The sequence below is a fragment of the Lepidochelys kempii genome, chromosome 9, assembly GCF_965140265.1.
Source record: "Lepidochelys kempii isolate rLepKem1 chromosome 9, rLepKem1.hap2, whole genome shotgun sequence".
In the NCBI taxonomy this organism is placed as follows: Eukaryota; Metazoa; Chordata; order Testudines; family Cheloniidae; genus Lepidochelys; species Lepidochelys kempii.
Window position 1 is genome coordinate 57900278 of NC_133264.1, and position 124609 is coordinate 58024886.

General features: G+C 49.6%; 3 protein-coding genes and 6 non-coding genes across 13 annotated transcripts; 8 read left to right on the plus strand and 1 right to left on the minus strand.

The window, feature by feature from the left end:
- The first annotated feature begins 39647 nt into the window (after window positions 1-39647).
- Window positions 39648-42940, plus strand: LOC140917515 (40-kDa huntingtin-associated protein-like). Its single transcript, XM_073360564.1, has one exon. The coding sequence runs from the start codon at window positions 39703-39705 to the stop codon at window positions 40729-40731; it is 1029 nt and encodes a 342-aa protein (XP_073216665.1). The 5' UTR covers window positions 39648-39702; the 3' UTR covers window positions 40732-42940.
- A 1238-nt stretch (window positions 42941-44178) lies between these two features.
- Window positions 44179-60371, plus strand: DKC1 (dyskerin pseudouridine synthase 1). 2 transcript variants are annotated; one of them, XM_073360562.1, is made up of 15 exons: window positions 44182-44291; window positions 45183-45247; window positions 47185-47271; window positions 47857-47948; window positions 48999-49183; window positions 49723-49787; window positions 50654-50780; window positions 51461-51591; window positions 52546-52689; window positions 53105-53225; window positions 54820-54938; window positions 55995-56098; window positions 56721-56778; window positions 57377-57535; window positions 58220-60371. In XM_073360562.1, exons 1-15 carry the CDS (start codon window positions 44276-44278, stop codon window positions 58289-58291), a joined length of 1545 nt encoding a protein of 514 aa, XP_073216663.1. In that variant the 5' UTR covers window positions 44182-44275; the 3' UTR covers window positions 58292-60371. The 2 variants fall into 2 exon arrangements, with proteins under 2 accessions (XP_073216664.1, XP_073216663.1); XM_073360563.1 differs by lacking the exons at window positions 56721-56778; window positions 57377-57535; window positions 58220-60371 and having other exon boundaries at window positions 44179-44291; window positions 55995-56102.
- LOC140917823 (small nucleolar RNA SNORD17) lies at window positions 50172-50410 on the plus strand. The gene has a single exon (XR_012161013.1). It is a non-coding gene; the product is annotated as a small nucleolar RNA SNORD17 (small nucleolar RNA).
- On the plus strand, window positions 51259-51334 carry LOC140917810 (small nucleolar RNA SNORD83). Its single transcript, XR_012161001.1, has one exon. It is a non-coding gene; the product is annotated as a small nucleolar RNA SNORD83 (small nucleolar RNA).
- LOC140917817 (small nucleolar RNA SNORA36 family) lies at window positions 51646-51782 on the plus strand. The gene has a single exon (XR_012161008.1). It is a non-coding gene; the product is annotated as a small nucleolar RNA SNORA36 family (small nucleolar RNA).
- Window positions 53891-54139, plus strand: LOC140917822 (small nucleolar RNA SNORD17). The gene has a single exon (XR_012161012.1). It is a non-coding gene; the product is annotated as a small nucleolar RNA SNORD17 (small nucleolar RNA).
- Window positions 55295-55370, plus strand: LOC140917808 (small nucleolar RNA SNORD83). The gene has a single exon (XR_012161000.1). It is a non-coding gene; the product is annotated as a small nucleolar RNA SNORD83 (small nucleolar RNA).
- Window positions 56399-56534, plus strand: LOC140917818 (small nucleolar RNA SNORA56). Its single transcript, XR_012161009.1, has one exon. It is a non-coding gene; the product is annotated as a small nucleolar RNA SNORA56 (small nucleolar RNA).
- A 386-nt stretch (window positions 60372-60757) lies between the features above and the next one.
- On the minus strand, window positions 60758-116412 carry MPP1 (MAGUK p55 scaffold protein 1). Of its 4 annotated transcripts, none has more exons than XM_073360570.1 (12): window positions 115962-116409; window positions 93718-93861; window positions 93207-93285; window positions 91505-91590; window positions 90282-90350; window positions 82758-82954; window positions 82154-82260; window positions 79510-79590; window positions 77966-78046; window positions 76148-76350; window positions 74835-74909; window positions 60758-61916 (listed from the first exon to the last, which is right to left on the minus strand). In XM_073360570.1, the coding sequence occupies exons 1-12, from the start codon at window positions 116061-116063 to the stop codon at window positions 61740-61742; spliced, it is 1401 nt and encodes a 466-aa protein (XP_073216671.1). In that variant the 5' UTR covers window positions 116064-116409; the 3' UTR covers window positions 60758-61739. The 4 variants fall into 4 exon arrangements, with proteins under 4 accessions (XP_073216671.1, XP_073216672.1, XP_073216673.1 ...); XM_073360571.1 differs by lacking the exon at window positions 115962-116409 and adding an exon at window positions 100023-100224; XM_073360572.1 differs by lacking the exon at window positions 90282-90350 and having other exon boundaries at window positions 115962-116410.
- Between the last annotated feature and the right edge of the window lie 8197 nt (window positions 116413-124609).

Here is a 124609-nt window from a genome sequence, read left to right on the forward strand (position 1 = left end):
AGATTATACAGACAAACAATAGGGAAATGGGGACTACAGAGATAGAACAACACAGAAATGAGGATTTCACATTCTAGCTATTGATAAGTGAGTTCTTGCCAGACAGGATGCTATCAAACTAAATTTCCTTTTACATCTTCTAGGCACTTCCCTTTCTCTGGAGGCGATAGGCATTATCAGGACAGGATTGTATTCCTAACAGCCCAATAGCACCTTCTTTCAATGTGACTAGTTTGGAATGTGAGGATGTGACCGTTCGCTTCCCAGCTTATGGCTGCCTCTGCTGCTTAGCCAAAGGCCTTAGCCTAAGAACAGGGCCTCAGACAGGCAGTCAGTGGTTTTGATTCTTGATTCTTTTATACCTCTATAACTAGCTAAGTGATAAGAATACACCTAAATTCTTAGTATAGGCTTTGCAGACAGGCCTGAATATCTATATCCTAACATAAATATATGTAAGTGCTGTGTGTTAAGCCGAAGCTGTGCTGCAGGGTGTAGTTAGTAAGCTGTGGTGTACGGTTCTTTGGGGAACAGTGGGTCTGCTAATTGTGAGAGTGTCCACAGGAGCAGGGATGCTTGGAGGACTTGGGGTTTGGAGTGTGCCTAGTGCTAACCTATAAAGGGAGAGCCTGTTTTATTATCCCTGGAGTTTTGGCTCTCTGTTCTCCCCTAATACTAGGGGATCTTTAACTTCTGTCAGGTCAGAAGGCTGGAGATGGGCATGAGAGGCCACAAGTCAAGGTCTCCTCTTGACCTGCAGCATTCCCCAGTACCAGACTTAAGGTGACCTGACTCTCACCTGTCCCAAATGATCTCACAAGAGAAAATGTAGTCATCTCTTCAGTTAGAAATTCCTATTGCGGCCATCACTGCACCTGTGCATCCTCCATCGCTAGAACTGTTCCAGAAAGTGACTAACACCCCAATTCTGGGTTGGTCCACACTGTGTCTCCTCCATTAGCAGTGGGGTTACACCCTGCACATTGGAGGCAGAATTTGGGGGTAAGCCTTAAATTCTAAAGGACTAAATTTAAGCAGGTTAGAAACTAGCACAACTACGCTGCAGTTGGTAGAAATGGGCCCATTTACCCCAAAGCTGAATTTGGCTGAAAGAATTTAACTATAGAGAATTCATGTAATACTTCTCCCTTCTCTATTAAATGAAGCAGCAGACACTTCATTGTGCAATATCAGGTGTACACTAGAACCTTTCCAGTATAGCAGTGTCAGTAAAGGGTGTGATCTTGTTTTTTGGCAACATTTCTGTGCTGATGGAAGTCCTAGTGTAGACCCAGTTGTACAGCATAAAAGTGCTTTTGCCAGTGTAGCTTTTTTCATTCACCAAACCACTTTAAACTATGCTAGCGCCTGCAATTAGTTGATCAAACTTGTCACATTTTCTATTGTCAGTTGCATGCACCGATTCCATTCCCAGCCAACATAGTCCCAGGGTTAGCATTTGGCCAATTGAATAGGAAGCTCACAGCCGACAGGGTACTAGTGGAAGTGTTCAGGCTATGACAAGAGCATGGACTTCTGATCCTGTAATATGTTGCAACAGGGAAGAGCTTTGGTTTAAGTTCTCAAAACCAAGACAATCACAGACTCTAATGTCCCATGCACCTTTTACAATATTGACCTTTAAAGGTGACCTGCAAAGGAAAAGCAAAATCAGCAAAATTGTTGGCTTTTTTATGAGAAGTAAGAAAGGCTCACGTTTCCCTCACCCTGCAAAAGAAGAGGACATTGTTCTACTTTTTTTTTTTTTTAAACTATGTTAGAAATTCAAGTCTGGTCTGGCCTGTTTTTCCTAAAAGCCTATACCACACTGCCTAGGCCCATGCTGCCCCACTTCTCCTCTTCAAGTCACAAGAGGGAGCGTGGTCTAGCAGTGAAAGCAGGGGACTAGGAGTTCTGGATTGTATTTCTGGCTCTGCCACAGACATGCTACATGACCTCAAGCATGTCCCTTGGCCTCTGTGTTAGTTTCCCACAGATAGTAGTTACCTACAGTAGAGGGGTGGGTGGAGCTTAGCATATTAATGTAGCACAACAAGGTAAGAATTGCCACACTGGGTTATACCAACAGCCCAGGATACTGAGTCCAGGACCAAGTTCACAGGGACATGGAAGAAATGCAGCACCTCGCCTGGATTTTTGTGTTGCTGTGGAATGGACTTCTGCCTTGATTAACAGTAGTTGCTTGAAAATCCTTGTGAACACAGGGGTGGAAGGGCCGGGGTGTACCTATTGCGGGTGTTGGGATGGGTGGGCCTACAACTGAAGATCTGCTCCCTCAACCAAGGGGAGAAACCATTGAACCTAGGCCACCAATGAATTCTGGGGACAACCAAGGGAAAACCAGGATCAGAGGCCAAAAAATCAGGGCTCCAGCCAGGGACACTGAGCAGAGAACCCCTGACAGTGCCCAACGCTCCTCCCAGGTGGCTAAGGAGTCATTGGAACTCTGCTCACAGGTGTGATTTGATGAGGGACCAGAAATAGAACCCCCGCCCCATCCTCCTGCTGGAGCGATGGTTGGTGCCAGGAGGAGGTCAATGAGGAGGTCTTAATACTTTGTGGGGCCACATGTAGGGCGTGCCAGGATCAACAGGGGAGGGGGAAAGCGCTGGAAGAGGGGTTGCAGCCTGACACACCCTTGGGAGATGTGTGCCAGGGTCTCCCCCTTGGCGCAGAAGGGATGGGTGTCAGGAGAGTCCATGGACCATGTGAAGTATGAATCTGTGCTCACCAACCAATATCCACGGCAGTCTGTGGAACCAGAACACTGGAGTTCCTGGCCCTGGGCAGGTGGCAGCATAGCCTGCAATTGGGGGTCGGGGCAGGAGACGAGGGCAAGGAAGTGGATGGCATGAAGCTCAAGCATGTGCAGATGTTCTCAGGGCATGGTTCAGAGGTGGCCTAGCTGGTATTGTGTCGGGGGTAGCTGGGAGAGCTTTCCTAGCAGGGGGCCTGGTGACAAGCTCTAAGTGGCCTGGGGTGAGGAGTGGGTGGGGAGCGCCCTCTCTCAGGACCCATTTGGGATAAGCAAGAGCAGTGTGGGTTAAGGCTGCCCTCACCTCCAGGAGCACACAACTGGGGAAAAGCAGAATGGGCAACCCCATGCCCTGGCTGAATGCCATGGGGTCCACCCAGGCCCTCCAACTGTAGTCCAGGAGGTCTCCAAGTCTGGTGACGTGCCAGGGCCATCCTCCAGTGGCCCAAGGAGGCGCCACCACCTGCACACAAAGGTGTGAGGCATGTAGCAGGGTTCTGTGCAGCACTCCTCCCCTCGGCACCCACTAGGGACCTAATTACCAAGCATAGCTTCCAGGTCCTGAGGAGGTCCTGATAAAAAGACAGGAAGAGACCTTTCAGGTGGAGATAAAGGAGCTGCCAGTCACATCATAGCCCTTGGAGGTGGTGGAGGAAGGTGTGTGCCTGCAGGCTCCATGCCAGACCCAGGACATAATGGAAACAAAGGCAAAGAGGCATTGAACTGGTTGAATTCTGCATGTACTGCCTGCAAACCCCCAAGGACTAGAGGGGAGGATGCTCACTTCAAAGAAGTAGCTGCCCCACACCATATCCTGTTTCCTTTACTATAAACACACACAGCTGTGGTGCAACGTGCTGACGGAGGTAGGACTGCAGCTTGCCTGCAGCTCAGCCCTTGGGCGCTACCTTCTCTGTGTTGGTGCTTTCACCTTGTATCCAGAGAGGGCTCTGTAGCAGCTGGGGCAGCTTCCTTCCCCCAGGTCCAGTCAGGACTTCCCCAGACTTGTGAGCATCACAAATGCTTTGCTGGTGCTAGTGTAGATTGGGCCCAGCTGTCACCACCACAGTCACCTACAGCCACGCTCAGAACAGGATTGGATGCAAGTTGGTAAAAAGGCCAGCAGCTGGTCTACCCTGGAGCCCACAGTGTCACTATCCCTGGTGTGACAAGTTTCCTACAAACCTCTGTATACACACAGCCCAATACAGGGTGGCAGAATGGGAGCTGGGTGGGGCACTCGAACCCCCACAATGGAAATATTGGGGAGTCTGATTAAATTAAAAATTAAAATTCTTTAATCCTGCCCTGGTTCTGTGATGGATTTACTGTGGTTTAGAGCCCCCTGGTTCCTCAGAAGAGCTCTCTTCAGCTTGCCTTGGATGGTGCATAGCACTGCTTTCCTGAAGCTGCTGGACAAGAAGAAAATCACGGGGTCCAGGCAGCTGTTGGGGGCCGAGATGCAGAGAACAAGCTTGCTGGTGAGGTGGAGAGCCTGCTTCCACTGTGTGCTGGAGATGACATCCAGCTGAGCCAGGATGTATGTGTAAGTGGGGGAATAGTCCCGCTATTGTGGGGAACTTTCCTGGCTTCTGCACTACCCTGGTGAAATGGGCTAGAGAAAGGATCTGAGTCCTCGCTCCCACTTCCTTTACCCAGTGGCCTCCCTGCCCTTGAGGACTCCCCTTCCACTCTCTGTCTGGCAGAGTCCTCGTAACCCCAACAAGGCTAGGCCCAGGATTCTGGGGGGGCTCGACCCCCAACCATGCTGTGGTCACCTAGGACAGGGGCTAGGGTGTCCCCACTCCGGGGTACTCTCTCTGCACTGTACTCTTCTCTGACCCACTGACCATTACATACAAGTTAAAGCAAAAGCAAGTTATTTAATCAACGATAAATTTTAATACGGAAAAATGGGAAAGGTTAAAGGAAACACATCAACCAGCTCTGTGGCAGAGAACATCACCAACAGTGTCTCTGGAATGTCAGGGCACTTCACAGTCTGTTCCTTGTAAGCCCCAGGCCGCCTTCTCAGGCCCTGGCTGTGCTGTAGGGACGCTGTGGGTTGGACACTTGCTCTGGTGGTGGCCACACGCTCTCAGGCTCTAAGTGGTAGGACCCTTCTTCCTAGTGTCGCCCCCGCCCTGTCGGGGTTACAATCCAAGCCTGGCCTGCAGAGCCTCTTGGCTGAGGCGTCTCCCTGTGCTGGGCCTGCAGCCCAGGGTCCCCCTCATTCTCCCCAGCTGCTCACCGCACCCAGCTCCAGACTGCTCCAGCCCCAGCTCCACCACTCTGTCTCAGCGCTGCTGCTCTGCCTCCAGCTCCCTGGGCTGCTTCTTTGGCCCCTCTGCCTCTGGTTGCTGCAGCTCTGCTCCCAGGACAGGTCTGCTCTGCAGGCTGCTTCTGTCACTCTGCTCCCAGCACTGACTGGCTTCCTGGGCTGCTTTTCTGGCCCCTCTGGCTCTGGTTGCTGCAGCTCTGCTCCCAGGGCAAGTCCGCTCTCTCTGGGCTGTGCCTCTGGCTTTGGGGCTGCAGCTCTGCTCCCAGGACAAGGTCTGCTCTCTCTGGGTCTGGCACAGCTCTGCTCCCCAGCTCAGCTTGGGCCCCTGCTTTCTCCTTAGCTCGGCCCCACTCTGTCTGACCCAGGCAATTCCAGCTCACATGCAGGACGGGACCTCCCTGGCCTCCTGACTCTGATTAGCCTGCCCGCCCTGTCATTCAGGCTGACGTGGAGCATTGGCCTCTCCCCATTGTTCCTGGGGGCTTTCAGTCTCAGGGTTCTGATTCCCCATCGACACTTCCCCCTTTTTAGTACTGGGAGCTAGCAACTAAAACACCCCCACTGAATGTTAGTAAGGGGGCAACAGTCCCGTTACATATGGCGTGCGGACAAAGTGATAGGGGGCAAAGCACACAGTGAAGATGACCAGGACCACAAAGGTCTTTGTGATGGACCTGCTGCTTGTCCTTCTGCTCTGCTGCTGAGCTTTCCCTGAGGAGACATTGTGGAGCTTGGCAGATATCTTGCCATAAAAATAGAGGAAGAGAGGCAGGTGAATGAAGAAGGTGGCCACAGAGACCATGTTGAGGGCTGCCCCCAGTGGGCGTTTGCTCCTGCAGTGGAAGCAGTTGTCGGCATAAGGCCCCTTTTCTCTAGTCTTGAAAAAGAAAGGCAGCGTGAAAATGGCATAGGCCAGCCAAACCACCCTCGCAGCTACTGTGGTGCAAGGCAGGGTGTGGATTTTAGGCTGCTGGAGAGGTCAAATGATCTTCAGGTAGCGGTCCAGACTGATCAGGCTGAGGAACATGATGCTGACATACATGTTGAGGTAGAAGAAAGCACCAACTACCGTGCAGAGGATCAAAGGGCTGCTCTGGTTTTGATAGGCCACCCGGAAGGGTAGGCAGAGGGAGAGCAGGAGGTCTGACAAAGCTAGGTTCCTCATGTACACTGTGATGGAGGTCTTCCTCTGCATGTGGCGCCAGAACACCCAGAGGGCCAGCATGTTGCTGAGCAGGCTGATGATGAAGATGAGGGAGTACATCACAGGGAGTGTCACTGCAAGGAAGCCATCTTGGATCTCACAAATGAAGCTATTTGTCTGAGGCTGTGTGAACTCAGTGGCAGGAAAAGGAGTGCTCCAGGAGCCCATCATCTGCACTCCAGGGGTCTGGAAAGACAAGGGAAAGTTTGGTTGTTTGAATCCACATACTTATTCGTTGTTCATTCACTTACCGGGTGAGGGGTGTATAGTTATTCATTCCTCATATTTAAGTGTCCATCACTGTGGTGTCTGGGTGCACTGTGGCATCTGGATGCACTGTGGCGTTAAAAACCGAACGTCATTGGCAAAGCCAGCACACTAGGCACTGGGCCAAGGACCTGTAGGGCCAGAAGCACAAGTCCATACAGCTTGAGCTAAAGAGCCAGCCCCTGCATGCAGCTTCTGTGACACATCCACACCGTCTCTCCCAGAGCAAGCCACACACCGCACTGCTCATTGGATTATGGTTACAATGAAGTGCCTGTGGGGAAGGCCCTGTCCTCCTCAGCAGAGTGGCCCCTTCTGGGTATTCTGAGTCCTGCCTCTGGGCGACAAAGGGGGCCTTTTGACCCCTTTTGCTCTTGCTCTGTAGTGCAGGCTCCTGTCCCAGATGGGATGCTGGGCTCGAGGTCCAATCCACTCTAGCAAGTCCTTTGTTCTTATTTTGGAGGTGAGATTTACTCAGCAGAGACGATGCGTATCCCATGGATCTCAGGCAGAAGCAACCAGTGAGAGAGCAGCATCTTTTTGAGGCTCATAAATTGGGGACAGCTTACATGATGGTCCTACATAGAGCCCCATCAGTTCAGTGCCTATGAATTCATGATGCAGACTAAGACCTTATTAATAGATGTGAGACCGCCTTGCTGCGGGAGGCTGGGTCAAGACCTCTAGAGTTTAACAGGGCCACAATCACAGAGCTGCTAAACTCCAGTACCATTCTCCTCCCCTCACCTTGGAAACCACAACTCCGTATCGTTATTCTCTATTCTCCTCTCTGCAGCATCTCTCATTTAATTCTGTAGGCCCACTCCTCTCCGAATGCCCAGTGATGCTCCTGGTGAGGATGAAGATAAAGGAGCACATCACTGGGACTAAGAGGCACTTGCAAGGAGAGCAGCAGATCATGCAGGTATCACAGTGTTTGCATTCAGATTGCACAGATTGGTTAGCTGTGAGCATTGTTATCCCTCCCACCGCTCAACTTGCATTACTCAGCTGGTGATTCTGAGTGCAAGACAGCATTTATAATTTGCATGCTAGTAATGGCTAGAAGTCCCAGCTACCATGGGACTCACTGCACTAAGCACTGTGCAAACACATGGTGAGAGAATCTCTGCCCCAGAGCGTCTGCAGTCTACCTAGATCAGACAGACAAAGGGTGAGAGAATGGAAGGGTTGTTATTCCTGTTTTATCAAGGGGGAATCTAAAGCCCAGCAGCACCCTAAACATCAGCACCCAGCAGCACCTTTGTGCAGCACCCTGAACATCAAACCTTTTCATTATAAAACTCTCTGACAATGGCCAATGCCAGGTGCCCCAGAGGGAATGAACAGCACGAAGGAACCTACACGAAAGGACAATGTATAGCACTGAGTTTACTGTTTGCTCTTCATGCATCAATCTGTCTGTCTCTCTTTCTCAGATCACCAAGGTTGGCAGTGCTGGTTGGGCTCATGCTGTGTGACGGGTCCTCAGGGCTGACAGCTGCAGTACACCAGAGAATTTTTCAGAGGGTCTCTGCTCTCAGATACTGTTCAGACCTGGACATGCGAACCCTGGGGTGGGAAAATAAAACTGAGCTCACTTGCTAAGGGATGCAATGCACAGAGGATCACCCATCCTCTGAAAGGGAGCATGTGCAAAGGAATGCATACAGGAGAGTGTACAGGTTGGTGTGTATCTGCACATGCTCTGATAGAGTTGGTGTGTAAATGTTCATGCATTTCAGTTCAGATGTGTGTAAATGTACATGCATTGCAGATGTAAACATGCTTATAAACCTGTGAGCCTGCCTGTATGCATGTGTATGGGGAGGTTCTATATATTCTGAGATTCCATGGCTGTGAAATTCCACTGCCCATGAATTGTACTCAGTGGAGTCTGAGCTTTAATTTAAAAGTAAATTTCTGACCCTTAGGGTTATGAGGAAAATCTTCAAAACAGGAGCTAGCTGTGAACCAGTGTGTGACATCTCCCTGAGCCTGCAGCCAGACAGCTGCCCCACTAGCTCTGCAGTGTACGGAGTGCCGCATTCATCCCAATGGGGTGTTGACACAGAATCTGGACGACAACAGCCTTGCCAGTGTTTGCTATTTCACTGCTGAGTGTTTTAGCAGAAACTTTCCAGGAATGTGCTTATCTGTGGCTGCTGGACAGAGTGGTGAATCCTAGGGCATGCTGGCTCACCAGCTGCTGACACAACTCTGGTCTACACTAGGAGATGAGGTCGAATTTAGCAGCGTTAAATCAATTTAACCCTGCACCCGTCCACACGACGAAGCCCTTTTTTCGACTTAAAGGGCTCTTAAAATCGATTTCCTTACTCCACCCCCAACAAGGGGATTAGCACTGAAATCAGCCTTGTTGGGTCGAATTTGGGGTACTGTGGATGCAATTAGATGTTACTGGCCTCCGGGAGCTATCCCACAGTGCTCCATTGTGACCGCTCTGGACAGGACTCTCAATTCAGATGCACTGGCCAGGACACTTTACCACTTCAGGCCAGTAGCACGTACTCGGGAATCATTGTAGAACAAAGGATTGCAGTGTATGTTTGCTGACATTCAAACAACATCTGTTCTTTATCTCTCTGTGTTATCCTCAGGAGAGTGATATCATTCATGGCACCTGGTTGAAATAGGGTGCTTTTCTTAAGGGGACACTCAGAGGTCCCATTCCTGCTGGGCTGTTTGCCTGTGGCTGAACAGAAATGTTCCCACTGTTAGCCACGGGGAGGAGAGAGGGGCTAGCCACGAGCTGGGGGGAGGCAAAAAGCGACCTTGTAATGAAAGCACATGTGCTATGTATGTAATGTTAACAGCAAGGTTTACCCTGAAAGAGTATAGCCACTGTTCTAGAAAATGTGTCTTTTTAAATACCACTGTCCCTTTTTTTCTCTCCACCAGCTGCATGTGTTTCAAGGATCACAGGATCTTCTCCTTCCCAGAGGCTAGCGAAGATTAGAAGGTGAAAAAAATGCACTCGTGATGAAATGTTCTCTGAGCTCATGCTGTCCTCCCACACTGACAGAGCACAGACGAATGCGTGGAGGCAGATAATGTCAGAGTGCAGGAAAGCACAAAATAACCGGGAGGAGAGGTGGCGGGCTGAAGAGAGTAAGTGGCGGGCTGAAGACAGGGCTGAAGCTGAAAGGTGGTGGCAGCGTGATGAGAGGAGGCAGGATTCAATGCTGAGACTGCTGGAGGATCAAACCAATATGCTCCAGCGTATGGTTGAGCTGCAGGAAAGGCAGCAGGAGCACAGACCGCCGCTACAGCCCCTGTGTAACCAACCGCCCTCCTCCCCAAGTTCCATAGCCTCCTCACCCAGATACCTAAGAATGCAGTGGGGGGGCCTCCAGCCACCCAGCCACTCCACCCCAGAGGATTGCCCAAGCAACAGAAGGCTGGCATTCAATAAGTTTTAAAGTTTTAAAGTGCTGTGTGGCCTTGTCCTTCCCTCCTCCACCACCCCTCCTGGTGCTTCTCTCCTCCACCCCCCCTCCCGGGCTACCTTGGTAGTTATCCCCCTATTTGTGTGATGAATGAATAAAGAATGCATGAATGTGAAGCAACAATGACTTTATTGCCTCTGCAAGTGGTGATCGAAGGGAGGCGGGGAGGGTGGTTGGCTTACAGGGAAGTAGAGTGAACCAAGGGGCGGGGGATTTCATCAAGGAGAAACAAACAGAACTGTCACACCGTAGCCTGTCCAGTCATGAAACTGGTTTTCAAAGCTTCTCTGATGCACACCCCGCCCTCCTGTGCTCTTCTAACCGCCCTGGTGTCTGACTGTGCGTAACCAGCAGCCAGGTGATTTGCCTCAACCTCCCATCCCTCCATAAATGTCTCCTCCTTACTCTCACAGATATTGTGGAGCGCACAGCAAGCAGTAATAACAGTGGGAATATTGGTTTCACTGAGGTCTAACCGAGTCAGTAAACTGCGCCAGCACACTTTTAAACGTCCAAATGCACATTCTACCACCATTCTGCACTTGCTCAGCCTGTAGTTGAACAGCTCCTGACTACTGTCCAGGCTGCCTGTGTATGGCTTCATGAGCCATGGCATTAAGGGGTAGGCTGGGTCCCCAAAGATAACTATAGGCATTTCAACTTCCCCAACGGTTATTTTCTGGTCTGGGAATAAAGTCCCTTCTTGCAGCTTTTGAAACAGACCAGAGTTCCTGAAGATGTGAGCGTCATGTACCTTTCCCGGCCATCCCACATTGATGTTGGTGAAACGTTCCTTGTGATCCGCCAGTGCTTGCAGCACTATTGAAAAGGACCCCTTGCGGTTTATGTACTTGCCAGCGTGGTGCTCCGGTGCCAAGATAGGGATATGGGTTCCGTCTATGGTCCCACCACAGTTAGGGAATCCCATTGCAGCAAAGCCATCCACTATGACCTGCACATTTCCCAGGATCACTACCCTTGATATCAGCAGATCTTTGATTGCATTGGCTACTTGCATCACAGCAGCCCCCACAGTAGATTTGCCCACTCCAAATTGATTCCCGACTGACTGGTAGCTGTCTGGTGTTGCAAGCTTCCACAGGGCTATTTCCACTTGCTTCTCAACTGTGAGGGCTGCTCTCATCTTGGTATTCTTGCGCCTCAGGGCAGGGGAAAGCAAGTCACAAAGTTCCATGAAAGTGCCCTTACGCATGCGAAAGTTTCGCAACCACTGGGAATCGTCCCAGACCTGCAACACTATGCGGTCCCACCCATCTGTGCGTGTTTCCCGAGCCCAGAATCGGTGTTCCACCGCATGAACCTGCCCCATTAGCACCATGATGCCCACATTGCCAGGGCCTGTGCTTTGAGAGAAGTCTGTGTCCATGGCCTCATCACTCACGTCACCTTGCTGACGTCACCTACTCGCCCGGTATCGCTTTGCCAGGTTCTGGTGCTGCATATACTGCTGGCTAATGCGTGTGGTGTTTAATGTTCTCCTAAGTGCCAAAGTGATCTGAGTGGGCTCCATGCTTGCTGTGGTATGGCGTCTGCACAGAAAAAAGGCGCAGAATGATTGTCTGCCGTTGCCCTGACGGAGGGAGGGGCGACTGACGACATGGCTTACAGGATCGGCTTACAGGGAATTAAAATCAACAAAGGGGGTGGCTTTGCGAGAAACTGAATGGCCCCCTCAAGGATAGAACTCAAAACCCCAAGGATAGAGCTCAAAACTGGGTTTAGCGGGCCACTGATTTCACAGAGGGAGGGAGGAGAAAATGAATACAAAACAAATCTAGTCTATTTCTTGTTTTGAGCCACTTCATCTATCTTTATACACCTTGCTAGCAGCAGACTGTGCAGTACAACCGCTAGCCATTGTCAACACCTGGGTACTCGGCAGAAGATGGTGCAGTATGATGACTAGCCATCATCTTCTGCTAGCTGCAGATTAAAAGACAGTGCACTGTCGGTAGGACTCAATCGCCACGAGACAAAACAAGGGAAATGACCTGGCTGAGTCACTCCCATGTTTGCCCAGGCACCCGGTTAAAAGAGCACCCAGGACTACGTCGATGACGGCCACCAATCATACTGCACTGTCTGCTGCCAAAAGGCAATAAACTGTTGCTGTGTAGCAATGCAGTACTGCGTCTGCCAGCACCCAGGAGTCATAGGGTGACGGTTAGCTGAGCGGGCTCCATGCTTGCCATGGTATGGTGTCTGCACAGGTAACTCAAGAAAAAAGGCGCAAAACGATTGTCTGCCCTTGCTTTCATGGAGGGAGGGAGGGAGGGAATGGGGGCCTGACAATATGTACCCAGAACCACCTGCGACAATGTTTTAGCCCCATCAGGCATTGGGATTTCTACCCAGAATTCAAATGAGCGGCGGAGACTGCAGGAACTGTGGGATAGCCACCCACAGTGCAACGCTCCGGAAGTCGACGGTTGCCTCGGTATTGTGGACACGCTCTGCCGACTACATGCACTTAGAGCATTTGTGTGGGGACACACACAATCAACTGTATAAAAGCGCTTTCTACAAAACCGACTTCTATAAATTCAACCTAATTTCGTAGTGTAGACATACTCACAGACTGCAGAAGTGGGGAACTCAAGAGTCCAACCACACCCTGCCAAGTGTCAAGTCAGCTCCAGCTGAAATTACAAGGGGGAGGGGAAAATATGCATCCTCTCCCAGATGTCAAAGGCTTGGGGAAGGTCACCCACCCCTCCCCCCCACACACAAGGCCCTAACAACCTCCTCCACCTTCCAAGGTGCTAAAACCTCCAACCCTTCCGCCCACCCCCCCAGCACCTACTGCAACGCAGTTATCAGCACACCCATCTCCAACACAAAGAAAACGGGGGGACCAGCCTAGACAATGACATTTCTGTGAAATAACCTGAGGGACACAGTGCTGACTGGATTCCCTGTTGTCATGTTTAATTTGTTTAAAACCTCAGACTGTTAGATCACTTGAATCAGTCACAGAATTTCTGTCCTACTGCACTGGGCTGATGTGGAACCTGGGCCAGTGTGTCACAGAGGATAGGGGTCCTTGTGCAGATCACTAGGAAAACGCAATGTGCAGGAGCAATCAGTTGCACGCATACAAAATGGGAAATGACTGCCTAGGATGGAGTACTGTGGAAAGGGATTCGGGGGTCATAGTGGATCACAGTCTAAATATGAGTCAACAATGTAACACTGTTGCAAAAAAAAAGTGAACATCATTCTGGGATGTATTAGCAGGAGTGTTGTAAGCAAGACACGAGAAGTAATTCTTCTGCTCTACTCTGCACTGATTAGGTCTCAGCTGCAGTATTGTGTCCAGTTCAGGGTGACACATTTCAGGAAAGATGTGGACAAATTGGAGAAAGTCCAGAGAAAAGCAACAAAAATGATTAAAGGTCAAGACCAGTGGTTCTCAAAGCCGGTCCTCCGCTTGTTCAGGGAAAGCCCCTGGCAGGCCAGACCGGTTTGTTTACCTGCTGCGTCCGCAGGTTCGGCCGATCGCGGCTCCCACTAGCCGCGGTTTGCCGCTCCAGGCCAATGGGGGCTGTGGGAAGCGGTGGACCGGCTTTGAGAACCACTGGTCTAGTAAACATGACCTATGAGGGAAGATTGGAAAATATGAGTTTGTTTAGTCTGGAAAAAAGAAGACTGAGAAGGGACATGATAACAGTTTTCAAGTACATAAAAGGCTGTTGCAAGGAGGAGGGAGAAAAATTGTTGCAGTTAACCTCTGAGATTAGGACAAGAATCAATGGTCTTAAATTGCAGCAAGGGAGGTTTAGGTTGGACATTAGGAAAAACTTCCTGTCGGGGTAGTTAAGCACTGGAATGAATTGCCCAGGGAGGTTGTGGAATCTCTGTCATTGGAGATTATTAAGAGCAGGTTAAAGAATACCTATCAGGATGGTCTAGATAATACTTAGTCCTGCCATGAGTGTAGGGGGTTGGACTAGATGACCTCTTAAGGTCCCTTCCAGTCTTACGATTCTATGTGGATGTGGATGTGAGTATGCGTGCACCGGTATGGCTGGGAGTGTGTGACTCCTGGTGAGATTCTGTATGTGTGTGTGAGAATATATACTGTCTTCTGTGTGTGTGTGTATAGCTGTAAACATTATATGAGTAAGTGTGTGTATCAACTGACTTGTTTATAAGTGTGTACTTACAACTGTGACCATTTTATGAGTGTGTAAGTACACTGTTCCATATATGTGTACAAGCATCTGTCCCCAGCTGTTTCTATTAAGTTGGTACACTTTTCTCTCTACCTACCTGAGAAAATTCTGTTTCAATAAATCATAGCAGAAAAGACCATCCGTGACTATTAACCTACCTCAGAGAATCCAGCCCTTGACAGAAACCCTAGAATGACTCAGCTCACCCCAAGAGTCACCGTGAAGACAGAAAAAGATGGGACAGCTTCACATACCTCAGCAGCTCCTCTCTGATCCCCTGCTTGCTGCGATGGGGGTTTCTGCTCTTTGGTCGTCCCCTTTAAACCCTTTTGTGGGGGCAGAATTTCCTGAAAGTGACACTTGCCTTCATTGGCCTGCCTTCCTCTCTCATAAATGTATTGCTTGCTGCTGCTTCAGGTTTTAGCAAGGGGATGTGGCTTGATAGACCCAAAACATAACCTGCAGCTTGCCGATCACTGGACGGGGTGGGAGTGCTGGTGCACATGAAGATCAGAATTGAAACCACTTTCTTTAGTGTGAAATTGACAAGATTAAAAACAAGTGTGTGGAGCTGGATGGGGTGTCACCTTAATAGCTCCAATGGCACTGACTAGTGCTCAGAAATAAAGGGCCAGCTTAACTCAGCTAACCTGACTGATGCCAGCTGAGGTTCTGGCCCATGGAGCAAAATCCACCCTAGCAGTGCTGGGGCCTACTGAACGTAGCAACTACTCACTGGCATGTAGGGCCCAATCCTTCTGGCTGCTGAGCACCTGCTTTGAGGTACATTGATATCAAAGGGAGTTGAGGATACTCAGAACCTGGCAAGAGGTGCTCAGCACTTCATGAGATTGGGCCCTTTTTTCTGCTGATGCAACTGTGGTGCACCCTGCTGTAACATCCTGGGGACACCCTTGTCACAGCCTGAGTCCAGTCCTACTATCTGAATGGACACCAGTTTGTTGTGATGGGATCCACCTGCTGATGATCCCTCTGGGTGTGTGCAGTGACTGCTCATTGTTCCTATCTCTGCCTCTCTCAGATGCAGACACCATCTCCAGGGATTTCCCTACACATACACCACCCCACGGATTTCCCCATCACCCTCCCCCAACCCCCTGCCCTGTAGTCAGCTAGTTACATCACATTGTTGCCAATTTAGTCAGTTGGAAATCTGAATTGAAATCAAAATATTAATACACACTTTAAAAGCATGTACAGCATATAATAAAATACTTGTACCTGAAAAAGCATAATAGGTTTGAAAAGAATGAACAAAGACCAGCTTCCTCACACAGCTGTTGTTTTTTATCACAATGTTGGCGCATTCTTTTTGGTGACGTTGGCCAAACTTATAATTTCAAATTATGATTTGCAAGGTCTGAATGAGCTCTCCCTGACAGCTAGTGACAGGATGGTGGGGAGAGGAGTTCAGGACCAGAATGTATTTACATGAAGATGCCTACTGTACCTAGGTATCCAGCAGACAGAGCTGTGCTGTCCGTGTGATCAATTTTGGCTGGTGTCGTGTCACAAATCATTTTAGTACTGAATGCAAGGGGTAGTGAAATGTTATACTTATTGTATGAGTAAAGGTCAGAAGGACTGTACTTAACCTGTCTTGATTGAGGGGGTCACCCTCAGTACTTAATTTTTGCCAAGTCTGAGCCCCGCCATATCTAGGCTTGGCAGTTCATAGCCCCAGGACCTCTGGTCTTGCTACAGCAGTGATGAATGTAAAAAACTTGCTTGAGCCCTGGCACCTCTTTCATTACCAATTAAGCACTGGGCACTCTCCACTGAACTGCACTCACTAAGCAGGGGATTTGCATACCAGATCCCAGTGGAGAAAGAAAGAGAGAGAGGGTGGGGGACAGGTGTTTTGCTTGGCGGTGTGGGCTCTGCCCAAGAGTCACAGGCACTATTTGACCTGCCCCTCTCCCCTATTTAAAGATTGAGCTGATTAGGCTCCATAGAGAGTATTTTGTTTTTTTAAGTAACCATTAGAGCTGAAAGAAAAGGAGTACTTGTGGCACCTTAGAGACTAACCAATTTATTTGAGCATGAGCTTTCGTGAGCTACAGCTCACTTCAGAGCTGAAATTCCTGATAATCAGGTCTAAATGTTTCTGTGGAAGAGACTGCCCAGCCTGCACTAGCAGTTAGGTTCCCGCACTGAGAGCTGAAATCACTGGCAGCTGGGTGGAACCACAAGAGCCCAACATGCAGAGGTGACAGTGGCAGGTGGCAGCAGAAGTTGATGGCACAGGCCATCAGCGATGGAGCAGTGGGGTGAACGGTGGCATGACGAACAACAGTGGCCAGAGCGAGCAGCCAGAGTGAGTCATGAGCGGCTGAAAGAACAAGCAATGTGCCTTCTTCCCTCCCACCACCAAGGTTGGTTGGTGAACTCACTGGAGGTGAACTCACAGGAAAGCACCCCTGAACTCTGGGTCTTCACTGACCAAGGAGAACAACTCTGAGAGTGGTGCGGTGGAGGGAAAAGGGAGGGACTTGTTAAAGGAACATTTGTTTGTTGGACTGAGTTTTAGTGACTTTGCTCCAGAATGCTAGATTTGTGACTGGAAACTTGTATAAATATACATTTCCTATTAGGCCAAGATTTTTAAAATGCATTATTTCCAAGGTTGTTAACTCACATTGTTGCTATCTTGATAGGTCGTTATCTTGGGGAGTTTCTGTACTAAACATTTTTATTATTATACTATCATTAATGTTTACATAAGAACATAAGAAAGGTCAAACTGGATCAGACCAATGGTCCTTATAGGCCAGTATCCTCCTGTCTTCTGACAGTGGCCAATGCCAGGTACTTCAGAGGGAATGAACAGAACAGGCAATCATTGAGCGATCCATCCCCTGTCATCCACTCCCAGCTTCTGGCGAACAGAGGCTTGGGACACTCAGAGTATGGTGTTCCATCCCTGTCTATCCTAATAGCCATTGATGGACCTATCCTCCAGGAACTTATCTAGTTCTGTTTTGAACCCTGTTATAGTTTTGGCCTTCACAACATCCCCTGCAAAAAGTTTGAAAGGTTGACTGTGCATTGTGTGAAAAAGTACTTCCTTTTGTTTGTTTTAAACCAGCTGCCTATTAATTTCATTGGGTGACCCTGTGTTCTTATGTTACGTGAAGGAGTAAATAACACTTCCTTATTCACTTTCTCCACACCAGTCAAGATTTTATAGACCTCTATCATATCCCCTCTTAGTTGCCTCTTTTCAGGTACAAAGTTGTTTATAACCCAGTCCGCCCCTTCCTCAATGTGGAGAGGACAATGCACCAGCTCTTGTTCCCTAGGAGATTCCCATAGCACTTCAACCAAAACACAGTGTTTTAGTAAAGTTTAGCTTAGTTTTAATAAAACAGATTTATTAACCACAGAAAGATAGATTTTAAGTGATTATAAGTAGTAAGCATACAGATCAAAGTTGGTTACCTAAGAAATAAAGTAAAATTGCAATCTGAGCTCTATAAACTAGACAGGATTTGAATCAAGCAGCGTCTCACTCTGATAGACAGACAAGCAGGTTACAGATCTTCCATACACAGGCTGGGACTCTCCTTCAGCCTGGGACCACCTCCCCAGTTCAATCTTTGTCCTCCAGGCGTGTTTCCAGGTATTGAGTTCCCTTCTTTTATAGCAGTCTCCATTGTCTATGTCAGAGATGGCCAAACTTACTGACCCACCAAGCTGCATATGACAATCTTCAGAAGTTCGAGAGCCAGGGCACACCTGCCAGGGCTTGGGGTTTCAGCCCCACTCCTGTTGAAGCCCCAAGCCCCAGCAGGTATGCCACAGAGAGCTGAAGCCCCGAGACCCCCGCTCCCCCATCCCTCCTGGGCAGAAACCCCTATCCTACCACCCTGCTAGGCAGAGCTTCCGAGCTGTGTTCCCTCTAAGGTGCGTGCCTGTGCGGCTGCACAAGAGGCCATCAAGGGCCGTGCACCAGCCTTGCAGGCGCACACACAGGTGAGTGTGGAGAATGTGTAGGGTGGGTGGGGGCAGTGGGGTGAGGTGGAGGTGCAATGATGGGGACCTGAGGGAGGTTGGGGTATGCAAAACTATGTGGCGGGAAGGGGAGAGAGATGCCTCTGTCCCAGCCCCAGCTCTGGCCACAGCTGTGGCAGAGACAGAGAGACATCTCTCTCCTGGTCAGCACAGTATCTTGATTAGCAGAATGTGTTTTGTCACCATCTGAATATCCAGGAGATAATGCCTCAATAAAAAAGTCAGTAATCTGCCAGAGAGTTGCTTCTAGCAAGCTCCACACCAGTTGATAAGTTTCAACTTCATGTAAAGGTCTTATAAACCCCATTCTTGGCCATTACCTATCATTTAATTTTTTTCTCCATTACACTATCTATATTATTTTTTCTCATGCTTTTAAAAATTGGCAAAAATAGTATTTAACTGTCCCTGGCTTACCATTGCATAAGAGATCAATTACTTGGATCAGCTGGCAGAAATTTTCTTGCATTGAGGCTAGTCACTGGATCAATATAATATTGTCCCTCAACTTCAGGACTGGCTCCAGGCACCAGGAAAGCAAGCACATGCTTGGGGCGGCACAATGCCAGGGGTGGCATTCCGGCCACCCTTTTTTCTTTTTCCCCTTGGGCAGTTGCGCTCTCGGAGCTTGGGGCAGCAAATGTTTTGCTTGGGGCGGCAAAAAACCTAGAGCCGGCCCTGCTCAACTTGAACTGTGCTCTGAATTCAGAAGTAAGAGCATGTGTTAAGCATTCCATGAAAGCTTTAAATATTAGCCTGAAGGAGTGAGCCTTTGCCATTTATAGCTTGCAAAGGAACAGTCTCTAAGTAAGACAAATAAAGTTAAGACAAATTCTGATGATAAACAAGTATATTTTGGTTACGCTGCCCTTGCGAAAACTACGGGGTCTGATTGTTGCCATGTGCAACCCTCATAAGGGTGAATGTCAGCTGTGCACACTTTTGTTGAATGTAGCAGAACCATCGTGGTTACACTACATGTGAATGGGTAACTGATCAGTAGGTGCTCAGAGTACACTGTACCTCCTGCATGTGACAGAACTGGGTTCCATGCTAGCTATGCATAGGCCACTACAGAAAGGGGCTTAAGGAATGGGCCAAGGAATAGAAAAAGGCCATGGTTACATGTATCCAGTGGGTGTGGCAAGGAATGTTATTAGACCAGTGTGCAGGAATCACAGGGTCTGATACAGCAACTGCAAAGAGGGTATGTATTTGCTCTGGCCACAGGTTGGGATGTTTATTCTGTACCTCCCCCTCACCCCACACTGTGCCTCAGTGTCCCTATTTTCGAGATGGGAATAATGATAATGACCTTCCTCTGTAAAACACTGTGAGATTTATAAATGAAAATCACTAAATATTGTTGGCTTTTTGATTTGTGTTTTAAAAGGAAATTACCAAAACTAGGACTAATGGAAATGTTTTTGTGACTGTTTTTAGAATCATAGATTATCAGAATTGGAAGGGACCTCAGGAGCTCATCTAGTCCAACCCCCTGCTCAAAGCAGGACCAATCCGCAACTAAATCATCCCAGCCACGGCTTTGTCAAGCCTGACCTTTTCCACTTGTAAGTACTAGATCCAGGCATCTGCTACAACAGTAGTATGTCTTTGTCCAGACACAGAAGCTACACTTGGATCAATCAGAGAGAGATCCATTGAAAACATATTGGAAGAAACAAAGACTTCATTGCAGCAGTTGACTTATGAAGGTACTTATACTGAATTCTTAAGTGAAGAGAACAAGGGTTTGTTAAGCCAGCTGAAAAAGTATACAGACTTGATTCTTGCAAATCTACAACAGCGACTTCTGGATTCTATTCAACCTCTACGTAGCTTTTACTGATGCCTGTTTTATGACACACTGACAGTTGAGTGGAGTAAGGCCCTACCAGCAATGGGGCTGCCATGTGATCAGGACAGAACAGAGAATTTGAACACAGAGTGGAATATCATATGGCAAACAAATGAAGATTTGACTTCAACTTCTTCTTTATTATCACTAGTGGTTTGACCCAATCTTTGTGCCGTTTCCTGGGATGAAAGTAGGAATTCATCTCTTGCTACTCCCAGTCACAGCAGCCATAGCTGATTGTTCTTTTTCCTCATTGAATATAATTTTGTGTTCTGAAAGAAGTTCTCTTCTGCCTGATCATGTGCATATCATGAAGGACTGGAAGTACTGGACACACAAGAAGCCACCAAAGATGAATGCACTGCATTCAAATAGTTAATTAACAGAATTGTGCAAAATTACAACAAGAAACCAATAAGGATGCAGATGTAGTGATTCACAGAAGGCTTGAGTAGCCAACTTTAATATTTGTGATGATTTTAAAACATGATTTAATGTAATAAAATGGTCATGAAACATTTTTCAATTTTTATTATGGTGGCATAAAGCCTATCTTCGCCCTCATGGGACATGGCTACACTTGGAGGTGTAGAGCGCTGTGAGTTAAACCAGCCCTTGGAGACCGCAGCAGAGAAAGTGCTGCCATGTGTTCACACTGTCAGCTGCAAGCGCAGTTGCATGGCCACATTTGCAGTACTTGCAGCAGCATTGGGAGCGGTGCACAATAGCAGCTATCCCACAGAGCACCTCTTCCTATTCTGGTGCTGTGGCTTGTGGGAAGGGGGTGGGGGTGGGCATTCTGGGTCCTGCCCCAATGCCCCGTGATGCATCGCTTTGCATCCCAGCAATCTCTGGGCTCCTGTCCACATTTGGCACCAAATTTCAACATTTTTTGTACTGTGCTCTCTGTCTTCCCTTTCGGTCTGTGTTCCCACAGACTGGATCCTGAACTTGTGAGGAATATGCTGATGGGTCTTGCCAGCATGTCACGAATTGCAATCGAGTTACTCCTTAAGCTACAAAGTGACAGTGAGAAGTCCGACGATGATGTCAACTCTCATAATGCATATAACACAAAATTGCTTGTGGCATTCACGGACATGCTCACCACAGTGGAATGTCACTTTTGGGCTCGGGAAACAAGCACTGAGTGGTTGGATCACATCGTCATGCAAGTCTGGGATGACAAGCAGTGGCTGCAGAACTTTTGGATGAGGAAAGCCTCTTTCATCGGACTATGGGCTGAGCTCGCCCCCACCGTGTGGCGTAAGGACATGAGATTGAGAGCTGCCCTGCTGGTGGAGAAGCGGGTGGCTATTGCAATCTGGAAGCTGGCAACTCCAGACAGCTACCGATCAGTCACTAATCAGTTTGGAGTGGGAAAGTCGACCATTGGAATCGTGTTGATTCAAGTTTGAAGGGCCTTTAATTGCATCCTGCTCAGAAGAACCATGACTCTGGGCAACGTGCATGACATTGTGGCTGGCTTTGCACAAATGGGTTTCCCTAACTGTGGAGGGGCAATAGATGGGACACATATTCCAATTCTGGCACCAGAGCACCTAGCCTCCAAGTACGTAAATCTTAAGGGGTATTTCTCTATGGTTCTCCAGGCGCTTGTGGATCATAGTGGGCGTTTCATGGACATTAGCGCAGGCTGGCCCGGAAAGGTGCATTACGCATGCATCTTTCGGAATACTGGTCTGTTCAGGAAGCTGCAAGCTGGGACTTTCTTCCCAGACCAGAAGATCACCATAGGGGAAGTCAAAATGCCCATTGTGATCCTTGGAGACCCCGCTTACCCTTTAATGCCGTGGCTCATGAAACCCTACACAGGGAGCCTTGACAGCAGTAAGGAGTGGTTCAACAACAGGCTGAGTCAGTGCAGAATTACTGTTGAGCATGCTTTTGGCCGTTTAAATGGCCTCTAGCGCTGTCTGTATGGGAAGCTGGACCTGGCCAATGACAACATCCCCACAGTTATAGCCTTGTGCTGTACCCTCCATAACATTTATGAAGAGAAGGGTGAAAGCTTCACTCAGACATGGACCACAGAGGTTCAACACCTAGAAGCTGAATTTGAATAGCCAAAGAGCAGAGCTATTAGAGGGGCCCAGCGCAGGACCTTAAGGATTTGGGAAGCCGTGAGGGAGCAATTTGATGCTGAAAGCCACAAGTAATGTTTGGTGCCCTGCACGGGAGTGAAGTGCAGTGGTTCCTGTGCTTGTAGGCATCTGGGTTTGCTAAGTATGATGCACTGACTTGCAGTGCTTGTTGCTTTCCTGGGCTACGGTATCTTTTACTTAATGCAATAAAGAATGTTTTCAAAGCCAAAAAAATTCATTTATTGAAAAGAAATACAACTGCTTGGGAAACAGAAAGGGCATGACACTTCTGTGCTGTGTGGGAGGAGGGAAGGAGGCGGGGTGGGGAACGGGACAATCACAGCTTTCCATATGTCCTGTTATCATATTCAGCCTTCCTGTCTGGAGTGCTGTGCAATGAGTACTGCACTTCAGGATGGCTATACTGCATGGTGATGGGGGTTGAGTGCTGTGGGTAAGGGTCGTAGATTGCAGGGCTGGGTGGTGAACCTACAGATTTTGGAGGCAGCTGGTGGTGAAAAGAAACCAGATGTTGGGGGAAGTGGATTGGCGGTGACATGGGGGCACAAGGGAAAGAGTTTTGGGACAAGGGCTGTTGGGGGGGGGCAGGCGCAGATCTGCTCCATCTGCAGTGCTATGAGTGCCTGTATCGAGTCCGCTTGGTGCTCCTAATGCTTATGAGTCGCTTCGTGCTTTGGTGCCAGTGATCTGCATTCTGCCTTCTTTCAGTCTCCCGCCACTCCTGTATTTTTTTATTTTCAGTAAGGGACTGCTGCATGACTTCATGCAGTAGGTCCTCTTTGGTTCTTCACAGCTGCTTCCTGAGTCTTTGCAGTCTTTCAGCCGTTGATAACAAGGATGACTGGGATCTCAGAGTTGCATCTGTAAAGCCAAAATGCAACAGTTAACAGAGGGAGCACTGTTCACACTAGACAGAGCAATGATTTGGCCGTACTTAAAGTACAGTGTACACAATAGCAGAAAGTGCCCATCCCAAAGCGAGCACTCATAACCCACAGGAGCCCCAAAATGGTAAGCACAGGGGCAAGGGGGACTGATTGTTTCAGGGCCGTACTGTCCTCTGGGGTTGGTTATGTGCCTTGGGGAGAGCCAACAGCTGCAGGGGCCCCTATACTGAACACTGTCCCCACATTTTCCACAGGGTGAGTTTGTCCTGGAAGATATCTTGCTGCTGAGGGTAACCGGGGAAGCAAGGGAGGGTCTTCTACTTCAATGCAGATTCCGCCCTGGCCCATATGCTGCTTGCCTGTGTGCAGCAATTGTCCCGCCACCCCTCACGGCACAGTGGCACGGACATGTTAGCCTTAGTGGGACAAGGAGTACAGTTGCTCTGCCAAGGAACATGCGCAAGCGGATTGCCCAGCTTCTGCGTGAGACCTTCAAAGAGATCACTGAGGCCAATTACCGTGCTGTGAGAGAGCATATCAACGCACTATTCTGCATCTAGGCATGCACGCAGCCCTATCCCTTCTTTCTGGAACCCTCCTCTCCCCAAGAGCCCGCACTGAACAACTACCTTCCCAAAATAAAAGCCACTTGCTGGGCACCTCCTCTGCTGTTTGTTCTTCTCCAAGCACCGTCTGCTGCAATTGGCTACCTTCCTCTTGGCTTGAAAACAGCTCCTGGCTGCATGCATCCTCTGGCTCTGGGCTCCCCTCCTCCTCAGCACCCTCGCTCCCACTTTCCTCCTCCTACCTTGTTGAACTCTGTGCTGCTACGGCCTCTGAAGTGTCCATGGTGGTCTTCGGAGTGGAGGTGGGGTCACCCCCAAGTATCAATCCAGCTCTTTGTAAAAATGGCAGGTCGCGGGGACAGCACTGGAGTGGCTGTTTGCCTCAAGGGCTTTGTGGTAGGCATTCTGCAGCTCCTTCACTTTAACCCAGTCCCAGTCATGGCCCCTTTCCATCATGTCCCTTGATATCTGCCCAAAGGTATTATAATTCCTATGGCTGCAGCGCAGTAGGGACTGGACAGCTCCCTCCCCCCAAACACTGATGAGGTCCAGCACCTTGCCATTGCTCCATACAGGGAATCGCCTGGCGCATGGAGGTATGGTCACCTGGAAAGATGCACTGAGAGCACTCCATGCCTGGCTGAGCAAACAGGAAGGCGATTTTCAAAATTCTCAGAGAATTTAAAGGGCGGGTCTGACGGTTGGTCACCTGAGGGCAGGGCAGTAGAGTTCAAAGTGATGACCAGAGTGGCTAGAACAGGCATTGTGGGTGTCATAAATATAAAGGGAAGGATAACAACCTTTCTGTATACAGTGCTATAAAATCGCTCCTGTCCAGAGGCAAAACCCTTTCATCTGTACAGGGTTAAGAAGCTAAGATAACCTCACTGGCACCTGACCCAAAATGACCAATGAGGGGACAAGATACTTTCAAATCTGGAGGCGGGAGAACAAAGGGTTCGTCTGTCTGTGTGATGCTTTTGCCGGGAACAGATCAGGAATGCAGCCTTGCAACTCCTGTTAAATTAGTAAGTAATCTAGCTAGAAATGCGTTAGATTTCCTTTTGTTTAATGGCGGGTAAAATAAGCTGTGCTGGAGGGAATGTATATTCCTGTTTTTGTGTCTTTTTGTAACTTAAGGTTTTGCCTAGAGGGATTCTCTGTGTTTTGAATCTGATTACCCTGTAAGCTATTTACCATCCTGATTTTACAGCGGTGATTCTTTTACCCTTTCTTTAATTAGAATTCTTCTTTTAAGAACCTGATTGACTTTTCATTGTTCTTGAGATCCAAGGGTTTGGGTCTGTGTTCACCTGTACAAATTGGTGAGGATTCTTATCAAGCCTTCCCCAGGAAAGGGGGTGTAGGACTTGGGGGGTATTTTGGGGGAAGATGTCTCCAAGTGGGCTCTTTCCCTGTTCTTTGTTTAAAACACTTGGTGGTGGCAGCATATGGTTCAAGGACAAGGCAAAGTTTGTGCTTTGGAGAAGTTTTTAACTTAAGCTGGTAAGAATAAGCTTAGGGGGTCTTTCATGCAGGTCCCCACATCTGTACCCTAGAGTTCAGAGTGGGGAAGGAACCTTGACAGTGGGACACTTCTGGAGGCTGATCAGAGCGCATTAATAGACCAGGGCATCCACATTGGCACCATGGTGCTCCAGCCAGGGCGCAACAAGCTCTATGCTTCTCGTGGAGGTGGATTCCAGGGGCCCTCCAGCCGCAGAGTCCAGGTGCTCTATGTGCCTTGCCAGTGTGGAAGCATCATGAGTTAGGGCACCCGGGGCTGATTTAATGTGCTCTAACTTGCAAGTGAAGCCAAGGCCTTATGGTCTCATCCTTTTTTGGCCTTCACCCCACCCTGTATATTTGAACACCCCTCCTAATTTCAATTCCTGGGGAAAACACCTTGGTCACTCCTGGTGTAAGTGCTATCTCTGAGAAGTCGCTTTTGAATACGGTTCCTGGGATAGTTCCTGGGAGTGTGTATTCCTTTAATGGGCCATCAGCGTGTCTGGCTTCTCCATTGTTGCAGCTGAAAGGCTGGTTGTGGGTGTTTCCAACCTTACAACATATTTCAGTAACACACACAGAGCAAAACTGTATAACGTCCCATACAATGATAGCACATGCTATCCAACAGGATATTAATGGTCAACAGATCAAGCCTTTTAAAATGATACCTCAAGGGATACTTTGTACCAAACAGATCATAATTATATGGCAGTGGTGAATAGGGGGGTTTCAAGGCTCCCAGACCCGCCATGGGAAGAAGGCAGCTCTGGTGAGTGTACCTTGATAAATAAAATGCATGGTTTAAAAGCAAGCGTGTTTAATGATTAATTTGCCCTGAAGACTTGGGATGCATTCGCGGCCAGTACAGCTTCTGGAAAAGTCTGTTAATGTGCCTGGGGATGGAGCAGAAATTCTCCAGGGACATCTCCATAAAGCTCTCCTGGATGGTCACTCCTCATGGTCACCTGGTTGAAATAGGGTAATTTTATTAAGGGGACTTTCAGAGGTGTCCGTTCCTGCTGGGCTGTGTGCCTGTGGCTGAAAAGAAATATTCCCCACTGTTATCCACATGGTGCAGGGAGGGGGTGAAGCAATCATCCCAGAGAATTGGGGGGTTGGGGTGGCCATTCCTGCTGGGCTGTGTGCCTGTGGCTGAACAGAAATCTTCCCTGCTGTTAGCCACGCTCTGGGGGGAGGGGTGAAGCGATCATCCCAGAGAATTGGGTGTGTGTGTGGGGTTAGTTGGGTTTGTGCTGCACGTTAACCTGAAAACCACAGCCCCTCCTTTTAAATTGCCAACCCATTTTAAATGGGCAACCCAATGGCTGCTTGGTGTGGGAAATGGGGCCGCCGCTGTTTGAAACCATTCCTACATATTATGAAGATTAAAGAAGCCAAAAGACTGTGGCTTACCATGGCTGCCTGCAAACCGAATTCTGTTGCCCGGCCCTGGGTGTGTGATCTCTCACACCAAAACAGTAGACCCTCAATATAAGAGGCAAAATGCAACCTTGAACCAAAAGCACATGTGTTATGTAATGTTAACAGCAAGGTTCACCATGAAAGAGTCTACCCATTGTTCTCTAAAATGTGTCTTTTTAACTACTACTCTCCCTTTTTTCCCTCCCGCAGCTGCAAATGTTTCAATGCTCACACTATCATCTCCATCCCAGAGGCTAGCAAATATTAGAAGGTGAAAAAAATGCACTCGCGATGAAATCTTCTCTGAGCTCATGCAGTCATCCCACAATGAAAGATCCCAGCAGAATGCATGGAGGCAAGCAATGTCAGAGTCCAGGAAAGCACAATATGAATGGGAGGAAAGGTGGCAGGTTGAAAATGATAGGTGGTGGGTTGAAGATGATAGGTGGTGTCAGCTTGCTGACAGAAGGCAGGAAGCAATGCTGAGGCTACTGGAGGATCAAACTGATATGCTCCGGCGTATGGTTGAGCTTAAGGAAAGGCAGGAGCACAGACCGCCGCTACAGCCCCTGTGTAACCAACCGCCCTCCTCCCGAAGTTCCATAGCCTCCTCACCCAGATGCCCAACAACATGGTGGTGTGGGGGCCCTTCCAGGCACCCAAGCACTCCACCCCAGAGGACTGCCCAAGCAACAGAAAGCTGGCATTCAATAAGTTTTAAAGTGCAGTGTGGCCTTGTCCTTCCCTCCTCCCCCACCACTCCTGGGCTACCTTGGCAGTTATCCCCCTATTTGTGTGATGAATTAATAAAGAATGCATGAATTTGAAACAACAATGACTTTATTGCCTCTGCAAGCGGTGATCGAAGGGGGGTGGGGAGGGCGGTTGGCTTACAGGGAAGTAGAGTGAACCAAGGGGCGGGGGATTTCATCAAGGAGAAACAAACAGAACTGTCACACCATAGCCTGGCCAGTCATGAAACTGGTTTTCAAAGTTTCTCTGATGCACACCATACCCTCCTGTACTCTTCTAACCACCCTGGTGTGTGGCTGTGCATAATCAGCGGCCAGGTGATTTGCCTCAACTTCCCACCCCGTCATAAACGTCTCCCATTTACTCTCACAGATATTGTGGAGTGCACAGCAAGCAGTAATAACAATGGGAATATTGGTTTCGCTGAGGTCTAACTGAGTCAGTAAACTCTGCCAGCATGCTTTTAAACGTCCAAATGCACATTCTACCACCATTCTGCACTTACTCAGCCTACAGTTGAACAGCTCCTGACTACTGTCCAGGCTGCCTGTGTATGGCTTCATGAGCCATGGGAGCAAGGGGTAGGCGGGAATAAAGTCTGGGAATAAAGTCCATTGCTGCAGCTGTTCCCACAGACCAGAGTTCCTAAAGATGCAAGTGCCATGTACCTTTCCCAGTCATTCCACATTGATGTTGGTGAAATGTCCCTTGTGATCCACCATTGCTTGCAGCACCACTGAAAAGTACCCCTTTCGGTTTATGTACTGGCTGCCTTGGTGGTCCGGTGCCAAGATAGGGATATGGGTTCTGTCTATCGCCCCACCACAGTTAGGGAATCCCATTGCAGCAAAGCCATCCACTATGACCTGCACATATCCCAGAGTCACTACCCTTGATAACAGTGGCTCAGTGATTGCATTGGCTACTTGGATCACAACAGCCCCCACAGTAGATTTGCCCACTCCAAATTGATTCCCGACTGACCGATAGCTGTCTGGCGTTGCAAGCTTCCACAGGGCTATCACCACTCACTTGTCAACTGTGAGGGCTGCTCTCATCTTGGTATTCTGGCACTTCAGGGCAGGGGAAAGCAAGTCACAAAATTCCATGAAAGTGCCCTTACGCATGCAAAAGTTTCGCAGCCACTGGGAGTCATCCCAGACCTGCAACACTATGTGGTCCCTCCAGTCTGTGGTTGTTTCACGGGCCCAGAATCACCATTCCATGACATGAGCCTGTCCCATTGCCACCAGGATGTCCAAATTGCCGGGGCCCATACTTTGAGAGAAGTCTGTGTCCATCTCCTCATCACACTTGTCACTGCACTGCCGTCACCTACTTGCCTTCTTTTGCAGGTTCTGGTTTTGCATATACTGCTGGATAACATACGTGGTGTTTACAACGCTCATAACTGCCGTTGTGATCTGAGCGGGCTCCATGCTTGCTGTGGTATGGCGTCTACAGGAGAGCAGAGGCGCCCGCACAGAAAAAGGCGCGAAACTATTGTCAGCCATTGCTTTCACGGAAAGAGGGAGGGAGGGAGGGGGAAGCAAGGGGAAGGCTGGGAGCAGACGGTGTACTCCTGGGTGCTCGCCAGCAGATGGTGCACTACGACTGTAGCCATCATCATTTCCAGGCATACTGAATCTCCATGAGACGAAACTTAAGAAGAGAATGACCTGGAGTCACTCCCATGTCTGCCCAGACGCCCCCAACCGACCTCACCGAGGTCAGCCAAGAGCACCCAGGAGACAATGATGACGATGACAACGGCTACCAGTTGTACTGCACCGTCTGCTGCCACAAGGCAATGAGCTGCTGCAGTGTAGCAATGCAGTACTGCGTCTGCCAGCACCCAGGACATGTACAGTGACGGTGAGCTGAGCGGGCTTGCCATGGTATGGCGTCTGCATGGGTAACCCAGGAAAAAAGGCGCGAAACGATTGTCTGCCATTGTTTTCACGGGGGGGGGGAGGGAGGGCTGACGACATGTACCAGGGAACCACCCGCAACAATGTTTTTGCCCCATCAGGCATTGGGATCTCAACCCAGAATTCCAATGGGTGGTGGAGACTGCGGGAACTGTGGGATAACTACCTACAGTGCAATGCTCCGGAAGTTGACACTAGCCTCAATACTGTGGACGCACTCTGCTGACTTAACGATCTTAAGTGGGGACACACAATTGACTGTATAAAACTGATTTATAAAAAATCGACTTCTATAAATTCAACCTGATTTCGTAGTGCAGATATACCCAAAGCCTCTGCTTTTAGCCCCTTTCTGCTTGTCAGTTACTGTGAGATCACTGGTGGGATCAAAAGTCATGAGTGCTGGATTCCGAAATTTTTGAGAACAGAGCTCAACATGATGGAAGGAGAGGACAGACCCAAGTGTTGCCAACACACTAGAAGTCCATGAGCTCTATGTTGCATTTGATTCCTTCGTGCCTACCCTGAACCTGACACTCAGTGATAGCGTCATGACTTGTCTGATCTCCCTGCTGCCATACCCTACCCATCGCTCTCTGTAGTGTATGGCTAACAATGCCATACCCTGACTTGCCTTTCTGTACTATAGGGTGCTGGTATCAAATGCTGACCTGTCTCTGTGATAGGTTCAATGGAGCGCTCTCTCTCTCTCTCTCTGCAATAGGATTGCCCAGTGCCACTCCTCCACCCCTCTCTCTGTAACAGGGTCCCCACAGTTGCATCCTGTCTCTCTGTGGTGTAAGGATGTTGTCCCCACTCATTCTGTAATCTGCAGGCCAGTCTTCACTGGTCAATATCAGTGCTGGCTCCTGCTCTTCAGATCAAATGAAAACCCCACAGAGATAAAAAAACTTAAAGATAAAGCTCAGAGAAAGTCTAAACACTGAGTGAAGCCTGATTTCTGCACTGACTGTGGTGGAAACTCAACAGATAAATGTATTGTTGAAAACTTCCCAGCTCTGAAATCTGGGTGTGCTGAAGCTATCCAGGAGCCTGCAATATCAGCCACACCAGCTCTCTGTGTGCCCCGTGTATTGCTTGCAACTTTGAGTGCCCTGAAATTTGTGTGTGTGGTTTTGAAAACTTGGTCTTTAATGTTATAATTGCTCCCCTGCCCCACCCCACCCCTTCTCTCTCAGTTAGTCTTTTTATCTATTTGTATTAATAGTCCCCCAAAACTAGGTCAAGTTAGCACATGCGATGGCCAGCATGGAAACCACACTTGTTCATGGCAGCATTTCTAGCATTCGGGAAGACAAGCTGAGGAAGCCTGTGGGTAGACCTCTGGGCCACCTCTTGGGGTGTGTCAGCACAAACTGCATTCAGCATAGCCAAGTCCTTCCCGTGAGCAGGCTAAATGCCACCAAAGAAACAATCTTTGCTGTATCACCACGAGAAATCCCAGGTCGAGGAAACCTCCCTGAATGATTTTCCCTCCAGCCAATCTACAAAACCTACCCAGCCACTTCAGCCATTTGGCCCAATGTCCCAGAATTTCCTGCCCTAGTGCAGCAAACCTAGTCAGCCTTGCACTGCTCACTGTGAAGAGAGGGCTGCCCACTATCTCCAGCCAAATAGCAGACACTACTGTCTTGAGAACTCCGTTCAGCATTACCTGCAGTCAGCCAGTGCTTAAAATGGACAGAATAGCAAGGGGTCCTGGAACCAGCACCTCTCTGAGAGGTGGAAGAATCTTCCCATTCACCTAGCTGCTTCTACAGTGTGGATTAGGTGCCCCTCATTACATTGCACAGAGTGCAACATTTTTCACAGCCCTGAATGATGTCTAGGTCAAGCTAATTTTTAGGTGTGGACCTAGCCTTATGTGTCTGAGTAATCCCATTGGAATTAGGTCACCCTTGTGAATAGGGGGTTGACAGTCTGGCCCAGAGCAATTATTCTTTTCCTCTTCAGTGCTATTCAAACTGCAAAGGAGATTGTTTTGGCTGACATGCCTTGAAACAGGAAAAGGATGGAAAGCTGGAAGGAAGGGGTCCATGGCAGTTAGGAATAAGAGCTGGGTTCTGAGAACAGGAAATGAGATGATATAAGGCAGGTTTATAACTATTAAAGGTTTGGAACTGACTCTCCCTGGCTAATGAGAAAAGCTGTTCTCTAGAGTTCCCTCTGGGATACTGGCAAAATGACTGATATTACTCATGATTCTTCTTTGAGTGCTTGCTCATGTCCATTCCAATAGAGGAGTGTGCACATTGTGTTCACCATTGCAGGACATTTTTCCCTAAGTGGTATCCATCAGGTTGATTCTGGAGTGGCACCTCCATGGTGCAGTATATAGGCACCTGCCCATTGCCTCCTCAGTTCCTTCTTTCCCTCCGTGGCTTTCGCTGGAATGCTCTGATCTCTTGCTCAGGAAGCAATACCCCATAGTGATCTTTTTCCTGCAAATAAATTGTAAATAAGTACAAATAGTTAGTTAGAATAAGTTAGTAAGGTAGTTAATAGAATACTTGTAAACTCCTGCCCTGCGGGGCTAGCATGCCCGGACTCCAGTGCATGCCTCGTTCCCAGGGCTTCAAACCGTGTGTGGTGTGCCGCAAACACATGCTGTCAGGGTTCACTCCCCACTCTGAACTCTGGGGTACAGATGTGGGGACCCGCATGAAGGACCCCCTAAGCTTAGGTTCTACCAGCTTAGGTTAAAAACTTCTACCAGCTTAGGTTAAAAACTTCCCCAAGGTACAAATCCTTCCTTGTCCTTGGATGGGTACTGCTACCACCACAAAGTGAGTTAGACAAAGATTCAGGAAAAGGACCACTTGGAGTTCCTGTTTCCCTAAAATATCCCCCCAAGCCCTTTCACTCCCTTTCCTGGGTAGGCTTGAGAATAATATACCAACCAAATAGATAAACCAGATTCTTAAAAACAGAACTTCATTATAAAGAAAAAAAAGTAAAAGAAGCACCTCTGTAAAATCAGGATGGAAGGTAACTTTACAGGGTAATCAGATTCAAAACAGAGAGGATTCCCCTCTAGGCAAAACTTTAAAGTTACAAAAAACAGGGATAAACCTCTCTCTTAGCACAGGGAAAATTCACAAGCTAAAATAAAAGATAATCTAACGCCTTTCCTTGCTTTACTTACAATTTTTGTAATCCTCGATTTTATTTCAGGCAGGGTTTTAAGAGATGGTTTTTCCTGCCCCTGGTTCCTCTCTAGCTCCGAGAGAACCCCCACAAAGAGACAAAGCAAAAACCTTTCTCCACAGATTTGAAAGTATGTTCTCCCCTTTTATTTGACCTTCTTAACCCTTTACAGGTAAAGGAGGGATTTTATGCTACCCTTAGCTGAATGTTTATGACATATGCCAATAAGTAATCCCCACGACAGTTATTTGAAGTGCCTGGGAGATGGTCAAATCCAAGAAAAGTGCCAGATTTTCAAACCTGAAACTAAGGAGAGAGACAGTTGGTTGAAATTCCTCCTCATAGAGGTGGCGCTGTGCCCCTCTTCGGAGCGACAACCTGACCCGGCACTGAGCACTTCTTTGACCAGGAACGCACCAGCATCTATTAGAGAAACACAGCGTGGCCTGCGTTCCCCAGTACCAACCACCTCCTGGCACCGACACACCTTTCTGGAACCCAGGAAGGCAGCACCGACAGCATGACACCGCTGTCCGTCTCTGGTGCCGAAGAAGAGGACAAAAAAGTCAGACTGGGGGCATTCCCCCACGAGAAAGACCCGCATCAGGCCATGCCCAATTGGTCACAACTCAGCTGGTGCTGCTGACTCCAGCCCCAGCGGGGGACCTGTCGAGTCTTGTGCCAATGGACTCCCCTCTTAGGCTTGTGGACCACTGGAGCAGGTCCTTCATCATTCACCATGAGATGAACCAAGGCTGTGTAGTGCTGAGGGGATCAATAAAACACCTATATTAAATTAGTCCCTAGGAGCACCATCGACGCGAGAGGCATGTGAGGTGGCGCAGAGCCTCTGTTCCTGGGCTCAGGCACCGCAGGGCCTGGTTCCAAGAAGACAAGCACCGTTCTTGGGCAAGTCAGCAATGATGGTGAGGCACCGCCCCCAGTCTTGCTCATCTTCGAGAGGCTCAACACTGTGGCCGCGGTTGCCACAGCCACATCACTCCTCACCTCAGCACCGGTCACAGTCCCAGCACCGATCTCATTCGCAGTGCTGGTCGCACTCCCAGCATCAGTTGCAATTGTGGCACAGCTCATGATCCTGCCACCACTCTGAATCATAGCACTGCTCCCCATCATGTCTATTTGGCAGCCGGTATCAAGCGGAGTGCCTCAGGGGTTGGTCCTGGGGACGGTTTCGTTCAACATCTTTATTAATGATCTGGATGATGGGATAGATTGCACCCTCTGCAAGTTCGTGGAGGACACTAAGGTAGGGGGAGAAGTAGATACCCTGGAGGGTAGGGATAGGGTCCAGAGTGACCTAGACAAATTGGAGGATTGGGCCAAAAGAAATCTGATGAGGTTCAACAAGGACAAGTGCAGAGTCCTGCACTTAGGATAGAAGAATCCCATGCACCGCTACAGGCTGGGGACTGACTGGCTAAGCAGCAGTTCTGCAGAAAAGGACCTGAGGATTACAGTGGATGAGAAGCTGGATATGAGTCAGCAGTGTGCCCTTGTTGCCAAGAAGGCTAACGGCATATTGGACTGTATTAGTAGGAGTATTGCTAGCAGATCAAGGGAAGTGATTATTTCTATTTGGCGCTGGTGAGGCCACATCTGGAGTATTGTGTCCAGTTTTGGGCCCCCCACTACAGAAAGGATGTGGAAAAATTGGAGATAGTCCAGCAGAGGGCAACGAAAATGATCAGGGGGCTGGGGCACATTATTTACGAGGAGAGGCTGAAGGAACTGGGATTGTTTAGTCTGCAGAAGAGAAGAGTGAGGGGGGATTTGATAGCAGCCTTCAACTACCTGAAGGGGGTTACAAAGAGGATGGAGTTAAGCTGTTCTCAGTGATGGTAGATGACAGAACAAGGAGCAATGGTCTCAAGTTGCAGTGGGGGGAGGTCTAGGTTGGATATTAGGAAACACTATTTCACTAGGAGGGTAGTGAAGAACTGGAATGGGTTACCTAGGGAGGTAGTGGAATCTCCACCCTTAGAGGTTTTTAAGGCCCAGCTTGACAAAGCCCTGGCTGAGATGGTTTAGTTGGCGCTGGTCCTGCTTTGAGCAGGGGGTTGGACTAGATGACTGAGGTCTCTTCCAACCCTAATCTTCTACGATTCTATGATCACCACGCCACTCCCCATCACCGCTCCCACAGTGACATCGCTCTCCATTTCAGCACCATTATTTGGCACCGAAGAGCACAGCATCGCAATGATCGCTTAGGAGCGGGTCCTCAGGCTCCGAATCACAGGGGGATTCATACATCTTGTGAGGGAGCAGACTCTGGACAGAGCATATGTGCTCTACTGCCATGGCCCAGGGGCTCGTTCCGGCAGCATGGCCTCCTGGCCAGTGGCAGATGCCACTCCAGTGACTGATATGAACCTCTTGGACGACTGACATGGCCCAGGGCTCCCATGCGGGATGCTCACATTCAGCAGCCTCAGAGACGAGGGCACCCCCGCCATCCTTGTTGGAGATGGGTTCCTTCTCCAGGGCAGAAGTCTGGGACTCTCAGGTCACACTTGCAGGTGATCCGCCAGCACCGGAGGATGTACAAGGTCCTGTTGTACTGAAGAAGTTATCACAAAAGTTAAACTAAATTAGAAGATTGTGATTTGGCCCCAGCATCCAGTATCTATCACCTGGTAAAACAAAATCCCTCACACCCCACCCAGCACCCCAGGTAAGTAAAACTTAACTCAAGTTTAAGGTGCAAACAAAGTGTTATTTATTTGGGGAAAGTGAACGCAGTTAAGGGGGAGAAACAATAAACAGAGCAAAACAGCATAGTGGTCGGAACCAGTTGGGCCTGAAGACCGGCTCCCAACTAACCCTTAGCAAACCATGGGTATCCCTAATGAGAGCCCTTTTTGTACTTGCAGGGTGATGGCAATGACTGACAAGTGGACAGCGGACAGTTTCCCAGGAACCTAGTCCCTGCAGCCGCTGTTGGGCTCCGAACCTTCCACTGCCTTAAGATGGAGTTTGCAGGAGGAACACGGAACCTGGCTGAGATGGAGCAGATGGTACGGCTCAGGACATGCTCAGGATCCTCCTGGATTGTTTGCAGGTGAGTGAAGTTGACTCTCAAAGTGTGTGCAAAGTGATGGGTTCACAGGCTGCCTCTATGGCAGACAGCCACCATTGCTGGGCGCAGCATCCTTATACATATAACCTCTATGATGCAAAAGTTCTGTAGAGAAAGGCTGTTGTTTAGCCCTATTCAATATGGCAATACCAACAAGATGGCATCCAAAACCAGCAATGTACATAAGCAGCACGCAAACATCATAACATTAACCCATTATAGCATAAGGATTCACATTACAAAACAAAAACCTGAAAAATAAGCCTACAATCTGGTAACTGTACAAGCCTCTTTGTCATCTTCGTCTGATGAGGCAGTAGCAAATATGACCATAGCCCTGATGCAAAATGATTACAAGGCTCACCAGGAGCTCTTGCGTCGGATGGCTCAGAACCTCAACCTCCAAGTAGAGGAGATAATGGAGTCAGCCCTGGCTTTGGTAGACATAGTGACCCCCTCACGACCAGCGAAAGTAGCCTTGCCCCTGAATAAGGCTGTCTTGTGACCCATAAGGGCACTTTGTCACACCATGGCCTCTCTTCAACCAACAGCTAAACTAGTGGAGAGGAAATACTTCGCACTCCACAAGGGATATGAATACCTGTACATTCATCCTGCACCGGGTTCTCTGGTTGTTGCTGCAGCCAACAAGAGGGAAAGGCAAGGGGAACAGGGACCATCACCCAAGGCAAAAGAGGCCAGGAAACTAGACCTTTTAGGGAGGAAAATATACTCCACGGGAGTTAATCATAGAATCATAGAATATCAGGGTTGGAAGGGACCCCAGAAGGTCATCTAGTCCAACCCCCTGCTCGAAGCAGGACCAGTTCTCCAGTTAAGAACCACCAGGCGCTGTTCAGCAGGTATGACTTTAATTCCTGGTCAGCCATGCAGAAGTTTAAGGAGCTCCTACCATCGGACTCTAGATCAGAGTTTACTGCCATGGCAGATGAAGGCAAGGCCATAGCCAAGGCATCCCTCCAGGTGGCCTCAGATGCCATGGATGTGGCAGCCCAGGTGATAGCCACAGGCATGGTAACGAGACAAAACTCCTGGATTCAGTTGTCTGGCCTACCCCATGAGGTCCAACAGACAGTGCAGGACATACCATCTGAGGGACAGTCCCTTTTCTCAGAACAAATGGATGCCCGGCTTCATAGCCTAAAAGATTTGAGGGCGACGCTGAAGTTGTTTGGCCATCACACTCCAGCCCCTCCCCTCCCCTCCATCCCAATCCTGGAAGCATTACTAACCTCAGCCCATGTGCCATTTTTACCTGCCTCACCATCAGCAGAGACACGACTTCGGTCGATGAAGGAATAAAGGCTTCAGAAAGAGACAACCAAAGGGCAATAAGCAAACTTTTGAGGGTGCGCCCAAGGACTGTGCACCAGTCCATAACTTGGATGTCACCCAGAGGTGAAAGTGGGCCCCAGACCCTTTAAATCGCTGCTGGAGCCCCGGCCAGGACAGGCCGGGCAGCATGGAAAAGCTGGCTGCGGAAGGCTGACCCCCACCCTTTTCACCTGAGGCCCTGCCTCAGATAAGTCTTTTATCTTACTTTCACCCCTGATGTCACCTCTATGTTTGTGGACCGTTTGTCCAGCTTTTACTGGGCACGAGCCAACATCACTTCTGACCGATGGGTGCTTCATATGGTAGAAGTGTGATATATCCTGCAGTTTATTTCTTCCCTTCCTTTCCACTTCCCCTCCCTGTCCCCCTGAGGACCGACCCTTCACAAAAATCTCCTGGCCCAGGAGGTGCAGTCACTCCTAAGGGTAGGGGCAGTGGAGGAGGTTCTAACAGCTAAGAGGCCAGGGGTTTTACTCCCGCTACTTCCTGATCCCAAAGTCCAATGGGGATTTCAGACCCATCCTAGACCTTCAAAACCTCAGCAAGTTCATGAAGAAGCTGAAGTTCCGCATGGTCTCCCTAGCCTCGATTATTCCTTCCTTAGATCCAGGGGACAGGTATGCTGCCCTCAACTTGAAGGATGTGTACATTCACATAGCCATCTTCCCAGGCCACAGAAAATACCTTCAATTTGTAGTAAACCAGAATCACTATCAGTTCATGGAGCTGCCTTTTGGCCTGCCAGCAGTCCTGAAAGTATTCACGAAATGCATGGCAGTGGTAGCAGCCTCCGTCAGGAAATGAGGAGTGAGGGTCTTCCCATACCTGGACGACTGTTTGGTCAGGGGTCAGTCCAAAGAACTAGTGGAAGGGCACATAGACTTCGTACAATCCACTTTCAGGAACCTAGGTCTCCTGGACAACAAACACAAGTCCACCTTGTCAGGATTCCCTCCCCACTCTGAACTCTAGGGTACAGATGTGGGGACCTGCATGAAAAACCCCCTAAGCTTATTTTTACCAGCTTAGGTTAAAAACTTTCCCAAGGCACAAATTTCACCTTGTATTTGAACAGTATGCTGCCACTACCAAGTGATTTAGACAAAGAACAGGGAAAGGACCACTTGAAGTTCCTATTTCCCCAAAATAGCCCCCCAAGCCCTTACACCCCTTTTCCTGGGGAGGCTTGAGAATAAACAAGATGAGCACAAACCAGCCTTGGATTTTTAAGACCCAAAAAACCCAATCAGATTCTTAAAAAACAGAACTTTTCTTCAGAGAAATTCACCCCACATCAGTTTCAGATTCCTGAATTACAGCATATTAGATTTCAGAGGAACAGCCGTGTTAGTCTGTATTCGCAAAAAGAAAAGGAGTACTTGTGGCACCTTAGAGACTAACCAATTTATTTGAGCATGAGCTTTCGTGAGCTACAGCTCACTTCATCAGATGTTTACCGTGGAAACTGCAGCAGACTTTATATACACACAGAAATCATGAAACAATACCTCCTCCCACCCCACTGTCCTGCTGGTAATAGCTTATCTAAAGTGATCAACAGGTGGGCCATTTCCAGCACAAATCCAGGTTTTCTCACCCTCCACCCAAACCTGGATTTGTGCTGGAAATGGCCCACCTGTTGATCACTTTAGATAAGCTATTACCAGCAGGACAGTGGGGTGGGAGGAGGTATTGTTTCATGATTTCTGTGTGTATATAAAGTCTGCTGCAGTTTCCACGGTAAACATCTGATGAAGTGAGCTGTAGCTCACGAAAGCTCATGCTCAAATAAATTGGTTAGTCTCTAAGGTGCCACAAGTACTCCTTTTCTTTTAGCATATTAGATATTTCTTGTGTTGCCTACTCTATCCCATGGCTGGATCTGGGTAGGCTGAGCCATACAGAGGATCACCTACAGCAGCGAGTGCCATGGTGCAGTGGTGCTAGGGTTAATTCTACAGAAGCGCTAAAAATAAGGTTGCGGGTTCTGGCAAACTGTTACTCTATGTAACTTAACTCCAAGATGCAGCACACAATACTGAACAAGCATGTAATTGTGTCCTTTCCCCCCCCCCCCATCCCTTCCACTCTGTTGTTTGTTACCCTCTTGTTTTGTTGTGTTGGGAGCTGGTAGTCTCTTTGGACCATTTTTATGTCACTGGGAGGCCACTAGCCTATGCTTGGACTCTGTGAATGGATACACACTAATGAAGGCTCTGAGGTGAGGCAGGGAGGGCTGGATGTGCTGCTGACCATGCTGCCAGGTGGAGGGCGGGTTTGGGGAGCTAGCCCTTTTCCCAGATGGAGCCTGCCCCTGGTTTGTGGGGCTTGCCCAGCGCCGTGCCCGTGGGCTGCCTGTGTCACTGTGTAACGGTGATGCCGTAGCCCGGGGGACGGGGGGGCCTGTGCCATGGCCCCATGACGGGGTTTCAGGCCTGATGAGCTGGGCTGCAAGGATCTGGGGCTGTTCCCCTCACAAGCTGGGGCACCACACCCCTACTCCGCCCCACTCCCCAGGGAGCCGCTACCCCTCAGCCTCCCAGGGCTTTGGGGACCCGAGCCAACTCCCCCCGTACATCCCCTCTCAACAGACGGGGGACCGACTCCCCCCTCCCTTCTCACGAAGCGGCAGAAACCTCAACCCCGCCTCTTGCCTGCTCCCGGGGGTGCATCACATTCCCGTTAGCCACGCCCCTTCTCTGCAGGAGTCGTGCGCAGCCTCTTCCGATCAGGCGGCTGCCCATTGGCTGGCACGCGACGGTTTCACTTCCGGGCGGCAGCCGGTGCGCGGATGGCGGCGGCGGGTGGCTCGGGCCCAGCTGGCCCCGGGGGATTGGGGGCGGCCGGCCCCGGCGGGGGCTGGGACGGGGACTTCCTGGCGCGGTACCGGCTGGTGTCGGCCAAGCTGCGGAAGAGGTTCCTGCGGAAGCCGAACGTGTCGGAGGCGGCGGAGCAGTTCGGGGTGCTGGCCCGGGAGCTGCGGGCCCAGGAGAGCCTGCCCTACGCCGCCTGGTGCCAGCTGGCCGTGGCCCGCTGCGCCCAGAGCCTCTTCCACGGGCCCGGCGAGGCGCAGGCCCTGACCGAGGCCGCTCGCCTCTTCCTGCGCCAGGAGCGGGACCTGCAGCAGCGGCTGAGCCTGAGCGGCGGCTTCGCCGAGCATCTGCAGGCCTCGCACAGCTGCTTCGCCTTCGCCGCCCGCCAGCACCTGGAACTGGGGCAGCCGGCGCTGGCGGCAGGCCTTTGCCTGGAGCTGGGCTCGGCGCTACGGGACATGGAGCAACCTGGCCAGGCCGCCCCGCACTTCCAGCGCGCTGCCGAGCTGCTGGCAGCCGCCGAGCTGCCCCTGGAGGCGCTGCGCTGCCTGGGCGAGCTGGCCTCCTGCCTGCTGCTCACCCGCGACTACGACGGGGCCCTAGCAGCGCTCACCCAGGCGCAGCTGCTGGCCCAGGCCGGGCCCAGCCCGCCCAGTGGTGCCTTCCTGGAGGTGTTGGTGCGCTGCGAGGTGTCCCGGGTGCTGCTCCTCCTGCTGCTCCAGCCGCCACCGCCCAAGCTGCTGCCCGAGCATGCCCAGACCCTGGAGAAATACTGCTGGGAGGCCTTCGAGAGTGGGGCGGGGGCTGGGCAGCTCCCCCAGGCAGGGTACCTGCCCCCTGGCCTCTTCCTCCTGCTGCAGTCCACTGTCATGGCCTGTCAGGAGAAGGACCTGGAGGCGCTCAAGGTGCTGCAGGCAGAGCTCTGGCCGCTGCTCAGCCCTGAACAGAACCACCTGCTCCACCTGGTGCTTCAAGAGATGATCAGCCCCTCTGGGCAGGGGGCCTGAGTCCCCCCAGGCAGACTGGCTTCAGTTGCCTGCTGCCACTTCCATAGGGGAGTCAGTCTCCCACCAGAAAGAGAGGCCTGCCCCACCCACCTGCTGCTGCCTTAGTGGGACTAGAGAGATAGGCCTTGTCCATCTTCAGCTGCCATCTCTATGGCACACTATCTGCCATCTCCACAGAGACTAACTGCATCTTCACTGATCTGTTGCTATCTCCCTCATATAGCCTGAAACCCTCACCAAGCATCACCAGAGAAATTAACCTTGTACACCTACTCCAACCATCCACAGGAGAGATGAGACCCATCTGCTACGCTGAGGAATGGCCTTTCCCCTGTGCTGCCAGCCACAGGAGTCTAATCCCAATAGGATCACCACCAACATGACTTGTTTCACCCACCATGGGATTCTGTTTCCCACAGTAGCCACATGGAGGGTTGTTCCATTTTGGCTCATCACCACAACAAAGCCTTGGTTCATCTCCCTGCTACTATCTGCATGTAGGAAAGGACTATGTGAGCTAAAGACTATTTTCCTATTGGGGACAAGGAACTTGGACATGCCAACACTTCCTATTAACTACTTCTCGTTATAGAGACCTTTCCTTTCTCAGCCCCAGTGCAGCCTCTTTGCTATTCTCCTCTCATTCACAGATTTGAGACACCTGCTACTGCAGGAGATGACCTGATCCATTAGAAACTGTGTATGTAAACTACTACAGTTTAAGGTAGTAAGAGGCTGGATTCTTGCCATTTTTAATGAAGATACTACAAATGGCACTCATTTTCCAAACAGTCCACAAACGCCAGGATTCAGTCTTTTAGATTAAAATTCTCGCATTTGGAGATGTCATGACTAGTGCATTTTTTCTGTATCTGTTTCAAAATGAGACTGGTTTTGTATCAGTGTAATTCACATGTGAGCAAGCTGGTAAAAATACCAGTTTCTCTTTAAGATGCTAATTCAAAAAAAGTAACTAAACTCAACTCTTTCCATTTAAAAACTAAATTGGAAGCTAAAATTTTATTCTGTACCTTCTGCTCCTGGTTCTGTTTCAATGTTGGCAGCTGTTGCCTAAGAGTTGTACTTTCTAACTACCTGGCTCTCGGTCCTAGCTCTTCCTCTGTTAATATAATGCTGTAGCTAGAACTCTGGAGACACCAATGTATCCTGAAGCCTTCTAGTTCTTTAAGATGTAATTCAGTAAATATTGTAGACTTTTAAAATTGTTTACTGCTCAAAGCAAATATCACTAGCTACAACCTAGGCAATGTGGGGAGTCATTGCTGCTGGCTCTTTAGCTTCACTACCTTGTTGGTTTCATTCAACAAGTAGGTAAAGATGGATGTAATATGTTTAATTTTAGCATTTCCTACAGATACTGTATTACTTTACATATCAGGCCTGTTACAGCAGTTTAAAAGGATTGTATTGGTGTAGGGGGAACATTTACCTATAACTTTGGCCCTCAGATATGTTTTTGCAACTCCTTCTAAGGTGTATAGGAGTTGTGCAAAATTGAGCCTTGATGTATATCTGAAAAGCACGTGAACTTTGATTAGTTTAATACTTTTAACAATTTTTCCATTTTAATGATAAAGAGAATTGATAAGACCCTTTCTGTGGTCTAATGAACTAAACCTGGGTCTAGAAGCCATAGAGTTCTGCACTGTGACTCTGTAGTCTGACAAATCATTTAATCTTTGTGGGCCAGCTTTCCTACTTGAATTTCTATTTCCATTTTACAAATTGCTGGTGTAAATTTAATGTTTGTATGACACTTCTTATGTGCTGAAAAATGATAATGCCCTGAGAAGAGCATGTTGCTGGCCATCTTCTGGAAAGAATGTTTTCCTGCTGAGGATGAACTTTAGTTGCCCCTTTCTGGGGTGGGTTCCCTTTAATTGTTTCTTTAGGATGCATAAATACGATGTTTTTTTCTTTTTGCGAGTGGGATTACCTTTTACACAAATAGAACCTTGTGGACCTTAAGCTAAGTAGTGTTCCTACTTAACATGGTCTTCTGGGTGAATAAAAGTGAGGCTGTTTTGGAAGTTGCATAAAAATACTTCAAGCCTATACTGTAGTAAGTGGAGACGAAACATCCCTGTAAAACATTGGAAATTGATGGGTATTTTGTCTTTATTTTGCTTTATGTGCAACTGCAAACTGATTTATACATATAAAAGTGAACTTTACATTATTTCTTAAATGTTTTGAAACGTAATTTTTACTGGCAAGTTTTGAAATCATCAGTTCGTTCACTGATGTATGACTCTAATGAAGCATCTATGTACTGGAACTCAGAATGGAGTTTCCTGTCTTTATTGTCCTGAAGTAGTCTTCAGCTCTCTAAGCTTGTGTATGTGCTGCAGGGCTTGAGCCTAGGTGCAGTACCAGAAGGCAGGATACAGGGAAAAAAATATTGAAGGGAGCTACTATTGTATGTTACATCTTTAAGATAAAACTGTGCAAAAACAAAGCTCCAGGTCTTCCTCCTGGGGGGAAGACTCATAACCATGTACTGAACTGGTGATGGGTGGGAACAGAGTGCTTCAAAAAGAAAGCTTAGCCTTCTGAACTATCCTACTAGGGCTGAAAATGTTTAAGGGCTATTCTAAACATAGAAAACTCTGTCCCTGGTTAGAGATTGCTTATTCCATACTTTCCATGGTGTCTGATTCTGTAAAATACTCATACCCTTTTCTTTCTACTCTTTTAATCAGTATTATGACCTTTTAAAAAAGGAAAACTACTCATTACCTCCTTCCTCTGTTCCACATCTGTTGGGTGAACGGTTTTGAGTTTTGACAGGCCTTCTGGAGCCTGCGTACCTTGGCCACAGCTCGCTCCTCTCACTTGAGTACACTACTACCTGCAGCAGCATGCTTGTAATAGCCCTATGAACTGGCAATCACATCGCTGTTTAGAGGGGCTGAGGCGTTTCTGTGGCTGTGGTACTCCTTTCCCCTAAGAAAGCGGAATGAGCATATGCAGTGTAATTACGGACTCTGGCACAGCTTTCCTGTAGCAGTAACTTTTTTTAAAAGGGTGTGACTGCTTCCCATGTGCCCAAGAGTCAAATAGTCTTTGCTTGCCTTAGGAGGAGGTCTGGCGTTAGCGCTTGGCAGGGTCGCTGCGCCCCCTACGCTCCAGTTACGGCCATCCCCGTGGCGTGCGCTTGCTGCGGGGGAGGCACGTTCAGTGTCGCATCCTGGCCCGGGAAGTTTGTGGGGGTGCCCAGCGCCCCGCAGGAGCTGGTCATGAGGGCCTGCCGCGGGGCTAGCGGGCTGCGGCGGCCGGGCCCCGCAGTGAGCGCGCGGGGGGGGGGGGTGTAGTCCGTCACGTGATGGGGAGCGGGCCGCACGCCGCCTTGTCAGGTGGCGGAGAAGCAGCGCCCCCCCTTCCCTGGGCCGGGTCCTTGAGCACGTGACGGGGAAGGGCCCTGCGCGCGGTGCATCTCGGGACAGGGGCGGCCTTCGAGTCTCTCTTTCTGCGCGGCGGCGGGTGGCGGCAGCACGCGGCTCCTGGAGCGCGCGGGGCGAAGATGGCTGACCGGGAAGGTGGGGAGCTTGTCCCGGCCGGGGGGTGGTTCTGTCCGGCCTGAGCACGTGGCCTGGGGCAGGTCTCGGTCTCTCCGGCTGTCCCGGGCGCGGCCCTGCTCCGCCGCCTGGGCCGCGATCCGAGCCCTGCCACCAACGGGGCCGCTCCGCGTACACGTGGCTCCTGCTGCCCTTCAGAAACCCGGGAGCTCCTGGAATTACCTCGGGGCCAAATACCTGGTGCCGTGGTGGCAACACCCGCTTCCCCGTACCCAGGCCCAGCGGGATGTGGGCGCGCCCCGGCGTGTGCCAGCTCCGCAGCCTCTCGGCTTTCGTTTGCAAACGCTCCAGTCACCCGATCTGTGCCGGAAACCTGTCCGCCGGGGTGGCGTGTGCCTGACTGGGCATCCTGGCACGTGGCTCGGAGACCGGGAGGTGTAAGCTTCCTCCCGCTCCTGCCCCCTTAATCTCGCTTCAGTACTGAGTCTAAAGCCTAATGAAGATAGTTTTCATGTCAACAATGGTCATTTCTTTGTCAGTTTTTGTCAGGAGAGGGGGAGGAGTGAAGCTCCTGGAATTGGGCGTTGCTGCAGAGAAGAAAATGCAGAGAGGTTAAAAGTAGGAAAGAGACAGATGGGGAGGGGAGAAAAAGAGAAAAGACAATGGAGAAGGAAGAAAACTGCAGTGTGGAAATAGTTGCTCTTAAATATCATATGTTGCCTCTGATATTGAATGCAACAAAGTACTGAACAAATAATAATTAAGTTGCTTTTGAACCTGATATTGAACTAAAGAATCTAATTTTTTAGGAGATACATCTTGCTTGTGTATAAAATTCTGTAGTGCTGCCAGTTTGGATTTGGATGAGTTCTGGTATGAAAAATATTTAACGTACCTCTGTTTCAAATATAGGCTGTATAGCTAAGAAGCAGAAGAAGAAAAAGGATAAGAAACTTCTACCAGATGCAGATGTTGCTGTGAGTGAAGTTGTTTTTCCACTTGTCTGACTGAGTTTGCCTCCAGGCTAGCTTGGTGCCTTGACTTGATTTCAAGTTGAGCAAAACTCTTGTTTGGGGAAGATCCTGGAACCTTCACCTGTTTTAAGTATCTCAAGAAAAGGACTCAATGGCCCACTTCTTGAATCTTTTACTGTTTGAGTAATGGTTTAACAATGTTACTCACCTGCAATTTTAGGTCTTTAGTTGGGGGGTGGATGGGAGAGAAGCAGCAGGACAGAAGGCAAGCGGTGTTGTTTCCTGCCTTGGTTTTGGTGAATGCTGTCCATGGGAGCTCAGAGACTTAAGATGGGACAGTGTTATGGCTTAGAATGAAAGACAGTTGAAGTCTTTGTCCTGAATCAGCACCTCTCCTTGCTCCAAGTATCCATAGAAAAATAGAATTGCCCTGACTGGGGGCAAAAAACTGTGAATTTCTTTAATAATAAACACATTTTAGCAGATTTTTAAGTTCTTTATCAGCTTTGATCCCCAAGAATTTAGAGTGTCGGTGTCTCTTGGAGTAAAACTACTTTTTTTTTCCTAATAAATCTCTTGAGACTAAGATGGCTGTTCAGAATCCAATGGAGTGATGTATTTGCACTACAACTGACTAAAGGTTTAGTATATCGCCTTCCGCCACCAACTCTGTATACATTTTTTCATGAGTAATGTACCTGAATACTTGGATGCTAAATATCTAAACTGTATTCTTAAATTCATTCACCTAAATTTGGATTACTGCTGGTTATGCACTGTGTATCTTATGACTTTAAAAACAAACTTTGTATTGGGGATAATCTAAGCACTATATCCAGGTGTACAAACAGTCTTTTCTCAACCTGTATATTGTATAATTTTAACATTAGCTTTAATACATTTTTAAAATCTGTTCTTATCAGCTTAATTAATTATTCCGGTAGGTAAGGGGTGGAGGGAGATGCTTGTGCTTAGAATGTGTCATTTAAAAGAGAATCTGTCCTAAATTGGCCTTTATTCATTTTTAAATAGAAATAATCCATTATTGGATTGGGATTTAGTCTTTTTTCACCCATTCACTGGGTCACCTGAAGTTGAGAGGAGCAAAATAGCACTTCTTTCCTTTCAAATTGTGATGCATGCATTAAGATGTGATCAGCCAGTGTTTTGGGTTTGTTTTTTGGAGAAGTTGCTTAACTAAGATCATGTCTATACTAAAGACCTTGCACAGCTGCTACTGCAGCAGCTGCGCCGCTCTAAGGTCTTCCGTGTAGCCACTCTATGCTGATGGGAGTGAGCTCTTCCATCAACATAATTAAACCACCCTCAACGAGCAGCAATAGCTATGTTGCTGGGAGAAGGGCTCTTGCCAGCATAGCACTGTCTACACCAACACTTCCAATGGTGAAATTTATGCCGGTTGGGATGTGGTTTCTTTGGCTCCTCTGACCAACAAAAGTGCTAGTGTAGACATAGTCTAAGTCTAGCTTTTGCTCTTTTGCAATGCACCAAAGAGATTCTGCCTCCTATGGTCTTTTGGAACTGAAACTTTGCTACTGTTTTAGTGAGTGAAGGGAGCAGACTGGGATCATTATTCTGCATTCAAACATGTAGCCATCCTTTAGTATCCTTTAGACTTGCCATGGAGCTCTGGGGGGCTGTTTCACGTCATGGTTCATTAATTCAGTTCCAGAACTCTTCAGTTTTACTTGGTGTTATAGCCATTATCTCTCTGGACAATAATCGTTTTGCAGTGAATTTGTGGTGCTGTGGGTATATGTTGCTTTGGTGTAGCTGTCATTGAAGGGAATTGTGTAAGATGTGTTAGCAATAATTTGTGAATGTTGGCAATAGAATACAAAAGACTTTCAGTTGTAAAAAAGAGATAAGACACTTTGCATGTCAACTCCACTTCTCTGATCTGTGATTTCTCTCCCCAGGACATACAGCATACAGAGGAATTCTTCATCAAACCTGAATCCCGAGTGGCTCAGCTGGACACATCTCAGTGGCCCTTGCTGCTGAAGGTAAAGAGGATTATAGGATTCCGTCTGTGTGTACAGATATAAAAACATTACTCCTTGATTCACATGTGTTCCTTAGCCTGCCTGTAAAGAAATACCCTACATGGGAACCTAAGGCAGAGGGCAACCAATCTCGCACCAGGCTCTATGACCCAAATGTTGAAAAGGGCTTTCACTCATTGTGTGTCTGATCTGTCAAACTGCATATGATCTTGACCTGCCGTATAACCATCCCCACAGGATTTACATCCATCCCTTCTTTCTGTGCAGGGATAATGTTTGCATAAGTCTCCACAGAGACCCTAGTTCTGTACACAGACACACTGGGTTTGCTCTACTTTGTAAAGCTCTGTTGTTCTACAGAGCTTTTAACCTTCTTTGCATAGTGTTGGCCTTTTCTTGCTGTAGAAAGTCTGTTTCTAGAGCTGCCAGTATGGGAGAGGCATTTTCAGTTAATTGTAATTTAAACTAGGTCAGATTATGTGATTGCAGATCTCCATGGGGATCAAAAATTCCAGGTAAAATGGGATTTGTTTCTAAAGACTTAGAGTATTTTTGTTTATGGTACATTTTGTTTGAATTTTGTAGAACTTTGACAAGCTAAATGTGAGGACAACACACTACACACCCCTTCCCTCTGGCTGCAATCCCCTGAAGAGAGACATCACTGAGTATGTTAGGTATGTTTGTTGGGGAAAATTGTAACTTCTGTCACAGCTTACATCCTCAAAGAGTTTGGTGACTCTCCCAGTTTAAGTAGGTCTGGAAACAGTTACTTTTTCTTCACTGTTGTTGGCTATACAAAATTCCTCTTTAAATTTGGTTACCAGTCGCCTACATTTCAATTTATTCTAGTCAGATTCTTTTGGGGTAGATTTAGAAATGAAAAGTAGAGTAATGTTATGGTGTCTGAAAGCAATATAGCTTCCCTTTCCCAGCATGTTTCACTTTCTGTCATTGTTTAGTGGGTATTGATAAAGAGGCACAAGTAAATGTACATCCAATGTGAAGACTTTAGTGGAGATGTTTTGCCAGGCTGGGGGAGTTTTCTCTTGTAGTAGTGGGAAAGAGACTGAGAGGCCTTCCCCATCGGACCGTATGAACTGGAACCGTAAACCCACTGAACATTAAACCCCACCAAATGAGGGTAGACCCACCCCCACCCCCGTATTCACTCACTATACCCAGCATACTGAACATAGCCGTTGTGTGGATAACTTACCCCATATCTCGATGTCTGTACCCTGACCGGTTAAACTTTTCCCCCAGTCGGGGAGATTGCAGATTATTATGTGATCCTTGCTCCACCAGCTCCTAAATCGAATTTTGCACCCCTTGATAATCTGTACCTTATCCCCTGACAACCAGAAACTTCTATGCTTGAACTCTGTACCGTTTCTTATTTCAACATTATCTTAATAAAATTATTAAATTTGATGCAGTAAGGCCAAGATTTTCAAAAACAGGAGTTTAGAGTTAAGCTGTTTAATAAAAGTCCTGTTTTAAATATAGAGCACCTAACAGCTCATTTGACTTAAATGGGAGCTTTTGGTTGCTCAGCACTTTTGAAAATGCTCCATATTAGGAGGAGCTCCTATTCTTAAAAATCTTGGATGTAGTTTTTCTTGGCTGCAAAACATCTCTCTTTAGAAGCCAGATGCCCTTGGTAAAATACAACCAGGTTATCAAATGGCATTGAAGGTTCTAATCATCTGTGTGCTGTGTTCCAGGACAGGCTTCATTAACCTCGACAAGCCATCCAACCCTTCTTCCCATGAGGTGGTTGCCTGGATCCGGCGCATCCTCCGGGTTGAGAAGACAGGGCACAGTGGGACGCTTGACCCCAAAGTGACGGGGTGTTTGATTGTGTGCATCGAACGAGCAACACGGCTGGTCAAGTCTCAGCAGAGTGCAGGCATGTCATTTACTGCTTTGGGGTAGTTTACTCTCTAGTTCTTTTAAGTGGTCAGATGAAAGACTGACTGACTGTCTGCATTTTAATGATGAGCAGAGGATTCCAGTTCCAGGCCTCTAAAGCCTGCCTATTTCTAACTAAGGTTTACTGTCCATTATAGCAGAATACAAAGTTGGGATGAACTGGAGGCCTGGCAAGCTATTGTTTTCCTGAGCTTTGTGGTGTCACCATTTTTAGCTGATCAGGTCTCAGAACTGCAAATTTTAATTTACACACAAGAGGTTACCATTGCTTTTATTCAGCCTTGTGCTGTGCTGCCCTACACAATAAATCTTGCTCCATAAATAAACCTGCAGCTTGTGTTTCTTTGTTGAGAGATTCAAGGGGTTAGAGCTTTTTGTGCTTGAGCCGTTTCTAAAAGTCAGTGGCTGTTAAGAAGACTGGCCTTTATAGATGTTTGAATTGTAATAACACCGACATGGCGGTGAACAATAAAATGCAAGTGGCCGCTCCTGACTACTCTTCTGTCATTCTTTCAGGCAAAGAGTATGTGGGAATCATTCGGCTGCACAATGCTATTGAAAGCGAGATTCAGCTTTCCAGGGTAAGTCTCTGCATGCTTGAACCCACGTTCGCTTCCTGCTGTGTTGTCTTATCAGTGTACGTTAGAGATGTGGGTAAGAGCATTCCTTAAAGAGCCATTGAGAGCATTTTGTTGCGGTAGAGGTAATAGAGTAAACTGCCCCTAATAAAATCAAAATTGTGCAGCATGACATGATGTTACTTAATCAGATGCTTAATTTGCATTGGTTCACTGTATATTTGCTGTCTGTGTTTTAGTAGGATTGTCCATAACAATTGCAATTTTCCCTTGAGAATACGAACCTCAGGCCTTGAGATGTTGACATGCCCTTGCTATTTCACAAATGCTGTGATCATGCATTTTAAAAAAGACCTTAAGTCTCCTCCTGGCAGGCATGCGGTGTATGTGAAGTGATGATGAATCCATTCTCAGAGTGCTACTGCATTGCCCTCCCTTCAGCATGCAGATTCCTGTTCTTGGGTCCCCGTGCTGTGCAGCCTCCAAATACCCTCCAGCCTTTCATTGTTTTATTGGGAGCCGCTGGTTTGGCCAACTCTGTGCAGGAGAGGGGCAGAGCCAGCAGGGCGGGAGCCCCTCTTCATAGGGCTCTGTCTCAGCCAAGATGAGTGCTGCTGTCTGATCACATGCTGCTGCCTGGTAAAGTAGCCCCATTGGTAGCTGGGGGAGTAATTTCTATCTAGGGGGTGCGTGAGTGGCTCAGATGGGCTTGCTTTAATGTTGTATGATCAGATACAACATGTGATATACAATAGGAAAATGATTTTTATTGTCCAAATAGCAGCATGCTTTTTTGTCGAGATGTGCTGATGGGATGGTGTGGGCTCTGTAAAGGTGAAGGCTGACAGCTCTTCTGCTTTTCCCCCTAGGCAATAGAAACTCTGACCGGTGCCCTGTTTCAGCGACCTCCCCTCATTGCAGCTGTCAAGAGGCAGCTGAGGGTCCGAACCATCTATGAGAGCAAACTGGTAGAATACGACCCTGAGAGGAGATTAGGTAAAACGCCTCATAGGTTCTCTGCTAGCACTTCAAAGCATGAAAGTGCTGTTATGGGCTCTCCCTGTGAGGATCTAGTGAACACACCACTAGAGGGGACTTGCTGTTCCTCTTCCAAGTGCAGTGATGTGCAGACACTTGATGGTCCCATTTTAAAATCCAGGCTTTAACTTGTTAATTGAAACTGGTTTAAAAGAGAGGTCTGTGTTCCAGGCTGAACTCCAAAGGGGATGCACTGCACTGCAGCCATCTAAGGAAAGGAAAAGTGCCCTCTGTTGATGTTCCTGGGGAAATGTGATGAATTCCTCATTATGGTGATCTCTGATGACTGACGAAATCCCACCTACTTCCATGTGGGATGAGCTTCTTCCCAGTACAGAGAAATACCCTGAGACTGCCAGTCCCCATCCTCTGCAAGAGCTGAAATTGTCTTGCATATTTTCCCCATGATAAAAGTTGCTGAACTCTTCCATGAAGAGCCAAATGATGCAAAGTAGATGACATTAGCACTCTGTGCAAAGATGACTTACATCTATCACCCAATACTGATGGCTCATTGGAGGCACTGAACATGGAGCCAATCACAGGGCTCACTTTAATCCCCACAGGCAAGTGTGTTAAATTATGGTACCGCTGGATAGCTCACAATTCTTCTCTCCCCTCCCTATATTGCATTCCAGGTATCTTCTGGGTGAGTTGTGAAGCTGGCACCTACATCCGTACGCTGTGTGTCCACTTGGGCCTGCTGCTGGGGGTTGGAGGTCAGATGCAAGAGCTCCGGCGAGTACGCTCGGGGATCATGGGAGAGAAGGTAGGAGGGTACGCCTGGCTTTCTTTTGAAAGGCCCTTGCTGTAAGTTATCTTAACCCAGAGTGTTGAGTTCAGTTCAGGGCTGCTGTCCCTGTTCTGGTAATTAAACTTTGGGACAGTGAGTGGCTGGGAGTCATGTCAAGATGATGGGAAGCTTCGCTTTCTGCCACTTCCGTCACTCAGCCCACAAAACGTCCATGTACTGAAAGAGCTTAACTGCTTTCTTCTTGCACTCTGGCTTTGGGCTTTTCAAGGTATCTAATGTAGGAAACATACTTGGATTAAAATGAGCACCTCTGTGTAAAGTCCTTGGCTACTGCTGTGCTGGGGGTGGTATAAAAGCCTAGATAGACTTTCCAGCATGGGCCGAGATGGTCCTGGAGTTTTGGAGAAACACTTCATTTGTGGAACAAATTCTCTGCTCTTTTTATAGCATGGAGGCTCTTGATGCAGCCACTTTTCCTAAGAGCCTGTGATCTTAGTGCCTGATACACCGCATCCAGAGTACTGAGGTTTCTGACAGGGTGCTTGCTGCCATTGCAGACAGCGTTGTTGTGTGCGCGATTTGGGGAGCTAGGTAGCTCAGCCTTTCACGTGCTGATGTTTCATGTGTGGGAAGCTAAGTTCATTTGTGGGTCAGGTCACAAATGAGTTTTTGTGGTAAACATTATATACAAACGTGGCAATTTGTGGTCAGGAGGGTCCCAGGACTGGAACAGCAGAGGTCAGAGCAGAGGGGTGCTAGCAGAGTTATGTGGGGGGACTTTAAGTTGCACTTACCTGCCTTGTTCATAGCTCTCGGTAACTTTATCTTCAACCCCTTTTGGGAACCCCAGAATTCATCACTGCTTTTTCTGCAATGTATTTCTCACCGTTGTTTTAGCCAGTTTTTCTCGGTCTGATTTGATTGGGTGGCTGGGCCAAGGGTAAACTTAGTGGGCATTTCTCTCTGCAGGACCACATGGTGACAATGCACGATGTACTGGATGCCCAGTGGCAGTATGACAACAACAAGGATGAGAGTTATCTGAGGCGGGTTATCTTCCCCTTGGAGAAGCTGCTGACTTCACACAAACGGCTGGTTATGAAGGACAGTGCAGTGAGTTCCTGAATGGCTTTGGAAAATATCAGCAGGTGGTGGGACAGTGGGGTGACACTAATGCATTTCACCCTAACTTCACCTCCAGCTTGGACAACAAGTAACAAATAACTTTAGTGGTGGTGATCCAGATCCTTATAAACAACCACCAGCATCTCTTTCAAGGAGGCAGTGTGCAGGTCTGAATAGCAGAGGGTGCTTTGAATCAGCGTAGAGGAGCAATGGCCAAATCCTGGAGCGTGGGAGGAGGTGCTCTTAAGTCATACATGAAAAAATATCATTTTATCAGTGGGGCAGCACCAATTGGTATTTAGTGGCTGAATAAATTTGCAGAGTCAATGTTACGCATTGGTTAAGACCATGTAACTTTACATTCTCAACCAGATTTTTCAGCCTTCGTCTTACACCTTTCCAGGTTAATGCCATCTGCTACGGCGCCAAGATCATGCTTCCTGGTGTTCTGAGGTATGAAGATGGCATTGAGATTAATCAGGAGATTGTCGTCATCACCACTAAAGGGGAGGCCATCTGCATGGGTAAGAAGAGGTCAATGTTCTTCCTCCAGCCACTGAGCTAGCTACTTGGCCGTAAAGCCAGAGCAATAGAACATCTTCAGAAGCTTGTAACAAACATGGGTGGCTTGAGCATTTCATGGGGGGCAGGATGGCACTCGCCATGGCTGGAATCTTTCATCTTTGTTTCGTGGTGGGAAATGATGGGATGCTGTCAATGGAATAACTATGACTTGCTACCCTTAGAAGTGTGAGAACAACATTGCTTAGAGAGGTCAGTGATACCAGCTGAGAAATAATGGCCTAGTTATAACTCTGGTATCTGGTACAGTAACAGATTTTATTGCTCTATAATGTGTTTTTTCTATTTTTATCAATTTAAATTTTCCCAGTTGTGCGAAATTGTGGTAGGGCAGATAATTTAATGACACGTTAAGATTCAAAAAGTTAGTGTTACCACTGTTAAAACACATTGTCAACATTATATGTCAAAATGTACAAAATAAATATCTTTAAATCAAATTCTTAAGTTCTTAGGCAAAGAAAGAAATCAATGGAAATATATTTTGGTTAGTTTGTATACAGTGAAATTGACAATTATCGACACTTAGCAGTAAAAGTCTAATGCTTCCAAGCCTAGCTATATCACTCCATTCCTGTGTCCTGGGCTTTCAAGCACACCACTGTATGTGAAATGATGATGAAGTTTATCCATTCTCTGAGTACTGCTGCACTGCCCTCCCTGCAGCACCTAGATTCCTGTTCTAGGGTCTCTGTGCTGTGCAGTCTCCAAATACCCTCCAGCCTTTCAGTGTTCTACTGGGGGCTGCTTGAGGGTGTGGCTGGCTGCCTGCAGGAGCGGGACAGAGCCAGCAGAGCTGGAGCCCCTCTCCATGGGGGCTCCATCTCGACCAAGACGAGTGATGCTCTCTGATCACATACTGCTGCCTGTGAACTTCTCTCTCCTAACAAATCTAGTATAAAGAAATGATGCATCTTGGATGGCTGCTGAATGGGTGTGCACTGTTATTTTGTACTAATGTCTTTTTTATTACCAGATACTTGCAGGAAAGAATTTGCCTAGGTAATAAGGACTAAGGCGCCATCCTGACTGGGCGCACGTCTGACAATGAGCAGTGGTGTGTGTGTGTTGCTTATGCCCTGTATCCAATACAGGACACCACTGGGTGGCGTAACAATTCACTCCTAGCTAGTCTGTGAACCCGCATCCGTTGCTCTGCTGGGGGCTGAGCCACATAGTGGTTGGTAAACCTGCTACAATCTTAGCTACAAGATCTGAGTCTTTTAGCTCAGGCAGTAGATGCTCCTGCTTTTAGATCTAGAGTTCCCCAGTTTGTACTTCCCTGATCATGAACCAGACAGGGAGTGAGTTACAAGTGGAAGCCTGTCCAGGGCGTGAGTTGGATGGACTTCTTGGGTAATTGTGTAGGGGGCTGATGAAAATTGCATCCCTTTGGATGTCAGTCTTGGGAATACCATCTTTGTAGCCCATCTCTGCACCACCATAACGCTGAGTCATAGGAGACTGAATCCAATAGCTGGCCAGTATTGCTCTTTTGTGCCTAAATGTTCATTCTTTTCATTTCCACTAATGCAGCTGTTGCCTTGATGACCACTGCAGTGATTTCTACCTGTGACCACGGTATAGTGGCAAAGATCAAGAGGGTGATTATGGAAAGAGACACTTACCCCCGCAAATGGGGTCTTGGTCCCAAGGTGAGACTAAGGGTGGGAGGCTGTGTGGTGTTAGAAATTGGTTCAAAGCAGCCTCTTACAAAGTAGCAGGTCCTAGATAAAGGCTTCCAGTTTGTCACCACCATTTACAAACATATGTAGTTTGTCTAAACCCTCTGAAGCCAAGAAGATGAAAAAGGCTTGATCAGTTTTGCTCCTGCTGTGAGACTGTAGGGCTCTTTGGGCTATGTCTGCACAGCTATAACCATGTCCGAGGACTGGGCTGTCCCTAACCTGGTTAAAAGTCTGGTTCCAGTTGGTGGTGTAGACTAGATCTTGACTAGGCTAAGCCAGGATCAGACTGATTTTAGTCTGTGCTGCAAATTCTTCCAGGAAGAGCCAAATGATGTGATGTAGCTGACATTAGCACTGTGTGCAAAGATGACTTAAATCTATCACCCAATACTGATGGCTCGTGGAAGAATTAGAAGATGCTCCATGCCCCCCACTCTTGAGAGGCTGAAGTAGTGTCTGTAAGAATGCTTCAAGTGCTCTAATGAAAGGTGCCATTGAAATTCAAAATAGCATTAGAGACGCAGTATATCGTGGCCATGTGGCAGAGTACTAAAGTCTGTTGAAAGGGGCTCCAGGAGCAGCAGAAATACCACTTCCATCTCTCTTGCACAATTCCACTTACCCATGTGCCTGATGCACATATGATTAGCATTTATGTATAGCTGGGTCTGTAACAGTAGAAGACTTGCTCCAATTTGCTTGCAGTTCCTTCTCATGCAGTGACACAGTGGGAGGGTAAAATAATCTTTTCTGGAATACTACTACTTTAATTAACCGGTGTTGCAAATAGAAGAATGACATCAGCCAAGAAATAAACTCCTAAGTAACAATGATAATTTGCGATGTGCTATCAGAGGCTCTTTGAGGACATATTTGTCTCTCTCTCTGACCTGGTAAAGGTTTCATCATGAACTTGGTTCTCTTCCACAGTGTGTCATCACATGCCAAGTGACTTCTCCAACTAGAAATGATAGCTCCTTTGAAGCTAGAATATGACCTTTTCTCTCTGCATTTTCACGCCAGGCAAGTCAAAAGATGATGATGATCAAGCAGGGCCTGTTGAGCAAGCATGGCAAGCCCAATGAGAGCACGCCAGATTCCTGGAAGAAGGAGTATGTGGACTACAGGTAATGCACAGCGCTCCAGAGACCTGTTTGAGGGACAGGGCAGAGGGGTGAATTGCATGTGTTCAGTCTCTGCTGTGGCATCTTAGAGTGCCACTTCCTTAGGGCATATTGCTGACTTCTGCTGGAAAATGTCAGTTTGGGGTATAAAAGGTCACGGGGGTTGAATATAGCATGTTAAAAATACTGTCAAGCAACATAATACCTTTTCAAAGTATGTTAATTGCAATGCGGTTATTTGCCATCCCTAGGGAGCACTGCCCTGGAGGAATAACGGGAGGTGCTATTCCAGACAAACCAAGTGAGCAGACAGTTATCCCTTTCTAGCTTGATATCTGTGGCTCTAGAGGGAGTCAGTCTGCCAAATTAAACAGGGGAGGCTCTGCCTTTGTCCAGCACAGTTAGGCACTGATGTGGGCTGCAGGCTTTCCGTACACTGCCAAGTGTTGTATAACATAGCAATCAGAAAAAGGAGCTGTAGTGTGTCAACTGTGTAGCAGCAGGAGGCTGAGGGATGTAGCTTGGTTTGCAGCAAGCATCTAGGAGGGAGGACAGTAAATCTGAACGTATAGGATTGATTGGCAGTATTCACACATTCAACTCAGAGGTGTTTTCCTCCTTTCAGTGTTGCTGTGAAGAAAGAGGCAGAAGCCCCAGCAGCAATGGCTGAGAGAGTACCAAAAGTAAGTACCACAGGCTGCTTTCGTGTAACATCCATTTCAGACCTGTGTATTGTCAAATGAACATCTCTGCCTTGGCAGATTGATCCCGTGAATTATGCTTTCCTATGTTGTTTTCTTTGGGGGAGGCAGAGTTAACATGTGGAGTCTCCTTCAATTTGTCCAGCAGAGTGGACTTTCATATGTTATCCATATTCACCTGTGTGGTTAGTGTTACGTCACCAGGCTTTGAATTCATTGGGGGACAAGATCTGGGAACAAGAGCCCTAAAGATGGCTCAAGACCATGGCCCAGAATCTGAATGCAGAGCTGCGCTCATGGGATTCCAGAGGCCAGGGTCACTAGCCCCCATCCTAGTCTGGTGCAGTTCATCCCAGTTGAAAAAGCCCAACCATTATGTGCGTGTTACCAAAGGAAGCAGGTTATCTTTGGGGAGCCAACCCTGGACCTGTTTTTGGGCTCTGTCACTTTGCGTACAGATGACATAGCAGAGACTGGAAGAATGTGGAGCCCTAAGTTGTATGTGGGGTCTGTCATCTGAACTTGAGACAGGCCTCCTGTTACAGAGAGCTGATCTGATGCTGGCTTTAATCTTAAACAGAGAAAGCGGGAGACAGAGAGTGAAAATGAGGCATCAGTGGCTCCATCCTCTCCGGCCACTCCGCAACCAGAGGAGCAGAGCAGGAAGGAAAAGAAAAAGAAGAAAAAAGAGAAGAAAGCCAAAGAAGCTGCAGAGAGCGGAGGGGAGCTAATGGAAGTGGTAGGTAGCTTGATGGTGCTGCAGAGCTAGGAGTGTGGCTGCACTGCATTACTTGTACACCCCTCTTAGTGATACTTACAAACCCTGAGACACCTATTTAATTTGTCCATGTAGGTCGCTGCTTTCCCCCATCAGTATAGAGTTACATCACTGCAAGCCGCCTCAATATAGCTAAGCTTAGTTGGCACCATTGTCTGTCCCTGGGGGCTGGCCTGCCATGGATAAACAGATTAATCTGTAGGGCAGGGTGTGGAAGGGGCTGTTACAGACTGCCCTTGTTTAATGGGTTAGGAATAATCTGCTCCTGGGGTAGCTTTTTCACAATTGTCTGGCAGAGATTATTATGCCTTCTTCTGGTGCCTCTGGAGTAGTGCACAGTTGGAGATAGGGCACCAGGCTAGATGCCTATTGATGTGGAGTGGCAATTGCTTCTCCAGTGTACATGCTCCTGGACTTGGTGCATTGCATGTTGGTAATTACCCTGCCAGGCAGATTTTGTTTTGGGGAGCCTTGGATGGGGGAGTGTCAGCATGGTATGTCACTCTTCCCTCATGGATGAGAGCTCCTGGGGGGTAGTTAAGATGAATCCTTATATAAATACCTCATTAGTCCTTGCTGAAAGGTGTCACAAATCAGCAGTGATTCCTTCCCAGACACCCTTCCTGAGATCCATCTTCTCTGCAGGCCAGTGACACCAGCACCAAGAAGAAGAAGAAGAAGAAGAAACAAAAGCAAGCTGAAGAGAGCTCGGAGTAAGTGGCTAGATCCCTCCCAGCCAGACAAGGCCATCTGCTTTGGATGGAAGACAGAAATAACAAAAGCTATTCCCCAGCAATGCAGAAACACTGCCTGCAGAAGGGTGATGAGGCTTCTAATCCATTGCTTACACAAACAAAAGCATGTCTGCAGTGTGGCTCAGCAAGCTCACCATAAGCCTCTCCTCATCCTGTTTTAAGGGTGGCTGGAGGGAAGAGTGTAAAACTTACCCACTGCACTGGACTCTGCTCTGCTAAGCTGGTTGCCTCGATACGTATAAAACTCTTCTCAGAGAACCAGCAGCTTCTGCTAAAAATGGGCCCTCCTAACCTCCAGTGTTTTGAGCTATTTCCACAAATGGAGATAATGCCTCCCTTCCTAGTCCTGCCTTTCCTTCTGTTCGTGGGTCCGGGAGCCATTACCCTGACAGTCAGAGAATGTTCTTACAGCTGAAGGAATTGGCCTGAGCCACTTGCCCTCTTGGAGCAGTGTCCGGGGTCTGGATGATCACACTGGCTATTTTAAGTTCTTTGGTTTTAAATTGCAGTGCTTGGCTTGAGTCTTGACTAGCCAAGTCCCAGTGTCTCCCCCAGGAGGGTAGATGTTTTAGGTACATGTTTTCAATTTGTGTAGGCTTAGAATTTGTACTTGAGGTTTCTCCCATTTTGTTTCAAAGTGCAGGGACCTGGCTCCATTTGCTGTTCATCAAACTCCCATTTACATGTTCTGACGGCCATGTCCACCACTGCCTCAGCCCTCCTTCCCAGTATTGGCACGTAATCAATTCTGGGGGTTGGAATGGAGAGACAGGACAGATCTCTGGGGCCAGAGGCCCTGTATGATCTGGAAAATGTCAGCTGGTCATGTGTTCTCTAAATGGTAGTGCGTATGGCGATTGGAGGCCTTTGGCACCAGCCCTCGGCTGGCTGAAGCTGAATGTGCTGTGGGCAGCAGATGGTCTGTTCCAAACAAAGCACCGAGGTTCTCTTGCTGGGGTGCCTCACGGGCAGGAGGTGGTGGGTTGCTGGTGCTACTGGGTGACTGGATTTATCCCTATACCTATTTTAACCCCTTCAGGGAGGGGTAGGATGCTCTGCATTGAGCAAATACCATCTGAAGTAAAGGCCTAAAGTTGCCTGTGTGTGTTGCTCTTTTTTCCCCTTCTCCAGTACTAGGGAGACACACATGTGGTGAGCACAGCTGGGGGCTGTCAGGGATTTAAGGGAAAAGAAAGTTGTGATTTTTATTTACTTTTTATTAAAAAAAAAAAAACTAACAAATAAACTATTTTTCAAGTGTTGACTTGTTGCTGTTCAAGCTGGGTAGGAGGCAGTGCTTCAGTTAATTGGCCAACTCTGCATTGAGGTGGGGGTTACTAGGAGACAGGCCTCTTCCCCATTCTGTCCTTAGTTATGCCTCCTTTCCCAGGGAGAAGGAGCTGCAGGGGAGAGGATGGTTGGTGCTGGCTGCTAGGACTGATTGCAAAGGTAATGATGGTACTGCTCTGGAATCTTCTAATAGGAACTGACTAAATTACCAATTTGTTTTGGTCAGCACCTACCTTGGCCAGCTTGGAACATGGGATTTTTGCATTGGAAGGCCCTATTCCTTTAAAAGGGCACTGAGACTGTTTGTGAACCAACCCACACATGCATATTGCTGGCTTTGCCCTAACTTCCTTCATAATAAGGCTGACTTTTGCTGTTTGGTGGGAGGGAAAGGGGCAGGGGTGAGTGCTCTTGTTAAGTGTAGGGAGTAAAGCCAGCTTGTGCTGGTCCTGTGTCAGAGAATAAATTGAGCAGTGATTCCCTGCCCCTTTAAGGGCCAGTGTGGAGCAGTCCTGTAGCTTTTCTGCTCTTGAAGGGCAGAGAGGTGTGCAGCTCAGATGGCAGTGTCCTAAGGGCAGGGAATACCTCACTGTAGTTCAGCTGTTTCCTTGGGGAGCAGTTCATTGGACAGATGCTGCAGTGACCTATTGAGCTCAGTACAAACTATGAAACCAAGCAAACACTTCAACACTTTTATTGCTATGTGGTGTTTCCCTGCAGTGGACTAGAATAAAGGTCCCTATTGCACATTATCAGGTTTTTTGGCATTCTTAAAAATTGTAGATTTCAGACATGTTAATCCCCTTTCCCTCTACCCTTCCTGACAATAAAGCACACAAAAAGGTCCTTTGAGCTAGACATTGATTATGGTTTGAAGAATTGCTGCTCCAAAGGGGCCCCTAGCACTATCCTGCTGGCAACACTTAGTTCTGGCACCAGAGGGGGTCTTGGGCTTAAGCAGCACCACAAGTGGAGGTTGGGGTATGTGCACATATGGAGTAGGTGCACTCCTTGGACACATTTCAGAGTAACAGCCGTGTTAGCCTGTATTCGCAAAAAGAAAAGGAGTGCTTGTGGCACCTTAGAGACTAACCAATTTATTAGAGCATAAGCTTTCGTGAGCTGAGCTGTAGCTCACGAAAGCTTATGCTCTAAAAAATTGGTTAGTCTCTAAGGTGCCACAAGTACTCCTTTTCTTTTTTCCTTGGACACAGTGAATGTGCCTGGATAGTCTCTCTTGTTGCTATGGAATGGAATGGAATGGATAGATGATTGGGTCCAGACAATCTAATTACTAACTAATCTAAAACTAACTCCAGGGGTTATTTTAATCATTGTTGCCTTAGTGGTGTCTATGGTCAGAGGTGTCAAGTTATAACTGCACAGGCTGAGTTAGGAACTCCACACATCCAGCATGGAAGACCAGCCCCTGGGGTGACCAACTCCAGCTCACAGTTAAAAATAATTAGCCCTTCTGGTTGTGCAGAAAACCCTTGGAATACAAGCTGTGGTAGCACTGGCTTAGCCTGAAAGAACAGCTCTGTGTAATCTGAACTGCCCCCTTAGCTCAAGCATGTGCAGACTCTGAAGCCTAGGGCCAGGTTTTTCAAACAGTGCATTCTGCCCAGCTGCATCAGATAACAATGTGCAAATGGCCAAATAAGATTCCGAGCTCATGGTGTTAGAAGTGCCTTCATCCTGTCTTCCTCAAGAGTGAAGCACAGTGCAAAATAGCTACTGGAGCAGGCCCCTATTTTCCCCCTCAGTCACTGGGAAAGCATCCCTGTGTGATCAGTAGGAGTGTTGCTGAGTGGAGGGATGCTATATAGCCCCACCTGTGTAGCACTAGGATGCAACCCCTAAGATAAAATAGAATTTCTCCCCCAAACAACATGCCAGGGAGAAGGCTTCACACTACAGTAGTGCTGATGCACAAGGACTGGTGGCTTGAGCTTGGAGATCCCTGCACTTACCCTGTGCATAATAGACCAAGTGAGATTGGGGCCATAGAACGTTAAAAGGAAAGGGGACTGGGTGTTGCACTATGTAGATCAGGGGTTTCCCACTATTCCATTCTGCAGGATGGGAGTAACAGGAAGCTGCTAGGGTTGGACAACTGCTCAGTAGACCCAGGAGACAGGTACCCACTGGGGTGAGCTGCAGGCCTGCTCAAAAGCTTCTTGTAGCAGCTTGAGGCTTTCATCCACACCGTTGTTGACTAGTGACAGGTCAAAGTAGTGTGCGTAGCGGCTGCAAATGGTCTCCGACTCCTGGCGTAGCTGCTGCAAGGCCTCCGACTGCAACAGAAGAGAGCCAGTGAGCTGGGGCTTGTGCGAGGGGTAGTGTGTCCATACAGAACCCCCAGGCCAAGGAGGTTGAGGCTGGTGGATTGCCCCTATTGGTTTGGGAAGTACATGATGCACTGCAGGAGGGCCTCTGGCCCAGATGAGACATTGCACCCATTTCTTAGTGCAGTGGTTTGTACCGAGTACTGGTCTCATTAGGCAGCACCCCCTACTCTTACAGCATGTTGCCATAATGACCCTCATGGGGATACTGCAGTGTTCCCTTATTGCTGTGCGAACTGAAATGATAGCAGCTTATTTAGGGACTCGCAGGTGCTTCCTAAAACTCTGGGTGCTGAATGCCCAAAGCAGCACAGGGGCTGCTGCATACAGCATCACTCCCTACTTGAGAAAGCTAGCTCTGTTTTATGTTTCCCACACACAATAGGCTTGTGGCAGTCCCAGTAGAGTGCATAGGCGCCAGCTCCCTAGGCCAGCCTGCAGAGGACCTATACACCTCACTGCAGGTTGCAATTCCACTGACTCTACCCTAAAAAGTTGCAGAGTATCTTTAAGATTAACTCTAGCCCTGTGAAAAGAAATCTCTTTGGGCTGGGCTAGTGGGACACTTTCCCAGCAGTGTTATACTGGTTTAACTCCCCAGGTGGGCACTTAGGAATAACAGTGCCTCTTCCCTATGACACTTTGAATGTGCTATCAGCAGAAGAAGGCATCCTATCTTGACCATAGGTGGCCCTTGGCAGGGAGATTACACCCATACAGTTCTGCTGGTAAATTTCCCTAGGGAGACAAACTTCCTCAACCTGCCTCTGGAGCAGAGCCCCAAAGACAGACAGGGGGTTGAGGGTGCTGGCCTGGGACTCTGGATAAAAGTTCTGTTCCCAATCCAGCTGCCAGCCAGCAGCATGCGCTCAGGGAAGTTACTTCCCCTCCCTTCCTCGGTTTATTCAGACAGCAGGCTCGAGTCTCAGTCTCTGTTCACACTTTCCTTGTACCTCTACTGCTGAGGGTCACCTTTGGTAATGGCAGACATCAGAGATGGCTACATGGCACTCTGCTGCACACCTAGCTCCTGAAGGTATTGCAGGCCCGCAGGAGCCTGCTCCAGCATCCAATAAATATTGTAAATAGGAACTCCACTACAACTTCCTTCCTGATTCTCTCTAGCAGAGGGGTAGCCATCTTAGTCTGTATCCACAAAAACAACAAGGAGTCTGGTGGCACCTTAAAGACTGACATTTATTTGGGCATAAGCTTTTGTGGATGCATCTGAAGAAGTGGGGTGGTTCTTTGAGTAGTGGCCCTAGGGGTGCTCCACTTTAGGTGTCTGTGTGCCCCTGCACCTCTAATCGGAGATTTTTTGGTAGCAGTGTCCCCATTGAGCTCACGCATGTACTCTCCCTCCCTCATGGTCTGCCTGGAGGCTATTTAGCACTGCATGGGCAAACCCCCCTCTCTTCTCTTCCACCTTTGGCCTCTGAGGGAACAAGCAGCCTCTTCCTTATCTATGTCATTAGCATAAGTAGTGTTTGTTTTGTTAAGCTAGTGTTTATTTTATTCCTTTGGGGTTAAAAAAAAAAAAGGGAAAAGAACTTCAGTTTTCTGCCCTCTCCAGGGACATTCCTCCTCCCGCCCCCCCCAGGCATCTAGTAGACTTTTTCTTTTAAACTGGAAAAAAAAATTATGAAAATAAAAGACAATGCTCTTCTGCATTCCTCCCTGCCCAGGAGCTTGCCTGGCTCTCTCTGCTCCAAGCGGTGCCTCTCCTGCCAGGAGTCAGTTCCTGTAATGGCCAGACACTCACTGTGCCTGGGAGAGCCTCATAGAGGTGCTTTACCTGCCACAGCTAAAACAGCAGCCTCGCAGGAGCTGAAGTTAAAACTCCTCCCTGTGGAGAAAACACTTCAGTCTACAGGGGACTCCGGTGGGTGCTGACCCGGGATCATCCCCGGAGCCCTCAATTCAAAAGTGGTGAAGAGGAGGAGAGAGGGGAAAGAAAGAAAAGCCACCAGCAGACTCCCCGCAGAAAGGCTTGTAAAAAGAGCTCCTCTGAGTAACTGGCCAGCCAGCAGGGCTCCCCAGAGCGGCCACCTCGGTAAGACACCAGCAGAGGGACCTCCTGCAGTGAGCTCTGCTGTGGCAGCTCTGAAGCAGGCACCTGAAAGGGGCTTTCTGCTGTAAGTGCTGCCCTGCAGCACAGTCCCCATGGCACTGTCTTGCGCAGGGGCTTCCAGTCATACTCTGAGATGAGAGAGGGGACAATTACCATACCATCTCTAAAAGAGCAGCACCAAGAAACCCTTTGGTATCAAGTGTAACAAAACTCCCATCTAGGAAGTGTTCTGCACCTTCCCAGCCATCAATACTGACAACATACTACAGACACTCCTCTGTGGTACCACATAAGCCCATGGTAACACACGTGCTCTGGAAACCTGTGGCCTCAGTACCCAGGGAGGGACAATTACTGTACCATCTCTAAAATATAGTGGCACCAACAAACTTTCTATACTAGGGACAACAACACTCATTTAGGGAGTGCTCTGCCCATCTATCGGTACTGACAACGTACCACAGACACTCCTATGTGGTACCAAATGAACCCATGGTGATGCACGAGCTCTGGTACCCTGGAGACCTGATGATTGGGGAAGAAACGCAATCCCCATTACTTGGTACCAGGACCCCGGTACTGAGCACATCCCTACACCCAGAATTGCTCTTGGCACCGGGCTGTCTACTGCCAATACCCCAGTCAGCGGCACCCTTACCAACTGACACTGGCCAGGAGGAGATCATTCCCTGGCCCCTCATTGTTGCCCACCATCACACTATATGCCCTTCTGTTTCTATTCAGCCTATTCCTCACCTGCTCCCTCAAAACAATGGGCTGACCCTTCACCCCAACCTGCAGGTCCTCTGCCTCCAGGTTTGGTTCCTTCTTAGTTCCAAGGCTTAGAGGCAGAATGACGAGCTGAAAGACGGGTTGCAACACGACCACAAGTTGACCACGCAACATACTGATCTACAAAATGGAAATGACTCCAAGTTTGTGTTATTCCAAACACACAGACCCAACCTCATCTTTCCTCCCTTTGATTTTGCGTTACTTTTTAAACGCTCACTCAGCTCCCTTAAGGTACATCTTGTGGCGAAAACGGCTTCCCACTTGGTGTTTGCTCACCCACTAATGCGTAGATTCTTTAAGGGCATTGGGAATCTCTTCCCCCGTGTGACACCACCTGCTCCAGCCTGGGACTTTAACTTAGTTCTCAGGGTTTTGACTAGACCTTTCTCTGAGTCCAGGGCAACTTGTTCTCTCTTACACCTGTCCATGACGACAGCATTTCTAATTGCCATCACCTCAGCTAGGCACATAGGAGAAATAGTGGCCCTGATGGCACATCCATCATTCATGGCTTTTTTTTTTTTTTTTTTTTTTTTTAAAGACAAAGTAACTCTAAGGCCATGTCCCAAGTTTCTCCCTACTTTCTCTGCACTTTCCATGTGAAAAAACAGTTACTTACTTTCTCGTAACTGTTGTTCTTCAAGATGTGTTGTTCACGTCCGTTCCACATTAGGTGTGCATGCGCTGCGTGCACGAGCGTTGGAAACTTTTTCCCTTAGCAGCTCCTGTCGGGCCGGCGGGGCCCCCCGAGTGGCGCCACTGCGCTGTGCATATATACACCTGCCGCCCTGACCCCCTCCGGGTCCTTCTTGCTGGCGACTCCGACAGAGGGGTAGGAGGGTGGGTGGTGGAATGGACGTGAACAACATCTCGAAGAACAACAGTTACGAGAAAGTAAGTAACCATTTTTTCTTCTTCGAGTGCTTGTTCATGTCCATTCCACATTAGGTGAATTACAAGCTTACCTCCGAAGGAGGGTAGGAGTCACGGAACAACTGCTCAGAGGACCGCTCTGCCAGCTGCCGCATCCGCTCTGGCCTGCTTGTTGACTGCATAGTGGGTCGTGAAGGTGCACACTGAGGACCAGCTGGCTGCTGTGCAGATCTCCTGGATCGGGACCGTGGCAGGAACGCCGCGGAAGTCGCTTGCGCCCTGGTTGAATGGGCAGTGACTGCTGGAGCCGAAACACCTGCGACCTCATAGCATGCCCAGATGCAGCTTGTAATCCAAGACGACATCCGCTGTGCCGACACTGGGAGGCCTTTCATCCTCTCGGCTACAGCCACAAACAGCTGCGTGGATTTACGAAAGGGCTTGGTGCGCTCCAAATAGAACGCCAGCGCTCAACGCACATCCAGGGTGTACAAGCTGCAGTGACTCGGGTCTGTATGGGGTTTCGGGAAGAACACCAGCAGACAAATGTGCTGGCCCAAATGGAATTGGGAGACCACCTTAGGGAGGAACTTGGGGTGCAGTCGGAGCTGCACCTTGTCCTTGTGAAATACTGTATACGGTGGCTCAGAGGTGAGGGCCCTCAGTTCGGACACCCTTCTGGCCAAGGTAATGGCAACCAGAAATGCCACCTTCCAGGAAAGATGGAGGAGAGAACAGGAAGCGAGGCTCAAAAGGGGGTCCCATGAGTTTAGAGAGGACCAGCTTAAGGTTCCATGGAGGGACTGGGGGGCGGTGAGTACGGAAACATCCTCTCCAACCCTTTAAGGAACCGTCCCACCATTGGTGGGAAAACACTGAGCCCCCCGAGAACCCCGGATGGAAGGTGGAGATGGCCGCCAGGTGCACTCTGAGTGAGGACGGGGGCTAGCCCTTGCTGCTTGAGGTGCAGGAGGTACTCCAGGATGACCTGCACTGGGGCCTGGCCTGGCCGCACCTGTTGGGGTTCACACCAACATGAGAACCTTTTCCACTTGGCCATATAGGTCGCCCTGGTACAGGGCTTTCTACTTCCAAGCAGAATCTGCTGCACAGGAAGGGAGCACTGGCTCTCCAGAGTGTTTAGCCACAGAGCCTCAGGTGCAGTGACTGCAGGTCGGGGTGGAGAAGCTGGCAGCCGTCCTGTGTAAGGAGGTCCCGGTGTAGGGGCAGGACTACTGGGGCCTCCACTGACAGCTCTAGGAGCGATGTGTACCAGTGCTGTACCAGTGTATCACCGCCACCCTGACCCTGCACACCTTGAGTAGAACCTTATGTACTAAGGGGAGCGGGAGAAAAACATACATCAAGCCCCCTCTCCACGGGATCGCAAACGCGTACGTGAGCGAGCCCGGGCTGTGGCCCTGGAACGAGCAGAACCGTGGGCACTGGGCGTTGACCCTGGTGGCAAACAGGTCTACCCGGGAAAACCTCCACCTGTGGAAGAGCGAAAGCACGACGTCCACTCTGAGCTTCCGCTCATGTATGCAGTATGACCTGCTGAAGGAGTCCACCAGCTCATTTCGTACCCCCGGGAGACAGGACGCCTTGAGGTGAATTGCATGGGCTATGCAAAGGTCACAGAGGAGAGCAGCCTCAAAACAGAGTGGCAAGGAACGGGCCCCGCCCTGTTTGTTTATATAAAATATGGCAGTAGTATTGTCTGTCGGAACTGTCATGCTATGACCACTTAGAGTGGCTTGAAAGGTCTGGCAGGCGAGACGAATTGCCCTGAGCTCTTCACATTGATATGGAGCAACTGCTCTGCTCCGGACCACAACCCCTGCGTCGTGAAGTTCCCCAAGTGAACCCTCCATCCGTGGTCTGACGCGTCCGTCACCACCGTCAGGTCCGGTTGTGGGGCGGCAAAGGGGATGCCTTCGCAAACCACGGGCTGGGACTGCCACCACCGCAGGGAGTCCAGCATGTCCCTTGGGGCTGTCACTACCAAGTCCAGGGGATCCCTGCCTGGTGGTACATCCGAGCGAGCCACGCCTGCAGAGTCCTGAGTCTCCGTTTAGCATGCCTGACCACGTGCGTGCAATCTGCCATGTGGTCCAGCAGCCACAGGCAGCACCTGGCCGTTGTCGTTGGAGACTGGCGCAAGGAGGCCATCGCTTGCTGTATAGACTGGAATCGGGATACTGGAAGTCTTGCTCTGGCCTGCACCACATCCAGGACCACTCCTATGAATTCTCCTCTCTGCGTGGGTACGAGCATGGACTTGGGGAAGTTGATCAGGAGCCCCAGCTCGCGGAACAATCTCAGGGCCACCTCCACATGACCCCCCATTTCCGCCTCGGATCGACCCACCAGGAGCCAGTCGTCAAGGTATGGGTACACCCGGATTCTCTGCCTCCGTAAGAAGGCCACCACCACCACCATGAACTTCATGAACACTTGTGGGGCCGCGGCTAGACCAAACGGGGGAACCACAAACTGGTAATGTTCTTGGCCCACAGTGAAGCGCAGAAACTGCCGACGTGTTGGGTGGATGGCGATATGAAAGTATGCGTCCTTCATGTCGAGGGCAGTGAACCAGTCCCCCGGATCCAGGGAAGGGATGATGGTGCCCAGAGAGACCATGCGGAACTGGGTCTTGACCAGGAACTTGTCAAGCCTGCATAGGTCTAGGATGGGGCGAAGGCCCCTTTTGGCCTTGGGGATGAGGAAGTACCGGGAGTAGAACCCTTTCCCCCTTAGGCTGTGCGGCACCGCCTCTACCACCCCCGCCTCTAGCAGCAAGCGGACTTCCTTCTCTAGGAGATGCTGGTGAGAGGGGTCTCTGAAGAGGGACAGGGAAGCGGGGTGGGGAGGGAGGGAAGGAAGAGAATTGCAGCGAGGTACCCGTTCTGCACCGTGCGTAAGACCCAAAAGTCTGAGGTAATGGTGGACCACGCACGGGAGAAACAGGGCAGGCAGTTCAGGAAACAAAGGGACGGTTCCGGTGACTGGTTTGGTATGCTGTCTTCGAGCACACCTTCAAAAGCCTAGCTTACTTCCTGGCTGGGGTTTGTGCTGGCCTTGTTTCTGGCCCGGTGCATTATTGTTACTGTTGTTGCACTGTTGCCTGTTATCCCTGCCTCGCCTACGGTAAGGCTCATGCCTATGGCGAGGCTGGTACTGGCGTTGAGGGGGAGGTTGCGGCTTAAAGGGCTTCCTCTGGGTCCCCGGGGTGTGCACACCCAGCGACTTAAGCGTAGCTCGCAAGTCCTTAAGGCTGTGCAGCCTCGTGTCTATCTGGTCTGAGAAGAGCCCGGACCCTTCGAAGGGGAGGTCCTGGAGTGTACTCTGGACCTCGGGCGGCTGGCCTGAGTCCTGCAGCCATGCCAAGTGCCTCATGACCACCCCCAACATGATTGTTCTGTTCGCCGCGTCTGCCAAATCCAAGGAGGTCTGGAGAGAGGTCTTAGCTACTGGCTTACCCTCGTCCACCAGGACCGTAAACTCCTGTTGGGAACCTTGCAGGAGGTTGTCCTTAAACTTCCCCACTGCCGCCCAGGAGTTGAAATTATGCCTGTTGAGGATGGCCTGCTGGTTCGCAATCCTCAACTGAAGGCCCCCAGATGAGTTCACATTTCTTCCAAAAAGGTCCAGGCGTTTCGCCTCCTTGGCCTTAGGGGCCGGGGCCTGCTGTCCATGGCACTCTCTTTCATTTACCGCTGAGATCACTAGGGAGCATGGACTCAGAACAGGAACTCATAGCCCTTAGATGGGGCAAAGTATTTACGCTCCACTCCTTTGGCCGTTGGAGCGCTGGAGGCTGGGGTCTGCCATATGGTCTTATATTTGGACAGAATGGTCTTAATGAGCGGGAGCACTATTCTGGATGGACCTTTGGGGCTCAAAATGTCCACCATGGGGTCTTCCTGCTCAACCATCTCCTTGGCCTGCAACCCCAAGTTCTGGGGGACCCTGCACAGCAACTCATGGTGGGCTCTATAGTCTATTGGTGGAGGGCCGGACACCGCTGTACCCACTAACGCCTCATCCAGGGATGACGAGGAGGTTAGCTGCTGCTCGACCCCCTCTGGCTGGTCCTCCTGTTCCCCTTATCCCGTGGGAGGGGCCTCTGGCTCCGGCCGGGGCAGGAGTCCATGGGACAGCACTGGACTCGGTGCCGGTCTCTCCGGTTTATCCTGGGGGGATGCTGGAGGCTTGGATACTGTAGCCTCTGACACCGTCTGGCGTCGGTGCAGGGACCGGGATCACTGCACCGAGTAACTTGCCCTGAACGGGGCCCCTTGGTGCCCCTGATAGGCCCAGGGGGTCCAGAAGGGCCAATGGCCTGGCGGCCCCCATTGGGGTTGCTAGCCCACCTGAGGGTCCCTGCTGTCCAGGGCCCGGTGTGGTAGCTATAGCGGCCTGAGTCGGCGCCAGACTGTAGTGATGCCAATCGCGACGACCATAGCGGTGCCAACGATCTGCGCCGGCAGGAGAACGAGCAGCTCCTGGCTGAGTGGGAGCAGTACCGGTATCCCCGGAACCAGGACCAGTGCCAGCGTTCCCTGAACCGGGACCGTCTGTGGGAGTCCTCTGGCGAGGGCCGTTTCAATTCCTCCTGGTGCCAGTCTCTGGGTGGTGCCAGAGAGCAGTGTGCCCTTTCCAGTGCTTCCTCGCGCGAACCACTCCCAGTGCCGCAACTTCCTTCTAGGCTGCTGGTAAATGAGTCCACGGAGTCGGAGCTCGACCGGGACCAACTCTGGGAGCGGTGCCGGGACGGTGTCCTCAAGCGGCACACTATTGCCAGCTTACCCCTCAATGGCACCCGCGGCATGGGTGCTGGAGGGTTCTCTCTATGCGGGAGTGGGCTCGCCACTGACAGCTCAATGAGATCCTTTGCAGCCTCAAAGGGGCCAGGCGTGGAGGGCTGATCCGTTATGCCCTCGAGCCCATCGTCTGCACTGAGCTCACTTAGATCTGGGCTCGGGGGGGCTTGTGCTGCCGGGACCGCCAGTGTCAGCACCAGTACCGCGGCCTTCCCGCTCTTGTCAGCGCTCGGGGCCTTGGGAGGCGCTGGCCTCCTGTGAGGGGAATGACCGCACCTTGCTTTTGGCTGTGCCAGGGGCCGCACCGGAGAAGACAAGCAGTGCCGGGGCCTAGTCTGGCGCTCTGGGGCTGACAGTTTACAGTGCATAGCCAGTGCCAGGTCTCTCGACAGCTCCAGGGCACTACGCACCGAGGAAGCCTGAGCTAGAGTCAGGTGCTTCGGGCCCGGTGGCTGCAATGCAGCCTCCATCAACAGCTGCTTTAAATGAAAGTCTCTTTCTTTCCTTGTTCTTGGCTTAAATGCCTTGCAAATCCTACACCGCTCAGTTTGATGTTCGTCCCCCAGGCAACATAGACACGAGTCATGGGGGTCACTAACTGGCATAGGTTTGTGGCACGTGGCGCAAGCCTTGAAGCCATGGGCCTGCGGCATGCCCTGCGGCGGGTGCTGGAAACCTCCAAGCACCTAAATCACTTAAGTGTCCACCATCAAGGTATGTTAACTAACTGATAACAACTACTCTGAAAAGGCTAAGGGACTGCTCTTCTGAGAGAGAGAGAGAGGTTGTTCCAACGCCGCCATGGACGATAAGAAGGAACTGGAGGGGGTCAGGCCGGCAGGGGTATATATGTACGGCGCAGTGGTGCCACTTGGGGAGCCCCGCCGGGAGCCGCTAAGAGAAAAAGTTTCCGACGCTCGTGCACGCAGCATGCGCACACCTAATGTGGAATGGACATGAACAATCAACAGATCCATCTCCCTGTTTTTTCCCAAAACCACATAGCGACAACTGGGAGACAATTGTGCATATACTAGATATTAGAAAGACATTAGCATTCTACTTGGACAGGACTCAGGACTTCAGGAAATCCCCTAAACTCTTCCTTTTGTCCACAGAAAGATCCAAAAGTTCTGTGATATTGCCTCAAAGACTATCCAAATGGGTCTCTAGTTGCATTAATCACTTATCAAGGACACAACTTGCTTCCGTCCAGAGTCCATAAGCACTCCACGAGGTCAGTTTCTACCTCAATCACATTCCTTAGGGATACCCCTATCTCAGCAATCTATAGAGCAATGACTTGGGCCTCTGCCCATACTTTCACAGAACATTATGCGATCATTGAAGATTTGGCCACTGACACCATCTTCGACTCCGCAGTACTCTCTGTAGTAAAAGACTCGACTCTGAAGTCCCAGCCTCCAGTGATGGGTACTGCTCGGGAGTCACCTGAAGTGGAGCACCCATAGGGACACTACTCGAAGAAGAGGAAGTTACTCACCTTGTGCAGTAACAATGGTTCTTTGAGATGTGTCCCTGTATGCGTGCTCCACAACCCACCCTCCTCCCCTCTACTTCGGAGTTCTCTATAGGGCTCTGTGGTAGAGAAGGAAGTGAGGGAGGTTCGCCCGTGCTAGGGAGGGAGAGCACATGCGCAGGCTCAATGGAACACTGCTACCAAAAATCTCCGATTAGAGGTGAAGGGGCACACCTAAAGTGAAGCACCCATAGGGACACACATCTCGAAGAACCATCGTTACTGCACAAGGTGAGTAACTTCCTCTTTTTTTACCCACGAAAGCGTATGCCCAAATAAATCTGTTAGTCTTTAAGGTGCCACCGGACTCCTTGTTGTTTTTCTGAGTCACTCTAATATTGTTTTTTCATCTCTGTCCCCAGTAGCACTTGAAATGAACATGGCTGTTCTCTTTACCAGCATCATGAGCTCAGCTCTGGGCAACAGTGAATTGCTGCAGCCTGCACCCCACTCTCTGTGTGGCGTTCAGCAGCCAGAGCGTATTTAGAGGGGAAAAATACCCCTGCTCTCTGAGCTGCTGGAGGTCATATTTTGGCCATTGCCCTTGACTTACTAAGCAGTTACCTGAACTGTGAAAGCAGGCTAAATATAGCATTTGCTTCACCACCCGGGCCTGTCCCCTGCGGCAGAAGACAGTTTTTATCAATAATAGCTCAGCCTTGCTTCACACTGGCACCTTCAGCAACTGCAGTGGGTGCATGGGGTTGCAGGCCCATGGAGCCAGCTGGCCCACAACTTTTTCAGATAGCACAATAGTTAGCCCTTACATAACACCTTCCATTGGACAGCACTTCATAAACACAGACTAATCAGTTTGCGGGTGGCACTTCATTCAAAGGCTACATAAACCCTCCACCTGTTACAGCCTCCTGATCAAATTGTCTGCAACCTAATCCCCAGCTACAGGTTGACAGACTCCATTCCCCGCTAGGGGGTCACACCCCACCTTTTTGGCAAAATTGCATTTGTCCAGTTTGATCAGTTGGCAAGAGCAAACGGGACAAATGCCCAGTTTTGCCAAAAAAGTTGGGACGGCTGGGACAGGGTTTAAAAAGGGGCCTGTCCTGGTCAAAATGGGACATGTGGTCACCCTGCTCCTCTCGCCCCCTGGTTTCAATGTCCAGCTGTGTGGAATTTCTCAGCTCTACTCTGCCATTGCCATGCAGGCACCCTGCTTAGCAAAGGGTTAGCTTAGCCAGGCCACGAGTGAACCAAGTGGGTTAGAAAGACACGCGCCTGCTGCAAGCTGCAGCCTAGGATCCCAGCGCTTTCTGAACAGATTGCTGCATAAACCCCCCTTTCATCTTCAGTGGTAAAGGGCAGCAGCTCAGTTAGCTAAATAATCAAGAGAACATCTGCTGTTGCCATGTGCTATTTGCATAGACAAGACTATTCAAGGGCAGGACAAAGGGACCCATCCAGCGGCACACCTAAGCCAGTCTCTCGTACAATACCAGTCACTTGGCTGCTGCACAGCACCAGAGACTGGAGAGGGGCAGCTGATCCAGGTGTTACTGTTTCGGGCTGGCTGGCTGCCGTCTAATCAGCGTGAGCCACACTGACAGCAGGAAGGTCTCTGCAGCTTGAAACTGCTGCAAGTTGACAGCGCTTTGGCTCTGGGAAGTGAAATGACCTGTGCAGGGCGAGCCCCAGGCAGGGCAAAGTCAGAATCCATGAATGCCAGGGACTGGGCCCCTTAAGGAGCCATTTGAGGGGTGGTTTGTGTCCTTGCCTATTGGAAACTCAGCAGCTTAGCTGGGATTCATACGTGAATGGAGAGGGGTTGCTGGGGAGAAGCTGCTGGCAAAGTCCCCCCCACCCACACTGCCACATCCCCTGTAATTCCAGTCCTGAGACAGCCCTCCCCTCCCTAGTTCTGGTGCGGGAGGGGAATGAAGTAGCAGGGGGCACCGTCCCCAGCTATGCTGCTGTCTGGGGTGAAGGTCTTGCTGCCTTCGCTATTCCTATAGGCTTGGAGGCAGCCAGGCGCTAGCTATGGAAGAGCACACATGCTAGACAGTTTCATTCCCTCCAGCCACCACAATCCCTCTAAGGGCAGGGGAAGCAGCCTTGGAGGAGGGGCAGGTTTGCCTCATCTCACCTCCTAAGGAATTCCTTTTGCAAAGTGGGGAGATTGGGGCCCGCTGGGTCCTGGGGGGGGATGGTGCTGGCGACTGGCTGAGGGGGAAGAAGCTGTGCCCAAGTCTCTTGTTCAAGTCCAGGTGGCCACCAGCCTGAATGGGGAATCAGCCCCTAGCCCCTTACAAACAGCTGCTGTGGCCCCAGCTGGGAGGGTGAGGGGGGAAGCGCACTCACACGCACAGCTTTGGAGTTACCTGGTGCTCTGCACTTTATCTCAGGGAGGTTTAAGTTTGGGGTATTGCGGATTAACTCCACTCCTCTGGCTGGAAAACCCAGACACCCGACAGGGAAGGGGCAAGCACCAGTTTCTGAACAGTGGACAGGAGAACAAGTCCCCAGGGAGGAAAGGGAACAGAAACAATTGCTTGGGGGTGAGATTCCCAAATATATTTAGGTGCCTAAGTCCCACTGATGTTACTGGGAGTTAGGCACCTAAATACCTCTGTGGACCCTACCTTTGGGGTCCCACCACTGTGAGGAAAGGGCTCTTCATCCCCCCGGCCACAAGCCACAATGGGGAGCGGGGGGTGTGTGCAAAGAGGCAAGCGTGCGTGGGGGAGTGAATATGGGAGAACACGCCTGTGTAATCGCTCCACCTCCCGCCACACCATGGCACCCACCTGATTGGCCTGGTCTGTTGGCGCGATGAAGACAATGAATGGGGACAGCTCGGCAGTGCGCACAATCTTCAGGGTCTGCAGATGGGAGTCAGGGAGAGAGAGGGGTCAGGAGCAGAGTGCAAGGCCCTTCCTGCCTTCCAGAGGGCTGCCAGCTCTGCTGGGTCCCGGCTGGAGGCCAGGATCCCCGAAAATCACACCCTGGGTGTCTGCCAGGGACAGGCCCATGTCACAGCCTCACAGAGAGGTGGGTCAAAGGCTGGCTCTGTGGGGCTGCGGACAGCTTGCACTGCTGCTGCCAGAGGTCTTTGGGCTTCAGGCCTGTCACATCAGCTAAGTATAAATTCACTTTAAAAATCCTTAGCTTGGGATGCAGCAAAGGATTCCAGCTGCACCCTTTCAGAAGCTGCCACGGGGATGCTGGCCCTTGGCTGCAGGAGCAGCTGATGTTCTGCTAGCTAGACAGTGCCGATCTGAAATAGTGACACCTGAAGGCAGATCAGAACTAGTGCAATCTACCGCTGCAGGCCAGCAGCTGGTGACCTCCGCAGCTGTAATTATCCTCTCTCATCCCATTGGAAAGTTCTAAGGGACCCACAGAACAGCCATCATCATTAAGGGCTGGGACGGTCAGCTCTCACTGAGGGGAGAGGTTTGCCTCCATACCCTTGTCATTAGCTGAAGGCAGTAAGTCGCCAAGTTGAGGCGCAGACTCCCCTGCCCTTTCCACGGGCGCCCTGGGGATGGATATGCCAATCCCGTGGCAGCTTTGCCATCTGCCTTTATGCTCCCCTTCTAGGAGGCGGGTGCTCCCTGGAATACCTGTGCAGCAGGAAGGTGTGGGGCCATCAGCAGCAGTCTCGCCCAAGGTATCTGCCCAGTACGGGGGCACTAGGTGGAGTCCATCCATTGGTTTTATCTCTTGTGTTTAATTTTCCTCCCTCCGTGCCCTTTCCCTCTGGCTACTGGCAGGTGCATAGCTCAGTCCAGCTCAGTTGCCCTCTACAGTGCCCCACTCTCCTAGCCAAATGGTCTGCTCTTTCACTGCCTTGCCTTTTCACCCAGCCCCAGCTTGGGTTATGCTTTAAAGGATACATTTTGCACCCAGCCACTAACATCATGCCCGCGAGTGACGGGCCCCAGCGTTCTGCCTGCGCAACTGGTGGGCACAGTTGGGAAGACAGAGGGATAAATCCTCCTTTGCACCCCCAATTGCAAGTGCAGTTAAATGTGGGTGCAAAGCTGCCCCCGAAAATTTTAGAGGTACTTTTTCCAACTCTGACCCCTAACACGCTGCCCCCATCCCTCACCCTCACCTGGGGCTCAATGTCCAGGATGGCGATTTTATCCTGCTGGTGGATCTGATGCACTGTTTCAAACTTGGTGCCAAATATGTTTCCCTGGTAGCTCCCAAACTCCAGGAACTCATTGGTGGAGATGTCCCTGGTCATCTCCTCAGTGGAGATGAAGTGATAGTCCTTCCCGTCCACTTCGTTCTTCTTCTGGGGACGTGTGGTGTCTGAATGGGCGAGAGAGCTGGGTGACTGACCTGTGCTGCCACCTCACAAGGGAACCAAAGGGGCCAGCTAGCTTGGGCCAACATGACCACTGAGCAGGAAGGCTGTGGAGAGAGTGGCTGCTGTGCCACTCTGCACCATAGGAAGCCCTCACATGTTCCCAAGCTGGGCCCTAGGAAGGCCAGGAGGGGGGAGTCAGAGGAAGTGAGCACTTGGTGAAGAGAGGCAGGGCCTCCATCAGCTTTAACCCTTTGCTGCTCAGAACAAGGGTGGGCAGAGCATGGATTTGCTGCCTGTAGTGCCTTGACTGTTGCTCAGGTGAGAGGATCTGGAGCATTCCTGCCTCTTGACCTCCTTGCCTATGTCAAGGGCCACCAAGCCCTGCCCCTAGTGATAAGTATGGCCAGCCAAGGTCACTGAAAGCAGCATCACTTGGGAACAAGGGCTCACATTAGAGCCTGGACTGGACTGTAAACTCTTTGCCAGCCCAAAACAGTTTTGGCAACAAAAATCAGGCCCAGCAAGACCTATGAGGCCTGCTTTGAAACTGACTAGGTTTCATGTTGATGGTGTCCTTTAAAGCCAAGGGAAAACACTGATCTACCAGCTCTGAGGCCAGGCTCCTGGCACCTCTTCTTCTATTTCTCCGCCGCTGGCAGGAGGCTCCGAAAAGCCAAGATACCCCAATGAAAGCAACCTCCACCAGCCTTTGCGTGCACACCAGGCCATTCCCAGCATGGGCCTGGCTGGATGTGCTCTTCTCCAGCTGGCCTTGCCATGTTTTCAGCACTGGCGCTGCTCAGGAGTTATGGCAGGAACATGGGGTAATCTGAGCCCAATTGCATTCACCGATGGCAAGGAAACATGCCTCCAGGACAGACAAGCTGCCATCTTGCTGGAAAGTACAAGTGTGCTGGAGACACTGCTGCCTTGGTCGAGGCAGGCCCCATTTACCCAGCATGCACTCTGTGGGACTACAACATCTTCCCTAAACATGACTTTGAGCAACCTCCAGAGCCACTTTAGCAACACTAGCAAAACAGACCAAAAAAACCTCGCCCAATGTGGTGGGTCACTGAAATGTCCAGTGGCAGGAGCTCGTGTCTGATTTCAAGGCTGATTGAACTGAGGTTGTGCACTCCTGTATCTATGAACACATGGGGCTGAGACATTCTCTGACGGCATTTGGGGTGGTCCCGTTACTCTCGTGAGTCACTCCAAAGGAGCATCTATCACATCTTCCTGCCACCTCATCCCCACAGGGGTTCTGCATGCACCACGGACAGTACAGAATGGCTTAGAGCTTCCCTATCTTTTTTTTTTTTTTTTTTTTTTTTTTTTAAACAGGGACTATTTTTGGTAACCCTCCCCCGGTAATGCCAGGTGCTCAGTGACCATGAACCCAAACTGTGCAGGGCTCAGAGGGAGTTGGAACAATCTCTGAACATTCTCTGAAACAGCTTTTCTGCACCTAACCCCCCCCAGCTCTATGCAGGTAAGGCTAGGAGTGAGTGCTGGGAAGCTGGCCTTCCTAGGGCTTTAAAATGGCTAGTTCTGGTTGCTGACACAGGCACTGGGGGCGGGTAGAGCTCGACCCCACTATGGGTGACTACTTACATGGAGCTGGATACCCAAACTTCTCCGGGTTCTTGCTGAGCAGGGCATTCTTAATGTGGCTACGACCTACCCCGCTTGCACCTGTGCAAGAGGATGAGAGAGGGATGGGAAATCAGTGCCCCCCAAAAGAGGCCTTTCCTGTACTGGAGAAGGGGAGAGGGGAATCACAAGAGCCATGTGGGAGGAGTAAGAGAAGAACCCCTCTTCAGAGGAAGGAGCTCTGGCAGAGAGAGTGAGTAGGGATGGAGCAGGATGAGCTAGCCAAGGAAATTCCACCCCTGTTGGGTCACTGAGCCCATCCCCCAGAAGGAATGGGATAACTGCTGCCCAGACCAGATAGTGGAGCCTCTTCGCCCCTTTGGAATGGACCAGACTCTGCAAAATGGGAGACCCTGTTCTTTTCAATATGGCCATAATGCAGGGCAATGCACTTCCAGTCCCAGAGCCAGCCCACTGCTTCTCCATGGACTGGGCAAGGCACAGCCTTGGCACTACTGAGTTAGGTCTGGATCCTCCTAGGCGTCTAACGCCCAGTGAAACCAATAGAAGTTAGGCACCAAAATACCTTTCAGGATCTTGACCTTAGTGTCTACACAGTGGCACTCAGCAATGTTAATCCAAATTACCAAAAGGAATTAATTTAAAATGAATTAAAATAAATCCCCATGTGGACTCATTCAGAATTAGAGTGGTCTTAATTAGGTTTTGTTTAAAGTGAATTAAGATAAACCAAATTAAAGGCCACTTTAATTCTGAACGTGTGTGTCCACACAGGGAGTTAATGTGGTTTAACTAACCCACTTTAAAAGCTAATTTAGAATAACTTTCCTGAGTGTCCCCTTGCAGACATGCCCTGAGTCTCATACCAAGGGGTCTGTGCCGTGCAAGGCTCAGGACAGGGGTTGATTCCCACCCTTAGGTTTAAACAAAAGGCAGCTTTAGCATTCTTTTAAAAAAAAAACCACTGCATTGTTTTTGAAAACCCATCCCCTCCCACCCAGGGCTGACTGCTCCTCCTCCAGGTTCCCTCTGCAGCACAGTTCACACCATGACTCGGGTACTGCTAACAGTGCCAGTTTCTAAATGCCCAAGCCGGCCAACACAGCTGTGCCTGAGGATGCCAGTTCAGCTCTTCTGAACTTCTACTGCACAGCCAGCAGGGGCAGCTCAAAACACAGGGAGAGCGGGAGCTTGGGGTGACTCTTGCAGCACCCCAAGCCCCCACACAAATCTCTCTAGAATACAGTAGGACTCTCAATCCGAGGAGAATACATTTTATTCAGGCCAGATGTAGGTCATAAATCCACCAGCTGATGTTGTTTTAAGGATCAAGGGCTTGATCCAAAGTCCACTAAAGTTGATGGAAACACTCCCATTGCCTTGGGATCAAACCCGTGTTAAAGAAGTAACAGACCTAACCCTCAGCTGGCAGGGTTCCCCAGTGGAAATGCTCTATCAGGTTCCATTCTGTCCAGGCCATTGTCAGGGTGGAGAGGGACAATGGCCAGAAAAGCACAACATGTACATAGAGGGCAGGGCCATACCTATCAGCACCAGGGTCTTCCTCTTGAAGGCTGGCAGCCTCACCACCTCCTCATATGAAATCACATCCAACTGGTCAAAAACTGGGGGGAGAGAAGGGAAATGGATCCAAGAGAGGATCAGAATCAGTCCAGATGCAAAATCAGGGCACATCCCTGTCCAAGGCCACTGGGACATATTGGCATCGGTATATAATACCGCCACCAACACATCGCTCTCATATTGTACTTTGCTTCAGTAGATCTCAAACCACTTTACAAAGGTCAGTATCATTAGCCCCTTTTTAAATATGGTGAAACTGAGGCACAGAGAGGGGAAGTGACTTGCCTTTTGGAGAGCACCAAACTATTTGCAAATTCAGTGAATAGTCTGGGCTGAAAAAAAAAATGGAGATTTTTTTAAAGTGAAAATGAAATAATTGGACTTTTCCTTCCAAAATGGCATTTCAGTTCAATATTTAGCTAATTTTTTAAACCACAAATAAAATAAATAAATAAATAAATTAAAAGAGCACGCGCGCAAGAGAGAGCAAGAATGAAAAACACCCCAAAGCAATGAACCCAGAAGGATTTTTTCCCCCATTTTTGTTTTGGCAAGAAAAAAAGAAAATCAGGCTTGCTTCAAACCAATCTGATTTTTTTTTTAGATTTTTCTATTTGGCCCATGTACCAAAAAAATCAATTACCCAGCTCTGCTCCTGAGGCTCGCTCCTAGGTCACACTGCATCCCTTACAAACTCAGCCGCAGAGAGAAATCAGCAAATGGTAACATACTTTGGGGATTAATATGGGGAAACTGTAGTGACAAGGTGTGAAATAAATGGCTCCTCTCCCCATTCAGTTCTGCCCAGGAGTCTGGACCCCAGAGAAGCCAAATTGGAAGCTGCAAGACTAACTCTTAGCTGAAGGAGTTATGGGGATCTTAGTTTATTCCCCTGAGGGAATAGTGAGGATCTTTATTTATCCCCTTGATTTACTGCCCTGTTTGTCACTGTCTCCCAGACTACAGGCCAGGCCAGGTGCCAGCATGTCCCCAGGCTCTGGTCACACAAAACTCTCCACCCCCCATCACTCAGTTCTGTGGTGCATTGTTGGCACTGGCTTATTATGGGTCAGTTTCAGGTCCTGGTACATTAAAACCTCAATAGTACAATCATTTAACCAGCAGGGTTTATTTGCTTGGCTGGGCCCCTGGATGAAGGTGGTGAATAGGGAGGATTCTCCCTAATCGAGGAACAGATTTTTGATCTGTTAAAAGTTTTAAGAGGTGAACTGAAAACCTCTGACTTGCCAGGACCTGAGTGCAGAGTCTGTGTTTGTCCTGATGCATCTGATGATGAGGGCCATAAATTAGCTCAGGGCCAGATTTCCAAGGTCTCCGCTCCTACAGTTGAGGCAGCTCAGCACACATTTCAGCACCAAATAAGGACCAAGATTTTAAAGGAGCTCAGCACCCATTATGTACCCACTGTGCCAAACTCTGGCCCTGGCTGTGGGTGCTGAGCCCTTCTTGAGCATTCCAGCCAGAGAGCTGCTTCCCGGTGCAACACGTCACTGGGGCACCATGGCAATGCTCAGATGTCACTATGCACAGTGTAAACGACGACACACAGTGCAGGGGAGAATTGGGCCCATAATTCCTAATGCAGAGCAGAGAGCTACACTTCTGGGAGAGCAAAATCCCAGGGCAGAGGGAGCAAAGTGGGCAGAGACCAGGTGGGGGAGCCTGCAGGAAGGACTGGGCTGGGGACCATCCCTCTGGCAGGACAACAGGCTTTACATTATCTTTAGTTATGGGTCTCTGCCCATCCTTCCTGAAATGGGATTTAACTCTGCACCCATTCCCAACTAACACACTTGGGCCTAGAACAGCTGTAAAAAAAACACAGATGGCTCTTACAAAGCTGAATGCCTAGTGGCAGCACCCCCGCCTCCCCTGGCACCAGCTGCTGGCAGAGCTGTTCCTACATAGCTCTTTCCTTCCAGTCAGGCGGGGAACACAGCGTGTTTAATCCTCTCTCCTTTTTGTGTGCACCCCAAGTCCACACCTGTTGTGACTCCACAGCAGCAATGTAAACAAAGCCAGCAGGTCGGGCTCTTTGCAAGCTGCTTTGCAAACAGGAGGAGACAATGTAAAGAGATCCCCAGAGGGGAAAATAATGGAGAGTCATTTACCAGATGACTCGAGGTCATCTGACTGATTTGTACATGATGGGACTCTTCCAAGAAAGCCAACACCAGGCGCGGGGCAAGATGCCTTTCCTCATGCTCCCCTGGAGGTAGTTGTGGTAGCCTCCAATAAGGAGACAGCTACCAGAGAGCACACCGCCATGCCCTGCAGCTCTGACTGCATTGTTCCTAGGAGGGGGAATTTAAGAGACCACAGGAAAGGCAGTTTTCACATGACCAGGGAGCCTGTTGCAGAGGACATGTGGATCACAGCCCCGTCACCAGGCTGCGGCATCCTGCGTATGCTGTCCAACCAGTGAAACAACCTCACAGAGTCCAGTGCTTGTTCTAAGCACCAGAGTCCTGCAAGCACCCCTGTCCTGCTGCCCGATGGGAAGGTGCATTGCAGCGACAGCTGCCAGGGCTGATCCTGAGCAGCAACGAACAGGGGCTTGTGACAAGGAAAGGGGCTGCTTACTTGAGCTGTGCTTGGCCAGGTATTTGTCTTTGCACTTCTTCTTTTTCCCAAAGGGGCTGCAGCTCTGGGCTTCACTCTGACTGGACTGGGTTATACTAGCCACACGCCTATAAGGGGGAAAACACACGAGCGACGGAGGGAGTCAGATCAGGTAAGGTTAGGTTTTGGTCCAAACCTAGCGACCCCCAGAAGCATCAGGATTTCCTCAATGCACAAGAGTAAGGAAAGGATAGTCAGGGCTCACACCAAAGGGGTCAGAGAGTATCTCCTTGCCAGATCTAGTGTCCACACCAAGGTGATCAGGGTAGCACCGGGCTAGACCCATGGGTCACTGTGGCCAAGGTCAGAGGGTGCCAACAGCCCATCCCAAAAGACACAGTCTACCTAGCTCTCTGCACTGAGCAGCTGGGCCCAGCTTCTCCAAGGAGCAGCACCTACACCAGTTTCATCTCTGAAGCATATTCCACATGGATGCAAGGCAGGGATTCTGAGCCACGAGCCCCTGGGCAGCTCCCATACTGGAGATGCAGCACTTGGAGCTGTGCACAGAGCCTGGAGTCCCCCGGCCCCCCAAGCTGCTTTCACCAGCAACTCTGGAACGTACCATTCTTGTAGTTCAGGGGAGGGGATTAGCCCTGCTGACTCCGTGGAGGACCCTTCTACCCGGCCCTGCCACCAGTTGCTGTCATCCTTGTTGATGATCTGGATGATGTCCCCTGTCTTGAACTTCAGCCCTGCTTCCTTGCAGGGGATCAGGCTGTCCATCTTGGGGTCATAGTCAAACTGGGCCCTCATGAACATCTGGAGAAGAAGCCAAAGGTCAGTCAGTCAATGCCACGTGTTTTTGGCTCTGCCATTTCTCCTACGCAGCTCCTGCGACGTCCCCCAGCAGTGACCATACAAGATGGGGTAAGAGATTAACTGCCCCAAACCTAAGCTGCAAGTGTAGGGCACATCCCCATCTTGTCTCCCCTGTCCATGACCCCCTTTTCAGGTCTTATCTGCAGACCTGATGAGCTAGAAGAGATGCCACAACCTAGAGATGAAGGGGCCCAGGCATTTAGAAATGCCAATCATTAGATTACGTACACACTCCCCCAACCGCACTGGCCAACCCAACAGTCAGTCTGAGGGGCTTTAATTCTACCTGAAGATCCACCCAAAATCTAACTCCATGCCTTCCCCGGCCATCCTAGCAAACTGCGTGTCCTCTGACTCTGGGAATCTCCTGGGGAAGGAGGAATGGCATCATCCTTGGGGAAAGCTAAGAATCCAGACAGCAAGTGTGAGGCAAGCGCTGCCAGAGGTCGGGGCACAAATGGGGAAAGAAACCATCTCCTGGGGGTGAACTGTGGTGAACAGGTAGTTAAAGGTGGGATGAGCGGGGCAGAGGGAAGACAGAGTCTTGAACTGAACATTAACTGCTACAGCCATTGCTTCAAAACAGGACCAAAACAATACAAAACAATCAAAACAATACGGGACGAGCTGGAGCAGATCAGGACCTTGTGGTCTAGTTGTCTCAGGTTCTCACCCTGCCACTGGTCAGTCCCTCCACACACGCTATTTCCCCTCTCCCAACGCAAAGACTCTCACTATCAATCAGAGCTAGTCCAAAACCTAAATGCAAGACACTGAGAGCAGGGCCTAGACAGGGTTACTTGGCCTGGAGCCAGCCAGATAAAGTGCAGTAAGCCAACAACAGGCAGGACCAGGGGAATTCCTCTATATACCAAACATACAGAGCTCTCTAGCAGGCACTGACTCAGCTATCTGAACCAAGGGGGCAGGGGAACTGGCTTAGGAGTCAGGTGCCAGAAGCCACAGAACAGACAGGGAACGTCTTTGAGCACAAAGGTCTCTGCATGAGCATTGATTTGGGGAGTGGGGGCTGGAGTGGAAAAGTTTCCAGAGAAGGGGATGACCTGATCCCTCATGACCAGATATCTTCTCCCATCTTCTGCCCAAGGCAGCAGGTCTCAGAGGCTGGGTTTTTGTGTCCACACCTCGCCAGGAGCAGCGGTTTGCCTGGGATTTTACCTTTGCTGAGTAAACTTCTCCAGCTGCTCCCTGGCCACCTCTAGGAAACTCACACCTAAGCTTTGCAAACCCATCACATCGGCTTTAGCAGGCAGGGCAACCCAGAGGGCTCAGCACTGGGGACCTTTACAGATAGAAAGGGCTCAATCTGCGAGTACAGTCCTATACCGTTGTCCATACCAGCTCCCTGCATCTCTCCTGTGGCATGTCTGTTCTGTGAGCATTGCAGAGCCCAGAGCAACTGCAGATGAGGAAGTACATCTTTAGCAATATCATTGGTAAGCTCCACCCATGGGGGCTTTCTGGCTGAGAGAGGAAGCTGGGCACAGCTGGGATTTTGCAGTTGAGGGGCAGCTTTGCAGGCACCAAACATTTGATCACCGTGCTGAAGGGTGGTAGTAGCTAAATCTACAACCCATGGAAAACCTGAAGTGTGTGATAGCATACCCCATAAATCACAGCTTGCATGTAGAGATGATCATCTCTGAGCAGCAAAGCCATGAGTAGGAGATCTCTACTGTCCAAGGGAGGACGCTTGTTTGAGATGAAATTTACCTCCATTCCACACAAGCGTGGAGTTCACTCAACTGTTATTGCTGCAAGTTATTTGCCCTGGAAGTGCAAAGCCATGACACTTAGAAAGTTTGCGGATGATACCAAGCTGGGAAGGGTTGCAAGTACTTTGGAGGATAGGATTAAAATTCAAAATTATTTGGACAAATTGGAGAAGCATTTTGAAGGAAACGGAATGAAATTCAATAAGGACAAATGCAAAGTACTCCATTTAGGAAGGCACAATCAGCTGCACACATACAAAATGGGAAATGACTGCCTATAAAGGAGTACTGAGGAAAGGGACCTAGGGGTCATAGTGGATCACAAGCTAAATATGAGTCAAAGTGTTACACTGTTGCAAAAAATGTGAACATCATTCTATGATGTATCAGCAGGAGAGTTGTAAGCAAGTCGCGAGAAGTAATTCTTCTGCTCTACTCCGTGCTGATTAGGCCTCAGCTGGAGTAATGTGTCCATCTCTGGGCACCACATTTCAGGAAAGATGTGGACAAATTGGATATAGTCCAGAGAAGAGCAACAAAAATGATTAAAGGTTTAGAAAACACGACCTCTGAGGGAAGACTGGGGGGGGAAAAAAAAGGATTTGTTTATTCTGGAGAAGACAAGACTGAGGGGAGACATGATAACAGTTTCAAGTACATAAAAGGTTGTTATAAGGAGGAGGGTGATAAATTGTTCTCCTTATCCAGCAAGGACAGGAGAAGCAGCAAAGGGCTTAAATTGTAGCAAGGAAGGTTTAGGTTGGACATTAGGAAAACTTCCTAACTGTCAGGATAGTTAAGCACTGGAACAAATTGCCTAGGGAGGTTGTGGAATCTCCATCACTGGAGCTTTCTAAGAACAGATACACCTGTCAGGGATGACCTAGTTATTACGAAGTCCTGCCTTGAGTGCAGGAGACTGGACTAGACCTATGAGGTCCCTTCCAGTCCTACACTTCTACGATTCTCTGATGTGGAAGCAGAGAACAGTGCAATTCATGCTTGGAAAAGAAGCTACTCCCACATGATGTCTGGAGTAAAATATTCTTTTTTGTCCCATCTTTAGACCCTGCCAGATCAGAGCTCTTGACAAGCAGGGCCTTGGAGATCTTTCTTCCCGAGCAGGATAAACCAGACTTTCTTTGCAACATATTAAAATAGGGGTTGGCAAAGTCCTGTCCATGACTGTCCTCACTTTTACTATGGAGCTGTGGCCTGTGAGATAACAGGTCCCAGCATGTAGTAAACAGTATCCCTTTGTTGCCAGAAGGCCAGAGTGCTGGGGATCAAGATGGAGTATTGCATGCTGGGACTTGAAGACTCTGTGAGCCACATCTCAGCATTAAAGACCATAAAGGGTCCAACTGCCCCTGCAAGTGAGGCTCCCAGACTCCAGATTCGCTAGTACAGCCCCTTCCATTTGTCAAAATTTGGATGGACCAACCTGAGAAGAGCCTGTGAAATACCAGTGACATTGGCCAATCTCTTGTTAATATAAGAGCTCAGCAGGTTGTGACACCCTGTACCCCATGTTCACTACTTTTATATGGCTATAAAATATTTTGTACAAAGTATACCTTGTTTGAAAACTCAATCTGCTGAATATTATCATCTCTTTGAAATATGTGTAACATCACTGCATGTCAAATTATGAGATTTTGCTCTGTGGATTATTACTGAAATATGTTGTAGTTCTGGGTAATGCCTACAAACTAGTTTCTGAGAGAGAAAGACACACTGAAGTATCATCATAATCAAATGAACCATCAGGGACGGTCACCTAGATAAGCAGCCATCCTTTGGCAGGAAGGAAGGTATAAGCAAGAACTTTACATATTAGCACTGGAAAACAATTGGAGGTCCCGCGTAAACAGATTGTCGCCTGACTCCCAGCTGGGGGCAATCCTCAAAGAAGGGGAAAAAGTTTGCAGATGATACCAAGCTGAGAGGGGTTGCAAGTACTTTGGAGGATAGGAGACCAAACAACACACAAATTACCTTTCCTTGTCACCTTACATCTCTCTGCTCATAACAACAATGGATACCTGAAGAACACTGAATTAAGGGAAGCAGTCCCAGGCTGAAAGGAAATCAAGTCTGTGAACTGAGAATTACTTGCAGCATCTGGCACAATGAGAATGATATTTGCCTCTAATCTTATTTACCTTGGTAAAGTTTAGGGAAATTAGCTTAATTTTAACTTTTTATTTCTTTTGTAACCAATTCTAACTTTTATCCCTTATCACTTACAATCACTTAAAATATTTCTCTAGTTAAATAAACATATTTAATTTTTTTATCTAAGCCAGTGTGTTTGAAGTGTTTGGGAAACCTCTACTTGGGATAACAAAGGCTGGTGCATAAATATTACCCTTTGTTAGAATGTCAGACTATCTATGAGCTTATACTATCCGGGGGTCTACCAAGCAGCATAAAATGCACAGTTCTGGGGAGATATGCAGTATCACCCTGTATTTATTCATGGATGGTGGGAGAGCAGTCAGATATACATCTGGGAGTGATTTTACATGCCAGTGGCTATGCATGAGCAGGTGAGGAGTGGCTGTGTAAAAGGCAACTCAGGCTAAAAAGTTATGGGGACACAGCATTTCAGCAGTCCAGATTGTACCATGGGGAATGTCACATGGGGCTGAACCTCCCAGCTCTCAGAACTCCCAGTTGTCCAAAGATGAGGGGGTGGGGTGTGTGTGGAGAGATATTTAATTCTGCTTTTGAAATAACCGAATTGCAAAGTGGGCCTAAATCAGAGCACTGGATCTAAACACCTCAAACATTATCAGGGCCCTTGTTCAAACAGGAATTGTTTTGGGGCAGTTCTCTGGCCTGCATTATGCAGGAGGTCAGAGTAGACGATCACATAGTCTCTTCTGTCCTTGGAATCTAGGAAGTGAAATCCAGATTTGAACTGCATGTTGGTCCTGTCTCCCCCAGAGGTGTAACCCAAATCCCAGTGGTGGAGTTTGAAATCTAGGCCAAGTCTGAATTTCAGAGCTTGCCTCTAGCTCTGGTTATGAGGTTACAACAGGTGGGACCCGTTTGCTCTTATCCTCCCATTCAGATCATTCATGGTGGTTTAGTTCAGAATGGAACCACCCTCGCAATCTCTAAACAGCAGTCTAATTGGTGCAAACTAATTGCTCTGCTTGGGGTTGGCTGTTTACAAGATGTGGGGGAGGAGCTTGGGCAGGGGCTGGGAAGGGATGGTTTAGCTCCAGAAAAAGTGATGGGATTTGCTTCACACTTTGTAACCATATCTGTGAAGTGATAGCAACCGTGAAGGACAGAGAGATTGATCACAATGGGCAGGCAAAATTGAAGTCATTAGGCTTCCTAGCACTGAAATGTCACAAGGAAAAGCAGCAAGAGCATGTGTGCATGGCCGTTTATTGGCATAGACTGCTCCAGAACCTAGCCAAAATGATATAAGGGAGAAATGAGAGAGACAAGGGGGGGGGGGAAGGGAATATCTTTTATTTGAGCAACTTGTTGGTGAAAGAGCCACGCTTTCAACCTCACACAGAGGGAAGAAAATTTCAGTCTTCTGGGGAACAATGCCTCAGTGAGGAGGGTTTGGGTCCTTGACACCGGCTAGCACGTGCAAGACACTGCCCTGGTGTCCCCTCTCAGCAGAGGTGCCTGCACATGTCTGTTATTAAGTCAGTGGCACTACAGCTGGTTTCCACAGCATCAGCTAGGGTAAGTCTCTAGCTAGAGAGGGGAAAAGAGGACAGAGCTTAATAAATAAGCAGAGATCAGAGCTCATCCTGGTAGCAACAGAGATGAAGGGGAGAGATGGGGAGGAGGAGATATTCGTCTTTCACCTCATTGCTTAGAGAAACCAACTCCAATGGGAGATATGTGATAAAGGAAGAATAAAGATGAAATACAGAAAAGGGGGGCAGAATGGCTCCAGGGCCACATATGTTATTTTTTTAAATTAACTTCACCCAATCATCCTTTTTAAGGAGAATCTGCCTGAGCAGAATATTTGGCTCCGTGCAAATGGTGGCATAGAGTCAGATCAGGGTGTTTCATGTTGCTAGTTTTACTGAACTAACTTGAGATCAGAGAGAGGGAAAATGTTATGTTAACTCCTGCAATTTAAACGTATGGGATGTGAAAGAGATCGAATCACTGGAGACACAATCGCCACCTCGAAAAGCAGTTTTTGTGTGGAATAACTAGCACTCTGCTGGGATGAATTAGTTTAGACTCTTTGCATGGAAGAGATACACTTTTGCCATCTGTAACTAGATAGATTCTGTTAGCCTGTATAGCTGGTATCACACATGTATGATTGGTGCCATCTGTGACAGGTTTCATGCCCTAGAGATACTGGGGGGCAGTGAGCTGCTCCTAGATTAAGCCACAAGAAAAGCTCAAGTAGCTATAAGAAGGGAGGAAACTGTATCCTCTTGGAATGAGTTGGGACCCATCAGTCCTAGCCAGCCCCCTCTTCCCTCTGGCCTCATTCATCTCCAGAAGCCAAATGAGCGAGATGAATGGACCAGCCCTGGCTTCTGAATCCCTGTACTGAGCACAGGAGCCTCATAAAAACATGCACTTCTGTTGATATGGCAATGGCAGTGTGGTTGCATAGCCAAGAGCTGGGGTGTTCTGCTCTGCTTTCCCGCCACCCCCGTTTCCTTCCGACTATCACATCAGCACCCCCGTGGTGGCAGAAATGCTGCGACCCAGCCTGACTGCAGAGTGACAGCATTTCACCAAGGAGGCTAAGGCATTACAACACAGGGCAGAGTCTGTCACTCTCTCCTCCAGCCAAAGAGCAGACTGGATGCTGCAGGCTCAGGAGCCCATGTCTGCAAAGGGTCTTTGCAGTCTAGCCCCACCACCACTGAGGCCAATGGGAATCGCGTCCATGGAATTGAGAGTGGAGTCCAGCCCTTGGTACCTACCGAGCCCCCTTTCAAACCGCTTAACACAGGAAGTAAATATTGCTGTCCCCTTTTTAGAGATGGGGAAACTGAGGCACAGAGAGGGGCCATGCTGCGCAGTGTTATACAGAGTCTGTCTACACTGCAAGACAAGGTGTGATTGTAGCACGGGTTGGCTTTAATGTAGCAGCCATGGGTAACAATGATCGCGTAGCCACGGTGACAGGCTCCGAGTGGGCTAGCAGAAAGAGTACAAACCAGGCTCCCTGACCGTCTTGTCCTCAGGGTGTGGGGCTGCAGCCTGTGTGACCACGTCTACACGGCTAATGTTACCCGCGCTAGCTAGATTTAAGCTGGCACAGGTATGCCCACCTGTGCTACCATCACATCTTCACTTTGCAGGGCAGACAGACCCTCAGACTGGGTAAATGCTGCTCTCCTTTCCCCCATGTAAATGCAGAACAGCTCTATTTACCTGTGTGGGGTTTACATCAGTGTAGTAGAGCAGTTCAGCCCACTGAACCCGCACCCCAACCCCGTGACACCCCGGTGACTTTTCACCGGCTCAAAGACATCTGGTCTGCAGGGCCACTGAGAGAACACAGCTGCACCTACCTGTAGAGCAGGGAGGCGGCTTTGCTGGTTGGGGATGACTTTTATTGAGACCGTCCCCTTGGCTTCTCTCTAGTGGATAGAAGGAAGGGGAAGAGAGAAGAGTTGGAGAATGTGGCTTCTAGATCAACCCAGAAACCAGCTCAAGGCCCCCAGTGTATCATTAACCTCCAGGTGCACAGGCACTCCCCACTGGTGCCGGGAAACCTACAGAGAGCTGGGAATCTGGAGCCATGGTGGCAATAAGCAACAGGGGAGCGAAGAGCTGATGGGAGCTCACCAGAGTCAGAATCACTGTGGCTAAAGGCTTTTGCACTGTTGAAGCCACAGTGGCTAACTTAACTAACTCGGGCCTAGAGCTGCATCTAGGTGGCCACACAGAGCGGGGTTTTGATATTCTTGTAGCTTTAAAAGGGTCACCAGAATGAACTAGGAGAGAGAATTAAATTCACCCCATCTCTCCAGCCACAGAGAGGGTTCGGGGCTATGGGGCACTGACAGACCAGCCTAGAGAGGAGGGCAATTTGAACTAATTCTTCTCCCAACCCTTGAGACCTGCCCACCCTCCGTATTGCCATTGCCTTATGAACCAGTTCAGGAAAGCAGGGAGAGGGATGGGAGCTTCTGTGGATCAGAGGCTGAGACTGGTGGTGTTCGAATAATCCACAAACTCCAGACAGCCCTTTCCTGCTCCTTCCAGGAAGGGGATGAGTGACTCCTTAGCACCTCTAACAGGTCTGACAGGCTAGAGTTTTAACCATGGACAAAGTGAGTGCTCAGGGTACCCTGAGAGAGGTCCTTCTCTGAAGCTAGGTGACCATCTACTGAATGGTGCAAGAGGACAATTGTGGCCCTAGCAGCTGGAAATCAGAGCCTGACTGAGCACCATCCCCCTAGCTCCCATGGCAGAGGGGGGATTCTGGTTTGACTGCATGGGGGCAATTTTAAATTAAAAAGACAACCGAGCAACCCGAGCCCCACCATGGGCTCTGCATGCACAGCCCCGTCCAGTGCTCTGAGCGGAGATGGCCTGCACTTGAGAAGTGGCCTGGCCTTTGATGAGGCTCCAGTAGAAAGGGGAACAACAATTGTTCCTCGTAGTGCAGGAGGTGTTGCAAGATCTGTCGTGATTTGCATATTAAGAATGAATACAATCAAATCAGGCAACATGTGTGTTATGTGGCCAAATGGGTCATTTCTCAGGAGCAGCCTCCCAAAATACCTACCAGCATCTTCTGCAGCTGGTCGACAGAGTGGTTGCTCACACTTTGCCCATTGATTTCTATGATCTCATCACCCACATGAAGGGAGCCTGCCGGTGACAGGAGAAACGAACCCATGAAATGCACAAGCAGGCAAAATACAACCCCCCAAAAATTCTGGATCGCAAGCCTGTTTGCGAATCTCAGACCAAATGGCTTTTGCATTCACAATGCATAGGCATAGTTGCTTTGCAGCATGCAACCATCTCCTGCCATTTTACATCCAGATTGGCTCATTTAGCATGATTCTACCAGGGAGACATGGTGTGTATCAGTGCACATACATGTGAAATACATACATGAGGGGAACACAGCTTCGCTCCCTCCATGCACACTCTTTTCTGTTATATTTTTTAAAAATTGATCAAAAACTAAAGCCATTAATACTAGCCTTTGATCTTGCATTCTGTAGTTTAGCTTGCAGTAAAAGCATTCTATTTTAGTGGTATCCACAATGTTAGCCAATATGTAATGTAAAGCTGAATGGTAACCTCATTGCAGAACCAAGTATATAAACATTCTCTACCTTAAGTGCTCTCTTTTTAGATAACAGGGAGTCCAGTGGCACCTTAAAGACTAACAGATTTATTTGGGCATAAGTTTTTGTGGGTACAAAACCCACTTCTTCAGATGCAGAAGTGGTGGGTTTTTTACTCACGAAAGCTTATGCCCAAATAAATCTGTTAGTTTTTAAGGTGCCACCGGACTCCCTGTTGTTTTGGGGATACAGATTAACCCAGCTACCCCCGATACTCGTTTTAGATGTCTGTACAGGTAACGAAGGCTGGATTCTGATCTCAGATACACAGGGATAAGCCAGCACTCCAGTGACATCACTGGAGTTGGTCTTGACTTATTCTGGTGCTAGATCAGGATCAGGCTCTTGTTTTCAACATGGACCTATAAAGCCCTCTAACTGGACCCAAGGCCATCGAAGGGCACTCCTTTTGTACGTACAGGACATCTATTTTGCATGTAGCCACCACACCATCTGCAGGTGCCAGGGAAAAAAAAAAAAAAAGGAAATGGTGCAAGTTCATTTACTTTGGCAACTTCTTTTTGTTTCAGAGTAACAGCCGTGTTAGTCTTGAGCTGTAGCTCACGAAAGCTCATGCTCAAATAAATTGGTTAGTCTCTAAGGTGCCACAAGTACTCCTTTTCTTTTTGTTTGCAGGTCATTGGCACAGAAATTCTGCCTTGTTTGTGCATTTTAGCAATGGAAAAAAATGTCCTTCAAAATTTGTAGGATCTGATCCACATGGAGTGGCAAAGAATCCAGTGAGATGAACACAAATGATTTCTGGTTCTCTTTGCAGGCATGAGCTTAGTGACTGCTCCTGCCCCATCTCCCCTCCCACTTTTCCCAGCAGAGAACATCCTGAAACCTCCAGGGCGTTAATGCAGCAGCCACATGTAAAGAGCAAATGGAGGGGATACAAGAGGTACAGGAAGGGCACCGATGATATAAATCAAAGGGAAAATTCACCGGCACCATGGAACTGTTTAATCCCTTTGCACTGAAATTGCCCAGCTCCAAAGATGAAACTAACAGACCCTACCCAGCACCAGGGTGGAAGGAAAGGGCTAAAATCTCTGACTAAACAGAAGCCTTGTGTGTCTAGGTCTCAGTCAAAGATGACTTCATATTCCTGCCATTTGCTGTTACCTTGTCTATGTATCATGCCTCCATGGAGAATCCTGGCCACCATGCAGCTCTGCTTCTCATTCAATTTCAGTGTGATTCCCTGGAAAACAGGAAAATCTGTGACTATTACATATGTAGGGTAGACACCCACTTCTCCAGGTAAAGGCCTTGCCTGGCCGGTATCCAAGATGGTCTGTCTCACTTCTCAGAGTCCTCTCCTGGCTCAATTCCAGCAAGGTTAATTTCCTCTTGGCAGAATAAATCAACAGCTGATGCAGCTTCCTCCCGGTCCCACTATGCCCTGTGCAGCTCCCCTCAGGCTCCTAGTGGGGCACTGGCCAAAGCAGCACCTTTGTCCCAGTGGAACAGGCAATAGTCTGGTTGAAGTCTGCAAAATTCAAGATCGTCCCTACCCCACCCACAGACCTGGGAGCTGGACTGGATTGTCACTCCCACTATGCATGCCAATGCACTGGTGGGACTCACCCTGACCCCTGGGGTCTTAAGGGTTACCAAACTCTTGCCAGCTCACCATGGGTTCCTCGGTGACCTTCTCGAACTGGACCAGCCGGATCTTGCGCACCTCCCGGCTGTTCATGTGAGCCGGGCTGCCCAGCATGGCTGAGCCGTTGGTGTAGATGTCCTCGGTCACAGTGTTTGATGGATACACGACGGCCTATCAGGGCAAAGCACAGACCAGGGTTAAGGACAGCATTGGAGGCCCTGCAACACGCCCTTCTGTGGGAGATGAGCCCATCTGGAACATCCTAGTGTATCCATGATGATCCCCTATGTGCTCAGGGACTGTTGGTGGCTCTTGCTGTGTTCTGCTGAACCCCTCAGCCTCAAGATACACTTTCTGTCCACGCTATTGATGCCTCTCCTGTGAACAGAGCTGGTCGGAGAGCCAGCACCAAGCTGGAGAGCTGGGATTGCTGAACATCACTGCCCTTGGGGAGGCAAGGTCCAGGAGTGCTGGGAAAGCGGCACTCCCAGCTCTCAGGAGGAAGCTCCACAGTGATCCCTGCTGGCCAGCTCAGTAGTAAACATCAGTGGAGCTCATTCTAGCCCAGACAGCAGGTGGGGCCTGCGTCCAAGAGAGATGGGAAAGTAAAAAGAAAGAAAAAGAAACATGAAGGGCTTCAACCAGAGAGAAAGACGAGCTTGATCCAAATGTCTAGCATGCAAACAGCACTGGTGGTCTGGCAATACTTGAGAAAGGAAAAATGAAATGGTCACGGTGGCCAAAGGGTTCCCAGGAGCCTGCTGCAAGGAGTTCCAAAGCTTAATAAGACGGCGCAGCAGAATATTACAAATCTAGAGTTAAATGTTACTTTATCTCACATAAGAATCACTCCAGAGTAACTTCACTAAAATAAATGGAGTTACTCTGGATCCACACAAATGTAACTAGGAGCAGAACTTGGACTCTGGTTTCCATTAGTTTGAACCAACTCTCACCTCTGGTCCAAGCAACTCAGCTGTCTGCAGGCTAAGCTCCTCACAGTGCCCATTCTCCCCAGCGTCCCACAGGGTTTTAAGCACTAAACTTTGTAGGATAAAACTGATGGATCACTGACACAAATCATAGCTCTCTCTCCACCCATAGACGCAGCAACCCCATCTAGCAACTACCAAATCAAGAGCAGGCCTTCCAAAACTCACTCCAAGGATTTCCAAGGAAGCATGAACCTGTGTACCCAGAGTTGTTCACACACACTGCAAGTCCTAGTGCTCGCCTGTAACTCCTGCTGTGCCACCCATGATGGCATATCCAGCCGGGAGGGTTATACAACCGCCTCAGTATCACAAATTAACAGGACTAGATGGAGGATATTTCTCGAGCAGTACTCGGCAGCACATAAATAGTTAAAGAACTGATACCTGGTCAGTAGGAACCATGGGAACCACTGAACTAGTTCCCACAAGGCCAGCTTTTGCAAACGTACCCCACAGAGCAATCTAACATCTCCCCTGCCTGTCGGCTGGGTCCTGCTTCATGAAAGGACCAGACCTGCCTCACCTCGGGCTTTTGGGGTTGCTTGTCAGGCCCTCGCAGCTCCAGGACTCTTGGTACCATTCTGGCTATGATCCATGGATGTCACAGTTGCAGGTGCTGAAAGCTGTGAACAGCACATTGGATAAAGAAGAGGCGGGACAGAAACATGTCCTGTCCAGGCAGTGCAGGAGAGAGGGTTTAAACCCCAACACCAGCCAGAAACACTTGATTTTCCCAATTTAACAATAGTTACAAATGAGCTGGCTGTCAGACGGCTCTGTGTGTGTGCAAGAGTGTGTGTGCGAGAGAGAGAGAGAGAGAGAGAGAGATCTGCAGCAGGATATTGGAAAGGTGGAGATATTCTCAACAGCATTCTCACTCCCCATGGCCGACCTGGTCCCAGTACAATGATGCTTTCCACTGGCCAATAAGCAGATGAGAAGAGGAACCATTCCAAAGCCAGGTTGCAGATCATGTGTGTGAAGCTCTGGAGACTTAATCTCCCCTTGGCCGGAGGATGTTACACAAAGCATCAGCAGAAATCTGTAAACAGTATATAGAGGGCCAGATTCCTCCTGGGACAAAGTGAGCCTAACTCCACCGAAGTTGATGCAATGACACCACTTAGGCCCCTGGCCAGCATGGTGAGGGATGCTGGGAAATAAGCTAGGCACCCAGGATTTCACCCAGAGTGCATCTTGCAAGTGCCAGGGGCCAGTGGCACCTCATTTCAGCACTGCAGCCCCTTCTCAGTTCCAGTCTTGGGCCCCACACAGCCCCGTCAATGCTCCTCAGTCCTGACCCACAGCTCCCCCTGCTACTCCAGTCCATATCCCTGCTTGGGCAGCTCACTGCAGACCTGCAGCCCCTGCTATCCCATGTTGGGCCCCAATGACACATCCATTGGTTGTGAGCTTGTCAGACATCTCTCCCCCACAGCTGGCACTACACAACCTCCCCTTTAGCCAGCTCCCAGCACTCGCTAGGGTAAAGCGAACACCCCCAGCTGTTCCAGATTAGATATTAGTCCACTGATCACTGCACAGACCCCTGTGCCCTCCCCCCCAGGTTCCGGCCACTTCCCGGAGCGGTGCAGGGGGAGGGCAGGCAGGCAGCCTTCCCTGCCCCCCCGTGCGCGCCGGGCCAGAGCCACTCTAGGTAAATGCTGGGGGGGGCGGGGGGCCATGGGGAGCTGACAGGCTGCAGAAAATAACCCTGCGGGCCACATGCAACCCATGGGCCGCGTCTTTGAGACCCCTGCTCTTATATCAATTTGTTTTAGGACATTTCTGCTCTGTACTCAAAATGTCTCTTCAACCAGCTGATTCAGCCACCACGACTGCTCTGCTCCACTCCACCCTCAGTCCCAGCTGCGGAGCACATTCAGAAAACACAGGATCAGACTCTGGTGGGAAATTGTTCTTCTCTAGTTTCCTTGATTTTTGCTTATTTTGTTCTTTGTTTTTCAACTGACCTTGGATTCCTTCTGCAACTTATCTGACACCTTGCCTGCACCCTCCCCTCCTTTCACCTTACAGGTAAACACTAAGGACATGTCTACGCAGGGAGAGGTTTGCAGCTTATACCAGCATCAAAGTGCCATTTCTGGTAACCCTTATGTTTAAGGGTATGATGTAGTCATCGGTATTTTTAGTAAAAGTCATGGACAGGTCACAGGCAAGAAATAAAAAGTCACAGGCCGTGACCTGTCCATGACTTATACCATAAATACCTTGACTGAATCTTAGAGGGGGAGGGACACTGTGAGGGGGGAGCACTGTGGAGGGTGTGCTGCCGCTCCCACCGCTGCCTTGGTGGGAGCCCCGGGAAGCCTGCTGCCGATCTGGCCACCGCTGCAGGGGGGGGAAGCCCCGGGGCCAGCCAGTGCTCTGGCCGCCCCAAGATTGTTGCTGGGAGCCGTTGAGCTGTGGCTGTTCCCACTACCCCCTGGGACTGCTGCTCAGGCGGTCCCCAGGACAAGTCACATCAGGTGCTGCTCGGGCAGTTACAGGGGCCCGCTGCCCAGGGCTGACAGAGCAGTGGCTGGTGCAGCTGGCTGCAGAGCCATTCCAGCAGCAGCCGGTGTGGTTGTCCCCAGCGCCGCCCGAGGAGCTGTTCCCAGGGCAGCTGCTTGGGTGGCCCTGTGATCAGCCACAGGAGCCACTGCAGAAGTCACAGAGGTCGCTGAAAGTCACGGATTCCATGACTTCTGCAACCTCTGTGACAATCACGGAGCCTTACTTATGGTTGGTGAATGAAATAAGCAATACCAGCAGAAGCATTTTTTTTAACCTACCTACACATTAGGGCTTCTGCCAGTCAGAATCATAAATCACACTTGAACCGGCATTGCCATACCATCAAGAGTGTTTAGTGTGGACCAGACCTGTTTTGGAACCAGCCTTGTACATAGAGAATGCAGAATCAGCTGGGTGCAGCTTCCTGTCTTTAAGAGGATGTGTGTGGGGATGTAGCAACTTCTCTCCCCCCACCAAACACACACACCACACACACTTCACATTCATCTCCACCACAAAACCACAATGCAATTCAGCATGCGCTGGCAGATGCTGGACAAAAGGAGCTAGGGGCTGCAATAGCAAAGGGGCGGAGGGGGGAAAACTGCAGGCCTACAGTGCACTGGCAAAGCTGTGTGGGGAGCCCAGAGCTCTAGTGGGAGATGGGGGCCGCAGGTCAGGTTTGATGGACATTGGCGGAGCTGTTTTGGGTGCCAGAACTGGAATGGTGGGGGAGGGAAAGTGGAGGAGAATGGCTGTGGGTCAGGTTTGAGGCGTGTTGCCAACTCTCAATCACGTTTCAACATTTACCACGAGCCTGGTGATACTGGGTGCCTTATTCAAAGTCCCAGCTCCTGGAGTCCTGTGCTTAGGTGAGAATCTGAGGTTTAATTTAAAAAAGAATGGACGTTTCTAACCCCCACGGTCAAAGAGAAGAGCTTGAAAATCGAATCTGAATGAACCCTACAGGCTCAGGTTTCAGAGTAACAGCTGTGTTAGTCTGTATTCACAAAAAGAAAAGGAGTACTTGCAGCACCTTAGAGACTAACCAATTTATTTGAGCATAAGCTTTCGTGAGCTAGAGCTCACTTCATTGGATGCATACTGTTGAAAGCGTAGAAGATCTTTTTATACACACAAAGCATGAAAAAATACCTCCCCCCACCCCACTCTCCTGCTGGTAATAGCTTCTCTAAAGTGACCACTCTCCTTACAATGTGTATGATAATCAAGGTGGGCCATTTCCAGCACAAATCCAGGGTTTAACAAGAACGTCGGGGTGGGGGCGGGGGGTAGGAAAAAAACAAGGGGAAATAGGTTACCTTGCATAATGACTTAGCCCCTTGTTTTTTCCTACCCCCCCACCGACGTTCTTGTTAAACCCTGGATTTGTGCTGGAAATGGCCCACCTTGATTATCATACACATTGTAAGGAGAGTGGTCACTTTAGAGAAGCTATTACCAGCAGGAGATTGGGGTGGGGGGAGGTATTTTTTCATGCTTTGTGTGTATAAAAAGATCTTCTACACTTTCCACAGTATGCATCCGATGAAGTGAGCTGTAGCTCACGAAAGCTTATGCTCAAATAAATTGGTTAGTCTCTAAGGTGCCGCAAGTACTCCTTTTCTTTTTCCTAAAGGCTCAGAAACTAAATGCAAGAAAATGAAGCCAAAGGGTATTGTTTTTAAAAACAAATCTCATGAATTTTACACCAGTCCTGTGACTCAGGGAGGGAACCTGACTTATGATTTCTGAACATTTGGGGTAGGCTGTGCTGCATGGGCAGAGCTGGATGAGGTGTCTAGGGCTGGCATAACTGGGTGGGGTGGGACAGGACACATTTCAGGACTGAAGTACACTGGGGGAGTTACTGAGGGGTGATGCTGCAGATCAGGTCTAGGGTGCATCAGCAGAGCCATGTGGGGACCCCCAAACTGGAACCGAGGGGAATACAATGCTCTGGCACAACTGGGGGCAGAATCCATCACTGGAATAGCAGGCAGTGCTGCAAATCAGGACTATGGTGCATTGGGAGAGCTGTGCAGATGCCAGGCCTGGACTCCCAGAGTGCGCTGCGGTCAGGATTGCAGGGCAACGGCAGAGCTGGGGAGGACACCAGACTTATTGAAAAAAGCCATCTTTGAAAGCCCAAAAAATCTCCAAGAAATTAAAAAGAGCTGAACAGGTTGCTCCTGCCAAATTTGTTAAATACGTTCAGACTACAGATCCTGAAGCCAAGCCTCAGCCCCAGGTCGTGCACATTGCTGTTACAAGCCCCAGGAAAGCCTGGCTTATGGTGAAAGGGAGAATAGCTAGAATATCAGGTAGGGGGCCGGGTCTGCAATCCAGACTGGGGAGACAGAGGGACAACTAGATGCTCAGGGGCAGTGGGTGAACCTCCCCTTTGGGGAGGCAAGCCCCCAGCCTCGCCCCTTCCTCCTGAGGCACCGCTTGCCAGAGCCCCAAGGGCCCCCCCCATGGCCGGAAGAGCCCCCGCTAGCTTCAGGGGAGGGGCCTCGGGGTGGAGCATGGGTGAGGCCACAGCCTGGGTTAGGGGAGACTTAGCCTCCCCTGGCCTACAATACCCGCTGCCCATGCAGATGCTTCTAGATTCAGGGAGCAGACAGATGGTGGGAGATGAGGAAAGACACACGGTGAAATTGCCCTGGGCCACTGGACAGAGGAGGGGGAACGGAACCATTCTGAGGCAGCAAGCAGACATGCTGTTCCCTGTTTGCCTTCTCCAGCAGGAGGAGCCAGCAGGAACCTTTGGGAAGCTGGAGGAAGTCTCACTGTGGCCCCAGTCAGAGTTCAAAGTACCTCCAGGGGAACAGAGTCAGCATGGCTTCCCCTCTTATCTCTCCTTGCCTTCCTCAGCATATATGACACAGCAGGATTCCAGCACATCAGCAACCCTCAAACGCCAGGCTCAGCAAAGCAGCACATTCCAGTCAGCAGAGCACAGGCGCTGTCACGAAGGTTGGGACAGCCTAGGAACCTCGGCCCCTCCCCAACCCTAACCTTTGCTTTCAGCTGAGGAAGGGACAAAACACGCATTTGAATACAGCTCAATGAAAATGTCTATGCCTAGGAACAAAGCATGCAGGCCACACTTACAGGCTGGGGGACTCTATCCTGGGAAGCAGTAACTCTAAAAAAGATCTGGGGGTCTTGGTGGACAATCAGCTGAACAGGAGCTCCCAGTGTGACACAGTGGCTGTAGAGGGGTGGTCACCCATTCCTGCCTTAAAAGGCTTAAAACAGCCCAGGGAGAGGGCTGTGGCACGAAAGGAAAAGCGGGGCTGATTGGAAGAAGCAGCCTCAGCTAGGGGCCACACCCCAATCAGGCAGCAGCTGGCTTAATCAGGGCCCAGCTGGCCCTTATAAGAGGGCAGTGGGCCAGGAACAGAGTCTCCCTCTAGCTGAGGAGGGAGATGGGCCTAGCTACCTGAGTGCTAAAGGGTACTGGAGTGAAGCAGGGCTGGGGAAAGGCCAGAGGAGTTGCAGAGCTCCGGGCCAGCAACTCCCCAGGCTACAGGGCCTTGTACAAGGCCCCTGGAGGTACCGGGTTGCAGGGGAAGGCAGCAGGTCCAAACCCCCCTTGCCTATGATGACTGGCTTATACACACTGCAGTTGGCCCCAGTGAAAGGAGGCTAGATGGTGACTGGCAGTAGCCCATAGGCTGAGGCAAGGTGGGGACAGAGGGTGGGGGTTCTCCGGGGAAGGGAGACCCAGATCTGTGGGATATTGCCCGGAGGGGCAGCAACCCAGGTAAAAGGGCACCAGGGTCAGGGAGGGACATGGGGGCAAGCAACAGCGAGACACCAGCAGAGGGTGCCCCGGAGCTGTTAAAAAGGGCTAATTCCCAGACAGCCAGCAGGAGGCGCCACTGGGTGAGTCTGTGCCCCGTTACAGTGGCCAAAAGGGCTAATGCTAGCCTGGGATGCATCAACACAGGAATCTCAAGTAGGAGCACGGAGGTTATTTTACCCCTGTATTTGGCCCTGGTATGACCGTTGCTGGAATCCTGTGTCCAGTTCTGGTGCCCACAATTCAAGAGGGATGTTGATTAATGGGAGCGGGATCAGAGAAGAGCTACGAGAATGATTAAAGGATGAGAAATCAAGCCATACAGTGACTCAAGGAGCTCAATCTATTCAGCTTAAAGAGAAGATGAAGAGGTGACTTGATCACAGTCTATGAGTAAGGCTGCGAATCTTTCATGGAGGTCACGGAAGTCACAGATCCCGTGACTTCCAGAGGCTGACCCCAGGGCTGCCCAAGCAGCTGGGGCAGCCCTGGGGCCAGCTGCACCATCGCTGCTCCAGCGGCCCCAGGCAACTGGTCCCGGGCCTATTGCCCTGGAGCAGCGGTCTGAGAGCAGAAGCAGCGGTGCCCCAGGCTGCCTCCACCCGGAGGAGCAGCAATGGTGGTGCGGCCCCAGGCCACCCCCCACCTGAAGTGGCACCAGGGCCCTAGGCCCAGAGTGGTGGTAGTGGGGCCACAGGCCCCCCTGCCCTGGCTGGAGTGGTGGTAGTAGTGGGGCCACAGGCTGCCCCCACACCCTAGAAGCAGCAGCGGCGGCGGGGCCCTGGGTTGTCCCCCATCCCCAGGAGCAGCAGCGTCCGCTGGAGTACCGCCACCCCCCCCAAGCAGGTAAGATTTACTTAGGGGTATTCTTGGTAAAAGTCACAGACAGGTCAGTGACTTTTACTAAAAATACTCATGACTAAATCGTAACCTTATCCATGAGTACCTACATGGGGGACAAATGTTTAATCATGGGCTCTTCAGTCTAGGCAATCCAATGGCAGGAAGCTGAAGCTAGACAAATTCAGGCTGCAAATAAGGGGTACGTTTTTAACAACGAGAGTAATTAAACATGGGAACAATTTACCTAGGGTTGTGGTGGATTCTCCAGCACTGCCAATTGTTCAATCAAGATGGAATCTTCTAAAAGATCTGCATTAGAAATTATTTTGAGGAAGTTCTCTAGCCCATACTATACAGGAGGTCAGACTAGGTGATCATAATGATCCCTTCTCACCTTGGAATCTATGAAACTTTACGAACACTCAGATACAGTGGATCACTTCACCTTCCTCCTGAAATGCAGCCACCTCGGGGGTGGAGCTCAGCAGCTGTTTCACAGAACACTGCAACACCGCACAACAGTTTTGGTTGAGAAGTGAACATCAGTGGACTCTACAGGGGGAGCATTAGGACAGAAGAAAGTGCACAGCTGGTATTATGGCCAGGACAAGGGAGCACCCCAGTCTGATTACAGCTCCCACCTGCCCATTAGTGACAATACAGACTGAGACAAAAGAGGCAGGAGTGACCACGGGTCTTTTACAGCTGGTGCACAGATGCATTGTGGGAGAGTTGGGTCCCATCTCAGAAGAATTAAGCTGCTGTTTGTACATTCCTCTTTGTTACTGCTCCATTGATGGCACTAGCATATAGGTGAGAGAAAAAAAGGATTTCAGCTGAAATCTAAAGAGAGACAGAGAAGTGATGAGGCACAGAGACACAGGGAGGCTGTGCTGGACCACGGGGCTGCAAAGGAGAAGGCACAGTGGGAATGTGCAAGAGATCCCTGGGGAGGTTAGTGCTAGATGAATGGAGGGAGCAGAGACAGGAGTGGGCAGCGAGGGGCAGAAGCAGCTGATGATGAGCCAGCTGCAGGAGGTTGGCACACCTGTTTCAAACCTCTCATCGTCTTCCTAGACCAGGGTTCGGCAACCTATGGCACGCGTGCCAAAGATGGCACGCTGCTCCCTGCTGGGTCGCAGCAGTCGGGTCGCAGCTGCCGGCCCCACTCAGCCCACTGCCGAACCCCGGTCAAGAACCCAGCAGGCAGCAGCGTGCCATTAAAAATCCTGCCCATCCCGGGCCACTCTTCTCCTCCCCCACCCTCCCCTATGGGGGCAGGGTGAAGAAGCTTGGTTCTGCAGGCTCCTGCTGCAGGGCAGGCAAGCTTCCCCCTCCCCAGCCTCTTCTGCTGGCATGCTGCGTTCCTGCCCCTCCTCCTCTCCTTCCCTGCCACCAATCAGCTGATGGCCCTTGCGAGGGAGGGGGAGAAGCGGAGCCCGCTCTGCTCCAGGGATGGGGCTGTGGGGAAGGGGGGTGGAATCGGGGCATATCCCCTCCAGCCCCCTGCCATGAGCCGCTCTGGGCAGGGGGCTGGAAGCACCCCCAGGACCCTAGCCCACACCCCCAGCCATCTGTCCTGACCCCTACATCTCCCCACAAACACCCAGCCCTCTGCCCTGACCCCTGCACCTCCCCACACACCCCAGCCCCCTGCCCTGACTCCAGCACCCCCCACACATACCCAGTCCCCCCATGCCCTGACCCCTGCGCCCCCCTCATACACACCCAACCCCCTGCCCTGACCCCTGAGACCCCTCATACACACCCAGCCTCCTGCCCTGACCCCTGCGCCCCCCCACGACCCCAGCCCTGACTCCAGCAACCCCCCACAGACCTAGCCCCCCCACACCCCATGCCCTGACTCCTGCACCCCCCTCACATACCCAGCCCCCAGCCCTCCGCCCTGACTCCTGCACCCCCCTCACATACCCAGCCCCACCACACCCCCTGCCCTGACTCTTGCACCCCCCCACATACCCAGCCCCACCACACCCCCTGCCCTGACTCTTGCACCCCCCCACATACCCAGCCCCCACCACACCCCCTGCCCTGACTCTTGCACCCCCCCACATACCCAGCCCCCACCACACCCCCTGCCCTGACTCTTGCACCCCCCCCCACATACCCAGCCCCCACCACACCCCCTGCCCTGACTCTTGCACCCCCCCACATACCCAGCCCCCACCACACCCCCTGCCCTGACTCTTGCACCCCCCCCCACATACCCAGCCCCCACCACACCCCCTGCCCTGACTCTTGCACCCCCCCCACATACCCAGCCCCCACCACACCCCCTGCCCTGACTCTTGCACCCCCCCACATACCCAGCCCCCCCCACACCCCCTGCCCTGACTCGTGCACCCCCCCACATTTCCACCCCCATCCTGAGCACCAAACGGGAGCTCCTGCACACACACCCCCACACACACATTCCCACCTGCACCCCTTGCAAATGGGAGTTGCCCTGGTAAGCACTCCACACCCAAGCCTCCTGCCCCAACCCTGAGCCCCCTCCCTTATTCTAGCTCCTGGCCAGACCCTACATCCCAACCCACAGCCTGCTCCTTCACCCCCAGCCCTGTGCTCAGTGCACTCCCACCCTCAGCTCAGTGCAGAGAGAGAGGAAGAGAATGGGCTAGAACCAGGGAGAAGGTAGGTACGCACTATGTGGGCAGGGCCGGGATCCCAGACCGGCAGCGGGCTGAGTGGGGCTGGCAGCCGGGACCTTGGCTGGCAGGAGCTGGCGGACAGCCCCACTCAGTCCGCTGCCCGTCTGGGGTTCTGGCTGCCAGCCCCTTGCCAGCCGGGGTCCCGGCCGCAGGCCCCACTCAGCCTGCTGCTGGCCTAGGTGAACAGAACCCCAGGCCGGCAGCGGGCTGAGCGGGCCGAGCGGGCCGGTAGCATAAGATCAGCATTTTAATTTAATTTTAAATGAAGCTTCTTAAACATTTTGAAAACCTTGTTTACTTTATATATTATATAACTAAACTATTGTTGTATGTAGACTTATAGAGCGAGACCTTCTAAAAAACATTAAAATGTATTACTGGCACATGAAACCTTAAAGTGAATAAATGAAGACTCGGCACACCACTTCTGAAAGGTTGCCAACCCCTGTCCTAGACTCTAACCGCCGCCTGTTGAAACCACAGTCAAACAAGGAAAAGTTACAAGAGAGGCCAAGGCACCAGGATAGAGAGGGAAGATGAAACAGGCATGCTAACTGCTCTACTGCTGGCAGAGGGGGCTAATACAGCCCCAGATACATCCTCTTTACTAACATCAGCACTCCAAGGGGCTGCCACAGCCAGGACCAGCCAAGTTGGGGTTAAACAGGAGCACTAACCTTTCTAAACCACTAGGCCAGCTTGTTTCTACCTTAAGCATTGGCATTAAATAAGTCGATGCCCAAGTATCAGCAGAGGTAAAAGCAATAGGAGCTGTGGGTTAATAAAGAGACCTGTAATGCAAAGCAGTTACTGTATTGCCAACTCTCAAAGCTTTCATGAGTCTTGCAATATTCAGTGTGTTTCTTAAAGCCCCAGTTCCTGGAGTTCCATGAGAATGTCAGCTAAGAACATTTCTAGCCCTGGTGGTCCCTGAGAAGGGTTTGGAAAAGTGATCTCATAAAGGCTTAAAACCCAGAAGCAAATAAAGACCCCAAAGGTGTTATTTTTTTTAAATCTCATTATTTTGAAGCCAATCTCCTGATTTTTCAGGGCCTGGCTCCTGTATTTTGGGTACCCTGGGGTTGGCAATCCAGTAACCTCAGAATTAGGAACACCAGAGTTATGAACTGACCGGTCAACCACACACCTCATTTGGAACTGGGAGTATACAATCAGGCAGCAGCAGAGACCCAAAAAGAAAAAAAAAAGGCAAATACATTACAGTGCTGTGTTAAATGTACACTACTAAATAAATAAAGGGAAAGTTTCAAAAAGATTGACAAGGTAAGGAAAAAGAAAAGGAGTATTTGTGGCACCTTAGAGACTAACCAATTTATTTGCGCATAAGCTTTCATGAGCTACAGCTCACTTCATTGGATGCATACTGTGGAAAATACAGAAGATGTTTTTACACACACAGACCATGTAGACTCCCTCCTCAGGCCCTATGCTACCAGCACTCCCAGCTACCTTCGAGACACCACTGACTTCCTGAGGAAACTACAATCCATCGGTGATCTTCCTGATAACACCATCCTGGCCACTATGGATGTAGAAGCCCTCTACACCAACATTCCACACAAAGATGGATTACAAGCCGTCAAGAACACTGTCCCCGATAACGTCACGGCTAACCTGGTGGCTGAACTTTGTGACTTTGTCCTTACCCATAACTATTTCACGTTTGGGGACAATGTATACCTTCAGATCAGCAGCACTGCTATGGGTACCCGCATGGCCCCACAGTATGCCAACACTTTTATGGCTGACTTAGAACAACACTTCCTCAGCTCTTGTCCCCTAACGCCCCTACTCTACTTGCGCTATATTGATGACATCTTCATCATCTGGACCCATGGAAAAGAATCCCTTGAGGAATTCCACCATGATTTCAACAATTTCCATCCCACCATCAACCTCAGCCTGATTCAGTCCACCGCAAGAGATCCACTTCCTGGACACTACAGTGCTAATAAACAATGGTCACATAAACACCACCCTATATCTGAAACCTACTGACCGCTATTCCTATCTACATGCCTCCAGCTTTCACCCTGACCACACCACATGATCCATTGTCTACAGCCAAGCTCTGCGATACAACCGCATTTGCTCCAACCCCTCAGACAGAGACAAACACCTACAAGATCTCTATCAAGCATTCTTACAATTACAATACCCACCTGCAGAAGTGAAGAAACAGACTGATAGAGCCAGAAGAGTTCCCAGAAGTCACCTACTACAGGACAGGCCTAACAAAGAAAATAACAGAACGCCACTAGCCGTCACCTTCAGCCCCCAACTAAAACCCCTCCAACGCATTATCAAAGATCTACAACCTATCCTGAAGGACGACCCCACACTCTCACAAATCTTGGGAGGCAGGCCAGTCCTTGCCTACAGACCTCCAACCTGAAGCAAATACTCATTAGCAACCACATACCACACAACAGAACCACTAACCCAGGAACGTATCCTTGCAACAAAGCCCATTGCCAACTGTGCCCACATATCTATTCAGGGGACACCATCGCAGGGCCTAATCACATCAACCACACTATCAGAGGCTCGTTCACCTGCACATCTACCAATGCGATATATGCCGTCATGTGCCAGCAATGCCCCTCTGCCATGTACATTGGCCAAACTGGACAGTCTCTACATAAAAGAATAAATGGACACAAATCAGATGTCAAGAATTATAACATTCATAAACCAGTCAGAGAACACTTCAATCTCTCTGGTCACTCGATTTCTTATCTAAAAGTGACACTCCTTCAACAACAAAAAAACTTCGAAAACAGACTCCAACGAGAGACTGCTGAATTGGAATCAATTTGCAAATTGGATACAATTAACTTAGGCTTGAATAGAGACTGGGAATGGTTGATTCATTATAAAAAGTAACCTATTTCCCCTTGTTTATTCCTTCGACCCCCTCGACTGTTCCTCAGACGTTCTTGTTAAACCCTGGATTTGTGCTGGAAATGGCCCACCTTGATTATCATACACATTATAAGGAGAGTGATCACTTTAGATAAGCTATTACCAGCAGAAGATTGGGGTGGGGGGGGGGAGAGAAATCCTTTTGTAGTGATAAACACCCATTTTTTTCATGGTCTGCGTGTATAAAAACATCTTCTGTATTTTCCACAGTATGCATCCAATGAAGTGAGCTGTAGCTCACGAAAGCTTATGCGCAAATAAATTGGTTAGTCTCTAAGGTGCCACAAGTACTCCTTTTCTTTTTGCGAATACAGACTAACACGGCTGTTACTCTGAAAAGGTAAGAAAACTGTTTCTGTGATTGTTTCATTTAAATTAAGATGGTTAAGAGCAGCATTTTTCTCCTGCAGAGTAAAGTTTCAAAGCTGTGTTAAGTCACTGTTCAGTTGTGAACTTTGGAAAGAACCAGAATGTTTTGTTCAGCGTTACAAACAGCCTCTGTTCCGAGTTGGTGCTAGCAATGAAACAGAAGCACTAAGGGATCGTGTGTAATGGCCTTACCAGGCCTGACTGGGTTAGGGGGATGTTGACCATAGGGACAGTGCCACAGCCTGCTCAGTGTAAACCTCCTGCCTAGCACACACACGCAACATTGTTGTTCTGAAGCTTTGGCCTTGTGTAGCTTGTGACCTCTCGACCGTTCGAGAGTCAGGGCAATGACGGCTGCTTAATGCAGGGCTCTCAAATCCCTTTGAGGGAGAGGAAACATCTGCAGGAGGGCTCAGAGTTCAGGAGCACTGTGAGGAGCCAGCTGAAGTGAAAATACAGACTGAACGCCAGCTCAGCAGAATCCAGGCAGAGGGAACAAGGGTTACTTCTGTACCTCGCTGGAAATGGGATCCAGGTCAGGTCAGAGCCCAGGGTCACTTTGTCCCACATTGGAGATTCAGGCTCAATTCCTCTGGGACGACAGCTCCTGAGGTGAATGGAACAGCTGTGTAATGGGTGGCAAAGGAGGGGGCACCAGGAGCTGCTACTCTGTACTAAGTGGCCTTGATAGTGCTTTGCAGATGGGCCATGTTGCATTGGGCACGCTGGTGGAAAAGTGCCCTGCTAGGACCACATGTTCCAAGGGATGGGGGGAGCAGTGCATCTACTCAGCCACTAAATATACCAACCCTGCCCCCAGCACCTCACTGAGAGCAACCAGATCACCCTCTGGATCTGGACCCAAGCGCTGGAGTGTCTGAAATCCAGACCTGAATTTTGCAGTGGGCCCCCCATTTCTAAAATGGGCTGAACCCAGATCCCAGGCTGGAGAGGGGATATTCCTTGGAAAGGCCAAAGAACTCTCACCCCTCCAGCTCACACGGGTCCTGGGGGAGGGGAGGCGTAAGCAGCCCCAGCTTAGCAAAGGAGGCCAAGCTCCTCCAGCCAAATGCTGCCACCCTTGCTGCAGCAGGCAGGGAACAAACACGCTAGCAGGCAATCAAACATTAACTTCACAGCAATTAGATAATTTGAACAGCCATCATCCTTGTCCAAAGATCAACCAGAGAATGGGCTGGAAATGGCCCACCTGATGATCACTTTAGATAAGCTATTACCAGCAGGACAGTGGGGTGGGAGGAGGTATTGTTTCATATTCTCTGTGTATATATAAAGTCTGCTGCAGTTTCCACGATATGCATCTGATGAAGTGAGCTGTAGCTCACGAAAGCTCATGCTCAAATAAATTGGTTAGTCTCTAAGGTGCCACAAGTACTCCTTTTCTTTTTGCGAATACAGACTAACACGGCTGTTACTCTAAAACCAACCAGAGAATGGTACACTTTGCTAATGCCCCTACCCCACGAAAGGGGATAAGGGCCATCTGCCTCCACTACCTGCTTCGCTCTCAGTTACTTCTTCAGGTCAACTTTGAAAGAACAGGACTCCCAGGGGAAGCCCTGACTAACAAGGGCAGATATAAAGTCACCCAGCAGAAACCCAAAGGTGATGCTGGCCCTCTACCCACTCCAGGCTGGCACAGGGACCCAAGGAAACAGCTATGCAGCAACAAATGAGGTCAAAGACACACACAGGCCTAGGTCTCTCTTGGATTCACCTCCAGGCAGGGATCACTGCACAGCCAGCTGCGGACAGGAAGCAGGCTCCACTGCACGTGTCTACTCCCTTCACAGCACCCTCACTGCTGCCTCATTGCAACAGGCCGTGGCCACACACAGACACCACAGCTGTCAGCCAGCAGCCCTATCAGGCACTGGGAATTAAACTGCCATGCGCGGGATGGATGGTGTTGCTCAGGGGATGGTTAAAGGGACACAGAGCCCTTCGCACTAAGCTCCCCAGTTCAAACCCAGCCCAGGCCAGCGGAGGCTGGAAGCTGCTGCCAGGGGTGTTTTGTGGATCCCAGCCCAGGGCCACATGACCAAGCACCCTACAAACCAGCAATACCATTGGCACATCAGACCATAAGAACAACCACGCTGGGTCAGACCAATGGTCCATCTAGCCCAGTAACCTGTCTGCCGACAGCAGCCAATGCCAGGTGCTTCAGCGCGAATGAACAAAACAGGCAATCGAGTGATCCATCCCCTGTCATTCAGTCCCAGCTTCTGGCAGTCAGAGACTTAGGAACACCCAGACCAGAGCATGGGGCTGTGTCCCTGCCCATCCTAGCTAATAGCCATTGAGGGACCTATCCTCCACACATGCCCCCTTCACAGAAGCCCCAGCAGATGCCAAGGAACAAATGGGCAATGGAGACAGAACTCCCTCTTGCTGGAGCCCCCTGGCTCAGGGCTGAGGCATGCTGGCAGGGCAAGGCAGGTAGGGGAAGCCTGACCACTGTGCTTACCCTAGTGAATTAGGAAAGGCATTCTGTCTCCAGGGACCTCCTCTTGCCTTCTGCAGGATACAAATAATCCTCTTTGGGAGCCACTCAGATCCCAGGCAGGAGGAGGGTCCCCTGGGCTGCCAGCCTGGTACCTTTCTCCAACAAGAGACACAGCCCAACAGCCACTCATCCCAGAATCCCGGCCTCCACCTGGGACAGAGGGCAAGGGCAGAGCCCCAACACCAACCTCCACTCCCTCTAGCAGAGGACCACTGGACCAGCCCAGCCTCAAAAGCCTAGTGTCAAGAGCACGGGCTGCCCCCACCACCTGCTGTGACCAAGCAATTCACAATAGGACAACCCAGCCAGTCTCTCCTGCCCCTCCCCAACATCCCCGTGGCACCTACTATCTGTGGACAAAGACAGTAGAACCTCCCCACACCTTACCCTGCCATCTGGTTACTGATAACAAGGGGTTACTTGGAGGCATAGGACCCTTCCAAAGGGCCAGTGCTCCACAGCCATCTCCTGTGTCTGCATGTGACTGCAGCAGGAGGGCTTTGGCAGACTGGGACAGAGAGCTCGTGGTTTCACGGGTCGAGAGGTGGGAAGAGCACCTCGCTGCAATGCACGATCCAGTAGCTAGAGAGAGAAGAAGAGGTAGCATGGAGCCAGGAGAAACCATGGAGACCGCACCAATATGCCCACAGCAGTAAGCACAGGTGAAAGGGTTAAGCATCAGTGTACGAGGGGCCAAGGACCCACTCCCTTCACCACCAGTACTGGGATCCATCAGGGAGCCCATTGCAATTGAATTATTATTTAAAGCACTTTCAATTTAAAAAAGTGTTGCAATGAGGGCAAAACTGCCCATTTTGACCTTTTTGGAGCAGAACATTTTGATTTTCGTTTTCAAAATGACTTTTCATTGCAATTTCCTTTTATTCTGAAAAATAGTATGAAATTTTTAAAGATGCAAAATTGGAATGCTTTGATTTTGTCAAAACAAAACATTCTGATAGACTCAAAGTGATTTTTTTTTCAGCATTTCAGCTCACAAGGAATTTAGATTTTTGTTATTTTTATTTTCGATCCAGAAGAGAAGACATTTTGAAATCACGAAACTCCCCTTGACGTACCCAGTTTCTCCACAGCCATACCCAGCACCCAACCTCAGAACTTCTGGCCTAAGAGCTTTGACATTGGCTTAAGTGGAAGCAGGATGAGACCGTTGAATGCATTTGAGGTTGGATCTGTTATTAGCATTTTACAAAAAGAAAAGGAGTACCTGTGGCACCTTAGAGACGAACCAATTTATTTGCGCATAAGCTTTCGTGAGCTACAGCTCACTTCATCGGATGCATACTGTGGAAAGTGTAGAAGATCTTCTTATACACACACAAAGCATGAAAAAATACCTCCCCCCACCCCACTCTCCTGCTGGTGGGGTGGGGGGAGGTATTTTTTCATGCTTTGTGTGTGTATAAGAAGATCTTCTACACTTTCCACAGTATGCATCCGATGAAGTGAGCTGTAGCTCACGAAAGCTTATGCGCAAATAAATTGGTTAGTCTCTAAGGTGCCACAGGTACTCCTTTTCTTTTTGCGAATACAGACTAACACGGCTGTTACTCTGAAACTGTAAGGAGAGTGATCACTTAAGATGAGCTATTACCAGCAGGAGAGTGGGGTGGGGGGGGAGAGAAAACCTTTTGTAGTGATAATCAAGGTGGGCCATTTCCAGCAGATAACAGGAACCTCTGAGGAGCAGTGGGGGGTGGGGAAAATAAACCAGGGGAAATAGTTTTACTTCGTGTAATGACACATCCATTCCCAGTCTCTATTCAAGCCTAAGTTAATTGTATCCAGTTTGCAAATTAATTCCAACTCAGCAGTCTCTCGTTGGAGTCTGTTTTTGAAGTCTTTTTGCTGTAATATTGCGACCTTTAGGTCTGAGATTGAGTGACCAGAGAGATTGAAGTGTTCTCCGACTGGTTTATGAATGTTATAATTCTTGACATCTGATTTGTGTCCATTTATTCTTCTATATAGAGACTGTCCAGTTTGACCAATGTACATGGCAGAGGGGCATTGCTGGCACATGATGGCATATATCACATTGGTAGATGTGCAGGTGAACGAGCCTCTGATAGTGTGGTTGATGTGATTAGGCCCTATGATGGTGTCCCCTGAATAGATATGTGGACACTGTTGGCAATGGGCTTTGTTGCAAGGATAGGTTCCTGGGTTAAAGGGTTAAAGACACTCTGATGCAGAACAGGGCATAAAAAGGAAAGACTGGGAGCAGACTCATAGTGGGTATAAACTGTCACAGCTCCAATGAAGTCTCTGAGGCCACAACAATTTATACCTGCTGTGGAGCTGGCTGTGGGATTCCAGACTGGTGAGATGGGGAGCAGGAAATGTGAAACCGTTTCTTTGGTTTGACTGAAGTACCAAAACCCCTCTTTCCATACAAGATCATTCAGCTTTCCTCATGATGCCAGATTTCAGCCACCAAAAAGAGAGAGAATCCAGAGTTCTGGATGAAAGCTCACATTTAACTCACTCATGATGGGTGGTTGTGTTTCTTTCTATTGCTTTATTGAACAACAGGGTGGGTTAAGGATAAAGTTTCAGTTTGGTCTCCAATTTCCTCCCTGCTTCTGTGGGTTTAAAAAGAGAAGCAGTCATTGCTCAACTGTGCGGCTTTACAGCCTGAAAGCTACACACCCTAAGAGTGCTGAGATTTCTGAGTATTTCTGGGGATAACGGGCCAGATCCTCAGCTGAGGTAAATTGTCATAGCTCCATTGACTGCACTGGAGATACCCCAATTTACACCAGCTGATAATGTGGCCCTGAAGCAGGAGGGCACACTGCAGATGTTTTCTTAACCAATGCCACTGCCATTCAGCCAGTGCTGTTGTGTGTAGGGTGACCAGACAGCAAATGTGAAAAATCAGGACCGGGGGTGGGGGGTAATACGAGTCTATATAAGAAAAAGACCCAAAAAATCGGGACTGTCCCTATAAAATTGGGACATCTGGTCACGCTAGTTGTGTGTGAAGCCTGCCACACAATAATCATTGTCTCAGGAGCAGGAATTAGGAGGCATGTGCAAGATTGGCCTGCCCCAGTTTCCCAGGGCTAAAATCCATTGCCACATCTCCTTCAGCCTGATGTGTGGACCTGCTTAACTGAGGTTGCTCAGCAGCTAAATCAGCTCATGTGACAGGCAGTTCCAGTTCAGACCAGCTACAACTTTGCAGCAAAAACAAGAAAGAGCCTCATTTTAGCCTGGAGCTGCAGCTTTCCTCCTCCCACTCAGCTACCCGTTCCCTACCCAGGGCAAAATGGCAAATCCTCTTCCAAACTAGCTTCACATGCCCCCCCCTCCTCCCCCCGGGCCCCATTCCTATCCACCCAGAGAGGAGAAACACCCATGAAATGCTGTATTGTGATGACAACAGGGAAACAGAGCAGGACAGTTCATTACAGATTCAAATACAGCTGTCAGCCCCTCAGCTGTCCCCCAGCCCCACTCAGAGATCTAAGGGCAGTGAATACCATCTCCTTCCCTCACACCCTGCTTTTGCATCTGCAGCTCTCCCTACCCTCAGATTAGGGTTTCCTCACTGTACCCTGGGCTGGGGGCTCCAGAACCAATCAATGCTGCCCCCATGTCAGCCAGGGAGGTAGCGTAGGAGTAACACAGAGCGAGCACTCCCTCCCTCCCTGCTCCCAGATCTTCAGCCACAGCACCCCCCAGCTGTAACCCTGATCCCACTCACACCCGTTTTACACTGCTCTAATGCCACTGTCTTCAAGGGAGTCACTTCGGAGTCAAATCAGAGCAAGCAAGAGCAGGATGAGGGCCACAATCTCTGCCAGCCCCAGGGATGGAATGGGGTGGGGTGGCAAGTGAACTGAATTCCTAAACACCGATATCCTTGGTGTTGTGAAGAGCAGCTTCACTCAACCCTTCAGTGACCTCACAGAAAAGGCTACACATGCCCAAGGGCCAGAGACTGGAGTGAATAAGAACCCAGAGACTTTGCAATAAGCACCTCCCATCTGTGGATCTTGAACCAGGAGAGGGATCGTTATCCCCATTTTGCAGATGTAGACACTGAGAAATGGAGCGGTGCAGAGACTTGCCCAAATTCAGACTGGGAGACCCAGACCTCTTAGCTCCCCATGCCCCTGCTTTGCCAGCTGTAGGGAGCGAAGTGAAATGTGATTGGTGCTGTACCACAAATGTACATCAAACTGCTTGGTCACGTCAATTCTACCCTAGGGAACTTAGTAGCTAGTGCACCATCTACACACCTGATTCAGAACACAGTAGCTAAGGCCGAGATGCCTTCTGCTGTGGGGTCATTTGGGCTGGAACTGTAATAAATACATTGGCTTCTCCAGTACAATAAATTCCTATCTTGAAAAAGTCAGCCAGCCAGCACCACCAGCATCCAGTCCAAAGTGAAGGCAATGGAAGCACCAGCGAGGTTAACAAGCACTAGACATGCCCCACAGGGAAGCTGTTAGCGTCTTTGCCTGGTGACACCTTCAGCCTGCAGGGACCTGTGCTCTCTCCATGTCCTCTGCTCTCTCCATGATTTTTGCCTAAGGAGAATGCCAGAGCCCAGCCTACAAAGCTCAGGAGAGTCCCTGTTTGCAGGAGAAGCTGTGGAAAGTGGCATCTGCTTTATTTGTTCGGTCACTGCTGTTTGCTTTCCCTCACTATACTTCTGACTGGTGCTGCTCAGGGCATGCTGAAGTGCCATTGCACACAGCTCCTTTGCTGGGACACAGACGCTCTGGAATCTCAAGTCCCCACAAACCCACCCCTCTCATAGCAGACTGGGTCACACAAGGGAGCTAGGGGTGGCATAAAACCCTCCCTCTAAACCAGTGGTTCTCAATCTTTTGTACTGGTGACCCCTTTCACATAGCAAGCCACTGAATGCAACCCCCCTTATAAATTAAAAACACATTTTTATATATTTAACACTATTATAAATGCTGGAGATGAAGCGGGGTTTGGGGTGGAGGCTGACAGCTCAGGACCCCCCATTTAATAACCTCTCAATCCCCTCAGGGGTGTCGACACTCAGTTTGAGAACCCCTCCTCTAAACATCCCGGCAGTACAATTGGCCCATCTCCCCTCACTGTTCAATAAGTGCCCGCCCCTCTAGTAAATGGAGGAAATGTATGATGCTATAGGCTGAGGGTCCCCAACCCTTGGAAGGTACCCCCCATAACAGACTAAAATTATATCCAAAATAAGCATTTTAATTGCATCTTTCCTAAATAGGGGTTTGAACATTTGGGAGAGGGAAACATTTGTGGCAACTTCTACCGCCTTCCCAAAGGCCTTGGGATGAGGGGCACAGATCCTGTTGTGCCCAATTGCTTTGTGTACTGATCTCCCTCTCCCCCTTTGAAATAGTGTGTCCGGGTGAAGGGAGCCCCCAAACATAAAGTGTCCTGGGGCAATCACCCCGCACTGTATGAGACCTGGCTGCTAGCGGCCCTAGGCACTGTGCCCGGCTGCTTGCTCCCTGGCTGCCGCAGCACCCCGGGCCATGCTACCCTATTGCGGCTGCCTGCTGCTTTCCCTGCCCCCCGGGAAGCGACCCTCTTACCTCAGGCTTGGGCCGGCTCTGCAGCAGGTGCTCCAGGTACAGGTCGGAGAGCGCCGTCCGCATGCTGTTCACACTGTGGCCCCGGCTCGACTTGAGGGTCATGCCGAGCTCTCTGTTGCCACCCGAGCCGCCTCCTTTGCGCAGCGGCCGCTCCCACGCCGACTCCAGCCACCTGAGCCGGTTCCCCTGGCTCCAGCAGAGCGGGCCGGCTCCCCGCTGCAGCAACGGCTCCAGGGCCGACTCCAGTCCGTGCGCAAGCTCCTGGGTACAGCCCCTGCCCTCCCCGGCCGCCTAGCGCCGGGACATTAATTCATTCGAGCCGACTGGTGCCTGTAAAGCTGCTGCGGGGGGCGGGCTCTGGGGCTGGCCGGGCGGCTGCGCTCCCTGCCTGCGGGTTCGGGGTGCTGCAGCCAGCCGGGCAGCGTGCGGAGCCGAGTTGGCGGGGAAAGGAAGCGCCGGGCTGCAGGGAGCTGGCGAGCTGTCACTGTCACTCCCCCTCCCCGCCCTACAGGAGGAGTGTCCAGGCGGGGGAGGCCGCGGCCCCCGCTCCTGCTGCGGGCGGAGAGACAGACCCCAGGAACCCGGACAGAGGCGGCTGGTAGGGGATGCCGCTCTTCCCGCGCAATGGCTCCCCTCCCTGCGCTCCTCCTCCGTGCCCCAGAGGGGAAGGAAAACAAACAAACGGGCAGGGAGAGGCAAATGGGGACGCACAGCTTCCCCCCACCCCCTAACAGCCATGCACCCCCTCCAATCCCAAACCCTTCTGCCCCGTCTCCCCCACCCCAAACAGCCATGCACCCCCTCCAATCCCCATCCCCTGCACCCCCAAACAATCATGCACCCCCTCCAATCCCCATTCCTCCAGCCCCATCTCCCTCATCCCCTGCACAGCCATGCACCCCCCAAGTCCCATCCACAAACCCACTGCTACTGCCCTCTATTCCCAGACATCCCTGCCCCTCTCCCATCCACATCCCCCCTCTAGTCTCACAAAATGCACCCTGAAATCCTTCCACCCTGCAGACATTCATTCATATCCCCAATCCCCCAGCTATTGCACCCGTAAATCCAACCACTGCCACCTGAATATTGCTCCTCCAAAACCCATGTGCCCCCAAGTCAGCCAGGTGCCCCCCACAAAAACCATCACCACAGCTCAGATAATATCTACTCCTCCAACATCCAATTCCCCAAAAATATCAATCCATCCATATCTCCAAATACCCCCCAAATCCAGTCATCTACCTTCACTCCCTCCCCGAGGGGAAGGAAGACACAAAACAGTCCCCAGCCCTGTGTGCCAGGGAAAGAAAGAAAATGATGGGGGGATGGGAGAAAGAGAGAGAGCTGGGGTAAGTGGGTGCTCCAGTGGGAGCAGGGAGACGGATGTACTGTGCAAGAGGGGATTAGATGGGGGCGGGGGGGGGAGGAGGAAGCAAGACAACAGTAAGTTACTTAGGCTGTGAGCTCCTTGGGGAAGGAACTGCCTCTGTGTTCATACAACCCCTTAATGCAGTGTGGTCCTGGGCTCGTGGTCCTGGGCTTGCCGCTACTACCTGGCCCTAGTCCCTCTGGCACTAAGCCCCAGGCTGTGCTCTGCTCTTTGGTGAATGACACTTGGATCTCTCTCGCTCCTTTGATGCAAAACCTGTGTGTTGGGCCTGCAGTCTCCCACTACATGTCTCATCAAATGGGAGGAGATCACGAGGTGAGATCAATCTAATAACCTGCCCAGAAATGTGAGGTCCCACTCCCTTGGGATATGCTTAGCTCACCCCCTACCGTGCTAAAACCTTTCCACAAGCAGCAGATATTTGGGTGCTCGCACTGACACATGAAGCACAGGGCCTGGGCAGCAGGAGTCCAGCTCACCCCTTGTGGGAGTGTCTAAACCCCTTGTCTGCAGCCACTTTTTGACTGCACTCCCAGCCCAGCCCCATCACTACTTTGGGTCGAATGAAATGTTTCATTAGGGTGTTTTAACCTTTTTTTTTTTTTAAACTGAAGTAAAATTCAAAATTCCATTTGTTTTGAATGGAAAAAATCAAAGCTTTTTATTCTGAAAATGTCAAAATGAGCCCTTCAATCTTTCTGGATTTTTTTTCACCAAAACAGTTGGGAAATTAGCCATGAATTTGTGAAATGTTTCCATAGATCCGAACCTGCATTTTCTGACTGGAAAAAAGTTTAGTTTGAAAATTTTTGCCCAGCACTAAATGAAAAAGCTACAGCCTCTGAAATGAGAGTCACAACGGTCTTACCATTTCAACCCTCAGGTTAAGAGACCCGAACAAAACAAGCCCACTGCTCTGTACCCTTCAGGCACGTGATATGGACATGCGTGATGTATGGCCATAGATAGGAATCAACTGTAAAACTGGAACGCAAAGTCTGAGGGTGTTGAGATTTGCCCGCCCATCCACAGACAGGCCCAGCCATGAGGTCTGGATGCTAAGCCCAGCTTTCCTGAAGTCTGGAGGTATTCAGATCTGGTGTTTTGGTTCACGCTCATCTCTAGATGCAAAGTCAGCAAGTCTGTGCTTGCACCATCTCCCTGCAAGCTGATAGGGCTTTCATGCCTCTTTGGTCACATGTGTCACCTTGCTCAATGCTGAGAGGCATTTGGTCCGGGAGAGTGGGAGTTGAATGGAGAGTAAGAAGACCTAGCTTCTATTCTCAGCCCTCCACTGACCTTGTGCAAGTCATTTCCCCCTGTTCCCGCTCCCACCCTTTGTCTGTTTTGTCTGCTTAGATAGTAGGAGACAGCTGATACCCTGAAGAGCTTACAGTGCCTAGTACAAGGAGACCTTGATTTTGGCTGGGACCTCTAGCTGCTAAAAGTCCCTCATATCACAGTGCAGCCTGCTTGGGAGGGACAAGCAGCAAGACTCAAAACTGCAGCCAGGAAGGTTTAATCCCATTTAAATGGCATCTTTTAAAAATAAATATTTTAAACAAGAATTAATCAAAGCTTTTGTATACAGTTTTGTAGGGCTCACAATCAGTGCCTTTGAGCAATGTGTGGCAAGAAACCCTCCCCTTTATGTAGCAGAGCCATGTCCCGACTGACAGAAGACAGATCTGTCAGTGTGCTTGCCCACAGATGAAGGCATGGACACGAGCAGGGTTTGAAGATCTACGTACTGGTAATGGCACCAGAGGAAGATGAGCTGACAAACCATTTTGCTCATTTAATGTGATCCCTATTAATAACAGACTATCAGAAAGTAGAAACTGAAGATCTATGGATTTATCTATACAGAGACCCTCAGAAAAATTAATCTGAATTAACTCAAGGTGTGAATTTAAAGTGGATTAGTTAAATCACATTAAACCCCTGTGTGGATGCTCTTATTCAGAATTAAAATGACCTTAATTCAGTTTAGTTTAATTCCCCTCAAGTGAATTAATTAACCTCAAGTGAATTAAGCTAAACTGAATTAAAGTCATTTTAATTCTGAATAAAAGCATCCACAGAGGGGCTTAATGCAATTTAACTAATCCACTTTAAACTTTTCTCAGGCCTGGTCTACACTTACAGTTGATGTCACCACAGGTCTCCACTCCTCTGACCGACAGAGCTAGGCCAACCTCAGTCCCAGTGTACATGCAGCTTCATTTGACATAGCTGCCCTTGTGTGGGGAGGTGGTGGTCTGACTCAGACTGAAAAAACCCTTCTCTTGGTGTAGGCTGTGTCTACACTGTGAAATTATACTGGCATAGGTACAGTGATGTAGCTATGCCAGTACAGTGTTCCTAGTGTAGACATACTTTCAGATTAGCTTTTCTAAGAGTTATTTGGAAATATGAAATTCAATGTGGGTGTTGGGAAAATGTTTTTCATTAAGATAAAACCACCACTGTGAAATGGAAATAAGTAACAGCACAGGCTAATCTTCTATCTGTGGAACACAAACACCTAGAACTTCCTGGGGAGGCTTCCTTCAGTGGGGCCATGTGCACCTCGGCCCAACTGGCAGCTCGTCGCTGGACTGAGAGGACATAGACACGTCTGGAAGTTCCTCTGACTCTTCAGTCCAAAAGAACCCTGAGAAACCAAAGGAGAGAGGAGAAGAATGTAAGTCACCGAAGAAAGGAAACAGGGAGAAGAGGAGGAGGAGGAGGCAGGAAGGGGAAGGTAAATAAGGGTAATGAAGGGTAATGAAAATAAGACTCAATTTGCTGTAACTACAACTTTCTCCTGCTTGATGGAATAAGGCTTCTGGCCGTGGCATTTAAAAGCCAGAAAGTAGTGTGAGTTGTGGGGGGTGGGGACGAAGAAGAGAAGGCCTGTTCTAGGTGACTAGAACCATAAATCTCTCAGAGGATGAGCCAAGTCCGCAGCGGGGGCCACCGGTCACGCCTCCTGAATGGAATAAAGCAAGACTGCTTAAGGGACCAAGTGTAGGGCTTCTCCACAACAAGGCATCCAATGCCCTGGCTCTGCAAATGCTGTTTTTCAAAGAAAGAAAATTAATTGTTCTCCCTGCCCCAATCAAACCATCTCACTGGAAACATACTCCATAGAGAGTGGGGGGGATGCATTAGCCATTGCTGTTCTGTGTAGGTTCTTATATCACACTCCTCCCTGTAGTAGCTGAATACCTTGAGTAGCACATTCAGCAGGGTGACTAACACCTGGCACTTGGTGTTGATTCTCTCAGCCTCTTCCCAGGGGACGAAGTGTGTGCAGTGGAGTGTCTTGTTAGGGTGGGGTGGTTTGGGGGGGTGATGTATTTATGTTAGAGAGGCAGGTCAAAGAAGTTCCCCTTCCACTTGGAGCAGAAGGTAGGTGAGGAGTGTGACGGTGCCCCCCATAAGGCTTTATGGAAATATGCTTATGAATGTATATATGACATAACTAGAATATGTTTTATGCTACATAGCCCATGTAACGTATCTCTGTAAAGGTTATGATCTACTGAATCTATTAATCCTATTTGTATGCATGTATCATTTTTGTATTCAAAGTCATGAATATTGGGTGTGTACTGGCTTGATTTATAAGTAGCCTTTGGAAAGCATTTGGTCAGCTTCTTGAGAAAGGAATGTGCAAATTAAGTGCCCAATCAAGGAGCACTTAAGGGACAATGGATCTTGGAATGCTCCAATCCACATAAGAAGTCTACTTGAGGATGTTCAAGGTAGCATGTGACCCATGGCTGCTACCTGTAAGTTCTGAGTCATGCATGGACATGTGACTGGCCCATGTGACTCCAAAACTCCATTTTGTAGCTGGATTCTACACATGGAGAGGGCGGGGTGTCCACCCACAAGAGAGAGCCTATTTAAACCCCTGGGAAACCCCTCCATTTTGTCTTCAGCTTGCTCAAGAGATAGCCTCTCCACTCCCAAGGATACCTGAAAGAAACTGGAACGAAGGATAGTAACTACAGGGGGTGTGAGTGATTGCTGGACCCAGACTAGAAGGAGACTAGTCTGTAAAAGAAAGCTTACTGGAGTTCCTCTAAGGGTGAGGTTTTTATCTGTATTCAGTTTTCTTAGACATAGACTTGCGTGTTCTATTTTATTTTGCTTGGTAATTCACTTTGTTCTCTCTGTTACTATTTGGAACCACTTAAATCCTACTTTCTGTATTTTGTAAAATCACTTTTTACTTATTAATTAACCCAGAGTATGTATTACTACCTGGAGGGAAAGGGGGGGGTAAACAGTTGTGCATATCTCTCTATCAGTGTTATAGAGGGCGAACAATTTATGAGTTTACCCTGTATAAGCTTTATACAGGGTAAAATTGATTTATTTGGGGTTTGGACCCCATTGGGAGTTGGGCATCTGAGTGTCAGACAGGAACATTTCTTTAGCTGCTTTCAGTTAAGTCTGTAGGTTTGGGGCACGTGGTTCAGACCCTGGGTCTGTGTTGGAACAGACTGGCATGTCTGGCTCAACAAGGCAGGGCACTGAAGTCCCAAGCTGGGAGGGCAGGGGCAGCAGGGGTAGAAGTAGTCTTGGCACATCAGTTGGCAGCCCCAAGGGGGTTTCTGTGATCCAACCTGTCACAGTGGCATTGCGAACAGGATCTGTGTACAGCTGATTGCTTTGAGACACTGGTAGTGATTTTAAGTGAGTTTTAAATGTGGTGGCTGGAGAACAGACAAAATGGTTACTGGTTTGTTATTTTCTGTTTGCTTATTTCGCGTAAAGGAAATAGGGACAGAAAAGGAAGCAAAATAAATAAGAGTGAGGATCAGAAGAAGCTAGAACTGCACAGTTTGCAAATTACCCAGCAAGCCTGAACACAGGGTGCTGGGAAAGTCTCTGTTACCTAAGAAGCCCCTGAGCTGAGTACATCCCAGTTTCAATGAACTGCAGAGGGGGCGTGGCCCAGCACAAGAAAGCAGGAAAATGACTACCAGTGAAGCAGCTACTAAACTAGTGCTGGCTAGACTGGAAGCAGAAGAGAAGGTAAAGGACCAGGAGTTTCAACTGAAACACAAAGAAGCAGAGGCAACTGAACACAGAAAGGCTATGGAGGCAGAAACAGCCAGGGAGGAGGCTGCCCACAAGAGAGCTATGGAGGCCCAGAGGCATGAACTGGCTGTTATGGAGTTGAAGAGAAAAACCCTCCAGCTGCTGGCTCCACTTCCCCAAAAATCCACAAATGGGAGTGACTACGTCCACAGTATGATGAATCCAGCAATATTGCCGAATATTTCATCATCTTTGAGACTGTGCCCCCTCCATGCGATCCCTGAAGATCAAAAGGTGACCACTGTGGTTGCAAAATTGACTGGCAGAGCCCTGGACATATTCAATAAGATGCCTATTGATGATGCTTCAAACTATGGTAAATTTAAGGAACTGGTTTTGAAACAGTTTCAGGTTACACCTGAAACCTACAGGCTTAAATTCAGGAGTCTTAAGAGGGGATCTGGATTGAATAACGTGGCTTATGTAAATGAAATGAGAGATTTGGTAGATAAGTGGGTGAGGGGGGAAAGGCATTACAAGCTTAGAAGGAATGTGTGATTTGGTTACTCAGGAACAATTCCTAAATATGTGCAGTGATGATGTAAAACAGTATTTGTGGGACAAAGATGGGTGAATTAGCTGGGTTTGCAGACTCTTATGAGCAATCACAAGCTGCAATTAAACACAAACCACTGGCAGAGGGGTGCAGGGTTGGGGGAAAGCAGAATCACCGTTTTACGCCTGGGGAAAAGGAGGCTGGGTATTCACGTCCCCATTCCCCTGTTACTCGTCCCAAGACTCCTAGACAAGCAGAGGAGCCCAAGAGGTGTTACCATTGTAAGTCCACTGAGCACCTGAGGAATAAGTGTCCCTTGCTGAGTGGAAACAGGCAGCAAGTAACACATGAAGCTGCTGCTTCTAAGAGCCCAGCTGCTGCCTCTTTCCACACAGGATTTATAAAGCTTGCTTCCACACAACCAAGCAGTGAGCATATGCGTGCTGGTAAACTGAATGGTAACAAGCTTCTTGGATTGAGGGACACAGGGGCCGAGATTTCTATGGTCAGGAGGGACCTGATCCAGGAGAAGGATTTATTGCCAGGGAAACTGGCAGAATTGGAGCTGGTAGGGGGTCACAAAGTCCTTGCCCCTTTAGCTAAAGTACACATGCAAACTAGGGATTTGCAGGCTGAGCTGACAGTTGCAACAGTGGCACACAATTCTGCACCGTTTCTACTGGGGAATGATTTCTTTAATGTGGTAGAATCTGTCCCAGGGTTGGTTAGCAGTGAGCAGGAATCTTGGCTAAAAGCCACGGGGCTGGGGGGGAAAGTCACATGGATTGCTGGGGATTAGGAGGGTGTCTCTTCAGTAGTAGTAAAGAATGCAGCTTTGGGGGCAGGGATGGTTGTGGACAGTTCCTGTAGCCCGGGAGCTCAAGGCAAGTTCCAGAGGGAGGGGCTGCACAAAGCCAGCTCCTGTCCCTTAATCATCTCCCCAGGGGAGGGGGATGCACCACCTTGTAGCAGGGGGGCCACACCAGCCGCTGACTGCCAGGAAGTTGCAGGTCAGCAGGGGGCAGGGCCTGCACTGGGGTGCACAGAGACATGTCCTGAAGGTGGAGTTTGGGGTCCTAGTGACCGCTGCGGTGGGAACAGACCCCAAGGACTCTGTAGCCCGAAGCAAGCCCAACCTGAGTGAAAGGGGGGGAATTTTGCTGGCCAGTGAAGGGTCTGTCATAGCTGGTAGCTGTGAGTCCTTTTGGGGGACACAGGAATGGCTGACCGAGAGGGAAACCCAGATGGAAGGTGAAGGGGGGGTCGGAGAGTCTGCCCACCTTTTTTAGGGAGGATCTTTCCCAGGAGGAGGGTGAAGAATCTGTATTTAAAATGTCAGACCCCTCTCCTGTGGATCAGGTTTAAGGGAAGACTGGGGGTCAGATCTCTCGGAAGGGGGTGACCCCCCAGCTAACCTTTTGGGAACAGAAAGTGGGGTGCCCAAAGGAGTCTTACCAATCCAAAGCACCCCACTGAAAGATGTTGTTCTTGCTACGCTTGTAAGAGGTAAAACTGTCTTTTCAAGGCAGGAGGGAAAAAAATCTCTGTATGGGTGAAACTTCACAGGGAGTGGGGTCCAGCCCAGAGAAATTCCAGAGGGAGGGGCCGAGGGCAGGCGTAATTGCAGTGCACCCTTTCCTTGCCATAGCCTCAAACCCA

Coding starts and splice junctions, on each gene's coding strand:
- MPP1 (XM_073360568.1), bottom strand. CDS start 116,063: ATGACCCTCAAGTCGAGCCGGGGCCACAGTGTGAACAGCATGCGGACG. Junction 78,047..79,509: donor GAAGACCCTGGTGCTGATAG/GTATGGCCCTGC, acceptor CCTCTTGCACAG/GTGCAAGCGGGGTAGGTCGT. Junction 74,910..76,147: donor TCCTGGACATTGAGCCCCAG/GTGAGGGTGAGG, acceptor TCCCATCTGCAG/ACCCTGAAGATTGTGCGCAC.
- DKC1 (XM_073360562.1), top strand. Junction 53,226..54,819: donor AGGGGAGGCCATCTGCATGG/GTAAGAAGAGGT, acceptor CCACTAATGCAG/CTGTTGCCTTGATGACCACT. Junction 56,779..57,376: donor TGGCTGAGAGAGTACCAAAA/GTAAGTACCACA, acceptor AATCTTAAACAG/AGAAAGCGGGAGACAGAGAG.
- LOC140917515 (XM_073360564.1), top strand. CDS start 39,703: ATGGCGGCGGCGGGTGGCTCGGGCCCAGCTGGCCCCGGGGGATTGGGG.